Here is a 144,179-nt window from a genome sequence, read left to right as displayed (position 1 = left end):
TTGCAAAGTTGCATTATTCATGGATGTATTTCTATAATACGTTTAGAAAAACAAAATTGAAGTTTTAGCCATTTATTTTGAAAACCAAAATCCAATTCTTTATCATATTAGGCAGCATATAGTAAAAACACCTACAAAGACTGAGGGCTTGTTTTTCTTGTCATGAAACACTGTCTAGATGGCTGCATATAGATCAGTAAATTGTAAATTTCACACTGTGTAGACTAACTCCTGTATTTGCTGACTCTGCTCGTCTATATTTAGTTCTTATTCTACAGGAAAATAGGTTTTCTGAGCTACTTGTCCTCGTATCATTTTGCCTGAATTAAGCTTTTTTACCTTGATACAAAAACACAGCACACCATACGGCTCTTAACAGATGTTCTTATTTCAGACTTTCCTGTGTACCTGGAGAAAAGGCAGCAGGTGGAGTTGGTGAGGTCAGTCTGGATGGTCGGGGACAGGCAACAGGAGGTGACCTCAAGGTTTATCCGACTGTTGTTTGTCTTCAGGTTTATAACCACTCTGAGGTTCCCCACGGCAGGCACAGCATCACCAGGCTCTACACCTTTCCCAAGGTTCAGACTCATCTCTGCTGTGTAGTTCCCACTACCACACAGGTCATCTGAAACTTCTGTTACACTGGCAATAGATTAAAATTATGGTGTGTACCATTGTCCATTTGCCTAATACAGATCTTAACTGAAGAACTATACCAGTAGTTTTACTTGTTTTAGGACATAAAGTACATTACAAATGCATTTTATCATACTGCGGGCCAGGGCCTAAAGGATGTGGTTTAGCAGGTTATGAATGTTTCATGATTGATTTCGTACCCCCAGGCAGTCATTTGTTTCCATCCATTTTGCTGTACTATGAAAATCAACTTTGGGAACAGAATCTTGTTTGAGATGCACAATCCATCACACTGAATGATTTCACTGCTTGTAAGGCTATCTCATATCAAAGTTGGGCAGTTACTGTTTTGAAAACTCTCCTCCTCCTACTCGGTATCGGTGCATTTAAGGACACACTGACATCTGACAATTTAGATTAGCCTCCAAACAGCATCTCATTCAGTAAATGCAGTAAACAAGACTCCATAGTCAACAGCTACACTCTGTAAGGCTGTATATGTGCACAGCAGTGCAGTGAGCTAAATGCTAATGTCAGCATACTAAAATGCTCACAATGACAAAGATAGCATAATAATGTTTACCATGTTCACAATCTTGGCTTAACATGTGCATCATCTTTGTTTAGCATGTTAGTACTGTACACAAAGATCACAGGAGACTGCTGCTGCTATTTGGTCACAAACTACAGTGCTGGTTAAAAAGAAAATGTTGACCTAATAATGGAAATTCATGAGATAAGTTAAAGAATTGCGATTGAGATTAAGGACAAAACATGATCAAATTCACACATTTTTGTTTGATTATTGTTTGATCCTTTAACACCATAGCTCATGACTGCAATGCTTTTAAGCAGCAGACTCCCACATATTGGATTTAGCAGTGGCCTAAATGCATCATCAGGAAGACTTTTCAGACTTGTGCATGCTTATAACTGCATTACCATGTGACATGTAAGGCAGTTCATTATGATGGATTAACTACTTAATAGCATAAATGTAAAAATCACCAATCTGGCTATTTCATTTGTTAACTCAGAAGTAATAGATAAGGGTAGAATAATAGGATGCACAATAAGATTACCCAGAGAGATGCAGATGAGGTGAGGTCCTCCTCCTGTGTTTCAGCCTTGGCAGCTCTGATTCAGACTCCGGCTCAGGCAGTAACAGCCTGCGACCAGACACTTGTAATGCCATCTCTCCTTTAGACACAGCACGCGCTGACCTGGTGGCATTTTGTTCCTCAAATATCTCAACTTTGGCTGCTCCTATATTTAATTGTGTTTTTGCGTTTCTTTCAGTGAACAGTGGCCGCTCAGCAGTCTTTACAGTGATCTGTGCAGTGGTTGTTTGAGGTTCAGGTAAGGTGAACTCTGTTGCGGTCGCCTTCTGAACTGCAGAGGTCTGAGCCTGCTCAAGTGTCCCACGCATCCCCATACGATCAGTTTCAACAAGTGCTCTCCATGTTTTTGTTGAAGTTCCATATGTCACACTCTTGGCATTTTTTGCCGTAGGTTCATCAACAGTGGCGTGGTCCTGCTCAGATTTAGTGGTGGTTGGTGAAACCATTGCATAGTCGTGGTTGGAGGCCTGTGGTTTAGCATCTCCAGGAACAGGACAGTCAGTGCTGCATTTGCCAGTTTCTGGTTTTGAGTCAGGAGTGGGTGCTGCATTAAATCGATGTCTTCCCATGTTTCCAGCCAGTGTTTTATACATTTTCTCTAGAGCAGTGTGATCAATCTCACCTGTTCTAATTGTTGTTTCAGTGGTCTCGCCTGACTTAGCACAGCCAATTGTCCTACATCTGTTAATCATCTCTGAAGGTAAGATCCCTGTAGGTGGTGCAGAACCAGTTTCATCTCCAAGCATCACTTGACTTGTTGAGGTCTTTTCAGATAATGTATGCGTCTCATGTTGGTCTGCACTGTCCAGTGTATATACTATAGGAGTCGTCTCATGTAGAGCATGTTTGGCTTCAAAAGCACTCTTTGTTGTCGTGGTTGTTTTAACATCTTTAAATGATGAATACTCCCCTCTTTTAACCATAGTGGCCGATATATCATGTGCCCCTCCAGCTCTGTGGGGAGCCTTTAACAAACCTGTCTGGAAACCCTGCCCAGGGTCATTGATGGGACGTGTTATTGTGATCATAACAGACGGGGCGTTCTGGCTTTGTTCGATATCTTGTACTGAAATGTCATGCTCAGGCTGCTGTACACTCTGTGTTTCTGTTATGTTTTTTCTCTTCCCAGCAGGGGTGTGTTTGCCAGTACTGGGAGTTGCAGGAGGCTCTCTCCGTGACAAGGGCTCGATGTGACTATTAGACTGTACAATATTCTCAGAATGTGCAGCCTGAGACGACTTTTCAATAACAACTTGCACAATGTCACTAGTTTTCAGCGCTGATTCATGAGCTTCTGTGGACACAATAAGACCGCTTATGCTAGCACTTAGTGCCAGAGACACAAAATCATTGGTCGTAGTTGTGGTTATCTGGAATTCAGGAGTAACATTCATTATCCGGTCAGCAATCTGCTTTGTGGATATATTGGGGACCTTAAGGTCACTTCTGAAATTAATGTGTGGAACAGGGAGAGCGTTGTCACCCACACTGTCTCGTAGTGAGGATGGATCATGTTGCTTTTCAGTTGTTTTTGCTGCATGATGCTCCTTTTCAGAAATAGCATTGTTAGGCACATCATTAGCCTGTATATTGGGTATTTCAGGCAGACTATCTGACTCAACAAATGCAGCAGTGCCAGTTCGATCATTTCTGTCAAGTACAGGTACGCCTATGGAAAAATCATTTGGAGCAGGCACAAAATCCTCATTTGTCGCCTGCTCAATCATGTGGGTGGTCTGAATTGTAAACATGATGGTCTTAGCTCTTGTTTCATTATAGCCTTCTAGCTTAGAGAGATGATTATTCACAAGGGTAGTTTTCTCTGTGTTGTTTGCTTTAGCATTGGCATCTACAGTGAGCGGGTCATTGTGGTTGTTCTCATTAGCTGTTCTCATAACTGTTAGTTCCTCCTGTTTTATGGATAAAGAGCTGAATTCATCAGCGTTACTAGCTTGGTGTTTACTCCTGCCAACTGTTTGTGCAATAAAAGGAAGGCCAGTCTTTCCATCTTTGTTATATGCCATTTTCTTTGTGACTGCATCTGTACAATTTACTGCCAAGGTCACCATCTTCTGCACACTGTCAGTCTGGTCAATTTGATTTGTCTCATCAGCACTCCCTAGCAAGGGCTCTGCATGGCTTTGTCCACTATTTGCATATTCAGCATCAGAATTGGCCCTCAATATTTCTTTTTTTGAGTCAGATCTTGTTGGCCCTGTCAGACTATGGGTGCCAGGTAAACTGTCACCTCCAAACAGCATGAGATTTAGCAGTGGTGACACGCTGCTGAGAGGAAATTGATCGTTTTTTGCTTTAGGGCTCATTGATGCCATTAGGGTCTGTACAGATCTCTGCTTGTTATCATCAACAGGAGCATGCAAAGCATCTGAATGGGCTGTCTGCTCTGACAGTTTAAATGAGCATGGCTGGCCTGAAGTCATGTCAAAGGAGGAGGAGGAGGACTGACTTATCTGAGGGGCAGATTGCCCTCGGTAAAGCTGCGACTGGCCAATGGAGATGTGGGCCTTAGATGGCAAGGCTGCAGCTACGGGTGGCCCGGTGGATAAGTCACTATACATCTGCTGAGGATCAGCAGGATTCACTGAAGAAGATACACTGACTTCCTCAATCACGTTAGAGATTAAAGGGTCCTTGACACTGGATTCAGATATATGTGCTGGTATAATGTGTTCTACTTGTTCTCTGTCACTCATAGTCTGTAAAATTGGATTTTCCTTAAATTTATGCCTATGATCTGAGACATTGTAAATAATTGATACACTGAGAGTAGAACTATTTACTGTAAAGTAGGGCTGAGCTCTCAGGATCTCAGCTGTGATCGCCAACGGTGGTGTGGTGAGTGGCAACGTATTACTGATAGTGTTTAGTACGTGGTGAGCTTTAGATGTGCTGCTGCGTGGGGAAAATGTCGGCTTCAACACATCACTAAGTTTTGAAGTCCTAACGCCAAGTGTTTGCAATAGTGTTGGGAACATTTTTGTTACAGCAGTCACAGAAAACGTAGCCTCAACAACTTTGTTCTGAGTACTTTCTGTAGTAAGAGAAGATATAGCTCTGTGCTTTGTAAGCATTGCCCCCCGGGTAGACGGATGTGGTTTAATCTGGGTGTATGGCTGTTTGGGAAAAGATGTCATTCTTGATAGTTCTGGGCTCTGAGATCTCACAGTTGAGTGTAGAGGTCTTTGATTGCTTGTCACTATGTTGGAAAATGACTTATTTTTCATTTCCACAATTTGTGCAATATTTTCATCCAGATGAATGCTCTTGTGCTCTGTGGATCCCAACTGTTTAATCACACCGTGGCTGGAAGACAGGGTTGAAACAGTGTGCCCTTTGTCTCTGTTAAGTTCTTTAGAATTAGTAGAAGGTCCAAGGGGAACATTTGTCATGTCCTCTCTCCCAGTTTCTCTGTTATGTTTAATGCCTTCCTCGCTGCCTGTTTCCTCTATTCTAGCCTCTGCTACTTCCTTTGTTAAAGACTCTCTCTCATTTTCAGCCACAACTGTGGTAGATTTCTTTGTATTTATTTTAGTCACACATTTTCTTTCAGCACCTTCCTCACCCCTTACTTTCTCTTGTCTTGGATCTTTGTTTTGTCTCAAAATGACGTCCTCCTCTTCTATGGTCCCTCCACCTTCGTCTTTACTTGCATCATGCTCTTTTATTCTATCCCCCTCCTGGTTTGTATTTTGATTTATCTCTACTTCACTATTTATTTTTTCTTGTTTCCCACTTTCCATCTTATCTGATCTTAATAAGTCTTCAGTCTTGCTCCCACACTTTCCATCTTTCCTGCTCTCTTCTTCTCCCTGCAACTTTAGTGTCTCTTTCATCTCATTAATTTCTTCACCATGCTTGCCCTCTGTCTTAATAATCTCTTTGTCCTCATCTCCTGCAACTGCTGTCAACACCTGCTCATTTTTATCTCCCGGTTTCAGATTATGGACTATTAAATCCTTGTTGTATTTAGCAGAAGATTGGCGTGTTGGTGCCTCGTGGTTACCATTGCTAATATCGAACGCCCTCTCCTGAGTGATTTTTGACTGACTCCCTAAATGTGTGTTCATTGTCGGTCTCTCTGAGAATGACTTGCTTGATGGTGTTGTTGGAGTCAACATGGGTACGTCATCATCAACATCCTGTCTTGATTCTGAAAGAAACAACTTTTCAGGTGCAACAACTCTTCTTGTTGTAAAAGTCGGAGTTAGTGGTTCTTTTATAACTCTTTCATTGGCCTGGCCTGAGGGATCAACAAAAGCCTGCTTAGCAATGCTGTCTACAGCGTTAAATGTCTGAGAATTTTGCTCGTCCGTCAGGTGTCTCTTTGTTGTAACAGATGCAAACTTGATGGCAGAATCCTTTAGTACCAAAGTCAATATGGGTTCCTTGGTCTGAGAACTTAGTTTAGCTGGTGTTTGGCTCCTCAATGCGGAGATCAAAGAATCAGCTCTTCCTGTCAAAGAGTGAAAGTCAGGATGTTTGACTGCAGAGGTGGACGGTCTGCTGAGACTGGAGAGGGTTACTGTGCTGTGAGCTTCAGTCAAACTCGTTCTTGTAGTTGGATGTGATGCAGCGTCGTGATCACTGCCTTCTGGAAGAACAGTTTTCTGACTGCTGTGTGGAGTAATGATAGACGCATCGCTTCCTGACCCGCTGCTGAAGTCCAAAGATTGGTTTTGGATAAATACATTTTTTAAGTTTGTTGAGAGACTGTGGGAAGCATTTTTGTTATTCTTACTGAGATATATCAGCTTTGACCGCGGGTCCCCAGTGCCCACCCTTTCTCCAAACATCTCTTGCTCTGCTTTTTTCACTAGTTTTCTTACAGTATAAAGTGCATTTGGTGAGCGATAAAGCCCTGCAGCTGTTGAAATCGGCCTCTCTGTGACTAAGGTTTCACTAGGATAGGTGTGCCTTGATTGTTTCTTGGTGTCTTTTTGTGTTACTGATGACATCTCAGCAAGAGACAGTGTGTCAAATGCAACTGTTCCCACATCTGAGAGAAAAGATTTGATTTGGGAATTATTCAGACTGCCATGACTATGATTCACAGCTATATTGAAGGATAACAGAGGAGTTGTCAGATTGTAAACCAGCTGTTCCCCAACACCAAAACTAGAATGTTTTTTGTTTTTTAGAATTATTTCTTCGTGTTCTCCAGCTGACTGTTGAGTTAAACTGGGTAATGAGATTGTAGATTGGTTGAAATCTAAAGCGAGACCCTCTGTACTAACAGAGTCTGCGGAGCCATCAGGTGACGGTGCAGGTGGGGCCACAGATTTCTCAGTGGGTGCCTCGCTTCGATCTTTCCTGCAGGTCAAACACAAGTTTATCACAGTGCTTCCTCTCACTGAATCTTCTGCTGTATCACTTTGGAGGACGGATTGCATCGTACTGAACGGATACACGTTTCTTGCCAGCTTTGAAATCCCCTTTTCATCCTTGCCTCGAGATTGTTTGTCATCGCTGTCATTACGCAGCACAGCCGGGTTATCAATTACACGAGGATGAGATGCAGATAGGATCGGAATCCCGGGCCCTCCGTCAGCAGAAGTGAGAGTAATAGAGTCAGTGTCTCTCTGATTTCTGTTATCAAGCAGAGTGTGGAGCCAAAGAGAGGCTTTCGAGGCATCTGTGGAGAAATGGACATCTGGCTTGGAGGGCCCATTCATCATTGATTCAGATTTTGTAGAAGAGAAAACCATGTTTTCATGATTAGAGATCAGTAGGACTTTTGAGTCAGTATGAATCTGCGCAGCTGACGGACTGTCTGTCATTAATGTGAGAGAGTTTTGCCCATTTCTGGAAACAAGACGCACTGCGCCCAGTGAGGCATTTACTGCCGTGTTTTGTGTTGTCTCATAAGGTGCTGTTGGTCTGATATCAAACAATACCGCCCCTAGAACCTTGGCAGCTGCTGCCACTGCAGTGTGTTGATGTGAATTCTTTGTAGGTATTGCTTCTGTGCCATGACCAATTGTGTTTTCCTTTTTCAAAAGCAGATCTTCTCTGACAGTTGTGCCTTTTGTTTGGTCTGTGTTGTAACCTTGGAAATCTTCTTTTTTTGCCCTGACTACAAAAAAAAACAAAAAAACATGTCAATCAGATTTCTTCCTCTCAAGCTGCCCTTCCTAAGATTTTCACAAAGAATAAAACTAAATGAAGAAGTATTGTCAATCCATACTGTGCTGTCACATGTATTGCATTTCAAGAGGTCATTAATAGTCATGTGAAAAGTTGTCATTATTTTAGACAAATAAGTAAAATTACTCTATTAGTGCTATTAATTGAGTTTCCAGATCCCACTTAAGATTAACTGGAGCTGCATAGTGCATACAACATATATTATCATATAAGGCAATATTTCTGTTGATGTATGTTATATGGTACAGAGAGGTGATGTGTTTTTTTGCAAATAAACAGTGTATCAGGAGATCCATTGATATTCATTTTATCGAGTCAGGTTATTCCAGTAATCATTTGCTAATTTTGAGGAGATCTGGTGTGTTTCTAATACTGTTTTGATGGCTGTAGGGAGCCGTCTGGCCCCCATTTAATTTGGGCTCATCTCCCTCAGTGATTGTGGACACTTGGAAAGAGTGTTAGGTGATAAATTAGGATGGCTACTAATTAGCCAGTATTTTTAGATGTCTGCATCTGCATCGAGCATTACAGCTGCAGTACAAAAAGTACAATCTGCTCACTGATAGAAGGAGATCAAATAAAGTGAAAAATTACTTATCACTACTTGTTATTTGGTATCTGTAGAACTTTTATTAAAAAATATCTTGCATTCCCTGAGTCAACATGCTGTGCAAATTTCCACTGCTTTCTGTTTGGGTCCCTTCAGTTATGATTTCCATGCCAACTGGCGTCCTTCCCACTGTTAACACAAGAGTATTATTATCATGATTAAGGTACAGTTTGGGGTTTTTATGACCACTATAAGCGTTATGAAGGTTTTGAGGAGTGGCTGTGAGAACAGGGGTTGCATGATTTCTGCTGTCTGCAGAGGGCTGTAATAGCCGTACAATGGACAGGGTGGATAAAAGGTGGATTTATGGCTCTCTGTTGATGTGTTCTAGTGATCCAATTTAGCTACCTGCAGCACTGGATTTGATTTATAGTTCAGCGTAGGATTTCACCAATCAATTGGTGTGATTAGCAAAAGATTTGTCTCTCAATGGAATCTGAAAACACATGATGCACAGCCCAAAACAATCAACCACAGTCCTTGTGGACTCCACAATGTGACAATACCTGTGTAAGATTCCTAAATTTCAAGCAATTTCACACAGACTGTTGGTTTATGTAATGCACATAAGTTTAGTAATGTACAAATAAAAGAGGAGCATTTCAACAAACAATGTTCATGCAAAAGTTAGAAGGGATTTTGCAACTGTTTCCTGCACTGGGTAATGTATTTGACAGTTTGTAGAATGTAAAAAAAAAGGTTTATATTTAAACCTCCACAGGGGACTTAAATATTTTGAAACATGTTGTGGCAGACACAAAGTCGGGAAAAAAAGTTCACAATGTTGACACCCCTTGGTGTGTGCCTGATGGCTAAGATATAAAATATTTTCACTGTTTATTGTACAGCACTTTTTGCCATTTGTGCAGATAATTTCAGATCTCATCATATGATTTATCAATTAAGATAATGAACTAGGACAATGTCAACACCTGTAATGTATAAGTTGCTGTATTAAAATTTTGAAAAATGATCAGACAATGTGGGAGGCTAAATAATCTAATTACATTAACACTGTAGTATGTCAGCCACAGTGGGAGGCAGATCTACTGATTTACTAATGAAATATTTCACTTGGTATAACTGCTTGATTTATGTTTCTATTTGTTCTCTCTGCAGACCACATAGTTAGTAGAAAATTGTACAAAAAATATTGAATTTTTGTATGAATCGGGTTTAAACTGCAGGTAATGCTTAAAAAGTAGTTTATTAGTAGTAGTATAGTAGTATATTTCTATGTAAAAGAAAATAAAAGAGAATCCAGAAAAATGTCCTCAGTACTTGCGTCACTGTTTGTAGATAAACCTTTAACCAATGTTGATCATCAGTGCTGTATATTTCATAACTGAGAGTCGTCAAAGTATTCAGATCTAATATCTACCAGCAGTGGCTCAGGTGAGTTTGAACATAATGGAAGTAACTACTGTACTGCACCAACAATAACACAAAAAATGAGTACATACCTGTAAGCAGGAAAAATCCTAGTGTGAAACAGTAAAGGCTCCCCATGTCTCTTCAGTCCTATTTACAATAACTCAACCCCCAGTGAATAGGTGTTCTTATTACTGAGCAAACAGCATCAGTTGTTCGCAGACATACACAGATGGAGTCATCTGTTACAGGGAGCTTTTGTCCTCTCCAGTTCATTTATACATGGATTGGATTTCTCAGTAACCGTTTCTTGTGCCGCTACTGCTATGTACTATGTAGCCAATAGGTAAGATCTTAAGAATAGTAAAGATAAATAAGATATTACATCTGTTTTTTATTTATGCCAAGTTGTATTGTAAATTTGTGATATACACGACAATAATAATTGCCTTAAACGAAATACCTTTTTCCTTTCATTTCAATCTGATTTTGACCTGATTTTCTTTTAAGGAATGACTAAAGTTATTATATTCATTCTGAGGGGAATGCATGAATGTTTGTACTAGATTTAATGGCAATACATCCAATATCTGTGAGATATTTTACTCAAAACCACAGATATGAACCTCGTGGTGGCGCTAGAGGAAAAGTCAGGAGATCACAAACATTATTAGGATCCATCCTTTGAGGGTGATGAATAAATGATAATTCTGACCTGTTGCTGGTGCCAGATGAAAAGTCAGGGAATCACCAAAGTCGTTAAAATTCACTATGGGGACACCGTAGATGTCTGTGCCAAATTTCATGGCACTTCATGCAATATTTGATGAGAAATTTTACAAAACTAAAATTTCAGCCTCATAGTGGCACTAGAGGATAAAAAGTCAGGGGATCACTCACCTTAAACCATGATCTCTACTTAACCCAGCTTTACCCTCTATCTCTACTTTTTCACAATATAGTGTAGCTGAGGCACAAGCAAACATCATTCCTGTTCCACTTGTCTCTCCTAAAAGCCATCATAGTGGGTCTGCAAACATTACACTAGTAGAGTTTATCTGTGACCTTCTTAAAGTGGTTGGCTCAACATTCAAGTAACGAGACCGGCTCTGTAGTACAGACATTCCCACATTCACTTCCTGGATCCAGTCCTTTCTGTGACTCTTGCAGTAATCCTCATATTTCAAAGACTTGCAGATCTGACAGACCCCAAACTTAGTTTAACTTTTAATAGTCTTTAAAACACAAACGTCTTAATTCTAATGTGATTTATCCCACCAGTTCTGCCATCCAGAGAATCCAAACACAGATGAAAAGTAGCTTTTAGCAACTGAAATAGAAAAAAATAGCCAAACTGACTGAACATCTAAATACCCAACACATAAGAGACATACCTAAGGCCAGCACAAAGTAAAAAGACTGCTTGTGGTTAAATGGGGTATGTCTAACAAGATCCCCAGTACAACTAACTGTGAAGCTTCCTGCTTATTGTTTGAGCAACACTGTCAAGTTCTCAGGACACTCATTTTAAGTAAAAGTATTTATGATACTTTATTCTAATAACAGATGCATAACGATGGTAAAATCCACACTGCATTCATGGTTAATTACTCATATTAATTCAAAAGGCCATAAAAAAAGGACAGCTGAGAATGCTGTTAATGTTTATGACCTTGTTTGTGTAGATCACAATACAGAAGAGAAGACTGAGGACAAGTGATGAGATTATAAAACATGTTACTGTATGTCATGGGTTCATGTGATGAGCTTCATACAGGAGTGCAGGATCTCAATGCCATGTAGTTCTCGAAGTGTGTTCATATGTCTGGAATTGACAAAAGGAAAAAAAAGCTTATTAAAAGAAAGCACAGTGTGTTCAGTGGGTTGGCATTCAATTAAAAGTACACTTGTGAGAATTCATGGGCTTGGGAAATAAAGAGCAGCACATCCTCAACACATAGCAGAGCTCCGTAGCCTACAGGTACAGTGCAAGTGTTCCCAGGAATAAACAGAGGTACTTTGTGGATGTCATCTTTCATTATTAAGGATACTACAACATAATAATTATACTCACATAATCAGAGAGATGCTACAGTATATAGAAGGTGGCCTACAGCAGCACAACATCGCTCTTCAGTTACGCATGTGATCAGGTTTTATTTTAACTTGGAGTGTGGAAATATAAGAGAGTTCATGCTAAAATTTTACCCTGCAGCACAAAATCAAACCCTTTCAGAATAAAAACAAGAAAGGACTTTAAGGAAAGGGAAGCTGCTGTAAACTTTGACATGTGATACACGGTAGTATTTCGAAACTAAGTTAAAACAATTTGTCACTTGACAACTGACAACTACTTTGATGATTTATAACTCAGTCTTTATATTCTTAAAGTAAAGATGACAAACATTCCAGCTTCCCCAATTTAAGGATCTGTTGCTTTTTTCTGTTTGTTCACGTTCAGGTTCAGACGGCTTTATTGATCCCATGAAAGGCAATTCATTTGCAGCCTATGTTTTATCAATGTAAATTTAATGTCTTTGGGTATTTGACTGTTGGTTTGAAAACAAAATGAGCACTCTGAAGACGACAGCTCTTCGAAATTACACTGGCCACTTTTAACTATTTTGTGACATTTTATTGACAAAAAGATTATTTGAGGAAATAGCTGGCAGATAAATGGATATTGAAAAAAATAATCAGTTGTAGCTTTAAAAAAGATATCCAATGGGCAGCAATGTTGGACTAAGCGAGCTAAAAGTTGATAAAACAATCAAAACAAATTGACTTGAATTGAACACAAAGTGCAGCAAGAAGCCAAACTCGACCACTATTACTAAGTCAAACTGTCTCTCTGTCATGCTCCTTCTCACCTTCTTTCCAGACTGTTGGGGACAAAAAGTGCATTCAGTGCATTACAGTCTGCTGCTGGCTACATCCATCATGATTAAGCAGTAAACCAACTGCAAATATTAAGAAACAGTGGTAATCTTACAGTTACCGCCCTGCATTAATGTAGTTAACCAATCATCACATACACAGAATGACTCTGTAGGAGACAAAGACTGAGACTGGATATATGTACAATCTATGAATACTGACTTAGGAATTCAAGTACAATAATGTTAACGAATATTTAAATATTTGAGCCTGAGCCAGAAGTCATACATTTGCCTCATGTGTGACCAACCTCTTAAACCAGAGTCATAACATCATCATATCTCATTCTCAGTGCTAGTCTGACTATTGTCAGTGCTAGTCTGTCTATCAATGCCTCTGAAGGAGCATTGATAGACTGGATGAAATGCCACATTTCATCCAGTCTATCAATGCTCCTTCAGGCTTGTTTCTAGAGTGTAATCAACAGCATGTGGTTTATGGAGTGGGGTGAGAGGGCACCTGGGCTCAGATCGACACAGCTTCCCCAGTGCAATCGCTGCGTTTTGCTGCACAGCTGTCCTCTTAGCGTCCCCTGCAGCGTGGCGCAGCAGCAGCAGCACAATATCAGTGCCCAGCAGGTTGCTGGCAATTCCCTCCAACTCAAGGCAATGGGCCAAGCAAAGGGCTGCATTTCCTGACACCATCTCATCACAGCTGGAAGCCAGCAAATGACGCAAAATAGACAGTTCTGTATAGAGCGATAAATGAGCAGAAAATAAGAAGGGTATAGCACTTTGAAATATATCAAACACTCTAATGACGTGAACATCAACAGATATATTGTACTGCATTTACACTCATACAGTATGCATGCAAATGTAGACACACACAAATACACACACACACAAATTAAATTTGCATATTAGGTCAACCCTTGGATATTATTCATGGACTCATGAAAGAGCTTGTAAAAGTAATGCTAACATGTCAATCATTTCTCACTTTTATCAGACTTCACCAGCTCCTCCCGTGCCAAGCGACTGGCAGCAGTGCACACTGTCAGAGTCTTAATCGCATACTTAGTGGCAGTCTGCCCTGTTCCCTGGATAGGCAGACACAAAAATAACAATGGTATTAAAACAGTAGAATGTATGCTTATAAACTCTGTCTTTATGTCAACACTCAGGTCACACAGAGTATTTTTTTTGTTTTGATTTTGTTAAAATATAGCTTGTGAATATAATCCTGATAAGTTATCAGCTGTGTGTAAATTCAAATTTAAGATATCTGGAGTTTCACGCCAGCATATCTCACAGACAGAAAATAGCTGCTATTCCCAGGTCAGGCCTAGTAAAGAAGGAATTACATATATTTGTTACGTGCTCTGCATTACAAATTACATGAAATGTCTTTAAATCATGTCAACATTTCAATAGTAATGAATCCATTAAAAATGGTTGGGAAAAAGAATCTCATTCCACAAGAAGGATACAAATTAGTGTTGATGTATTCACATAAACCCAGCTGAATGTTCAGTTATGCACCTTCAGCAGCCGTCGCATGGTCCGGACCACTTCCCCCTGAATAGCATGCTGAACAGCCTCGGAGGACTGAGGGAGGACAGTGCTCAGCACGCCAGTGGCTCTCTGGAGGACAGAGAAGAATGTTGGTATTAGAGAAGGATATAATAGGAGAAAGAGAAAAGAAGAAGAAAGATATATGGGATAACACAGCAGAGGAACAGACAGGATAACAGAGGATCAACACAAAACTACTGTGGGAGAAAGGGAGAAGAAACAGAAAAGTGCAGAATAGGAGAAGAGAAAACTGCTGTTTCAAGACATGAAGTCAGTAGGTGTTATGGGGTGTGTTTACTGGTTTGAAGTACAGAAAGGATAATAAAAAGAAAAGATGAGAGGAACAAGCTTATGGATAGAAGAAAAACAAATAAAAGCATGAGAATTAGTAAAAAGGTCACACATTGGTGCTTGCTTCTTGTCTTGCAGGGGGATCTGTTGAATCATACATTATTAATACCTGGAGTCATTTAAGGGCAAAGTTCAAGGATGTGAGGATGTGAGTTGAGGATGTGAATTACATTGCAAATAAACTACCAATTTTCAATCAAATAAGTAAAATTACTGTACAAAGTGGTCTTTCTGATGAGTTCTTGATACAAATATATTTCCATTTTAACCAATGCAGCTTTCAGTTAAGTATTACTACTTTCATCAACCATGTTGATAGCAGCGGCAGGCAGCCATTTTCACAAAACAGGCTCTGATTAACTGACTCCACACTACTGAGACAGACAAAATAAGCTACAGACAGATATTTTTGTCAGGAAATCAGAGCTAAGACCAGGCAGCTGAATATTGGACTTTTGTACATTTTTTGCTAACATTCTAGCCATAGCAACTTTTTAAGATAATAATACTGTGTGTCACCTTGTTTTGGAGCTGAAGAATGCTGAAATGTTTAGTAAGTTTCACTAGAATTACATTTTCTCTCATGGTAGCAAAGTGACCATAAAAGAAGTAAATGGCATGTACAAACTGCATGCTTCTTACACCGCCTCTCAAGAGAGCTAAAGGTATATAAGATGTTTTTTGTATATGAAATATATCACTGCATCAATAACTGGGGCGGTAGGCACACTATGGATTGGAGCCTCAGGGCTTTGGTATAATAATTATGAGGCATTAAAAGAGAAAAGAAGGCTAGTTAAGTCAAGAGATCACAAGGACAGAGAAAAATATTGAGGAAATTTTAAAAAAAGGATGTTGACACCATGTGACAAGAAAGAAAAAACACCAGCCATGCAGTGAGCGAGCACTAAAACAGGGTAAAGAAACAGATGGTTGGAAGTGTGGGACTCTGAGGGCATTGCATAGACAGTGTGAAACTGCTAGAACAGCCATTAACACAGACAACAGCACCTGGAGCTGGAGTTTTAATCAACGGTAACGACACATATACAGGATCCTCTGAACAATGTGGATTGCGGTTACCACCTTTTGGGGCACATTGCCAGTGAGCTCACAAGCCCTAAAAATGGCCTATTACTCAGGACAAATGCCTTTTGTTTTAGTGTAGTAACCTGAAAGGATGGTTTTAAGCTTTACAGGATGTACACAAGTTTGGAAAACAAACAAGAAAAAGTTTTTAGGAAGCGTCTTCAACTATTGTAACAATCTCCAAGTACTAATATTTTTCAAAATGTTCTTGATCCAACACAATAATACAGCCAAACATGAAAACCTTATGGGAGTTATGAAACAGTAACACTGCATATATGATATGTTAGGCAGTCCTAGTCTCACTATAAGAATATTTTTTCAAGCCTCCTGTGTACTGTAATGTAGTGACAAGTAAAGTTCACTCACAGTCATGATCCCTCCATCTCTATCCCTCAGGAGGCCCAGACAGCAGTCACAGAGTGAAACAGCACGCTCCTTCAAAAAAGAAGACAGACAAGTGGCTGAACCTTCTTTCATATAGATTTCACCTTTGATTGGGTCAAACATCATGGTTCACACAAAAGATCCTTCTGCTTCCCTTCTCCATTGGCTTTTAATATCTTTTAGGATACAGTATATTGTAACCCATTGAATTTGAGTGGTGTGGAGTGAATTACTGAGATGAGATGAGATGAGATGACATGAGATGACATGACATGACATGACATGACATGACATGGTGTTTCAGGTATGTACACATGTGAGTGTAAAAAAAACTTAACCTATATCTCATCTCATGCCATCTCATGCCATCTCATGTCATGTCATGTCATGTCATGTCACGTGTGCATACCTGAAACACCACACCAGGCAAAGAAATATCAAACATCAAGTGTCACTTATGTTACCTGAATGACTGGAGAGGTGACAGTTGAAAGGTTGATGACCAAACCAAGCAGAGGGTACAGGACCTCTCTGCATTCACATGCACTGCACTGCTTCTGCAATGACAGCCAAAAACCAGCTAGACATTTTTATAAAGACAAACTATAAATATGACCATACTGAGGTATTGCATTTCTTGTATCTAGTGCTGTGGTATCTGAATTCAACTTAAATAAACAGTTGTACTTTTCTATGTAAAGAGACCATTCTGTAATGATACTAACCATGGCAACCAGAAAGGCTGCCCAACACTCTGGATCATGAGCAAATTTGTGACGGATGATGTCATCTCGAGCCAGACAGCCAGCAGCTGATATCAGTGATTGAAGGACATGCTGATTGGATTCGCTGATATTCCTCTGAAAAAATGAAGTAAACAGATAAGGCACATTTCCCCTGACACACAACAACATATACCTAAACATATACAGTGCACACTGAATATCAATGTGAAGCTCTGTAGCCACATGTCTCACCAGTATTGCTGTAAATGGCACAATGACAGTGTCTGTCACCACATTCCTTAAGTGAATGCAAAATCTGTGAGAGAAAATGAAAACGTTTCAATAGTACAGACATACTAAGTACGTATATATAATATTTCTCACTGTATTGTTACAATGCAACTTCGATGCTTGGGAGAGGAGGGAGTGAGTAATGTTACATCCAATCCTCAGTTTTAAGTTCTCCACAAAATATACTTACTGTCTGGCTCATTAAAGATCATTTGATTTGTAATTCAATTTAGTGGTTAAACAGAATGATTGTCACATCTCTAGAGATTCTCACAGTAATAATACATGCTGTTCGCCATCTATATCTGGTGTAATATATATAAATGCATGTACATTCACTAAGTGTTTTAGTAGTAGAGATTCGTAGGGTTTGGAATCGATTTGGAATCTCAAACAGTTTGAATTCATTTCTACTCCAAACCAAAAATAACCATGAAAGCCAACATTGACCCAGCTGAGATTCTACAATGAAAAGAAAACCTCTGTAGGATATATAACACACTTTTGTTGAGTAACCCTCTTTGAGCAACAGACAAGGAAAATTGATCTCCCCATTTCACTGCTTGACACCTGGGCTTATTTCCTGCTGTGTTTGAGAGCCCACGTTGTACTTTCATGTCTATTTTCATGAGGCACCAGAGAGAGAAACCGTTTGAGAGCAGTGACATTAACACTTGGATACCACATGTTGAATTATTAAAGATGTCACAGTCTCCATTTATCAGGGGACCCTCCGGACGTGATAAGGTGACAGATTTAAAAGTGCTTTTAACATACAGTATATGGATATGATGTATGGGAGGATAATAGACTGTCTTGTGGGTCATATTCAGAGCTCTGCCAAGCATCTGAAAATATGCATTTTTTCATCCAGAAATAAATCATTTTCTAGGGTATGAGAAGTAAAACTATGAGTTTTTTTTGTAGGACTGATTATCAGTGATACTTGTTTTCTGCGGCGAAGTTCTTCAGAATGTTGACCGCTGTGTTCTCCTGCTGCTGCTGCTGCTGTGACTGTGAGATGTACGACATGAGGTTCCTCACTAACCTTTAGATCCAGATAAAGAATAGAGATAAAGTGTGAGACAGGAATAGAAAGAAAAGGGGAATCAACAATTTGATGACATGTTCACAATGAATAACATCAGGATATCAGCAAATATTTTGTACCCAGATAATGATGGCGTCCACTTTTGGATCAATAAGTTTGATAATAATGCTAAATTGAAGCTAAATTTTATCATTCTTCCACATTTTCTGAAAATCCAATTAGCTGCAGTTGTTATCGAACAAACAGTTAATAACAAATCTCTTGGGTGATTCAGTGTAATTTTCAGACTTCAGAGATATGCAAAAGTCCTTGAAATCTCATTAAACAAACACAATTAGACTGAAATTCACAAGCATATGGTCCAAGGCTGACCTAAAGTCCAGTTAAATTTAATTGAGGGGGATAAAGTCAAATACAGAATCTTTTTTAATTACAACTCAGGATTGGAGGAGCCAAAGGAAAAAGTACTGTAAATTAATTTAGTTAATTAGAATATATACTAAACCTTCCATCTCTGTCTGAGTACTAGTATATTTTTACTCCAGCTATGTTATTGCTCTCAGTTACATCTATGACAGTTTACATAAATGTCTTACATGTGCACATTCAGGTTGTCAATGGCCAGACGTCTGCCATGTGGCATCTGCGAGTACAAACATAGTAATGCCAGGCATTCTTTCTGTACTGCAGAGTGCTCTGATGTTACCAAGTGGACGATGGACTGTCTGGTGACTGTGCATGTCATCAACATCTTCTGGTTTTCATCTGAAAGCACAAGAAAAACAGAGTATGTACAAAGAGCGCTCACAGGAAAAATGACCCTGGTATGCTCTTAAGGAACAACAATCTAATCTGCAAATACAATTATGAAAATGAATATTAAGTTGCTATACTTGTGTTGATACTGAAGATATGCGTTGATGTTCATGTGGTGTTAACATACACACATTAGCTGTGTAAACAAATGATCACAGTTGGCACAAACAGTTGATGTTTTGAGGCCCACTTGGTTTGTGTGTTTCAAAGACAAATAAAGGCTTGACAAAAGAAAAGCTTGTGTATCCCATTAACAAGCTGTGCAGTAATGACACAATGCCATAATAGAGGATTATGTTGGTATTTCAATTATTTGATTTTTTCCTCTATTTCCTGCTAACTCAACGAGAGCAAATTTACATGGACAAAGACTGAAAGTGGAGTGTAATTCAATTATCTACATACCATTTCCACAACAAATAACCCTCCATAATTTCAGAACAGACACGCACAACTCCTGGCTGCCTGGATCCTTTGTTTTCTGCAATAGACAACTGTGGAGAAAACAAACTTAGTCATCCTAGCTGGGCTCCTCCTCTACATGACATTATATAAATCAAATTGAAATAATGCTGTCAAACAATTAACGTATTATTTATATGACAATATGCCAATAAAAATGCATTTCACCACACATAAAGAATGGACACATAATGAAACGCACAAAAACAGAATGTAAAACTCTGCCAATTTTGCTTGTCCATTTATCTACATTTGATGCAGGTACCTTCATCTGTTATCCCACTAAGGCGTCTGCAACTGACCTGTCACTGTTGACAGGAAGCTTGTACGTGCTTCTGACTGAAGGTCTTATCCCTGCTCATAATATTTCTTACATATTTTTTAAGAATATTGATTGTAAATTAGCCATCTGAACTACACCCTCAACCTTTCCTTTTCCTCTTTAATAGAAGTCATTTTCTTTTTGTTTGCACTTGGGGCCTGTAGGTTCAATACCAAGGAGTACCTTGGATGACTTTTTCTTTTTCAGATCCCTTTGCACTTTTAACTCTTAAAAAATAATTTAGAGTGTCTATTGTAGTGGCAAGAGAACATTAACTCAGAGTGCCCCTCCAGATCGTAATCAGGTTAGGCAACAATAAACAGGTCCTCACTTCGTCTTTTAGTTGATTGTGTCTGACCCACAGCAGTATCCTTATTGGCTATTTTCATCAAGCTCAGACTGCAATTTCATTGCACTCTCTGTTTTCCAGATACTGTATTCTAACTTCAATAATGACAGTGCTAACAATGGACAAGGAAAGTATGTGACAAGTTAATAATAACCTCACTGATCTGACATGCAGGAGTCATAATTTGCAGCTTGTTCAAAACACCCTCTGTTTCTAGGACAAAGCAGAGGGCCTTTTCAGCACTCATCTCAATCCTCAGTGTGATCATCTTTTCCTCTGTGGGCTTCCTCTGTGTGTGTGTGTGTGTGTGTGTGTGTGTGTGTGTGTGTGTGTGTTGGGGGGGGGGGGCAGAGAATGATCTCTCCAGTTTAGGCCATCATTGTCTCTGTATGCCCCTGTCTCTGGGTCCATCTGTCAAAGCACCACTGAGGGCTGACAGCTACCTCTCCCTCTGGTCTCCTTACCTTCTCACCGTGTCATTGCTGCTGATGATACTAAAGCCATTGTTCAGTCTGAAAAGGGTCTGGCTTGTACCTGTTAGAGGAGAACAGTAGATAGTGTAAGAAGACAGAAAACTATATATCATCACTAGGAAGCCTTGAGGTTTTAGGGAAACATCTTTCTCTTTCAGTTTAGCTTGTATTGTTCACTTGTTTACAGTCAAGGGCACGAGAGAAAAGAATAAATAAAATATGTTGAGAGAGTGAGGCACAGGTAGGAATGGTCTATTTTCAACTAATAATGAGTTGGAGTATACAGAAAGTAGAGCAGAGCAGTGAGGGCGTACTTTAAGGGGACAAAGCTTGTAATGTCAGCCCTGCCGAGATCCTTTCATTTGTAAGTTATGTAAGTTTTGCCCTTTTCCATTGAATGGCACTGTGAGACAGGCATTATATTATTTGACAGTACACTTTTATTCATCCAAACGAAGAAAAAAGAGAGATTGGACAAAAAATGTTTGCCATCCAGCTTTGGACAATCCTGTGGAAAAGAATATGGCTTATTACCAATAGTGATACAAGTTAAGTGGGCATTACACCATGATGTGGTTATTTTACAGCTGTATGGTTTGTTGAGTGACAAGCCGGAAGCTTTACCCCATCACCTCCATCTGCCTTGGTTGTGTGATGAAAGTACCTGAAGTTATACAATGACTGTATAAGAGCAACAATGGGGTGCAGCATGTTAGGACTACTTCATAACAGCTTCTTTCTTAGCTGAAATATAACAAAACAAATACTCCTGAGAGAAACACTGACCTTGATGAATTGTACTGCTAGGCTGAAAGCTGCAATTTCTGCCTTTTGGCAATAGCTAAAGAGAGTTCTATCAGGGACGTGGAGTTTCAAAGTCATTTCTTGGGTCAAAAACGTTTACGAAAATATCAGCAGCTGACAGATGAGGTGTGAACAACCTGGCAGAGAACAACTGCTACCTGTTTACAATGGCCTCTTTTCATTCAGTAGAGGACTCGGTGAACAAATATGAGTCACTTTTTAATCTGATGCCATCATTATCAAGTGGATGCATGCGGTGAAACATCTTACGCCCAAAAGAAATAAAATCCAGCACAAGATTACAACACTGTTTTCCATGCCGAGGAGAAAGTAAGGCCAGAAGGGCATGTTCTTCTTGATGGCTCGATTAATCTGAAACCCATCTGAAAGGACGAGCATTGTGCTAGAATTAAGCCGAAGCAATTAGATATGATTTGTCTTCTGCAACCATTTCCCCCATTATGGTGCAATATGGGATTTGTTTGCTCTTGTTTTTGGTGGTACTTTTATGAACAGTTGTAGGGTGGATCAATGCTCCTTTTCAACTAAGTTTTTTGAGGTCAATTTCCTTGACCCTTGACGCTTGCTAGAAATTCTGTGTCCCCTGACAACAGCTCAGTCTTGCCTTGAAATATACTTAAGCATTGATGATCCCTGGCATGTTCCAGGGCACCCATTCATCTAGAGGACCTCAGGCTAGGCTGTCAAAAATCTACAAAGCCAGCAGACAGGTAACTATTCACTAGCTACCAACTCTAAATCTGACAGGTTTGAGCGCAGGTATGCCACTGAGGTTATGGAATAGACACCTGCTATCACAGGTGTTTCATTAAATTGCACTCAAGACAGCTCCAGAAGGCTTAATAGTGTTTGCTGTCATCCCATAACAACCCCCCACTATACCTGCTCTCAACACCAAACATAACTAGCATTGACTACACAATTCTGTATCTACACTAAAGGCTATTATAATATCTAAATATTAGTCACTTTTAAAGTTCATTATTTATTACAATATCACTTAACTGATGGAACAGCTGGCACTGCTGGCTTGGAACAGCGCACTCAGCAGTTCAGCAACCACATTGCACCATCATTTATACACCATGGGAATGTCTAATTCTGCTAACTGAGATGATGAGAAACAGACCACAAATCAAATTATAGCAGCACTGGAGGTTTCAGTCAGCGTCAGGCATTTCAAAATAGAAGAGAACTTGTTGTCAGTGGACTGATAATTGTATAAAAAATATCCTGCACAGCGATTTTTATGCAACTGTTGTGCAAGTGGTGTTATGGTATATATACCAGTCCTCTGCATTGTGGGGCACCAGGCAACGTTGAGGTTTTGCTCATTCAGTGCGGTTTTATAGTATATTGGAAATTTGCTCACCGTGACAAGCAAATGGAGCATGAAGAGAAATCAGTGATGGACAGCCTTAGGTCTCCCTCTGCTCCACTGCCACAGAGCAACACAAGAAACAATTGCTTCACCTGATGTCGTGACCTGGGTTGTTCGCTGTGAGTACTTAAGTTCTGGATTAACTGTCTTTTTCTCCTTCAAGTCGCTCTAACCTCTCGGTCTGAAGGCCATTTTGGTCACAAAACAAATAATGGCAAGAGGTGGCCCGGTGAAGCGGGTTATTGAGGAGAGAGTGCGCCCAAAGAGATTAGAGGAGAAAGATAATTGTGTCAAGCGTCTACCAAAAGAAAACTCACAATCAGCAACTGCTTGTGACAGAATCTCCAATCCTCCACAGTAATAGAAGGGCATCTGGTTGGGCCTTGACAGCTTCTCCAGCAGCTGAGGCACTGTTGTGGCGTTCCTATGTCCCTTGTCAAACTCTTGCCTCGCACTTTTCTCTTGACTCTCTGTCTCCTCTTCCAAATGTAGCTGGGTCATGTATTCTGCATGGAGAAACCAAAGGAGATAAAAGAGGGAACATAGAAATGAGTGAACTGAAAGTCTCCCATAGAGCAACAGCCATTCTTAGATGACCGCCCACTCGCCTATTGCCATCAACATGTCATCTGATAGAAGCAGGTCTGTTGCCGATGTATTGGAGATGTAACGGTACACCACATATGACAACAGCCTTTATATGACAATAGGCAAAAGACTGCAAAATGGTGTACATATGTATAATAGCTACAATGTAAAGCAAGATTAAGTTCTGACCAAAGATTTAGCCCAATTCATAGAGAGCATCTTTTTGTTGTTTTTATCTCATTACACTGGGAGGAAAACAAAAAAAGCGACATCAAGCTTTAGGCTTTCATGACAGGTACAACATTTGCTAAATGGTTGGACATGGTGCATGGCAAATGAGAGCAATAATCACAAATAAATACATTAAAGTTTATCTAACACCTGAAAAAACAAAAATCTTTACCTTTCACCATCTTCTCCCTCCCAGGTTCGATTTCCACTATCTTTTCAAAGCACTTTCTGGACTGAAAAAGAGAAGGATTAGGTTCATCACTGGTTAGATGACGTGTTTCATGGGTCTCTTTTTGACCCTGGGAAATCAATATGATTCAGGTCACTCCAAAAAACTTAAGTATCGCAGCACAAGAGTGAGGTACATAGAAACCTTGATGCGCCAAATATCAAATTGTGTTAAATATGAGCCATTCCTATTTTCATATAAATGGAATGAAATAGCTATAAAACTGATTAATAGAAGATTGCTATGAGATTAGGACTGCTTATATGCAATGTGCTTATGCTTGCCTCAAGTTCGCATTAACTTTGTCCTCTATCCTGGGCATACAACCTTCATAACATAGTCGTGTTTCTGCTATAGTTAGATGCAATGTCAAGTGTACCTATCTGTACACAAGAGCAATATGTGAAAAAAACAGGTGTGATTAGATGTAATGAGAGGCAATTATACTCACCTCATTATATTTTTTCAATGCCAGATATGCTTTTCCCATGTGTAGGTAAGCCTTTATGCACCCCTCATCACACTGATAGAAAGAAAATGATCATAAGAGTGTATTAGTCAAAGCACTTCATCAGTAACACATCTACATAATGTTGATTTAATGTTTCTGCATGGTGAACTCCAGCACAGTAGGAGAGAAACCTAAACCTAAAGCTCAGTAAGTGCTACAGTGATGTGATTAGAGAAAATCATTTGAATTGTTGCTTTATAAATGAGGTGTGATGAGGTTGGGGTAGTAAACAAATGTCATATTATGGAGAACTGATGATTGTTTTGTCTTTCACAGAGACTGAAACTTCTGTGGTTTCTCACAATCTTTAGAGTCAACAGCCTTGCTGAGGCTCTGGAAGGAATAGTCTTAAAAATGTTGATTTACAGCTACCTGCACCAATTTGTGTCTACAAACCAACATCCTTGAACCCCTGGCTTTCATGCAAAAATAAGAATAAAGTAAATGACTTTGCTGTGCAGAAATAAAACTTATATCAATCAATATATGTTTTTATTTTCATACATGAATCCAGATAAAGAAGCTCTGTATTTAGACTCTTTATTTGGCTCTTTATTTTTAATGATTTTGTTTGTATTGGAGTTTCAAGTTGTAATTTTATCTTAGCTGACCCAGTTACTCTCAGCGTGCCTGTGTGTGAGTGGGGGACATGACACCCTTCCTCTCTCCTTCTCGAGAACACACAGACAGATGCATGCCATAAAATCAAAATTCCTGTGAGCTACGTTAGTTAACTCTATCTAAGATTCAAATTTTATATTTGGTAATCATCTTATTTTTAAATATTTCTTTTAATTCTGCGTAGAGTATGGTACACATTTCTTTATTACTTTAAAAGACTAGTCTACAATCCAGCTCTTAACTGGTTAATCTTTGTATTGTAAGCATACAAATCCCTTAGTTCATGCTGGGTCACTCTATTTTGAAACAGCCTCTGGATAACTTTGGTTAGTTTCTTTTACACTTTAATTGGGCAGTTTAAAGCACACAAAATCTCTTTTCTGTGTTGTAAAGGTAGATTTATGATTTGTGCTTCCTCAAAACTTAAGACAGTAGATAATCCATGGAAAAGTTGAAGATTGGTGCAACATATGTGTAACAAATTTGTCTTTGTTTTATCCAATAGACTGTTGCAATGGACTTCTACACATGTATTGATTTTATTTACTCATTAATGTAACCTGGATTAAGCCTGTCTTATTCATGAGGGGAGTTTAGTGTCCGTCAGTAGCTTGAATTCAGTTTGTGAAACACTGCAATAATTCATAAGGAAATAAATTAGGATGTCGTAGGAATTAAGACGGGAGGAGATGGGAGGAGAGTTTTTGCACTGTGACAAGTAGGACTGTAACACCAATTTCCAAAGGAGAAGAAAATATCTCACTCTCTTACATCTCCTGACTTCAACCCAGAGATGAATGCGACATCTTTGCCCCTGGCTGCAGGCCAGAGGGGGTGTTTGAGAGACGACTGAAGAAACAGCACACTGGACAAGTAAGGTATTTGAAGATGACAGCTGCTATAGAGATGGAGAATCTCTGTTCTACCTCTGTCCACTGCGGAAAGTTCTTCTCCCCTCTCTGGTGAACGGTGCAATTTTCTATAATTTGGGGTGTGATGTTGGGTTAAAAGAGACGACCTTCTTAGGAAGTGTTAGGTCATGATTACCCATCAATATGGCTATGATTTCTAAAGTGCATTAGATTAATAAGTTCCTAAAATTAACATCAAGAACCGTTTTAAGCCGCACAAGTTTCCTCTGATAAATATACCTGCTAAGTTTTCCCCACTTAATTTTCCTCCTCTACTCATACTTTACTTCATTACTTCACAGTTGCATTTACTCATCCCTTCATGTGTCTGTTAGTATTTAGTGTTTTGTGCTGAATTATGCATCTGTTTATCTTTATTTTAGCATTTGTATGTTTATTCGTTATCAGTTGTGTCCTTGTAATTAGAGTGTCTTTCATTTTATAAAGGGCATCGTCACATGGTTTGTGCTCATGAAATGCAGTTACAGTGCAGTAAGGTGCTGTACACCAAGTCAAAAGCTCTGTGGCAACCTTCAGAGAGATTAAGTTAATTAGGCTATAATTTCTCTCTTTTTCTTAAAGAGTGGATCTCTGATATAATAAATGTGACTTCAATTCTGTTATTTAGACAAATACTGACTCTTTCGATAGTCGGAAGTGTTTGTAAACCTCCTCCTTCTCTTTAACAACAAAAAAAAAAGTCTTGTGTAATAGCATAAAACTTATTTGACATCCAAAACTAGAGAAAACCTTGTTCACTGTAAACTTGCATTTGGCTTGAGTGACCCAAAGAAAAGATAACTCAGAACAAACTACAAAATCCTTAGGAACGCACAAACACAATTCATTTTTGTCCACTCTTTCAAACACTATGTTCTCTTCAGAGAACTGCACTGTTTATGACCTGTATCCTGCATGTGCTGCAGTGCAGGACAGAGCATAACCCATCCAACCCATTTTCCTACCAAACTTATTTTCTCTGAGCGCTTAGGTTTACAAAGAATGGTGCTTCAGTTGACACTATGACGAATGAGGCAGCAACTGACTGACCCCAGTTTCTAGCCAGGCCTTACCTTCAGGGCCCATTCACAGTCACCGATGGCCTCCATGTACTTTCCCAGCTTGATGTAGGCCTAAGTGGATATAAACATTGGACAGGAGTTAACTGGGTGTCAAGAACAGACAGAAAAATATATCTGGCTTCACAAAGTAAATAATGTGATTAGTGGTGTAGCACAGTTTCATTATCAAACTACCACAGAGTCTTTGGAACAAAACCCATTGATTGTACAATTAATATACAGTACATGCGCGTAGCCAGAACCAAAATAAAATTGCTGGAAACTCTCAGGTTGCCTCAAGACCTCATTATGCCACAGAGACAGGCATACAGAGCAGTCTTGCTTCAATTTCTTCTGAGGGACAAATAAATACTTGGCACTTTTAAATCTGAAATCATCTCACAGGATTAAATCATAAAACTTTTCCTTCAAATCATGATTCGTGTTTTCATTGTAAAACACTGAAAAGATGAAAAACACCGTTTGACGATATTCACCTGTGCACGGTTGGTGTACAATGGCAACATGTCCCGTAGTTCAGCCAAGCCATCACTGTAATACTTCACAGCAGTTTCATAGTCTTCTTGAGCAAAAGCTTCATTCCCCTTGTCTTTGAGTGCTACATTGGCACAAATGGCACAACATTCAAAAGGACTTATTGGTAGCCCAACAAAGCAGCAGCTGTTTACTTCTAATGGTATTTTTAAGGAAAGTGGACTCACACACCAGTTGCCTTTTTCAATTTTGCAATCCTCCTCACTCTCCTGTCTTCAGCATCTCTCTCCATGATCTTCATGAAATTCTCTGATCAAAAAAAGAAAAACACTTGAGCATGAGCACTAGATTATCTGTCACATATTTTGAATAAGCAAAATCCAATCATCAACATACCAATTTGTCAGACCTGAGGTTTGAGTCATAGTAAAAACAGCTGGGTTCTTGGTTTGTGCTTGCACCCTACACTATTTGTGTTAGAAAGGCATAACTTTTTTGACAATTGTCTTTGCTGACTACAGATGCCATGGGTTCTTACTGTGACTGATTCTCTCAAAGACATATACAGTATTGCTGTAGGTCCAGTGTAATAAATATCAGTTCAGGTAATTGTTTTCGCTTTCTCCTCAGCCTCAAGCACAGAATTACTTTTCCCTCTTCATTTTGTGAATTGAATGTATGATGTGTAAATTTCAGCATTATTGGTTTCACACACAGAGGTGTGAAGGGTTCACGCATTTGCAGAATTACTATTGATGAGTTTTCACCCTGGAAGAACTGAAAAGAAGTGTTGATTTAATGAGAAATTTTAATATGGAAAACCACATTCAAGATGCTGGAATAAAAAGGATGTGTGTACAAGAGGCCCAGTATGAAAAAAGTAATACCACCACAAGCGACTTGTATTTAAATGTACTGCACACTAACTTAGAGGTGGTGTCTCATCTTTGAGCATTTTATAATGTAGTGCCTTGGTAGCCTAAACAGTTAATACTAAAGGTCTCCTGTCCATGAAGCATTGCAAGAGGCCCCTAAAAAAAATCATATTAAATATGTCACATTAATTAATCACTGATACGATACGATACGATACGATACGATACGATACGATACGATACGATACGATACGATACGATACGATACGATACGATACGATACGATAAACATTATTAATCCCTCACTGGGGAAATTCACTTGTCACAGCAGGTCAATAGTAGGTAATGATAAGTAAAAGTATAATAATAGTAAGCAATATCCTCTAATCCATAGCAGGGCCCTTCTCACTATGACATATTGACGATAAGGCAGTGAGGAGATGACGTTGTGCTCTTATCAAACTTCTGCTGACCAAATTGACACAAATAGCAAAAAAACGTTTGGGCTTATGAACTGAACTAGTCTGAGCAGGCAAGTCGAAGATCACATAAAACATTTTCAACCTTGAAACAAAAAAATTGCATTGTCAGTGTGGATTACAGTGGTGCCACCTGCTGCCACATAAATCATCCTACTAAGGTGCATGTCAAGTCACCAACCTGCCAAACAGGAAAATGTCCGGTATGCACTAAAATGTAATGCAGCCACATAAAAATAGGCCAAGAGAACAAGAAAATACTGTATAACAGCAATCAGATGCAGCACAGGTATGATCAATTAAAAATAAATCTCAGAATAAGCTACAACTTATACTCATGGATTGATCAAGCAGACTTGAGGAGTTTCATGATGGTGGACGATCAAGGACTGCACCTTTTACTGCTGTGTTTGTTCAGACAGGCTACTGTCTTGGAAAATATATAGAGCAGTGTGGAAAGGCACATCAGTCAGCAAAAAAACCTTTTGCCACAAACAGTATAGCTACATTTATTTATTTTAACTTCAATGTTTTCTTAATTTATCTTTGAAAAACCAAAGTACATAGACAGTATGTCTAATGTTCTATTTTGTTTGTTTGTTACTCGGCTCGGAGAACCTTTTCTTGCTAAGCCTGCTTTAAACAATCAAACAACTTGCTCACCTGGACTTTCCTTCTGAAGACTCTAAAATAGAAAAGGACAAAAGAATGTTAACAAAAATCTTCCCATTGACTTTTTACTGTACATGGCATGATTGTGCTGATTGTGTATATGTGCCCTGTGTGTGTGTGTGTGTGTGTTGTACTGGAACATCAGTGACAGAGGCAGCAAGAGAGAGACAGAAAGAAAGAAAGAAAGAAAGAAAGACAGGCACACAGACACAGTGAGAAATACTGAAACAGACAGAGAGGGTGACTTTGTGTGCATGTCTTTACCAAAGAAGGTTGCTGTGGTGGGTTTGTGTTGATTGTAGTCTTGTTGACTTTCGTCCTGCAGGGCAGATCCATGGCAGCAATGTAGCAATCAGCTTTCTCCATTGCTTTTTGCTGGACTTCAGAATCAGAAAACGTTAGATCCTTCACCAACTCACCTGAAAAGAATGAATGATATATTTTACCATTTACAGTCTTTTCTCACATGATCAGTACTTATCGTAATCATTGTGAAATGTATATTTAATATATTTTGTGCATCAACATCAGACATATTTATTTACATTGTGACCAAACTGCATGTTATATGCAAATTGCTATATACAACTAACATCACAACTTACCCACCACTTCATGAAAGGAGTTCATGAACAAACTGAACTCAACCACAAACATTTTTAGGCTTGGGAAGGACTTAGAAAATATGTTATCTTGCCTTATTTGTGTGAAACTTACCAACTTGCTAAAAGAATGAATTGTTTAGCTAACGTTAGCTTGATAACTAATGACGCTTATTTTCCCTACTCAGCCCAAAGTTAAATTACTCACTTATTTTGTCAACATTCTGCAGAAAATTGTCGAAGTCTTCAGGTTTATCCATCATGCTTTAGATGTTTAATGCCTGTGTTTATTATTCACTGAGCTACGTAGTTTTAGCTCTTGTATCTTTGCTAGCGACCTCTCAGCTTTTCGGTGTTGAGGTCACAGCGTTTGGTTACCATGGTGACGAGATGCCTTCAGGGACGCTCGAAAACTGCTGCGCTAGACTTGAAACTGCACACAGTTGTCGTCATGCCACAACAATCCGCAGAGGATTATGATTAAACAGCTGAACTCTCTGGTGGTCTTTAGTAACTAACCCGGCGTGCACATGCAGAACGAAGACCAAAGAAGTGCTATTTTAAACGAAAGCTTCTTATATGAAATATCATCAAGACCAGCATCCAATTGCCATTTTCATTTACTTTGTCGACTGTCACCCACCAACTGTTTCCTAAATGTCATGTGTTGTCATCAACAAATGTATTACTAACCACTTATTTGTCAATTTGATATAAGTGAATTGTGTCTCATAAGTATACATTTTTATGCCTCTTTTGGACAAGTAACACTCTGTGTGATCTTCAAGGAAGTACTTTAAGGCAGCACTCCTCACCCTGGATTTGGGTCATAAACATCATAATGATCATATTAATTTCTTATTACAAATCAGTATAAATGATTTTATGGCTTGCATTAGACTTTGATAGTTTCTTCATTAGCCTGTAAAGTGTTTTAGATGCCTCCTTTTCCTACACACATATAATGTGCACCCAAACAGTTCTGCGAGTTCAGTATAGAGTGACCAAAAATAATATACTGTGTGTCTCTTCAACACTTCAGTCACTCTGCTGTTAGGGTGACCATCCTGATATGGGAGCATCCTAAACCTTATGAACTCACCTTCCTTTTTTCACAGGCTAGATCCACACTGCCTCCCTGTGGTAAAAGACACACGAAGAGCCACAGCTATACAGTGTATAGTCATAAAATGAAAGGAAGAAGAAACAAAAAAAATAAAATAGCCTAAACCGCTTTAGAGTGCATCACAATTCTGTATACTTTTCATCGAGTCTTTCCTCCTGCTGTCAAAAGATAGCCACAGCAACTTCCTACAGTCACTGCATTTCTCCACGCTGTGCCTCAGAAAGTGGAAAACATTACAGTACCACTAAAGCAACGAAGGAAGACAACATGAAACTCTTCTCATTAATTTCAACTGTTTTAACAGCCAAGCTGGTCAGTTAATAACAAGCGGTAATGAAAACACACCACAAGCAGTATATTGACACAAGCACAAAGAGTATATGAATTTTATTTATTGTAATAATCCATAGCACTTAATAATTTATATTTACCAAAAAGCTACTTACTAGAACTACAGGGTTTGGGAAGTAGCTGATGGCAGTTCCAATTTCATCATCAAACTAATGGAAAGTGTAAGAAATTGCTGATTGTTGACCAAACAACTGACAACATTGCTGCTCAGGTGTGGACTGAGACGTACACTCAGTTGTGGTGCAGCTGTAGCAGGTTGGGCTATGGGTTCCCAAGAATTCCCAATGTTGAAGGTACTGTGAAGCATAAAGTGAAGATATGGTCTAAATGCTTAAGCGCTGGTACATGCTATAATACTCTTAGATTAAGTAAGTAATCTAGTTAATAATAAGCAGTATTCCTTTCATCTGTGAATATTTCTCTGTCATATGCTACAAAATGATCATGAACTGAGTGTCACTGTCTGGAATATTTAGCACATATGAAACAATAATAATTAAAAGAGCTGTGTTGTCATTGGGATTGGATATTTCTTATCAGTGCCATTTTTAGGAGAAATCAATGGGAAATTACAGTTGTGTAGAGATGTAAGAGTAGGAAAGATGTTAGTTACTTGTCGTGTTAAAAGATCCGGGCTCTCAAGACCACAAAATGTCCTACAGGGGAATGGGAGCGTTGACCTCATCCCTCCAGGGCCATTGTTCTCACAGCTTGATCCGAGTCAGCAACAACCACCGACAGTGAGGCTCTTTATCTTCACTTTCACAAAGCAATTGAGTTTAAAGACATTCCAGACACACAGTGCTGAGCATCCTCACTTGCCATTTACTTTGAACTTGTTTTCAAAATACTGCAGTGCAGTAATATTAATTACTGCATCAGTTTTTATGGTTGATAAGAGATGTCTTTAAAAATCTGCTGTGCTTAAATCTCACACATTCCATGATGGCAGGCTTTTGAGTCTTAAAATAGAAAACTGAATAGCTTTCCAGAACCAGAATCTCAAAGGTCAAGAGATCACAGCTAGACACTTCAAGGATCCCAGTGTCTCAGAGGACGACAGATACATGCAGCACAAAGCTGTCATTGATTAAATGCTTTCCTATTTACTGTATCTGCCTTTGCAGAATAAATCTATTTGTGGCTCCGGACTGTCTTTGGAGGTTATCTCAAAAGATGAACCCTCAAAAACAGCAGCGCAAGCTAAAAATTAGTTTCCAGTTAGGCTACCCTAACTGCTGTAAAACTTTTCATACCAGTTCCTGACAGTTTAACTGACACATTAGTAAACACACCATAATAAAACCCACAATTTTCATCATGTGGTTTTACAGTAGGAATTACAGTAACCTAAAGTGCTCCATTCCTGAATGGTTGCGCCATTTGCTATTGGTCATTCACAAATACTTGATGGCAATTTATGAATACAGTTACCATGTGCTTTACAATAAATAAAAGAAGAAGAATAAAAGCAAGAAATAAAGGGCAAAAAGGAAATAAGTTGGAAAAATTAAATTAATGTTTGGGTTCAACTGCAATGTCAAGTCAACTCAAAGGATGGATATTTCACAAATTACTGCAACGCATGGACGTATGTTGTTTAATCATGATCATAAACTCAGTGTAACTGAGTACCAATGTATAGGCAAACACTGGTAAACATAGAAGTGCTTGGAAAAACATAGCAGCAACTAACAATGGGAAAAGGGGGGAATGGAGACTTGCCCTTCAGTCGATTCCTCTCCGGTGGGGTATTGGAAAGTGAGCATGCTGCACCTGGTGAATGACAACTCCAGGTGAATGACCATCACTGTCGTACAGTCAGTGTGCGCCCAACTCAACCTCCCTGAATGTGAATATATGACTCTTAGGCCTCACTGCCATTTGTGGTTCAGCCATTACTTTGCACATCTGATTTACTGGCACTACAACTGAGACATGATGAATGGAGGCCATTCCACTGCCATTAACCAATTGTATCTGGTGCACAGTCAGTCACCTGTGCTCACTCAGGGGAATGCTGCAAGTGTGTATTCCAGCTGGGACTTGATTGCTATTGTGAATCACATGAATCTATTTTGTTGGCAGCGATAAAAATATTCTCCTCAATTGAGAAAAAAATAAATTTAATTAGTACTGATTATGGTATTGTGCTATAGTGCAATTACTAGCTATGGAGATGACTGGATGATGATGAGTATAATGATTTTAATCCAAAAGCAAATGAAAAAGAAAATGCTAAAAATCCTGATGCTTATCAAGACACTAAACTGACGGGGAACAAAAGTGAAATCTCAAAGCTGCAAAATTTAAAAGTACTATTTATCTATCAGTCAGCAGTTGCACAGGACCTTGCCGTAGGGATGGGAATTGAGTCTGTAAAATGATCATTTGGAGTAAGGGCGTGGTTTGGATGTAAGGCAAGGTCCATATTAAAGTGACAGTGAAATTTGCAGGGTTTTTTTTTGTTTAGAAAACAGGCTGCCACTTCCCAAGAACAGCAGAAAGCTCCCGTGTGTTATTTTTCTGGCAGCTGTTGGAGAAGTGATAGCGGTTGGTCTTGAAGTACAAGGCTGAGCAGAAAAGGCTAACAGAGGAAACACTAACAATATTCTGAAAGAAAACCTAAATGAAAGCAAATGCTCTACAAATATGTCATTTCATCTGTTTTAGATGATGACAGACAGACGCTATGTTTAGACTCAAGAGATCAACAGATGAAACTGTTGCCTGGATGCTAAAAACCTGCCTGGGCCACAGAAAATGTATCAGGAATCAATAAGGGAATTGGACAGATAAGCAGAGATGATGATGACTTTGGTACCAACAAAATCTTATCAATTCCCATCCCTAACTTGCAGCGCATGAAAAAGATCTGCAGAAGATGCTTAGTACTATAGCTAAATGGTGCTGGAAGAGCATACTAATGCAGTATATTTCAGACAGAGATCAGATGCAAGAAAAACTGTTACTTTTGATCAGTGTAATATTCATGATGCTTGGTGCAAATTGTTCCTTATAGAAAAAAGATGGTCTGTTGATGTTTGGTACAAACATAGAATGGAAACAGGTTCAGGCACCATCCTAATTATGTCAAGATAGCCAAAAACATCCGGTGTACTGGAGGGTTTTATGCCGAGTTGTACAAGAGTTGTACAGCGTGTTTTAATTTTAATGGACAAACATATATTACAAACATATTTTCTGATGAAAAACAATCACAGTGTATTTATGTGAAGCCAACCAAGTACATTATAATTAGCTATAGAAACAGGCAGGTGTAAAGGTCTCCCTGAGGAGAAATTTGTTATCAGATGAAGTCCAATTTGTGTTTAACAGATAATATGACAATAATGATTTAATTACAAAGTGTTATCTTATTTTAATTCCCCTGATCAGACGATCGTAAGAAAATGTGAGCTGTTTTAGGGAGAAAACTTTTTATGGCAGATTTGGGCCAAAGGACAACGTTTGTTTGCAATGTAACATGACATCTAAGAATGTATGTTCTTGTTGTGTTTCACTACTGCAACAGTGTTTTTTGGCATCTTATAAGTCCTTGTTGGCTGGGCACTTGCATGTGTATAACGCACATGCAAATGATATTATATATGATATTACTGTTGTTATGCACAATTATCCAAACAGAATAAACTGAACTTCTGGATCTATGTACAATTGCTCCAGAGAGTAAAGTTTGAGTTACAAGAGATTCTCAAACAGCCTCAATTTCAGTTCAATCACAGAAAGTGTCCCATTTCTCTCCACTGGTTGCTCACATAGTTGTTAGTCTTATACAACCACTCAAACCACTCCCATAAAGGATAAAAGGGTGTGAGATGCTGCCCCATCAGCCACTGGATCCACACAGGGGCCAACAAATCATAACTCCCATCCACGTCAAGTGTAAAGAGAGACAATATGGAAGGAGGCCAGACCCGTGCAGTGGCTCCAACCTACCTAGGATGGTCCATCTTCAATACTTTGTGCTGCTGTCTGCCTCTAGGGATTATTGCAATAATCTTTTCCAACAAGGTAGGTAACTTTTGCAGAGCTTTTTTTTATCTTCATTTGCTGATTTCACAAAATGCTAATGCTATTGGAGAATCAGCTACAGCTTTGGATGCATCAAGGAAAGCCAAGATCCTCAATATCATTGGACTTGTCTGTGGAATCATTTTGATCATCGCCATCATCACTCTCCAAGTCAGTGTATATCATTGAAGGTGCCTGTTCGCACCGACAGATGCACTGGAATCTCAACAAAGCAGTTATTATGATGAACTTCCACTGAGGACCACTTAACAGATACAGATGTCTGCATTTGTGCACATTAAGGTTTCACACCTGTTTGCATGTGTACCTCTTTTGATCATCCACCCATAAAATAAATCTCAGAAATACCATTATAACTCACTGTTTGTTGTGGTGAAAGCCAAAAATATGTATGATTTGCCTCAAGAGAAAGCTATCTGCTTTAAAATTGATTTTTTTTTTTCATTTCAAAAATAAAAACTTCCTTACCCGAAATGGTGTACAAATGCTGTCAGTTGGTATTTTTGTCTCACAATTATATTTACTTTATCTTATTTCAATGAAAGGAATTAACTATCACATGATATAAAGGTCTCCAGGTTCCTCCCACAGCTCAAAGACTTGCAGGTTAGGTTAATTGACTCTAAATTGTCAGTAAGTGTGACGGTGAGCATCAATAGTTATCTGTCCCTATGTGTGTCAGCTCTGTGATTGAATGGCAACCAGTCCAGGGTGTACCCTTCCTCTCACCCACTGGATGGATGGATATCGTGTTTTGTTTGACAATGTTGAACTGATTTTTGAAAAAAAGTAACACAAAGGTAAACTTTATGATGAAACTGGAAAAAGTTTCAAGTTGGAAATATCTTAACATGACAGGTATTAGGTGTTGGGTTCGTTTTTTATTTCTTAAGCATGTTTGGAATTTAACACTTAATTTCTTATCTTGGACACTGATAAGGAGACATAAAATATATCTATTTACCCAATTTGGTCTCCGCCTTTCTCATTGGCTTCAGAGCTGTTTTCTCTCAAAAGTCCCTCAAGACGGGAAAACAGAGACGTCTCCCTGTGTTTCTTCTGAAGTTGCTCAATTTCCTGTTACCATAATCACAAACAGACAAACAACTAGAAACATGCAACATGTCTCTGATTTCTCTGTGAATCAAAAATGTTATCCTGCCACTCTTGTTTAACACTGACAAATTAAATAACGAATAATCAAGCTTCTATCTGAACAACCACAAAGAAGAAGGAGTTAACATGGGCTGTGCTATGAGAAAATTATTATAGTTGGAGGACATATTCTGTTCTTACGTCTTCAGACAGCAATCCTCTGCTTGGTTTGTGAAGCCTGTAAAGCAGGGAGGCAGCATGAGAATCTGGCAAAGTTCCCTTCGAAATTCTTGAAGGCGCCTCTTGGTCCTGAAATAAGGAACACAAAGTGGCTTCCTGTCCCGAGGGTTGCACAGCCAGTCTGGCCTGAAACAGCTCCCCGAGGCATGCCTGCAGCACCTTTGATATGAAATTAAACAAAATGCCATCATTTAAATTAACGTTGCATTAACCACATGTCAAATTCACAAAAGACATCCAAACTCTTAAGAACTGGAATTTGAATATTCGGCTTTATTTTAAGCTTAATTTTAAATTCCATCCATCCATCCATTTTCTATACCGCTTATCCGTCAGGGTTGCGGGGGAGCTGGAGCCTATCCCAGCTGACTTCGAGAGGCAGGGTACACCCTGAACTGGTCGCCAGCCAATCACAGGGCCAGCAAATATAGAAACAGACAAACACTCACTCTCACTTTTTAGAGTCACCAATTATCCTAATGTGCATGTCTTTGGATTGTGGGAGGAAGCCGGAGTACCCGGAGAGAACCCACACTAGCATTGGGAGAACATGCAAACTCCACACAGAAAGACCCCAGGTTCAAACGGGGGTTCAAACCTGGAACCTTCTTGCTGTGAGGCAACAGTGCTAACCACCGCACCACCATGCTGCCTTAATTTTAAGTTCAATATTTGAAATTAAATTCTCACAACATTCTTAACAATTCATGCACACCTTGTGTTTGTCTGTACCTTGAAGAAAAGCCTCTGAAAGGCAGGACTGGAGTCAGAACCCATGTCTTTAACTTTGACATGGGACAGACAGTGAAGCAGCAGCAGAGAGAAGCCTCCGACTGACTGCAGCCTCTGGCGACGGACAAAGAGCGTCTCCTCTGCCTCCTGTCGACAGAGCAGTCATTCACACGCATCTTAAGGCATATTCTCAGTAACACAACGCAGCTTTTCACTGATAAAAAACCACACCACATTGCATTACATGTACATAATGCTGTGTGTCTTACCATTTGAAAAGAAATGAAAGGATTAGTTTCACATTTTAGTTGTATGATTAATTGAAATACACAGTGAGGGAAAAAATGAGGGCAAGGAGATGAAGTGTCTACTACACAAAATAAACACATCTCGAACTGCTGCTGGAACGCTTGCTTGCGCTTAAGAAGCAAAGATTATAATGTCTCAAATTAAATTTATTTTATGCACCATAGTTCATACGCAGTAGATATGAAAATAGGGATTGAATATGGAAAACTCTTAATTTAAAGCCTGTGTGTGGCTGGTCATGGAATGGGTTTTCTCCCTCAGTTTTGAAATGTAAATCTCTCTGAATTCTAAAGGAATCTGAAACGACAAAACCAACCACAAATAACACTGAGCACATGCAGGAAACCTGAAGGCTGCAGAAATACTGGTTATTTACTGATTTGAGTAGTCTTTAAGTCTGACCTCTCTCCCCTGAGAGAGGTGGACAGATGCAGAGTATTTTGTGTCGGGAGATCAGCAGGGCTGAGCAGCATGTTCAATTAGGCCTGTTATTGTTGGGACTGTTCACTGCATCACCCCCTCAACCTTAGTGAGGGCTCCAAAACGATGTAAGAGATGTCAGAGAAGGTTTGTTTCGAGTGCGGATAGAGGTGCTGCTGGTTTGTTCTACTGTTCTCCTATTTGCATTTCATACTATTCCCTCATTTTTAAACAAATTTCCCTGCAGTATTTTGAATTTTGTTCATCACTTTTGGCGCAATTTTTTAAAATGTCATAATTGTATTACCGCAGGTACTAGCATTGTCCAGTGAGGTGAGGTATAGTTGCATGAAGTACTCATCCAACCATATGACAACAAAAAGACACCCCACCCATATTTATTCTACACTATGACAGGCAAATCCAAGCACGACAACATCTGCATATTATAATGCACACAATACTGTTCCAGCAGAAAGAAGGAAGTCAAATCCTAAAATCTAACGATCAGGAAGTCCTTGAGCTGGAAAAAAAAGTTCTGACAATAAAAAAAGGAAAACAGTTAAGTTATCCCAGAGAAAGCACATAATGTTCTCTAAATGGAGTTCAGTAGGAGTGGCAAAGCTGTGGTTCTGAAATGTGATGGTCTCAAGTGAACCAGCACTATTTCACAACTTTTACAGAGCTGTTTCAGACAGATTCTCTGAGGAGCAGCGTTATCTGTTGACAGCGCGCTTACAATACAAATATTCTTGATGATGGAGAAACTAATCCGCAGACAACGTGCCGGTGCAGTGTGTGAAATGCCCTGATGCTTGAGCTTCCAGAAAAGTAAAAACAAATCTCTACAGCCTGTTTGGGTTTTAAATGATCTTATCTTCAGTTCTCGGAAGTGTGTTACACTGAACACAATAGACACTCTATTTTACAAAAGCAGGTGCTTCCCAGGGAACAGTATCATCACACATCACACAACCAACTGCAGGTACAGCCAGGCAACACATCACTGGCGAACAATCCTGAGATATTGAAACTATTTTTTTACATCCATCTCTTTGGTACTGAGGGGGTTTCATTTGATATTCTTTGTCCATTTTATTGGTCTTATTTTAGGTGCATTATTGTGAATGCTGTATAACACTGAAATATAAATGCCACTTATGCCACACACAATATTGAGTTGTTACAGAGGTACTGTAAAACATAAAGAAAGTCCCAAATTACACACGAAAAAGAGCTCTAAATTTACCTGATAAAAGAAGGAATTTTTGAAGGCATTGTTGAAGTAGTTGTTGTTTGGGAGACTGGCTGCTATCTGAAGTGAAATGGCTGGAGTCTGTTGGAAAAGAGAACAACAATCCAAGCCTTTTTTATTGCAGTATACCTATTGAAGCTCTGCCCTTGGGATGGGTACCAAAATCTGGTGTTAAACAGCCCTGGGGCTAAAACCATAGTGTTGATATGCTCTGACAGCGCTGCTCTTAATATTGGGGAGATAAAAAAAAATAGATGCCCTATTTATTCAGGCTACATGAATGTTATCTTACACCTTTTGATCTCATTTTCACTATTCCCAATCCAAAGGGAGCTCTACCTCTCTCTGAGCCTGTCGTATGTGCGAGGGGTGACCACACACAAACGCACAGATGCAACAAGTCTTTTGCATTCAAGGCCAGAGACATGAGCAATCTTTCAAAACTAACTAACCATCTAACTTAACAAAAGTGCATTACACGAAGGCTCAGAAATGCACAGTTTTCAACTCTGGAGCCCGTAATTTATCCACCTGTGCCCCATCCACCCCTGGCATGTAATGTATGCTAGCTAGAGACCTCACCGAGTTAACTAAATTCATCTGTAATAGTAATTTGTTAAAAACGATGCTGTTGCAGTTACAACTCAAGAATCTTAATTTATTTACAGTATATATGAGATGTTGATTTTTAATTTGCAAGTAATTCTGTAAGATTAATCGTTCTGTTGAAATCTTAACAATACCCATTCCTACTCAGCCCATAGAAAATAATTTTGAAAAACATAAATACCAAGGCTAGCATATGTAGTAATTGAAATAACAAAATAGAAATAATGGATAAATAAAGGCCATTTTAAAGCCCAAGAACTCTCACACCAAAGCAAAGTCATCTTTGGTCTTTAAGTGAGACACAGCAATAGTTAGGGAGAACCTCAGTCCGCACAGATACTCATAAGAAATTTAAATCTAAAAGACAGCTCAGTGTCAAGACAAGCTTCAAAATTAAACATTAAAGGCACTTAAAAAATGAATAGATGACAAGGTTGAAAGTAATACTGACACTTTAGCACTAACCAGTTTTAGATTATGCAGTGTGTGCATCAGGAATAGTCCATGTTGGTAGACCAGGAACTCTCTGGGGTTTAGGACTGAAGGCTCCAAAGGGATCAGCTCTCCCTCACATTCCCACTGAGCATCGAGGACATCTACGAAACCTTTGCCTGTGTCTGGACAAAACACAAAACACAAAACACAGAACACAGAATGGTTGCAAGGAAGCACAGGCCAATAGTCACCTTTCTGCAAAATTAAGATGTTTAATGGCACATATGGCATCTGTCAGATTCAAGTGGAAATGCCTGGGAAGATTGCACACACGTTTGTGATGCAGGACCATGCTGTTTGTGCAGAAGTATGAATGTTTGTACCAAATTTCAGAGAAGTCCATCCAAACATTGCAAGGACATTTTAATTCAAAAATACCACATTTAAAACTGGCAACTGGTATTGGGGTAATAGTCACAGGATTACCAAATTCAGTCAGCTGCATCCTCTGAGGACTGAGAATGACAATACAAAACTGCGTGGCACTTCATCCTATATTTGTTGTTAGTTTGTTGTCATTTCAGTCTGGACAAGAGTGATGGAACTACAGACATTGCCATCTCTATGGCCACGTCACTAGTGTAATAAACCAGTATCTATTTTTTGCAGCACCATTTTGAATTGAATTGAAGCCAAACAAACCTGAACACTTGAGGTTCAGAAAATTGTTTCATTTTTGAAGAAAATAAGCGCGGTGTCACTGTATCACAGACAACTATAAGCTACTGGACCAGCTCCAGGTTCGAAGGAGAGTTTGGGCAAAATAAAATAGCAGACCAGAGACTAGAGCCTTAAATGAACAAGCTGACAATTTACTAACAACAAAACATACACCTACAGTACACAAATATAGACAATTGATGGACAACAGGTAGACTACACTTCTTATTCAGAATAGAATATACAGAATACTAATAACCCTGTAAAGATGTGATATGATTATCATTGTTGTATGGCCTGGTTCAAATTAAACTCTTAATGTAAAACATTATCAAATAAATGCAGATAATAAATGCAATAGAAGTTTCTTTTATTATCTAATGTGAAATGTTTGCTCTCTGATTGTTTTTGTGCAATAACCTTGTCAAAATTCCCAACCAATAGAATACCAGGTGTAGTGTTGCTCAGTGAGATGATCTCGCTTCACTTCTTGGTGGTTACTCCAAGTCAAGGACCTCAAGTTAAGCCTTTTGTTTTAATGGTGCTCTTATTGAAATCAATGAGTCATGTTCTCAAACTGAAAGACGATGCTTTTGAATTAAAAAAAAGCTCCACACACACACACACACATTTTTTTTCACATTTTTTCATATGAAACAATTCAACTTTTATGTTATCCAATAATAAACGACTGAATTATACAAAAAAATATAAGTTATAATGAATAATCTACCATTTAACAACGTTTCCTTTTTCTTTTTTCCATTTTTAAGGACCAATGGACAGACATCTCTGCTTGCAAGTATAATCTGTATTTAACAGCATTTTCAAATATGATTATGTTATCAAATTGTGTTTAACCTTATGCCACTTATTAGTATCAGTGAAGGTCATGTTTGGATAGTTATGTAGGTCTACTTAATGAAATCTAAGGGAAGCTAGCTGATGCTATTATATGCTATTAGAATATTAATTAACATTTATGTGATTTATGTGATTAATGTTTATAGTGTGTGACACCTTACAGCTGGACATGCAGCTGTGAGTAAGTGAGTGACTTCACAGACTTCCTGGCCCTTTCACAGTGGATTCTTTATTTTGGTAAATCTCCGCTGGTAACTGTCCCCACAGGATCTGAAATGTCTCTCTTCACCTCAAGCTGTAAAAGTGTCCTGTTAAGTTTTGGGCTCTCCAACCTGAAAAGATTTACTGATTGTCATTATAATGAAATTAACTGCAGGACACCAGGACACTTAATGGCCGTTGGGAGACAAACAGGACAAGAACACTCCCAATGAAACACCCTGACAAAGTCATATAAACGACATATCAACCTTGTGGACGCTGATTTTCATAAGTGACTGTTATTCCATTCTCTCTGTGTCCTTGTCTCTCAAACACCAACCTGCTCTCCACCTCCTCTCAGCTTTTCTCTGTCCTGACGTTGATGCAATGCAGCCCTGCACTCATAAATACCCGACATGCCTTTGGGACTTGTTTTACCTACAAGTGTATTATGTGAATTAAGTATCCAATCACACAATAACCAATCTAACATTGCCCAGCACATGTAACATGTGATAAATAGTCCAGTTCCCATGTGTATAAACTAAAATTTGTCGAAGTTACAGGAAAACACATTATATGGATGAAATACAGTGGAACCATATTGTCTTCTAGTGATCGCAGATAGCAAAGGTCTATGTGAAATTAACCTAATCTTAATTTATAGGAATTTGGTTCACGGTAGTCAATCTAAATGCTTAAACTTCTCGGTTGTGAAGTGTAACGTAGTTTAGTTAATTGTATAGTTTAGTTTAGTTAATTATAGTTTAGTTTAGTTAATTGTACTATGATCAATTCAAGTGTGTCGCCTTTTGTTTTACTATTAGCAGTGGTCGATGTGGTCTTAGTTAGGAAGATTATATAAAACCGTTTTAAAGGTTTTAAATGTTGACTGCTGTTAAATCCTGTGTTCTATATATGCAAAAACAGATTTATGATCAAGGCCGCTGATCGTTTCCGACCATTGTGAATGATCTGAAGTGTGAATAAATGTGTATATTAAATATCAATCTAATAATGCCATCCAGTCAGACTGTGTCTCTTAGTACAAAGAGTTATAAAAGTTTCCACAGTGTAAACTGATTTTACCCATCATATGAAACAAATTCAGCCTGATGCCATTCAGGAGCTGAACTCAATATATAAGTAAGAGCTGCTGCAATTTATCTCAGCATTAAGATTTTCTCCACAGATTTTCTCCCTCTCTTTTCTCTCGCCCAAGTATTTCATGATTGGTAAACCTTCTTTTTATACCTCAGTTTAACCTTTAATATTGTTATGAACATTAGTTTCAATTTCAAATTGTCTTTTTGTGCTTCAGTTAACTTTTCACTTGTCGAAATTACTTCATTCATTCATTACTTCATCTAGTGGTGGTGGTGCCCCTTTTGCTCTTTCTATACAAGAGCAAAACTAAAATTAAGTGTAATGTTCACACCACACAAATTAAACTCACTCTAGTCAGGAAATGGTACACTGAGCAGCCAGTTTAAGACTCCAACTACTTTGCAAAGTGTACAAAAAAAAAAAACAGAGCACAGGCCCTGCGCTTTAGGCTCGTCCTCACAATTTGATATGAGCTCAAGAAGAACTCTGCTTCCTTTAGCCGAGTTTGGACATTTCTTAAGTCTTTTTGTCTTTGTGCCTGTGCACAATTTAGCTTAATCTAAATGGAGTCTTGTTTGCCAAACTAAAGAATCGTTGTCTTCTCATTCTTTGATATCTTCATACCCTTAAACCTTGTGGCTTTAATAGTACATGTCTTTTCCTTTTTCTTACATTCCCCCAGCCAACAGAGTTCTTTAAGTCTAGCTTAGTAAGTTAATGCAGCCGGGTTAATTTTATTTGACATTCAAACAGAACCTGACAAGGACCCCAGTGGAGCTCTGACTTTCTTTGAGAACCAAGCCAGTGACTTCCCTACCGAGTTCTGGCCCTTCAACCCTGAAGTGAAGTGCTGAACCTCTTGGAAGGCCCTCATCTGCTCTGCGAACCACTGACTCCAGGCGCCACAGGCAGCTGAGACTGCTGCATGTTGACGCATAAAGTCACAGGCTGTAACTATGGCAACCCAGTCAAGTGCACCAGCAGACCCCCGCTGCACCTACAAACTCTGAGAAATCAGTGGTTTCCTCTCTACAAGACTCTTCAACAAAGTAGGACAAAGCTACCATCCACTACATGACAAAAAACAATGTCAAATAAAATAGTTCCCCATAGAGAAGTTAACTGTACCTCATGCTAGCATCTTACTGTGTATTTATATTCCTTTGATTCTAGTTTCCATACCATTGTTCTGCACATAACACCCGCAAATTAGTTTAAAGCGAGGACTGTATGCAATGTAGGTGACTGTGTCGATGCCTGTTTAAATCAATAAATCATCCAAATGTCAACATTGTCAGTGTTATAGGCTATTTGTGTGATGATCATTAAAATGTGTTTGCACTTCCATACAGCCTGTAAGTGAAACATGCAGTCTAAGGTATATGTGTACGTCTAGCTTGAGCGCAGTGCTATGACAAAGTATGGTGTACCCAGAATAATGCAATCTTTTCATCGATCATGTTTTATATTAAAGTATACAGACATTTATCTCTTTCACCACGATATTCTACAGTATTCATATATGCTTTTTCATCCAAATTAGACACGGCTGTCAACTCTCACCTCACAAATATGCAAAATGCAAAAACTAAAATCAGTAAGGAGTGATATACTCTGTATAAGTTCAGTTAACATGTCACAACTTTTGGGGTTTTTGAGTAGCATAAGCAGTGATTATACAGTGACAAGATTGTGAGACTTAGGGAGAGATCATCAGAATCATAACGTGTGATAGTGTGTAATAGCATGACCGAGCGCTGATTGTGATCCCTCTGATTCATAATGGGTGAGTAATTGAGGTGTGCTTGTCTCTGGCAGTGTGGTTAATGTGTATTTGTTATTTTTTAGTATCTTTAGTATCTTTGCATTTATTTGTTTGTGTGCAAAGACGTAAAGTAGGCAGACAGAGGAGGAGAGAGGACAAGGAGTAAGTGAAACAGGTGGAGGTTGATGCAAGTCGATAAAAATGGATCCAAAAATTGTGCGAGGGTTTTTGGATCTGAAACTCCATAATCAGTGCCCTGAAGTTTTAACCAGCAAAGAGAAATACATAATTAAAAGAACAGCTGACACCTTGAGGATAAAGGGTAAGATTGATGCCATATGGACCGTAGAAAAAATTGATAATCTGTCTCGTAAAACTCCCAATAAATCTAATCTTTTGACATTTAAACACCAGATGGAGACCTGTACTACATATGCAGGCCCTTTGCCTAAGTTGTGCTAGCAAAGTCTTTGAAGAATTTAATTGCAGCCATTTTGTTGGACACTGAATGGAGGAAACCCACAGTGCATCGTGAACACATGAACTCACAAGTGGGTGAGTTAGTGTCTTCAAAATAATGAGGTGGAAGACCATTTTTAAAGAGTACATATATTTCCATCTATGTTCTCTACATTCTAACTGATATTTGTGGCAGGTCACAGGAGTCAGCAGCCTGCTGCATTTTCAAAGAAGTTACAGAAAAAGTAGGAAAAAAGAAGCCAAAAGAAGGTCAGCAAAAAAAGAATACAGAGGCCAGGAAGACAATTTTGAAGTGGGGGATCTTGTCCTCCAAAAGAATGTCAGCCGCAAAGTAAAGGGGGCAAGTTGGAGGCGGACATGCTAGCATCCTTAAAAATAGTTAAACTTGAGGAGAAAAGTGCAGACCATGTTTCAGGCAAGGGAAAAAATTTTTAAAATAAACACTGATCACTTGACACATTATTTCCAGCCAGAGGAGAGGACTCCTGCCAAATTAAAAAAGTGTTGGATCTCTCTCTACCGGCTGGTCCATCACAACCCACTCCACAGCAGACGCATATACACAGCCAATGCCAGCCATGCATGATATGCATGCATGATATTTCTCTTTTAGATTGTTAGAAAAGCAATGAATCTCAAGTGGCTCCTGTACATTATAGATGGACAGAGAATGGGGGCAGGCATTGCCAGAGTGAGAAGGATATTTTGCCATGCCAATATTGTGATACTTCATAAATTGAGATGTGTGTTAAATATTTATGTTTTCTTTTTCTTTAGTTGGACATTTTTGAAGATGATGTGGCAGCTAGTGCAGTTTTTGACAACACAACACACTTCTTAAGTGTTTTTGATGCAACAGCGAAACCATCAGGTGTACAAGCGGTCGGCTATAATTGTTAATCACATTTTAGGTCATGTATCATAAGGAGATGAGGTCCTTGTTCAGGGACCCATTTAGGACCACTCCATAACAAATCAATCCCTGCAAAGATATAACAAGGTGAATGAAGTATCAGCTTTAATGTGTGCATTGGATAGACTTGTGTACTCTTGGACAACAAAACACATTAGATGATTTTCCTTTTGTTTGCTGTTTACGTAGACTTGCATAAGCTTGTCCTTGTGAGATCGTTTTAATACGATGCAGCTGACCTTCAATTGAAAAGAATCTTACATGAGCTTAGGTTCAAATTATTAACTACAACTATACCTGGTGTTTCGTTGAGGGTGGACATAGAGATCCTTGCTCAATGGTACAGGTATGCACTACTCTACCTGATGTGTTGTGTCTGTGTTGGCATTGGACTATATTTTAAAAGATGGCCTGTCCCAGCTGTGTCGGGCTTATGGGGAGGAGAGCTCAGGGGCTGACATTGACAAATTGTTAAGAAGATTAATGCAACTCCAGGCTGATGTTTGGCTGGAAGACTGACATCCACCTTGAATAAGTTACCTTGCATCACTGGGTGAACTCTCACAATCAAACAGCTATGAAAAATGTATAGTTTAATTCATGTAACTTGCATGTCTTTTCACTTTCTGAAGAGACTTAGGCGACTGAAGGAACACACTGCAACACAATTTTAAGAAATAATAACGTCTACTAAGGTTTAAACTGCTTCATTTTACATCTTTGTCCGGATGAGTGAACCTCACAAAATGTTTAACAATGAACTCAGGTCTGTTTTGTCTTCTTTTTTTTTTCTTTTCACATCACTTATGGTACCACACTGTTTGTGTGGTGGGATTAGCACGCATGAAATAAAATTCTAGATTACTAATTATTGTTTTTGTCTTTCCCTCAGTCACAGTAATCGGTCCCTCTATCTACTCTGTGAGAGGACCCAGAGCTTGCATTGCATGTTGAACTTGACTTTGTTAAGATTAGTTTTCTTACACTAGAGTTGATGTTGTGCCCATGTTAAGGATTTGATTTGGTGGGTCTAAATGATGCAACATAGAAAACACAGCCAGTATTGCTAAAACATATTATGAAGCTTTATATTTCAAGATCAGAATATGTAATACCACAATTCACTGACATTTTACATGCGTTCAGGGTTTATTATTGTGAAGCGTTTACCAGTGTTACTGTTTTTACAACTGTGGGTTACAATTATCTAATTTCTGTCCGTATTTGCAAAATGAGAGCTGCCAATTGTATCAAATTTGGATGAAAGAGTGTGCTGAATACTATGGAATATTATGGTGAGAGAGATAAATGTCTACAGACATTAATATAAAGCATGATTGATAGTAAGATCAGGGATGTAAACACTTTGGTGGTTAAAAAGGTGACAACATTACAGATAGAGAAAATGGAGAAACTAAGGATTTTGACAATTTTAACATTAAATGCATCAATGAGCCTTACTCTGAAGAGAAATTTGAAAGACTTGGTGTACTAAAAGGTAGTTATCTACCCATGAATTATATCAGCTGATTAAATACAACAGGCAGGAAATTGCACAAAAGATCCCTAAAACCTGAACAAGACAAAACAAGATGCCAAAAATAGTCCTACATAAATCATACGCCTCACTTTCAGTGAATGGCTCTCAGTTTTACAGCTGCGTAGCAGTGTATGTGAGCCTTTGTTGGCATAACGGGTCGACCTCATGTAGAGAGTGCACCTGGCAAACCCATTCATATCTATCGTTTTTTGAGGTGAGAAAAGGGAAAGGTGCATTTCTCCTCTCACACTTCAATTATGTTTTCCAGCTTGGACCAGTTACAGCTGGTTTTGGGGGGTTTGTTAAGGAATAACAGTCACAGGCTGCACCTTTAAGTCAGCATGTTACATTAGTGCAGCTAGTACAGACACAGGTGAATAAAACTACACCGGAACGCCAATCTTCAACTAATTAGCATCACTGTAATTAATAAAAAGGTTTGGAGCAAGTGTAGTCAGACTAGTACTCTTGCCTCTGTACTCTTGACAGTGCCTTCTAATTAGTGTTATTGATTTTTATTATTATTATTATCATTATTCAATTTGGGAGTTGTATACAAGGAGGAAGACATAACACACCAACATGCCAAAACAAAATGGAAAAATTGTAGCCGAAAGACTGAGAGACTACAGACAAAGGCTGGCGAATGAAATAAGAAATGAAGGGAAGAAGGAAAGTTGAGAAAGAAAATAAATACATTTAAATTTGAAATAACACGTTTAAAGATAACATTTAAAATATCAATAATGAACTTAGTATAAACCAGCTGTCTGATATTCCAAACAATCAAAAAACACAGTATGACAGTTATGTGTACAATTACAATAGATACAGGAAGTGTGAGGAAAAAGACACACTTATCTCAACTTGTTTCCAACTCTGACTTTGAAACAATGGATGGCCCAATATGTGAATTCATGCATTCGGTCGGTGGCAGTAGGCCTATTAATCAGCTAAAATCAGGCAGCTCCAACTACCTACCAGCGAGAAGCCCTGCCCCACAGGCCAAGCCCTTCAGCTGTAGCTGCATCCCTTTCAACAGCTGGAACAGAGGAGAGAGCTCCAGCAATTTGGTCCACTCCTCTTCTGGGGAATAAAAGTAATATGGATGGATAAAGTTAATGTGACACACCATATGTCAACTATTTTTTTTACATCATGGTGTTACCTGTAATTATGGGGACAGATATATGCTGAGCAGACTCTTTCATCGGCTGGCTCTCTGTTAGTAAATCAAGATTAAGAGAACAGTTCAACATTTTGGAAAATATTCATATTCATCTACTTGCAGAGAGTTTCATGCCATTCACAGAGAGCAGCATATGTCAGCACAATGACTGGAAACAGGAGGAAACAGCTTGCCGAGCTCTGTCTGAGGGTAAATAAATCCACCTACCAGCATTAATTAATATCAACGCATCTCCTTTGTTTAATCTGTGCAAAAACCAAAGAGTAATAAAAGTAGGTTGGAGGACTTTTTTGGGATGCAGTGAGTTCCTGGAGTCTCTAATGACTGCGGCAACTTCATGCTTACAACACAACTCCAAGTAGTCACCACCTAAGGCCAAGAAACTGTCATAATACCACATTCATTAGTATACTTCTGTTTTTGTACGGATGAAACTTTTTGTTTATTGTTTGTTAATTAGTGAACTAGTTTTAAGCAGATTTTGTTATTTCTGGACAGATCCAGGCCAGTTGCCTCCCCCTGTTTCAAGTTTTTATGCTAAGCTAAGCTAACCAGCTGCTGGCGGGTGACTAAATTTTAATGACGATATGTGAGAGTAGTATCCATCTCCTCACCCAACATTTGGAATGAAAGTATATTATCTGAAATGTCAGACTATTCTTTTAGATTACATTTACTACAGTAACGTAACTTAAATTCCCTCTGTGTATACATGGACGTGTCAATATCTGTGTGCCCTTTTCCAGGTGTCTCACACCCGCTCAAACAAAGTACTGAAGCACAGCACAGCACAGCACAGCACAGCACAGGACAGGACAATGCAGGCTGAAAGGTGTCTTCCATTCAATACCACTGCATAATTTGTGCTTAGTCTCACCCTGAGAATGAATGCCGGAGGATGCGGTGTGCCTCTGTGAGGTGTGTGTCGGTGCTGAGCTGGCCTGCAGCCCAGTGTCCTGCGACAGAGCTAAATGAACAGGCTCCCTCAAAGACTGGGTGGAGATTCCTTTTGAAACACAGAGACCTTTTAAACACAGCAAGCCAGAGATCGAGCCAATTCATGTGAAAAAGTCTCTCCTCAAAAGGTTGTGGGGCATTGTTTTATAAAGTTAGATCGCTACGGACCCAAGACATATAATGCAATTTACTTTCATGGGCTAGTTTTGATATAAATGGAAACTATTTAAGTTTTGTCATTGTAAAATTTACTCTAGTGCTATCTGTACTTGCCATATACTGTACATATGTAAGCTATGTCTTTGCGTAAACACAGGATCATGATAATCAACTGATTTTTCACTGATCTCTTAACTCTATCTGTAATCTTCAGAGATGTTAAAAAAAACAGAACAACATCCTGGTGCTATTAATTTCTTACTGCAGGACACATCAACATGGTATATTTTTACCAACACAGCGGCTGTTTCCCTTGTCACTGCTCTATTCTGCTGCATTTTGACAATGAGCATACTTGACAATGTTTCTACAAATTTTGTGCACACACACTCTTTCTACACACATATAATGACGTGTTGAGTGGCTTGAAAAGAACATACCTTTCACCACAGGCACAGACGCTGTCCAGACTCTAGAGGCCATCTCTAACCCATACACCTGCTTTGTTGACAAACCTGTAAAATGTCAGAAATCAAACTGAAAGGATAAGTCTGGCAATATTCTATATTTTTCTTACTGTCAACAAATCCCATGAACCCAATCCCAGAACAAATACTGAATTGATCCCGTATACCAAGTGCTGTCTGTAGCCTGAGGCACCCTATAATGGATAATTATATTGTGTCAAAGACCACCATTGTTTTTCAAAATCTATTAAAAATGCATAAATGAGCTCCTCTGAGTGTAATATTCCTTTATTAAATGAACCACGGAGGCTGCGGATTGTTAAGCACCAATCCCACATACCCTGCCATGCCATAAATAAACTATTTCAATACAAAGCTAAAAATAGTCTCTTTTGCAGAATTAGTTTATGTGTTTTAAAAATGCATATTTAGATATTTTGAAGAGATCACTGGACAGGGTTTTGGTCTTCGAGGAATGTGCTGACAAGAAGACAAATATAGAATGACTCCAGCCTTATCTGTAAACCACATAACATGTAAAATGTAGATAATGGCTTCGTCTCCAGACATTTGCAGGCGCAAAGACTAAAAGTACCAGGAAATGATGGCTGAAGTACAGCAATTACCTTGTATGGGCTATCAAAACACTTCAAACCAGAAGATCCAAGGACACAGAGGGAAACAGAAAATGGGTATAGCTACCAAATAATACCATTAATCATGAGAAGTGTGGTTTCTGCAGAACAACATGTATACTAAGTGTATACCTCCTATCAGGTATTATTAGCTCTATCATGTAGCAAATATAGCTTTCCTATCTAGTATTGATTCAATACCGGAGATGTGCTGATTGCAGGTGTTGGGAGAGAAGCTGCAAGGTTGTTTGTCTTCCAGGAGCTGGTTCAGTCTCTCCAGCAAAGGCAAAGCCTTCTGTTGGAGCAAACCAATGACCTTCACAGTCGGTCTGTGCAAACTGCACTGGACCAGACCATATTCCTTGTACCAAAAGTTCCCACACAGCACCACCTAAATGAACAAGAAAGGAGAGACAGCTCGGAGTAACTTTTGGAGAAAAAGAGAAGAGACTAAAACAAGCTTGATAACTCTCTATAATTATGTAATTTAGCAGCATTTGCCTTGATTGTTCATTTTAGTTTTGAATGAACTTGATCACAACAGGATTAAAAAAAAAAGCCATCTACTTCCCTGCGTATATTTAGCTGTATTTGTATGCACTGTTATTTGTCTATAGTGTGTATATCTGTGTGTGTCCTGACCTGAGCAGTGTCGGCGCGAAGCTGAGAAAGGTGTCTGACAAAGTGCAGCGCATTAAGAGCTGCCTCCAACTCTGCCTGTCTGCAACAACACTGCTCCCACAACTCTCTCTGCCTCAGCTCTCTGTCCTGGAGGATGAATAAAAACAGGCGTGTGCAACATAAAGTCTTATTTACATTTAGACAGCAATGTTACATCTCACAGCAAAGAGCTGGCATCAAAGTTCAGTTACTCGACTTTCCAAAGCTCCCTATAGCATCATAAGTTATACACATTTGGTACTGGTGGCCTGAGAGGAAATCTGACCTTATTCTGTCAGTCACCAATTAAGCTACAGGGTCAAAAACTAGACCATGAGGCCATTATTCTGACCATAGCATGGAGGGTTGTAGGCCAGTCACCCCCCTGTGTTGTCCATTTTTCTTGGTCTTGTTGCAGTTGCTCCATACACACATCCACCTTATCAAGGCCTAACACGAGTTCCGCGTGCCAAACACACTGCTGATCCCACTCCTGCTCGTCACCTATATACACAGACAGACACCACAAGGACGTGCTGTCAAACCAAATAAAACACTGGACATTGAAATTATGTTAATTACTATAGAACTGAAGGGTGCGATATGAGACGCTGGCATAAAGTGTCTCTCTTTTGGAAAGCGATGAATATAACCACGGCCATGAGTGCAATTTTCTTCATGCGCATCATTCTGCAAGCTTGCCAACCAATTTACCCAGTGTGAGGATGTGTAATACATGTAGAGGCAAGATCAGAGCCAAGTGAGAGCATTGAGCTGCTCTCCTCTGGGCCTCAGCCTGCGCTGAATCCTGCAGCTCCACGGCTGCTTCCCTCAGCTGCCTCCCTGACCACTGGACCTGCAGCAGAGTGCACACTTATACTTGGAACATGAAAAGTGGAGGCATGAATTTGCATACTGGCAACACATCTACACATAAGCTCAATTTAAGGAACAAAAGTATGCGAATCACACATGCACACACTCATACACAGAGATACAGTGACTTTGCAGTTTGCCCTAACTCTTAGTTGTGCAGAGAAAAATGTTAACATCAACTTGCAGTTCACAGCAGGATATGAAAAGCTCCAGAAGAATTACTTTCCAATGCTGTTTGCCCCACCATTCATACACCCCCTTACTCATTTCCACATGTTCAAAAGGCTCAACCCCTCTGAATTTCTCCTCCTATACTCAGAGGCCAGGCTATATAAGATATTTAAAACCAAAACCGCAAACTGCACTCCACTGCTGACCTGATAAGAGTTTGCCTCTGTGACTCTAAAGAGACACTGGAACAGAGCTGAGTCCAGATCAGAGAGAATATCTTCCTCCCGCTGCCTCTGCTGCTGCCAATAAGTGTTTCGTACACACACCTCTCTCTGCAGCGCCTCCACCTGGCATAAAATAGCAGCAACAAAAGCAAATGCATCAGATTCACTGGATTTTAATCATTTGAGGAGAAAGAATCCCTTTGACTTTCTCCTGCTGAATTCATTAGACTGTTAGATAAATGAGAACAAGAAGAGAGATGAATCTCCATGGTTATAATGAAGGTTTCTTGTGTTTTATCATTTATGGAAACATCTCTCTCCATTAATTCCACACCTGCACACTATCAGTTTGATCGGTCACCGTCAGCCAGTAGGAAGCTGTGACAGGTAAAACAGTTTTTCTGGACACATCCAGTCTGGCTCCCACCACTGGGGCCAACACCCCCGTCACTGGGTCGACAGTCTGAGATCCATAACGGATGGCCACTAGTCCTGTGTAATGCAACAGCATAGACACAGAAAAGGGGTGAACTTGTTTGATTCTCTATTGGTAGAATAGAATTTAAAAGTAGAATAGATGAACTGTATCAGGAGCACAGTGACTTGTATAAATAGATTTTTTTTTCACTGTACCTTTTCCATCAGGGTCCTCCATGGTCCCTGCCAAAGGTATTATAATCCCAGAGACGAGGTCAGCCTGACACCCCAGCACAGGTACGCTAAGACCAGATCCCATGGGGTCTGGGTACTCCATCCCCAGCAGAGCTGGCACAGGTATATCTGAACCTGAGACAGGCATCTCTCCTGATTTAAGCAGCACAGGAGTCCAAGGGTTAGAGTAGAAGAACAATGATAGGGGCTCAAATATCTATTTTGAGTGTAGAAAAGACTGACTGTTTTTACATTCACTTTTCTTTTCTACTATGATAAGGTAACAGTATTTTTCAGTGTTTCCTTGGCTAAGATCAAACCACCACCAAAGTAAATGCAAATATAAAGACACAGAGAGAGGTACATGAAACAGGATTGTAGCTGTGTGGTAAATCTGGAAAGCCTATTAAAAACTCTTTAAGAGGCAAAAAATAAGAAGCAGATTAAAAGGCAGAGCACACGTGACCAAACAACCAAAGCAGCCACAGTGGAGTTACAATGTGAGCAAAACACAGAGAACATGATTGGTATGTTATGAGGGACAGATTGGCAACGGCCTTGAGCAGAACAACAACATTTCAGTGCTGACATAATTTGATTATTGATGAGTCTGGAGCTCAAGCGACTAAAAAAAGGTATAAACATGAGTCTACTATGCAATTAACTGCCACATTTACATAATTTCATTCTGGTGAGACTTATATTAAGCGGATTTCTCAAACAGCATTGTGGGTAATCTGCTGTACTGCATAAATTATAGCTTTTAATGTCTTTATCCTTTTGATCAGATCTTATATCATTCAGATTGTAGATATAATAGTTCTGAGATACCTTATTCTAAGCAAGCAGGTCCCATGCATAGTTTCTGTGCAGGGTGGTTGCTTGTGACAAATAAAGGTCATGTGACAAGTCTTTGGGGTAGGAAAATGTCATTCTCTCAGGCTCATGAAACCTTTACAAAGCCCATTTTAAACTTACAAAACACACATGTTATTTTATGCCTGAGACTATTTTGTTCTCAGAAATAGAGGGCACTTAGGGACAACACTGAAGGAGCAAAAAAAAAAGATAGTCAAAGACGGTGTTTTCTTTTGTGAAATATTATATCTAAAAAATAACATAAAAAATGAAATGTTCTTACTGTCAAAAGCAGTAACTGCCTTTGGTATTTGAATTTATATTCACTTACCACAATAAATGTTGCAAAGAAGAAACAGATAAGAAAATATAAAGTGATAGGCTTACACTGCGTTGTCTTGAAAAATGAGCAGATTCATGACAGTGATGACAAGGAGCGATTAAAATGCAAAGGTAGAAAAGTGTTTTCTTTTTTCAGATAATATTTTCTTAAACAGTAGCAAAAGTTTAGATCTGATAACTTGAAGGTCCGTAAAAAAGAGAGCAGCCCATTCACAGTAACAAATAGGAAACAGAGTGAGGAGAAATGTAGAAAGTGCGTTTGTGATGTATTGCTCACAAGAGACTACTCAGACACATGCATCCTCTCAATGGCTTTTCCTCACCCAGAGCCCCCCCATCCTGCTGGAGACCCCCGGCCCAGTCCAGCAGCATCTCCAGCCTGGTCTGCAGCTGTAGCTGGCAGTGCAGACTCCTTCCCCAGGCCTGCCGCAGCTCTTTGGCCGCAGAGAGAAGATGATCTTGTCGACCGCTCCCTCTCTCACTGCCCTGATGGTGCTGCAAAGTTTGGTCTGACCCCCACTCCTCAGTTAGTGGCTTCAGGAGCTCCACTTCTTTGAACATCAGAGCCAGAACCTGATTGAGGAAAATCTTTCTTTTACTCAAGTCATTTTTGGGGCTCAAATATTTGCTGAATTAATCCATTATCTTTCTCACAATTTGTACTTTTTTCAAAGTGCTACAAAAACATTCAACAAGAGGAAATCTGTTTCATCATATTTCAAATATAGTATGTGTATCATACCACCAGAAAGAGCTCCTAAATGGATTGTAATGAGACTGAGTGAATTAACTAAATCATTCGTAATTCAAAATATATTATCATTGGATATGTCTGACTTATTTTCTAAATGCAATCAAAGTCATCTAATCAAGCACCTTGCAGTCTAGAAGAGCCTGGTATCCTCCTGCATTCGGCAGTAATTGCCCAGCTCGCATGCTGGCTCCACCTATCTTCATCATCCGCCCACTCAGAGGTTCAATGAAGGGCTCAGCCAGCAGAACTCCACCTACTGGCAGCACAGCTCCTTCACAAACATACAATCAATCAATCAATCTTTATTTATAGAGCGCCAATTCCTAACAGTGTTATCTCAAAACGCTCTACATAAAGAGCAGGTCTAGACCAAACTTTTTAATTATGAGAGAGACCCAACGATTCAGGAATTCAAAATTAAGGATTCAAGAATCCCCACATTATACAGACAAAGTTAAATCATTGAAGGTCCAGTGACTTTGCACTGAAGACTCACTAACAGCACTAACCTGTTACTGGATCTAGACTGACCCCAACTGTGAGCACCACGCTCCCTGTCCTGGAATCAAGCATGGGATAGCCAATCTGTATGGGTTGTGGCAGGCATGTTAGGGGGCAGACATGCACCCCTCCCAGTGGATAGACTAGACCCGTCTGAGGATGGATGGTTACAGCCAGAATGGGCACTGGGACCCCTGTATCAGGGTCAGCCATGGGAGCACCCAGCTGCACCCTCTGGCCCGGTCTGAGGCCTCTGAGCCGAGTGCTGGGCAGAGGCTGGTCCGAGTGGCGGGAGGTTGGGTAAGGAATGAAAGGAAGGAGGGGACTGTCCCATTTCCTGTAGTCTGCTGTGGGTAAGAATAGCACAGAGTTGTCGGTTTAAAAGATGTTCACAGATGTAGCAGAATTCAGCCATGTTGTGACATTTAATGTTGTGATATATGCCCTCCTTAAACCTTTAAACCTCGGGCCAGTCCACCATCTACACGTTTTAGTTTCACTCTTTTGTGAGCATAGAACACATGAGCAAGAAGAACAAAACAAAAACAGAATCATACCATGTGTAAAAAAAGAATAAAAAAAGAGAAAACACCTGCTTCCTATTGGTCAACTGAGGCCACAGAGCAAATGTTGTTGGTATTAAACTTCATGCCAATTAATTCTAAAAATTATCTAATGAGGGGCAGCATGGTGGTGCTGTGGTTAGCACTGTTGCCTCACAGCAAGAAGGTTCCAGATTTGAATCCCTGTTTGAACCTGGGGTCTTTCTGTGTGGAGTTTGCATGTTCTCCCCATGCTAGTGTGGGTTCTCTCCGGGTACTCCGGCTTCCTCCCACAATCCAAAGACATGCACATTAGGTTAATTGGTAACTCTAAATTGCCCATAGGTATGAGTAGTTGTCTGTCTGTCTGTCTGTCTGTACAGTATGTGGCCCTGCGATTGGCTGGCGACCAGTTCAGGGTGTACCCCGCCTCTCGTGCGAAGTCAGCTGGGATAGGCTCCAGCTCCCCCGCGACCCTGACGGATAAGCGGTATAGAAAATGGATGGATGGATGGATCTAATGAGCTTTGATTTTATCGAGCTGTCAACAAAGCCTTAACTACTGTACGTTGTTTAAAGGACATTTTTGGTGTCATCAAACTCTTTCATCTGCATTAGAAACACCTCAACATAATGTCATGTATATGTGGCCAGTTCTCCACAGTGTAAAGTACAAGTACATCACCAAACCCCACAGGCACCCCTCATGTTACCTGTAAACGAGTCAGTTGTGAACACTAAAGTAGAGCTTGCAGGATCGTAAGCCACATTTCCAGCTATGGGCATAACTCTGCCAGTCTGTGGGTGGAGGAAGAAATCAGGGGGCACTGCCATGGTGTGGCCGTTGCTCAGCAGCATGTGACAGTGAGCATTTGGCCTTATGAGGCCTGTGACTGAATCACAGTGAAGTGCTGGGCAGACACGCAGGGACCCGTCGGGATCTGGAGCGAGGAGGAGGGAGAAATGGCTTAGAGCAGTTTTCAAACTGTACATCAGTATTGTGATGATTCAAGATGTTTGAGTTCGAGTACAATTGTCAAATGCTAGGTGGACATCTTTTTATGTGAATTTTGTCTTAAATGGAATACTGTAGTAAAAAAGAAAGCAAATGCTTTTGTTCCATTTGAAGGCACAGTTGTTATTGAAGACTACCTGTACTTGCACTTAGAATGAGAGAACACTTGAAAATACATTAGTGAGTATCACTTTTGTATTTTCAAGTGTTCAAGTGTTTAAGACATTTCTCATGACCTCTACAGTTAGATCTGAGAGGTCATTTTCTGGGAATGTCTGTTATTTTGATATCCAGAAGATGCCATACGTGTTAGCCTGTGGCGTTAATGTACTTACTGTATGGACCTGTGTGGGTCTGCAGTAATACTGGCTAAATGTAGGTGTAAAGTGTAGAAACATGTGGTTGTAATATATTGAAATATTCAAATAATCAATAGCTTTTGTTGTTTTTGAGGCCATTGTTGTTGCAGTGCATATTTTTAGCAATAGATGGTGTCGTTTCTTTAAAATTCAAGGATAGAGTCTTTGGAATATTTAAGTAATCTAACTTGGGAGTGTTGGTCTCACCGAAGATGTGGTCCTTGATCAGCACAGCTCCAGTGTCAGGGCAGAGCAGCTTAGCCCCTATTCCATCACCTAACAACCCCCAGGCCCCCTGACGTTGGCACTCTGCCGACACCTGCTCCCCCATCTCATCCACCAGGGATGTGAGCCTCCGGATCAAGCTGAAGATGGGAAACAAAAGACTGAGGATTTCAGGGGATTTACTCCATTCTACTTGTTGTTTGTGACACTTTGCAAAGCATGAATGGAAGCTTTACTTTTGCTGGTGCAGCTCACAGGACGCCTGGCTGTTATTATAAACCTTAGAGAGTAGTCTGGTGCACTCTCTGAGCTGAGCTGTGAACACACCGTGGACCCTCTGCTGGGTCTGCTGCTCTCGCCTCAGAACCTGGAGAAACCCGCATAACATTCATTCCTAACATAAAATACTAACAGAGTGAGCAGAAACAAAGAAATAATTAGTCCATTTATCAATTAACAGAAAATGTACCAGCATTTCGATCATTGATCAGTGATTTTAGTCACTTTTCAAGAAAAAATACTGAACATTTTCTGATTCCAGCTTCTAATTTTTGAGGTTTTACTGCATTTTTTGTCTTATGTGAAAAAATTTGCTTGGGATTTGTGATGGGCATTTTTCACCATTTCAGATATTCTGTGGACCAAATGATGAATCAATTTAATATTAGAAATAATCTGAGGATTAATTTACAATGACAGTAATTGTTTGTTTCAGCTCAAGAAAGACTGTTGTGTCTTTAAAATCTGTCTGGAACATATAATTGCATCTTCTCTTCTCTGCCACTGTTCTTGTAATTAAAATGGATTCATCACTTTTCAGAGGAACAGGAACAGAACAGGATTGTCCTATTTTTTATACTGGAATAATGGGAGATGTACAGATGGGAGTGTAATGTGAACCTGCAGCTGACTGTCGAGCAGAGTCCTCAGCTGTGAGGCCAGAGTCTTTCGTCGCACTATATCTCTCTCCACCTCCCTCCTTATCCTGTCATAGCCCTCCCCCATCCTCTCCTCAGTGATCAAGTGTGGGTGGAGTAGCTGCAGTTTCCCAAGTACTCCCTGATATAGCTCCTTTACCTGGATACACACAGACACACGTAGGAAAACAAAATGACTGCTACACAAACAGTGTCTTCACAAGATGATAGTAGTAGTAATGAGATCACATATCTGACCCCACCCCAATGCAGCTGGCACGCAACCATCACTGGTGTGACAGGCACGTTTGTGGGATACAGGGGTGCGGGCTGCACCGTCTCCCCTTACATCTTTATCACCACAGCTGTCCTGAGGGCTGTAACAACAACCTCTGCCTCATACTCTCCAGCCAGCTATGTGACGGAACAAACAGGAAGGACAGCAGGAGGGAGAGGGGTGCGACAGAAAACAGAAGCATTCCAATGCGACACCCAATCTGTTTCAGTACAGTTTAACTTTATGAGCGAAGAAGGGAATGTAGCGGGTGAAAGAGAAACGGAGGTAAAGATTAGTGCGTGACAGGACTGGCCCATTGCTTGTGTGAAATGATAGTGTGTGAAGTAGATTAACTGTGAGGCTACAATGCTCGTCTTGTCCTCCTTCCCCGTATTCAGACAAAGTGAAGCATCGCCGCTTGGTGAAATACAGTATCTGCCTCCAAACAATGGCATGTTGGACTTAAATGCCACTGTTTTGCATTCTTCCAAGATGATAAAAATAGCACAAAGAAGCACTGAGTAAGAAGATAAATGCACGCCACTAGCAACTAAAAAAATGAAAACACAAATGTTTGTGCATTTTAGATTTACTGTGGTTTTGTTTCCTTGGTGTTTTTTGCTGTGAGGTGCTACTGATCATCCAAATGTGGGCTTTACAGGTGCTGGTAGGCAGATTTTATTCACTTCTGATAGAGCTGTCTCCCATTGTTTCCGAATTTTAGACATTTTCAGACATGAGAATGCTCCTCTCATTAAATTATCAGCAGGCAAGTGATCAAGCATGTTCCTCAAAATTTTGAACTTTAAAGAATTTTAATTTGACAGCATATTAATTTGATTTGATGTGTAAATCAGGTGTCTGAATTACAGTGATGTGATGTGTGTGGGATGTTTTCCTACCATTGGGACAGCGTTAACAAAAGCTATATTACTGTACATAGATTGTTGCCTGAGGCCTCTGCAGTAACGTTTCATAAACTATTCATTAAACAATTATGTTGGCACGTGTAATATACAGTAGGGCATGAATGCATCATTTTGAAAAAGTTCAAGGGGGAATTCTTTCTCAGAGAAAGACAGAACAGGGTATGTGTCAGTCCTTCCACATACTGTATGTTAATGCTGCATTCAAACCCAGAGCTACAAACCTCAGTGGTGAGCTTTCCCAGCCGTGTGGTGACAGACAGACTCTGTTTGAGCAGCAGGCTGTAGAAGGTGTTGCTGCTAAATGCCTCCAGATCCACCTGGTGTTCATAATCCCAGAACTCCTCAATGGAGTCTGCACAGACTGCTGTCCAGAGCAGAAGCGTGAAGTCAGACAGAGAGAGAGAGAGAGAGAGAGAGAGAGAGAGAGAGATCAGTAGAATATAAAAAACAAATTAAAAAATCTGTAACTTCTTTCTCTAAGAGAATTTATTAGAGTGAACATAATGTGCTGTCAGAGGAAGATCAATGAGCTTGAAACTCATCGCCCACCAATGTGCATGTTTTGGTACATCCACTCTAATGTTAATTTTTAATGTGCACTTTTGTTAATGCATGCATGGCTTTAATAAATCATTTCACTTTTCAAAGTACAAGGGAACAGCTTCCATATTTTTCTCACTTTTGTCATTTTTTAAGTATTTCATCGAGAGCTGGCGTAAGGGAGCAAATCTTAATCATAGCCAATGTCTTATTTTGTCAAATGATAATAACTATGTGGAAAGGTTAAATGACTTTTATATTGACAACTGCGATCATAAAATGTACCATGTTAAGATAATGTCATGTGAGGTGATTTCCCAAGACCTGTGACATTTGGACTGTTGTCATTTCTACTGTTAGTCACTGCACATGATATGAGCATGAGCAACGCTCAGGGGTCACAGTCAGTGTTATATAAGAAGCCATAAGGGTCATGTGCATATGTGTGCGTGTGTGTGTCTGTGTATGTGTGTGTGTGTGTGTGTGTGTGTGTGTGTGTGTGTGTGTGTGTGTGTGTGTGTGTGTGTGTGTGTGTGTGTGTGTGTGTGTGTGTGTGTGTGTGTCTGTGTGTCTGTGTGTGTGTGTTTTACAGCTACACTATTGCACCTGGCTGAATTGACTCTTGCGTCATTCTAGCTTGTTGGTTGCGGTGAATCTTCCTAAGTGAGATCACCCTTGAGCCCTTTGACGAGTAGTCGTCCATGTGGTAGGCCAGCTGCAACAAGCGATATCGCGCTCTGATTGGCTCCTTCTCAGGCCATCCATATTCACGGAACAAAATCTACATGCAGGATAGATTTAACAATGTGAATACGTGATACTTTGAACATGTTTAAAGTAATTTAATGGATGTATTTGTGCATGCGCTCTAACCAGCAGAGTAACACATAAACAGAGGATGACCACAGCTCCAAATATCAGTCCTCCGGTCACCAGCCAATCTGGTCTCAGTAGCAGGTTGCGTCGCCTACTGATTCCCATCCTGGTCACATGACGAGGGATGGTGGGGAAGAAGGGGCCAGGCTCATAACACTGGCCGCCTGCAGGCATCACCCGCACATACTGCATAAGGACAAAATTGTGGGGTCAGTTTTATTGGTAACACATTGATATATATGCCAACACAATCAGAGAGTGTGGGAAAGTGGGAAAGGGAATATTTTCTTGTGTTTTAACTAGACCCAAAACAAGCAATTTGTCAGGTTTTGTTTTAAATGTGTAAAAACTCACTATATTTCCATTGATGGGCTGTCTTTAGTAAACGTGAGGAAATGACTCACATGACTTGATACAAATATATATATACAAATATATCTTAATCTGTCCAAAAGACAGGTGAGGTAATAAAAATGTCATTGTTAGGCATCGGCAAAACAAGCAGAGTAGTATGGTAAAAATAAAAGATGATAGGAAAAAAGCACATTCAAAAAATTGCTTTGCAGATGTTGAAGGAGGTAAGAAATGCATTTAACGTGTACCCTTCTCAGAGTACCTATAATGCTTATATCATTTTAAATGTAGTTACCAAGTGTTTGTGCTGATTGCTGCTCAGTGTAAAAACGTATATGCCAGGCTGGCTAAAGACCACAGAGAAGAAGCTTGGGGGAGTCCAAGACAGTGTAAGTTCTTCTTTTAGCAGTCTGAATGCACCCCAGTCGAACTCACTGTTTGTATTGTACAAGTTGTCACTGAAAGGCACAAAGTTAGGATTAAAGGAAAATCTAAAGCGAGTGAAAACACAGACTTGTTGCAGCAAAAATAGATAAAATGGATAAAACACACCCAGCATCTGACTTACAGATCATATTGAGGATAGTGACGCGTGTTGACAGTGAAGAGTATGATGTCGCCCAAATGGAGACACGTTGTGGGGTTCAGAATTCCCGTTTCACCTGTTTTGCTCACTTCTTCCTTGATATCTCCCTTGTTTCCCTTCCTGCTGCTAGAATTCATTTCACTACGTCCATGACTGATATTTTCAACTTTGGTGACCGCCCACAGAACGTCAGTTTGTCCTTCTAAAAAAACAACAGCAGAGGACCTTCATCACTGCAGTTGTAATTAATTATGAAGCATGTTAAATCGCTCACATATTCATTGTTATTTGCGTTTTGCTGATCAAATGATCTTATATTGTTGTGACGAACCAGCTGAGCTCTGAATGTCCTGTTGTGTGCTGACAGGAAACAATTGCTGTAGCTCCTTTGGGAGGCCACTGAGGAGGCCGAGGAAGCCTGCCTCTGCAATCAGACGAAAGAGAGAGGGAGAAAGATGTGAGAGACAAATGGCGAGAGAGCCACTTTGTGCGTTGTGTGGTTGTGTGTTTCTCCACCTTTTGTTTGAACAATGTAGACGGGATGTGAGGAGTTGAGATGCCTGTTGCACAGAAGAGTCCCCTGGGAATCCCACTGTTTAAAAATCGTCTCCAGCACGCTGCCTGAGATGCCCGACACCTGCTCACACACAATAACAGTGTTTTCTTTAGTAGGTCACTGCAACGCTGAGACACTTGTCTTATGCTTTCACTCCCGATGCAGTAAAAACACCATTGTATAAAGGTTTTGTATGCATTGTCTGACCAGGTAGTGTCACTCAAACTATTCATTATGTTTATTCTAAGACAGTTTAAATGGAAGTGCTTTAGAGAGGATGCTTTCTTTCAGTATCATTTCTTTTGTGCATGCGTGTTTACGTAAATCTGCAGCTTACATGGCTCTCATAACTCCACACCAGTTCTATTTCTTCACTGGACTGGCACTGGAGCTTCAGTTCAGTAGCTGGCCTTGTCCTGCATAGGCCTCCACATACAGCTCTTCCAGGAGGCTCTCTGCAAACACACAGACCCAGCTCTCCATCATAGCCTCGGTAGTCCTCTGCAGATTGACACACCTGCAGGACAGTAACCAATGCAAAGCTTGGGTTAGCCAAAAGGTTTCATTCATCAACTCTAACCAGTTTTGATATCAAAATGGGTATTTTCTTTTATAATAATATATGTTCTTTTTTCTCTCTGCTTGGACCGGCTTTTGTATGTGTGTATTTTTAATTTAAAAATCATCTAAAAACTGGTTGCATTCATAGCCTGTGCTCGGCTTGTGTGTGTAAGTAGGTGTAAGGTCATGGATGACAGTGACAAAAATAAACACGGCCTGGGGAGAACAGTGAAGGCCTTGCTAACCAACAGCCAGAGGAAGCAGTCTTTGGTTAAATATTAAGTGGGACTAATACAGGCCTGTGCCAGATAAACTATTGTCAGGTTCATGGAAGAAAGGGCAAAGACATCTGGGTTGTACTCATTAGCCTTGTCTATGACTATATAGCATACTTTGTCAGTGTGCTCTGTAAACTGATCACAGTTTGCAACTTAAGTTTTGTGTCTATCAAAATCCTCCGGCATCGATCAAACAAATATTCAGGATGAGTCAAGAGTCGTTTGTGGAAGACATGCCAATTACCTTTGCTCTACTTTAGCGTGTCTGTGTGTGACAGGATTGCACAAAGTCTGACCTGCTGCCGACAGTGAAGTGACCACTGATATTTGTCCAGACAGTCTCCATACTGTGTACGTGTTTTTCCGTCTCTGCAGACATCGTACAGTTTGTGTACACACGCATCTCCGTTGTTGGTGGGCTGGTGGCCAATAGTACAATGGCAGCGTCCATCACTGGTCTGCAGGAAAGGCCGCAGGGTTCAAACATTATCTACCTATCTATCTTCCTAAATTGACTGGTCCCTTTTTCTTTTTCCTTCCTTCATTCATTCATTCTACAATAATTCTCACACTAGCACTCATGCAACAGTCAAAGCAAAAAATCTCATTCCTCTTATTATGAGCTGGTGAGTAGAGGGCTCAACACCTGCACAAGCTGCAGCCGACTAGGTAACAAGACCCTACTGCGAGGGAACCTGATCTGGAGCTCTTTCAGCTTGAAGCTACAGATTGTTCAGTCTAAAGTTTCTGAGAGACAGTGAGAGTTACTCTCATATTAATGTGTGAAATATATCCAAGGACTCAAGAATGACAGAAAAAAATCATAGGCTTGAGAAGTCGAGTTCTTCTTTGGATTTATAGAATAAAGGGGGAGCTCAAGGGACAAAGACGCACGTGGGTGACTAGCACAAAAGAAGATGGTGGTGTTGACATGAAAATGAAGACCACAAGATCACATGCTGTAGGTATGACTGGGTTGATCATGCTACCGCAAGAAAAAACATTGTCACCTGGAAACTCTGTCCCTCTCCCTGGCAGATGCAAGTGTCCTGACCAGGCAGATGCTGCTGAGCTACAGGGCCACAGGGCAGGGGAGCAGGCAGGCCTGGTCTAGGACAGTAGTGATGAGGAGGACACTTCAGACAGCTGTCTATGGACACAGCATCAGCAGCTGGCCCAAAGGTTCCTGTAGGGCAGGGGACAGGAGTGGAGCTCCCCAAAGGGCAATAGAAACCTGAAATATACAGATAACAGTCAACAAGTAAGACAACAAGCTACAGCAAACAATAAAAGATATGCAGCTTATTACACAGCTTAATGCAAAAGTTATTATTGTCATTGCCGCTTGTCAACAAAAGCAGTGACAGAAAGCCACAGAAAGTGGAAGAAGAAACCAGAAATCATTTTGCAGAGCTATCCTATAACAGTACAAAACTATATTTTATTTACAGTTATATCTGAAACATTTACTGTTTTCTGAAAACAACTCACCACCAACATGTCATTTATCCTGCAAAAGATCACTACCGTCTCAAAACATTTACTGCAAGAGGCAATAGCTGATGTGATAAAACATTTCATCTGTATGGGTCAAACACCAGTTCATTTCCTGTCATGTGATTAAAAGATCATTGTGTGCAGTTAGGACAGCCTACCTGGCTGGCAGGGCGACGCCTCCAGGAACTGCTGACTGAAGTTGTCTCCATGAACCAAAGTGAAGAGCATAGCACTCAGACACAACACACACCTGAAACTCCTGCATCTGCATGTCCTTAGCATGGTTAATTTGTCCACCTGCCGACACAAATGACTGGTCACAAGTAGCTCAGCTCTTTCCCAGGTAAAATTTCTCAATTCTTCATCCAGGATCTGTAAATAGTTTCTTGGTTACCTGCCATGTTTTGGTCATGGCCAAGAAAGTAGCTATGAAGATGCTGTAGCGGTCTCGCCCCTTTGATAAACTTCTCCTGTCTGCGGTAGTTCTGCACACATGACCTGATCCATCTGTTGGTAGACTGAGCTGTGAGGTAAGTAGTGGGCTAGTTAGTCTGCATAACTTTCAATGGCCTGCTGAATGATTTATGAGGCCTGCGGGGTAAAGTGACAGTGACAGTGGAGGGACTGGCTGTTGGTGGAAAGCAACACGAAACAGAGAGTACAGCTGCCTGGTGCGGCTGGGTCACGTTACTGCATTTGTTCTTCTCAGTCCTACCATGAAACTGATTAATGATTTGGCTCCTTGTGTACATCAGCACAGCTTTGCTTCAGAGGGGTCTATATAGCTGCGTCATAGCAGCTGCTAAATTCACATTCAAATTCACACATCAAGCTCAGATATTTGCTCAAGCCAGCTGCAACTTCACGTTTCACTTGTAATTAGACAAACACACATTGAACATTGATACTGTTGTTCATTTGTGTTTACTTGTTGATATTGGCTTGCAATCTTGTGGAGAGCAAAATAAGATTATGGCCAGGGTCTGTGTGGCTCACAACAGACATTTACATCAATAAATGTCTGTTTTATCTTTTACTTTTCCTTATCTGAGTATAATTGCAGTACAGCTCAAAAACATGCGTCACATATACATTTATTAACCTGCATGTGGTACAAACATACAAATTTATTTGGTAATTTCGTAATTCATATACATGTTGTATATGAACTGGCAAACATTGTACATGTACAATTAAAGTTTTTTTATTTGTCATGGAAACCATTGACCTGCATACAGTTCATCTGATGTTAATCTCTGCAAGCCTGTGGTCAATAACAAATGTAAGATTGTTACCCTTTGCTCCATATTCAAAGGAAACCAGCTCTAGCTTATTGTGATGTAAAGTGTATTGATTATTGATCTAAAAACACAACTGCAAATTCACTGTACATGCATATGCATTGACACCCATGGTTTTGTGTAAGCAAAGCCCTCTGAGTGCACACTGTATTTTAATCTTACTAAGTGTTGAATAATCAACTGCATATATGCAGAAAGCAGTCAGCAATGTTGTTTTTGTGTACAGTAATCAAAGTCTTACTCACTCTACACTGTTATTGTATTGAAATAAATTTTGGACTTTGGGTAACTGGATTAACCTACATATTTCATCACGGTAACCATGGACTATGATCCACCAATGACGTCTCACAGCTTATCTAACTGGACTGGATTCAACTTTCACCCACATATTTGTGTCACTGGCGCAAAAACTTCCACAATGCATTCAAAATTAGACTACAAGTTAACAAGTTCAGAGACAGGAAATAATTGGAAATATGAAGCCATTTTATCAAGAAATCCAGAGACATTTGACTGTAATTTAACATTATGAAACAATAATTCGCTCCAAGTTGACTTGTTCATTGGCGTCTTTCTTGTTTTGGTGGTAAAAAGATAGAACACAGAGTTTAGCAAAATCAGCAGTGTTTACTTGGGTAGTTTTGAGTTGTTCTGTCCTTCTTAGCAGCACAAATATTTGTGTGTAAACTACTGATTTCTAGCATCCAAAAAAAGCCTTGATAATCAGGTTTCCATGAGCTGCTCAAAACGGAATTCTTACGCCACTCTAAACACAAAAAGACACACATCTTGCAAAATGCTTAAAAAACCACAACAGACACTGCTGGCGAAACAAGTGACCCCATAGTAAATATTCATTTAGTTCTGGTTCCTGGCAAAGTGGGTATTTGACGTAAAAAGCACATTTCTTATCTGGCTTTGGACACACAAACTTGAACTTGTTGAACCGTTTCGGGTTACTCTAATCATTTTCTACCTCATTTTCAAATTTTTTTGTTCAGAATAAGAAAAAGCCTGAGTTAGCCGATATCTTTCTATTATTATTATTATTATTATATTCCTATCCTATTGCAGCTTTTTTTTTAATTCCATCAGTCTGTTTTTATCAAAGTACAGTGTGTTATGACTTTGAGACTCTATCTTAAAGTTTTGCATCCTCACTGACATAACATCATGTCCTTAAACCATTGCTGCAAGAATGCTGTTAAGTTTTATGACAGTTCAACAGTGGACTCTATTGGCATGTCCACACTCCGTGTGTGTGTGTGTGTGTGTGTGTGTGTGTGTGTGTGTAGCTCTGTGTGTATATGTGTGTTGTGTTCTGAACCTCCACGTGTTGACTGTTGACACAGGCAGAGTTTGGGCAGCACCTCTGATAACAAGGACCTTTATAAGTCAGATGAGTGGAGAAGTCATTCTGCAGACCCATGATCCTCAGGTAAAGGCCAGCCACCTTTTTCTATAACTTATGGAAATGTAATTCTAATTTATGGAAATGCAATTTGTTTGTTATAATATGAAATTCTTATGCATTTCTCTCATCTGTCCCTCCACAGATAGATAAACATGCATCTAAAAGTTGTGATCTTCGCCATGTCGTTCGTGACAACCACAGGTATTCATCGCTCCTCAGTACTGTTTCATACCTTTTATTTTGCAATGTATTACTTTTTTTCATGTATGTTTTCTTTGTCTCTAGCATATCCACTCCATCGTAGCCCCAGGGAGGCAACCTGGACTGATTCAAAGGCAAACCAGGCTCATGACAAGACAGAACTCACAAAGGATGTGGTGTAAGTTGACTAAACTAAATACTGTAAACTAGTTAAAGACCTGAAATGAATCTGCATCTATACACTCAAGTTGAGGGATAATATATATGTAGGAGAATAAATATCAAAATACTTACTAATGGAGTGCTTTTGTGTCTGTTTGCTCAGTAAAATCTACAAGAGCCACATAGACAACAGTGGCCTTTACAGACAAGATGATCAGAACAAAAACCCCATAGCAGAAGAGATGCAACGCAAACTCAACATGGAGTCGGAGCGTCTGCGCGCACGTCTGCGCCAAGAGCTGGCCGAGCTACGGGAGAGGTTGTCCCCATCTCCGGCGCATCTCAGCTCCACCCTGGCCAGCATTAGGGAGCGCTTGGCTCCCCTCACCCAGCAGCTCCAGAGCTCTCTCAGCAGCAACACCCAAGATCTGTGTGGCCAGCTGAGCCTCTATCTGCAGGGGCTGGAGACAGCAGAGGTCCAGGCAGAGGCCAGCCCAGCTCTACTCCAGGAAGCCTACCACTGGATGAGCCAAACCCTGGAGCACAGCAGCTCCAAGGTGGCAGACATCATCAGCGACTTCCACGCTAAAGCCATTGGAGTGATTGAGCATCTGAAAGAGATCAGTGCTAGTGAGGATGAGGCAGCTAAGACAGCGCTCCTGCAGGAAATGAGCTCCAGGTTGGGACAGGAAGTCAGTTCACTGAGGGTGGAGGCACAAAACAGAGTGGGGGCTCTCAAAGCCGAGTTCGTTGCTCTGCTAGAAACTGCACATCCTCATCAGGCTGAAGTGACAGCCATTATGGAGCGGTTCTGCAGAAATGCAGCCCTGCAAAGCCAAGTGTTTCAAGCCCGCATGGAGAGGCTGTTTCAGGGGCTGGAAGAGGTCAAGGGAGGCTCCAGCCTGTCTGCCTCTTCCTCCTCCTCGTCCATACAGCCAGGAAGCTCTTTGCAGGAGGAGTTCTCAGTTAAACTCTCTGCACTGATCCAAGACATTCTGAACTCAGTTCAGTGACGGAGCAACAGTACTTTTCTCCGTAAATGTTAAAAGAATCAATGGTCACATTAAACTGATTCATTTGACTTACATTCTTGTCCATGAATTTGGTTTGTTGTTTGCCATTGTACCAGTAGCCTGTAAATATTTGTGAATTTATGGATTTGATTGATGCGTTTGTTTCATTCTGTATGTGAATAAGTGTGGAATTGCCATTGAATGTGTACTGTACCATGTAAAAAGATGCTGCTTGAGGAGAGTAAAGTTGACGATGATATAAATTACCTCTTAGTATTTTTTAATATATATGTATATATATATATATATGTATATCAACCACAGAGTGACACCAATATGGTTTTAAACTTTATTTTGAAACTGTACAAAACATAGCAACAAGTCTGTCATAGATACTGCAGTTTCTAATGTGTTCAAAAACACATTTTTAGTATTTTAAGCAGAGGAATATAGATTCTGTACAAGATACCCAAAAACTGTAAAGACTGCCAGAGGGCAGACTGTTCAGAGTCATCAATGTGTATATAAAAAAAGCAAATTTGTGATGAAAAATTAAAATGATTCTGTTCTGTTTTAATTGCTTACAAAGTTAATGTTTCTTTTTATTTTTTTACACATAATTCAAGTGTGATTGTTCCTTCAAAGCCTATGAATGAATGCTGAAGCAGTAAGTATAGACAGTAAAAAAATATAGCTACAGCCAGTGCACCAGTGTATTTGCTTGGTTTCTACGGTCTTCTGACAAGAACATATGATAATTACTGAGGCACATAATGAAGAGGATTTGACAGCTGATCTGTCAGTCAAAGGTGTGACGTAATCCACCCACCCAATAAAACTTCTTCAAGACAAACCAGCCACCCAGAACCAGCAAGACAGCAGCAGCCGTGCCAAACACCACTCCAACCACCAGGCCCGTCACGTTCACATCATCCCTCTGTGGGGCCACGTCATTGCCTGATGCATGCAGGGGGAGATTACTGGAGATTACTTTTTGGGCTGTAAAATCAAAAAATGTTTAAAAACTTTTGAACTTTTTTCTAGAATAATGAATGTGATCAAAATATACTCACTGTAGGCAGCTGCATACGGCCTGTCTGTGGGAGGGGAGGATAAGAAAGAGAGTCAGCGAAAAACAACATTTATCATGCTTCACTGCAGTGCTGTAGTTTCTTATTGTGTCTAACCTTCTGCGGCAGTGTAAAGAGGTCCAATTGAAACAGTGGCAGAATCACTGCTTTCTTCTCCAAAAGGAGTCAAAGATCTTTTTCTTCTCCTACTACAGCCCTGGAAAAAACAAAACAAAGGTCCAGTCTGGTTTAGTTTCATCTATGTTATATGATGTAAAACTGTGGCTTTACAATATACAACAATTTAAGTTTAAGATATTATGATATTATATTATTATTATTATGATCATTTGTTTTATTTAATGATAAAATTGACAAATAGATGAAGGATGATAATAAATGAAGACAGACTGAGGTGCCCTGGCGGCCTGGGGGTTTAAGGTGCTAACCATGAACCACAACATCCTTGATTCCAATCACTCCAAAACTCTTTGTTGCTCATGTCCCTCCCTACACTTCCTGTCCTTTGAAAGTTGCTTTACCACTAATGAAATCAGAGTCAGCTCAACTTACAGACAGCAGCTCTTGACATTTGCTGGGCTCACAGAGTCTCAGTATGCAGTGCAGATAGATGCTGGACTTTGCCTGGTCACGGTGCTGAACGAAGCGGAAGGCCTCAAAGTTAAACTGGGCAGCCTTAGAAAGGCCATTGTTTGTCACGGCTGTCCTTGAGTCCACTGTACAGCTATTGGAGAGCAGAGTCATGGAAGTTATGTCATTTTCTATATGTTTAACAAGCTACACTAATGATGTGTGCTTCCATACCCAGTGAAGAAGTTGTGCTGCTCGCTTTGCGACATGTTGTAAGCAGTTGGTGTACCAAAGCAGTGATCCAGAAGTACATGGAAACTAAAAAACAAAACAAACACAGGACAGCGTGCCATTGAGTTACAAGAATACACTGTTCCTACTTTTATTTCAATATTTGTTTTCAGGTTAATCAATTCACTATGAGCATCCACTTATCCAAATGGGCTTGGCTTACTTTCCTGTGAGGTTAACAGCCTTGATCTCCACATAGATCCTGGATCGTAGCTCAAGTCCTGTTGACGGAACCACTAATGGGTAGCCGTAATCAGTGTCCTGGAGAAATAAGACATCAGAGTAAACAAGTCAAGATAAATAGTGATTTTACAGCGTATAAGGCAACTGAACACCAATTTGCACTTACATTAAAAACACCCATTTTCAGCGTATCGATAAAGGTTCCATTGTTATCGCTTGTCGCCACAGACACAGAGGAGCTAAAAAATCATGGAAAGTACATATTAATGTCATGTGCTTCCTCAGACAAAGGCAATCAGATTAATGTACAACTTGCTTAAGTAATCATCTTTTTCACAGCGTAGGGTTTTTAAGGTGGACAGTTACTCACGCCACAATCTGTGTGTTGTTGATCAGGTACTCCAGCGGGTAGCGGCAGGAGAAGTGATAGTAGAGGTCTGTGGAGTAGCTGATCACCCCCTGGTCAGATCTGGGTGTGTCAATGTACCCAGTGATGATCACTGACTGGATATTTAAGAAGTTGCTGAAGGGACCTGCAGGATCTGGGTCCTCATCCACAATCTAAACAAGACAAAAACACTTTCATTACATGACCTTCTTCTATGTTGCCACTTAAATCATAAAATCTAAAATCTCTGTTGCAGTAAAACCACTGGAACTGCGTGTCTATTCAACATCCTCTTCCTAACACCTTCTGACCTGCAGAGACTGGCGACAGGGGTTACTCTGGCTGTGATTAACCGGAAGCTGGTAACGGATGATTGGAGGGTCCACACTGGTGTCGATGGAGCCCTGGCACTCTGAAGTGTTGTGGTTCCCGTTCAGAGCCAAGTCAGTGGTGTTGAAGCCTGCCCACTGAGCCGTGCACAGGTTGATCTCCAGGGTGATCATATTGGTGCCACAGTCAACCGTCAGGTCTGAGTTGTCTATGAAAGACGAGCAAAGAGAAAATTAACGAGATATAAAGGATTGATTGATCATTTATGTTTTAGTATTGTGAGATATTTTGTTTCCATCAGAGCCAGAGGGAAATTAATATGATGATCCAGTTGCTGCTGGTGCAGAGACAGAGATAACAAAAAGCTGGGGGGGAAAAAAGCAATATTCTCATTTGTCTTTGTCGTCACAAATGCCCTCTGCTCTGGTTTGTGTAGAATGCCTTACAAAGCAAAACGATCTGGCTCAGTGAGAGTAATAGTTAACTTACCTGGGGTCCTCTCATACTCAGAGGAGCAGTTGTAGAGACAATGAGCTGGCTGCAGGAGCACAACCAGCAGAGGGAGACAAAGGTAAAGAGTCATGCTGTCTGAACAAGGCTCAGTCATATTGATTAGTCCTGTATTTAGATGGAGAAAGATCAATGGTGATTAAAAACCAAGAAAATTACACTGAAATAGTATTTTAACTGAGTTAGAGCAGATGCAAAAAAATGCTGGTGATTATTTAGAAAAAACAGGGGCTGACTATAATTTTCATTATTAAATTCTGTTGCAAATTTAGTTTTTCCTAACTGGGTCTGCTGATATTTTATTATTCTATTGATTCATAATCTCTAAAATGTTTCAATGTCAAATCAACTAATTTTCAAATTCATATCTACATGTGACAACCTGAGAAGGGTCTTACCTTAGCTGGTACCTGAGCAGGTGTCACAGAAGTAGTGGTGCAGTGTGGCTTTTATAGTGTTTGACAGCCTAAAGACACCTAAAACCATAGAGGTGTGACTCTCAAGCCCTCCCTTAAACTAATTATAGACCCCTATGTACACACACGCACACAGTCACACAAAGATATACACACAGTGTGCACACTTTCTTCATGTTTCTACCGTGACTTCTCAAGAGCAGCAGCTCCTGGCAGGGCTCACTGTCAGATCTTCTTAACCCAGCAGATTAATGAGTCAGTGGGATTGGAAACAGATCCCTCAGGTTAAAGGCAAATGCTGTTTCAGGTTTCTCTCCATCAAAAGTGATTACTGTGGAATGGAGGTGAAAGTTAGAGTTGTTGGCCAGTTGCGCTGAGGCAAATGAAGTTTGGATGCAATATACATATTGACTGGTAAATTAACTTGCTGTACTTCAGGGAAATAACTTCATTCATTAACATACACTCTCATCAATGAGCAATTGACCGTTTGTAAAAACCTGCAGGTACTCAATCAGCAGACTACAGTTGAAATGCTACTGGTAAAATAATGACTATAAAGACAAATGTGTTGCATTGTGTTGTTAATCTCTGTTATTAATAACTGAGATACTGACTGCACTGCATTCGTGTCTTGAGAATGAAAAACCATGAATGCTTGAAAGGTGATCATGCTCGCCACAAGCTATGAAGTACTCAGCCAACCAGGACTAACCTTTGTTAATTTCCCTTGCATGCCAAACCTCTCCTCTATTGTGCCCATACACTTGCATTGCAGGTAGTCTCTACACAGTAGCTATAGGCCACAACTGTTACTGTTGAACTGAGAAGCCCCATTGTTCCTCAGAAATATAGAATGAAAAGCAGCATTAGTGTACTTTCCAAAGTGCCCATGGTGGTAGAAGACATTTGTTACACTATCCTGAGATGCGTCACTCTTTTACAGTCTCTGTAGTGCAGTGTAGTCTAGTCTGGTCTGAGGATTTTACCTCCAATGAAACCTGTTTGGAAACAACTGGCTGTCCATTCTTCTGCACTCTAATCACATTCTCCATTTCATTAATCTCTCTGGCCGCAGGGTCAGAGATAATGTCTGGATGGAGATGTCTACAAAATGATGCTCACCTGTCTATCAGTCATTGGCTCAGGATAAAACACAAGTAAACTATAAATAATATAATATAACTATAAATAATCATGTAACCTGCTAATAATCCGTAGTTTATACCATGCAAACTTTGGAAAAGAGCATATCATTGTCCTGGAATTAAGTGTTCCTTCAATAAGATAAGCCAAGTATTGACTGGTGAACATCTTCACTGGTTCCTTTTGGCAAGAGCGGCAGTTGTTACTGACACACAATCACATTAGGAAACAATGAAAACAAGTCCCAGGGCAGGACACAGATTTAGTTTGGAAGAAAGAGGATACACTGGGAAGCTTGTGAGGGGAGAGTGCTGCACAGTATGCATGTACAGTAGAGCAGATCTATGTAGCTAATGACCCCTGAGGGGGTGAATGTGGCATATCACATAGACAACTAACTGAATGGTACATATGTCTAAAAACAGCTGCAACACGTCAAAGTTGCAGAGGAGTTTTTGTCTATTTTGCCTACAAGGAAAAAATTTTTTTTTTTTTATTTGTCTTTCTCTTTAATTCTTTAAATGTTTGATAATAACAAGTAAAAGTACCAAATCAGCACTGTTTAATTACTCCACTGCAAGTAAAAGTCTTGCATTCAAAATTCTACTCAGCCTAAGTAAAACTACAGAAGTATGATCAGCAAATGTAATTAATCAAAGGTGTAGAATAAAAAGTACTGGTTAAGCAGAAACAGAAATTATATATGGCAGTATGTAGCTGTTGTAGCTACTTTAAGCTAAATAAAGTTCGGTATTTCAGTCCAGTGGTTCCCAACCTAGGACACGTGCTCCTCCAAAGAGTTATAATATAAATCGGAAGGGTCTTGTGATGATTAATGCAGCAAGAAAGATGAAAAATCTTTGATACTGTGTTGTATTTTATACTGTATTTTTTATCTTACTGGATATGTTTTAATGTAAATCTAAAAAATTAACTAGTAACTCAGTTATTAATGTAGTGCCACAAAAGGACACAATTCCCCCCTGAAATGTAGGGGTGAAATATAAATCAGCATAAATAACGTACACTACTCACAATAAGTTACATGAGTGCTTTTCCTATTTGGTCTGAATTTTAATGAAATAAGTAAAAGTTCCCTTTGATATTACTAATAATGAATGAGAAGAAACACAGTTTTCATTAGTTTAATATTTATTACCCCAAAAATTTAGACAATAACAAGGATAGCCCCAAATAACAAAAATTGACAATGTCAGTAGCAGGTGTTTCCACCATTTGCTGCAATGACAGCTTGACAGCGACGTCTCATGCTCCTCACTAGCCTCATGATGTTGTTCTGAGGCAATGCGCTCCACTCTTCCACAAGTGCTACACGCAGTTCTGCCAGGTCACGTGGGGGTGGGGTACGATCATCCATCTCTGCTTCAGCTGGTCCCAGACGTGCTCTATGGGGTTCAGGTCAGGGGACATTGCTGGCCATACCATATGAGGCACTCCGACTTCCTGAAGTCGAGCTGTGACAATTCTGGCACGATGTGGTGGAGCATTATCATCCATGAACAGAAAGTTGGGGATGTGCTGGCGGAATTGGGGGATGATGATGGGTTCTATGATGTCTCTGAGGTAAGAACGTGCAGTGACTGAGCCATCTACAATAACCAAATCTGTTTTGCGCTGACTGGTGATGCCTGCCCGGACTGTTGCACCTCCTCCACCAAAGCGAACCCTGGGGACCATGTTGACCTCGGCGTATCGCTCACCTCACCTTCTCCAGCAACGCTGACGACCATCATTTCTATGCAAGGTGACCCGACACTCATCAGTGAACAGGACGGTAGACCACTGCTGCATTGTCCAGGTCACAAGGTCTTGTGCCCACTGCAAACGTTCACGGCGGTGTCTTGGTGTCAGTGGAGTCACCTGCAGCAGTCTTTCAAGCAAAAGCGGTGGAGCCGGTTGCGAATGGTTTGTCTGGAAACCCTAGTACCCCTCACATCTCATAAACAGGCCTGCAGCTGTGTGGCAGTTGCATAACGATGTCTGAGTGCATAGGTCCTTAGGTACTGGTCATCGTTGCGGTCTGTCACTCGTGGGGCTCCACTCCTGGGTCTGTCACGAACTCTGCCAGTAGTTCTGTGTCTTGATGCAAGTCTGCTGATGACACTTTGAGACACACCAAGTTCACGAGCAACATCTGACTGCCTGCCACCGACCCGAAGGCACGCTATGGCCAGGTGGTGCTGCTCGTCCGTTAAGTGACGTCGTGTGTTCATGGCTGTTTGAATGATGAACTTGGAATGACTTACTGTGACAATACCAGCTTTTTGTACCCACAGAATGTTGAAATTGATGCCACATTGAAAAGGGTTGTCTTTTAGTATTTTTTGGTATTGGCCCCAATATGTAAGGCACACTGTACACAGTGAGCCTCCCTATCCCAAAAATCTCTGAAGTGAAACAAACACCGTATGTATGACATCCACTGAGTCTCTCACAATATCCCTAACTTATTGTGAGTAGTGTACATGCTCTCACATTCATGTGTTTCTTGTGTGTGTTGTTGCAACGGTTTGTTTTTTTCTCTCTCTTTCTTATCGCACTGGAACTGAGCCAACAAACAATTACCAGCAACACATTTCTGTGGCAGTAACAAAGTATATATCTGTCTATCTAAAGTGGAAATACTCAAGTGGAGATGCTGCTCCGTCATTACTTAATGAGTAGTTTGGTGTCATCTGGTGGCCAAACTTAGACAGAGCTCAACTGCTTTGTTGTCTCTGTCTAAAAGACTTTGGTTTTCCAATAGACATGTATTCCAGTAAACAGATAACAAACAGGTAATCTGGAATTAACAAATAAACAAAAATAAAGCCACCTACAGTAAATAGAAAATCATGACTAGTGCAAAACTGTGTCAATATGTTGCATATTGCTAAATTAGTTTGCATTTTATTACATTACCACAGAGAAAATCTGGGTCCAGGATGTATTCTTTCATAGAAAAACGGCACAAATTGCACAGAAAGTGGAAGATACAGGGGTAAATAGGGCCCATTGGCTAATTTTTGCCTCAGGGCCCCAAAGTAGGTTCATATGACAATGTGTCTGCCTTAATCCTGAGGAGGTGTTTATGGAAAACAAGGCCTTCCCACAGGAGCTGTTGCTGTCTAGTATTGTCTAGTGTAAGTCCATATGGGCTGAGCACCATTTGTCACACATTCAAACGTTTTTCAAATGCACATTATATACAGTCCAACATTAAAGTTGCATTGTGAAATTATCTTTACCTGTCTATCTATTATCTTTGAGTCTGTTGCCATTGCCAGTGTGTTACAATAAACACACTGATGATGCGGGAAAAGCTCAACGGGGGCTGTGCTTGTAACACACAGTCACAGCTTACAATGACATGACAAATATTTGCATTTGTAAATGAACTTTGGAGGCTTTGAAAGACCAAAACAAGGAAAAATCACTCCAGGTCACACATGACAAGCATCCAGAGGCTCCGTCTGATAACAAAGATGGCCTGGAGGGAGATAGTAGACAGCAGACCTACACAGAACAACAGTGTGTGATTGTCTGACCTCTCATCGCTCTTCGTGGAGAGGAGCTCATGTTTACGAGCCTGCTTCCAAGGTCAATCACACAGAACAAAAGGAGGTTAAACCGCAGCTGTGGTGGGATCCACACGTGTCTCTTTAATGTCTTGGAATAACCTCTCCAGATGAAAATCTTTCAGCATGTCTATACATTGTGCTGCAGTACCTGACACAACAACACGGGCTGCAGATACAGCCCCGCAATAAACAGACCGGAAGGTGGGAGACACCCACAAAGAGCACAGCATGACAGAGCGTCATTGTTTTGACAGTTGTCTTTTAGTCTTCAGAGCATTTATGGTAGACATATTTCAAATGGGAGGTGTGTGTGTGTGTGTTTTTTTTATTCTATTTAGAGTGCCATGAGAGTTGACACCAGGGTTTCATTTTCATGGGAAATGGTGAAAGGTTTAGTGAAATTCGTGTGTTGTTTGGTGGAATGTGTGAATGCAATTAGAAATGTTTTTGGGCTGGTAAGTAGACGGGTGACAAAACCTTCCATAGGATGTTGGGTTAATATCTGTTCACTGCAGAGGAAATACTTCTGATTCACATTATTTTCATAGCAATACAACCATAACATCACTCAGTGACCTTATGCCCCCTGTGGAGGGGTATATTGACATCCTGGAGGAGACCACTCCCATTAGGATATGGGATAAAGGCGATCACTATGTGCTGCAGCAGTGGTGATGGCGTTCTTTTTTAAGGCATCATCATCATCAACAAAAACGAAAAAACAACAGTGCATTCATTCAACCATGACTGAAGCAGGCCTCCGCTTAACATGTTGGCCTCATAGTCCTTCAGGGAGAGATTTAGTCTGATGATTTTACTGGCTTAAGCAGAGTAAAATGATTTATTTTTGTTGCGTAACCCTCACCACTGCTCCCGACTTTCACAATCATTCATATTCTGGAAATCAAGCCGCAGTGCCTGGAAACCAAACCAAAGCAATGAACAGGAAGTATAGTTCTGGGGGAAAAAAAGCCTTTCCTCTTTCCTCTTCCTCTTCTGCACGCTCTCCTGTTCCATGGACAATCTCTCTCTCTCTCTCTCTCTCTCTCGCTCACCCCTTTGCTCTTTATCTCTCACTTTGTCCAAATCTTGTTTTGTGTCCTTGCTCTTGTCTCTCTTTGTGTGGTGTTTTCACAGAGTGCTTTGAGTCAGTTTCCTCTTAAATGCTTAGGCTGGCTTTACTGGAAAATTCAGATGTGTTTATTGTTGTTTTTTTTAGTTGTTGGGCTCAGCAGCCACCTCAGACATATGGTATATAAACTTCACATCACAGGAGATCACCATGTTTACCAGACAAATACAAGGAAAAACTGATCTGTAACTTTAACACGCACCATTTAAGCTTTTGAAGTCAACCTTGTTTCTTTTCCTGCTTTCTTGCTTCATTTTCTCCTCTGAGTTGTTTTCCCCCAGACAGCACTCAATCACTGAGTGTGTGTTTGTGTGTGGTGGGATAAGAATGGGATAGTCATTCCTGATTTTAATACAGGGAGCATGATACACAGTGTAAGCACAAGGGGCTCTATTCATTCCATTATAATGACATTACTATATGTGAAATAGGCTTTTGCCAATTTAATAAAAGGGGACACAGGCTGCACACTGACTGCACACATGTAAAATGTATAGCTCAGTGGTTTGAGTTTACATGTAGAGGGAGAAAAAACACTGAAAAGCGACAATACTTCCTCTTTTTCAAAGAAAAAATCTTGGACTATCTCCCTCACTTTGCTTTTTTTCTCCCTCAGCCAGACGCCATATGCACGCCTTCACCAGTCGACCCACTTTTGACTGGACAGACTCTGCTGCCTTTAGCATTAGCCTGTGTTTACCACAGAGCTTGGAAATCTGAAGATCATCATCTAACAAGCTAGTTTACACTTGGTTTGAAGCGCAGTTGTCCAGCACACTCGGGTGAACATGTAGAGATGGATTTTATGACGCTGTTTGGCACCGTGATCGCCGTGTTGTTCCACCCAGGACCCGCTTCTAAAATAAATGGTAAGAGCTTCTCTCTCTCCTTTTAAACTCTGCTGAGACTGTGTGTCACTGCGTATTTTATTTACAAACTAAGACTGCAACTTACCGACAAATTAAAAAAAAAAAAAAAAGTAAAGGAATAAAAGTTTGCATGCAGAGCTGAACATGGCTGTAACACACGACACGTTTTATTTTCGTGTTTACTTAAGCGGTTTTAATGTAGCGAGGTTGATACCAGAACCACCGTAAAGACGCCTAAAGCACACAGTATGTAAATTATGGAGATAAACAGGCTGCACTCAAACGCAGCACAGCAGCACGCACGTGATGTGGCGGAAAAAGGAGCATCAACAAAAGTATTCAGATGATCACTGGTCTGAAGTCAGGAGGTCGCATAGTTAAGATAACTTTAAAACTATATGGTAATAGCAGGCTACTATAACAATAACTAGGCTGCTTAATATAATGATAAAAACAATATTTATGCGACCTTTACAGACTGCAATATGCAACAGACGCCCAAATCTTTAGACAGAAACAATTTTTCTTCTCAACTCCTACATTCAGTCTGTTAAGAGGGGTCACAGGTAGAGGAGACTTTGTGTTTTCACAAGCAGAGAGTTAAGTTGGGAGCCACTGTTTTAATCTACTGTCTGTCTCCCTATTAGTTGGCATACTAGAAATAAAGATTATCATCAGTGCCTTGAGACGATGAAGATTCATTGTGAAAAGCCATAATTGACGACTTAAGTCAATAATTAAATGACTCCTTGTGCCACCTCAGCATGCCACTGCATTTCAGAGTGTCCAGACTCCATATTTCAAGTTTTTCTTGTCGCTGTCTGTCACAATGCACCACAGCACCGAACCTATTTTGACTGGTTCAAGAACAGCCTAGAAAAACATCATCTTTTTCAAGCCCTTTAAAACATAGGTTTTATACTATAATTTCACTACCACAGGGTTTACTGTATCCATGTTGTGGGGAAAAATGAGCAGTTCCTAATTTGTGCACGATACTGTGGGTTGTTCCTAATCTTCCTGCCACATGGGTGCTACAGGAGGTCTTGAGAAAACAGAAAACCCTGCATTTATCATCTCATTATCTCCCTGATGCTGACTGTGGTGTCCAGGCCAACGGATCTGTCGGCGTGGCACAGAGCGACCATGCTACAAGGTGTCCTACATCCAGGACAGCAGGCGGAGGCTGACCTTTGAGGACGCCAGGCAGGCCTGCAGGTTGGATGGAGGCGAGCTGCTGAGCATCGAAACAGAGAGTGAGCAGCAACTGATGGAGAGGTTCATACAGCAGCTGCAGGCTGGAGATGGAGACTTCTGGATCGGGCTCCGCCGCAGTCCACAGCGCTACAGGGCAGGAACCACAAGCCCGGGCTGCCCCTCACAGTACTATTGGCTGGATGGAAGCAAGGCCAAGTTCAGGTCTCTGTCATTTTTTTTTTTTTTAAAACATTTCACTTTTCATATGTTTTGGCTGCATCACTGAAACAGTATGAGGGATCTCAAGGGACACCGCACACTGAAAATAGAAATACCAGTAAAACAATTCAGTTTAGATTGTCTAATTTTATTGTGATACAAGTCTGGATTTCTGATTCTCATTTGCTGCAGGAACTGGCATTGGGATGAGCCATCGTGTGGTGGTGAGATGTGTGCGGTTCTGTACCACCAGCCCTCAGCACCACCTGACGAAGAAGGTCATTTCCTGTTCCAGTGGAACGATGACAACTGCAACTCCAAGAACAACTTTGTCTGCAAATACGCAGAGGGTGAGCCAGTAGATCACAGACAGCATGCTGTTGTTCCTCGCTGTGCAGTGTTGGGAATTACATGACATTTGCCACTCTTGGTTTTATTTGGCTCTAGTTTCTGTGAAATCTGAGTTTTATTTTACAAAGGCCATCACTAAAACGGCAAAAAGGCAATTTTAATATTGGTTGCCTGGATTACTGTAATGCTCTGCCCTCCAGCAACCTAAAAAGATACATTTGCAATTGAAAAACTAATTTTGAATTTATATAATCTAAAAATGTCTGTATTGATTTTTTACCTGTTTGTACAGTGGGGCAAAAAAGTATTTAGTCAGCTACCAATTGTGCAAGTTCTCCCACTTAAAAAGATGAGAGAGGCCTGTAATTTTCATCATAGGTACACTTCAACTATGAGAGACAGAATGGGGGGAAAGAATCCAGGAAATCACATTGTAGGATTTTTAATGAATTAATTGGTAAATTCCTCTGTAAAATAAGTATTTGGTCACCGACAAACAAGCAAGATTTCTGGCTCTCACAGACCTGTAACTTCTTCTTTAAGAGGCTCCTCTGTCCTCCACTCGTTACCTGTATTAATGGCACCTGTTTGAACTCATTATCAGTATAAAAGACACCTGTCCACAACCTCAAACAGTCACACTCCAAACTCCACTATGGCCAAGACCAAAGAGCTGTCAAAGGACACCAGAAACAAAATTGTAGACCTGCACCAGGCTGGGAAGACTGAATCTGCAATAGGTAAGCAGCTTGGTGTGAAGAAATCAACTGTGGGAGCAATTATTAGAAAATGGAAGACATACAAGACCACTGATAATCTCCCTCGATCTGGGGCTCCACGCAAGATCTCACCCTGTGGGGTCAAAATGATCACAAGAACGGTGAGCAAAAATCCCAGAACCACACGGGGGGACCTAGTGAATGACCTGCAGAGAGCTGGGACCAAAGTAACAAAGGCTACCATCAGTAACACACTACGCCGCCAGGGACTCAAATCCTGCAGTGCCAGACGTGTCCCCCTGCTTAAGCCAGTACATGTCCAGGCCCGTCTGAAGTTTGCTAGAGAGCATTTGGATGATCCAGAAGAGGATTGGGAGAATGTCATATGGTCAGATGAAACCAAAATAGAACTTTTTGGTAAAAACTCAACTTGTTGTGTTTGGAGGAGAAAGAATGCTGAGTTGCATCCAAAGAACACCATACCTACTGTGAAGCATGGGGGTGGAAACATCATGCTTTGGGGCTGTTTTTCTGCAAAGGGACCAGGACGACTGATCCGTGTAAAGGAAAGAATGAATGGGGCCATGTATCGTGAGATTTTGAGTGAAAACCTCCTTCCATCAGCAAGGGCATTGAAGATGAAACGTGGCTGGGTCTTTCAGCATGACAATGATCCCAAACACACCGCCCAGGCAACGAAGGAGTGGCTTTGTAAGAAGCATTTCAAGGTCCTGGAGTGGCCTAGCCAGTCTCCAGATCTCAACCCCATAGAAAATCTTTGGAGGGAGTTGAAAGTCTGTGTTGCCCAGCGATAGCCCCAAAACATCACTGCTCTAGAGGAGATCTGCATGGAGGAATGGGCCAAAATACCAGCAACAGTGTGTGAAAACCTTGTGAAGACTTACAGAAAACGTTTGACCTCTGTCATTGCCAACAAAGGATATATAACAAAGTATTGAGATGAACTTTTGTTATTGACCAAATACTTATTTTCCACCATAATTTGCAAATAAATTCTTTAAAAATCAATGTGATTTTCTGGATTTTTTTTTTTTTTTTTTTTTTTTTTCTCATTTTGTCTCTCATAGTTGAGGTGTACCTATGATGAAAATTACAGGCCTCGCATCTTTTTAAGTGGGAGACCGTGCACTAAATACTGACTAAATACTGACTAAATACTTTTTTGCCCCACTGTATGTGAATTTAATTTTAGGCCTTTAAGGCACTTAAAAGCCTTTGAATGTTATCTAGTGCTCATTTTATTTGGTTAATGACTTCCACCTCCTTTTTCCAATGGTTCTTCCTGATGTGTAGCTTGAACTTTCTATCCATTTTGGGGGTGAAATGGAATTGAATGGCTGAATGCTGACGTCTTAAATACTTGTTTTCACTTTTGCAGAAAAAGTACCCATATTTACTGAGGAAAGGAACACAGCACATGCAGGTACGACACTTGACTACCCCACACATACTGTCCATGTAGGCATTATGTTTCTGTGGGATATAAAAGATGTGTTTATTCAAGTTATACACAAGTTCAAGAAAAGTCAGACCAAACCACCACATCACTACTTTTTATCACTTACATTTAATGTTAACTTCCTTTTGTCTAAATTTGGACCTCTAGTAGTCAAAGTGTTAAGATTTGGGTTGTTTACTTTGTATTAACAGCAGGTTAATGTGTAGCACCTTACATGTTAGATGTATTTAGGCCTTATTGCAAATAACTTACTGTTTCCATCAAAGATGTTATTCAGGAATAAAATCTTAAGTTTTACATAAAATGTATCGACATGTATTCATACCTGATGCAACACGTATTTATATACATTCTGAAATACCTCAAATAGGCTACGTTGGCTGAATTTGCATAGAGATGCATGTGATCGCATCATATAACAAAGAGGAAATTTAAATGGGGAATTGCAAACAATGAGGTGTACTATGTGAAATGTATCGTACACAATATTTCAAATCATACACTCATGTTTTGTTCGTTTCTTTTCGTAGACATCAGTTAAAATCTGCAGTGGTTAGATAAACAATGTCATGTGTCATATTGTTCCTTTTCATGTAGTACTGACGATGTTCATTTGTTTTCTGATGGTTCCAGCTCCATCTGTGAGGCCTAACTTGTTCTCGACTACACAAAGTGGTGAGAGGATAAAAATAGGACTGCCTGAGTCATCAGGTAAGAAAAGAAAAAATACATTTTATTCTCGATACTTTGAGTTAATGCCCTTTGTTTTCAGGGAAAACCACTACAAATGAATGTTAGAAGTACAGAGTCATGACGTGCCAAAACTATTCACGGATAAAGGTCATGTTCAGAAGTCTTCTTAAGATAAGTAAAGTAATATTCTTTCCTTTTCAGTGTCTCTCTCAGACAACAGCCTGTATGTATCCTACATCCTTTATGCAACTATTCCTGCTCTACTGCTGCTACTGTCTGCAGCTGCTGGGTTCCTCTGCTACAAACAGCACGCTAAGAGGTAAATGTCACACTGAGAATATAGAACAAGTGTAAAGCTTTGTTTTTCTGCATGCAGAGTAATAATAATAGTAATAATATGGCATAGTAAACAGCATTTTAGAGGAGATAATGTTCTTTTGTTCATTTGTTTTTTGCAGAAGAAATTAATGCATATGTGTTTAGTGCATTTTGGGGATATTTATTTATCAATATGGCTCATCAGTGCAGCTCTTCTCCAAGTATTTACTCAGTTTTGGTTGCAGAAAATATGTTGTCTCATTTTATGTGGCCTGTGAAGTGGTCATTTCACTAAACTGAGTGGTGACGCCCCCGCTTCTTTCACACTCAGGAGGAAGACGGACACACAAACCTGCCCCAGCAGAACAAAGCCATTGAAGACAACATCAGCTTCACCTTACGCCATACAAGGACCATATGCCTTTAGTGACATTACCAAACTGCCTCACACAGCTCTGGACAGCAGCATGCCAGCAGACATTGTGACAAAGTCCCCCTGTGCTCCTCGCCAGGACTCGCAGTGTGACGATTATGAGAATGTGCCATGTGCGGACAGGGAGAGCGGCTTTGTCACCAATGACATCTATGAGACCTGCAAAGCTCAGAGCCGACGCTCCCGCAGTCAGACTGGTTGGGTGGAAAATGAGATCTATGGATAACACTGTTGATGCCCGTCTGGTCGCTGTGAGTGTCCGTCAGCGTAGCGTATGTCAACGAATATGACCCTGCCAGAGAGAGGAACGCACTCTTTCTGTACACTTGTGTGGTGCAGGATTACGAAAAAAATATAGGTTATTTGAACATGGATCTATCTCCCCAGTATCATCTAAAGGTGCACGTCAAATTAATGCTAAAAGTTTAATGCTAAAAGAGTCCCAGCTCTATCAAAAATCTGAGCATGGCAGACCTTCAGATTAAAGAGGAATGAGTAACAATAATATATTTCTAATAATTGTTAGTGTTAAATAATAGTAAGAGTCTACAGCCATGCTAACATGATCACAAAGACAAATGCTGTCCTGGGGTAATATTTCCCATAATTAAGTGAGTTAACATGCTAACATTTGCTCATTAGCACTAAACATGAAGAACAGCTAAGGCTGCTGGGAATCTGATTAGTTTTGCAGGTATCTGGTCATTAACCACAGTATTAAACAGATTAAGTCAGTGGATCACCAAAGTTATTATAATCCTGAGAGGGACATGAACATGTGTACAGCATTTCAAAGCAGTCCATCCCATTGTTGTTGAGATATTTCACTCAAACCACAAATGTCCAACTAATGTCATCAAGATTAATCATTCTGGCAAATTCTCTGATAAGTTATGTAACTTCGCAGCGGCACTTAGGCTTTGGTTTCAAAGAGGCATTAACGATCTCAAATAAGCAGAAATGAGTCAGGTCAGTTCACAGGTGCAGCAGTGCTGCTATATTTGGCGGGGTAGATTGCACATTTAACCCTGGGAATAAGTGCAAGTTTTGAGGACTCACGCAAGGTTAGTCATGTTGTAAACAATCCAAAATTAAACTACTCAGCCGTTTTCCAATCACGTCACTAGATATAATGAGACACAAGGACACAAAGATCCTGTTGGCTCTCACTGAAGTTGTCCTATTCGGGGACTATTCTGACCCCTTTCTCTAAACCTGAAGAGAGTGGTGTCAGCCCTGTGTAAGGCTTCCTGTTTGGACTCTGATGTCAGGGAACAGGACAGTACATGCGGAAACACTGATGACAGAACTCCCCTGACCCCAGTAAACCTCAAAGCTGTGGGCTTTCCCGACCCCACCTGACTGTGAGAAACTCAACCCTCCCACTGATCCGACAGTACAGAGACTTTTCAGGAGTGACCACTTTGGAACATGTCACGCACTCATTCATCAGTGTTGGATTGTAAAAGCACATATGCCTGCCTTGTAAATTTGTATAATAATCGTGCATGTATGCATTACTGAACACAAATGGCTGTGTTGTTTCTGAGTTTGTACTGAATGGGCTGTTGCGTCGGCGTCTTGGAAAGATGTAGCAAGCCCAGTAAGGAGAGGCTGAGTGTGTTCTTGGAGAATGTTAGACAGGAAATGCCAAAAGCACATCTGGAACTCTTACATTCAGGAAGTCTATGCGTGACAGCGGAGGCCTTCGGAGCACTGCTCTGCCCGCTTGGTAATCCACTGTTTTGTGTTAGACTGTCACTGCATGAGCTGGAGAGAACAACTGCCGGGTGTGAATGTGAATGCAGGCTGCATCTCAAACATGACGTGATCTAAATAAATAAGTCTGGTTGCAAGACATTGTGGCTGCACTCCTTATTTTAATATCAAAGTGTGGCTATTCAAACGTGTTTGTAGTTGCATAGGGGGAGAGTGTGTATGTAAAACAGCTGGAAACACTACTGAACTGAGAGCAGCTTTGCAAAAAGGAAAATGTGCTTCAATTTTCTATTTCTGCCAACAGATGGTGCTGTTATGTAGCTGACCAAAGTGTCTTTGTGGCTGATAAAATGTGTAGTTTCACATGAGGTCCTGCATGTTAGATTATATAACGCTAATATATATCATAATCTATTGGATTTGTGATGCCCCTTGCACATGTCTTTCCTGGGTTGCATGACTGAAAGTTGACCTGCAGCGGAATGCATTTTTCTTTCTTTTTTGATATTAAATCCCACTCCCTGTACAAATGCATTCTTCTCCATCGCAGAGAAGCAGCAGTTGCAGGCTAACTTCATCTAACCCCCTTTCTCGTTGCATTTTCTAACAAAAGCTCGCTAAAACACCTGCAGGGCAAAACTTCAAAGTTACCTATGCGTGCAATCAAGCAGGGCAGGCGAGCAAACAGATTTCAGAATAGCAATTTTACCGGTTGACGTAAGAGGTGGGTCTGGTTGTCCTGGCAACCAATTGGCACTGAAGTGTGGAGCGGCCCGGTGGCCCCGCCCCCTGTACAAATACCCCCGTGGCTTTGACGTCAATGCACGTCAACCGGAGAACATGATGCCTCTTTGCAAGTCAACTCGTGTGCTCTGTGGCTGATAGAGAGGCACCTCAAGCCGAGATATTGTAGCGCTATTGTACCGGAGGACGTGGTGTGACAGCCCCGGGGATCAGCAGATGGCCTGCTTGGTAGCGCCGCGCTGACGGAGAGAGCCGCCACATTGGCGTTCAAGCCGGCAGAGAAATCAACTTTGTCTGTTTTTAATGGACACGCTTCGAGCAGCAGCGGCGGCGGCGGCGGCGGCGGGAGCAGCGGGCGGTTTGTTTTCCTTTCGTCTTTATCTGTAGCTGCCCAAGCAAGCAGCAGCCCGTGTGAGCCCCCCCACCACCACCACCACCCCTCAGCTACCCCCCGTGTGTCCCTGCTCGTCTGGCTGCCTCCTGCTCCTCCACAAACAGCCCCAGTCTGAACAGCATGGTCATGGCTGACAGTGTCCAGAAACCGCTGATCCGGGGTCCGGTCCGAGTGGGCTTCTACGACATCGAGCGCACTTTAGGAAAGGGCAATTTCGCCGTGGTGAAGCTGGCCCGACACCGCATAACTAAGACCGAGGTGAGTGTGTCGGTGAACTTGTTAGCCTGAGAGCTAACTTGGGCTACTGTTCGGCTGAGTTACATAACTTTTATGCACTAGTTGACACCCCAGATATTCACAGCAGATACCGAAATGCTGTCCACGTCGTGCGCTAATAGGAACTTGGATCAGATCACTTGGCTGCTCCAGTGCTTGCAACAGCTGGTGGATTTGAATCCTGCAGGTACAGGAGCCACGACTGGCTGCACGTTCACCTCACCCCCCCTCCCTCCATCCCTCCCACCTCTCTACAGCCAACATCACTGCCAGTAAGAGATCTGACCACCAGGGCTTCTGGGAAACACAAACTGTAAACATGCATGTGTTCTGTCTTGTGCCAGACCAGCATCATACACCTGTGCTCCTGTTGGTAATGACCCAGACAGTGTACCAACTCAAGACTCTGGCTGGTGTAAACATCCCAGGTCCTGTATCTGGGGCATGCAGCATGGGTCGGTGGTCCCATTATGTAATCCAAATAATGATGTGATTTAGTGGGTTCTTGTGCCAGCAGCGCCGAGAGCTTTGTGAGGAGCAGGATATGTCAGCCGGAGCGCTGTAATTGGAAAGCAAAGTGTTCTGCAAGCGTGCACGCAGACAGCAATCCACCGACACTGCTCTGGGGTCTCCACTTCGTTTGATATAACAAACAGTGCGCGCTCTCAGGCGATGCAGCATGAGCTCAGAGGGAACAGGGCTTGGATTTGTCTGAGTTTGCTAATAGTTTTATGTCAGCTCTCCACAGAGAAGCCTTTCTCGAGCAGTACCACAGAGTGCCATGACTTGCTATTGTAATGAGAGAGACACGCAGGGATGTAATATAGAGAGTGTCCAGTCTGCGTGGGAAGAAGCTGTGTTGTGTGAGACAGAGGGAGTAATGGAAAAATAGGCCAAGAGACTTGTGAAACACACTTTGATCTTTGATCTCTAGAGCCTCCAACTGTTTGTCGTTGAACGTGAGCAATCGCAGTGTACAGGAGAACAAAGATTTACATCATCCAGACGAGACCCTCAGTTTAATGAATAACAAGGCAAGAAAATGGCTCCTAAGACTCTTATTGTGTTAATCTGGTTATTAAAGCCTGTGTGGTGGAGTGTGCAGCGATAGTCTAGCCAGGTAATGTGCAACTGTGTAACACTGACGGTAACGCTAATGTGAACGCAGGTTTTAATTTCATCCAAACACTACACCAGGTGATCTCACTGAGAGGCTGCACCTCAGCTTCAGCCGATGTGGTATTTGGGTCGAACTTAATGAAAACATGCATGTTGTCGCTGGTTTTCAGGCCGCTGGCCTGGTAGAGGTCACTCAGCTCTGGTCGACACAGAGAGCCACTGCAACTGCTTGGCTCGGCCAGGCCCATGGACGGTGCCAGGCTGTTTGTCAGAGTGGCCAAGGTCAGCTGGAGAGGCAGGCTATCAACTTTATGCGATGCCATCTGCCTTGAGAATTTGCCAGGGCAAAGGAGACGTTAGCCTGGAGCGTGTGTGCAAAGAAAACGAGAGTTTAATGACACATGAAACAGCAGATCTGATGCGTCGGTGCGCATGTGTCTGCATATTCCTAGATAGGTGTACCTGTGTGTGCATAACCTACTTTTTCTACTCCTAGCCCCTGCGTGTTATACTGACCCATTCATCCCATTATGTACATATTGCAGCTTGTGGGTACACACAGTGCTGGCCCATACCCATGTGGTCCTGCCTGTCAGCTCAGCCGATCATACGTTTGTGCATCTGTGATCATAGCAGTGTCCTGCCTCTCTGCTCTCTTTACTGCATGTAGGTGCTCAGTTCCCCTCATTGTCCTCAAATGACCTTGTGCCTGCAGAGTTTGCAAGAAGTCTAGTGTGTGTGTGTGTGTGCGTTAGTATTGTTGACAATGTAATCAGTTAGCTCAGATCTTTTCATGCTAAGTACCCTGTAATCCCTCAGTACCAGACCAGTGATTTCATATTTTATGCCCCAGAGGTCCCAACTGGTAGCTTGAGTGCCATTAAAAGATTTAGATTTTTTTTCATAGGATTTAGCGCCAAATTGCATACCTGTCTGTACTGTGGATAGGGAGATAATAATGGAGAGTGTAACTGTAAGCACCAACTATAAATATGCTAAAAAGGATCAGAGGGGGTGTCAGTGGGATGGAGGTGGGAGACTCCACTTTAAGATTAAAACTAAATATAAAGCTGCGTTCAGACTGAAGTGAGCACAGCATGAAAAAAAGAGTAGAGCATACTAGAGCATTGACGCAGCAGGAACGGCAACACAAAAAACTAAAACAAAAACAAAATGCAGGCTTATCTAGCAGAAACGTTGGACCTGGCTCAACTTTTGCTGCAACAGTGTCGGACGTCAGCTGACTATGTTGATAATGCGCTTCGATAGCTAGTCAAACACACGCATGTCGCACATTCCTGAAAGATAGTTCGTAACGTGAAGGTCCATAATACTGCTGTTTTATCTGATGATCGTCAAGATAGAGGATAAAATAATTGCCACTGTGAAAAGGATAAGTGGAAAATCCTGTGTCACAGACAGTTTTTTAAAATGCCATGAAGTGTTTCGACGTCCGAGAAACCCTCAAACTCATGTATTTATTACTCAAACCTGTCTTCTGTTCCTGGATCCTGTTTTGTTATCTCACCTCATCTTGCAGCGAATTAATGCTGATTACTGTAGCTTCCCAATTTATTGATTAATCGTTTGGTGAAAAATACCATTATACTGGCCCAAAAGCCCAAAAGCTTGTTTAGTTCGACCAACAGTCCAAAAGCTGAAGGTATTCAGTTTACTATCATAGAGGCAAGGCAACCAAGCAAGTATTTAGATTGAAAAAGCTGGAATCAGATTCTTGTATGAGGCGTTTCTGCTTAAAAAAGACTTGAACGATCGTTTATCAAAATAGTTGCAGATTAATTTTCTGTTCATCAACTCATTGACTAAACAACTGTTGTTTCACTCAAGCTAACCACTGCCTGAGCTACACCCCCACACCAAAGCGGCTCCTCACATTTCTTTTCATGCAGTCCTGTCTTTGGGTCCCGATGAGAGTTTTCTTACTCGATCTAACAGTGGTTGGATTGCTGAGAGGGAGACTGGGGTCTCCTGTTGTTTACTCCTCCAGCTTTGCTCTCAGACACTCGGAACACTTCAGATCGCACTGATGAAATGGTGTTTATGAGGCAGTCTGAAGGAGAGATGTTTATATTGCCTTGTTACCTACCGGACATCATTAATCAAACCCAAGAGTGTTGAAGTTGTGAGTGCGCGATTTCCACATGTACGTGACTTTGCGCATGTGCGTGTGTATATCCAGCGAGGCCTGTGTTTGCTTCTGTTGTATCTTCTTGTGATATTTCAGCATGGCTCAGATTTTAAGACTGTTTATGAAGGTTTCAGCGCAAGCTGCATTTAAGTATTTATCTTGTGTCTCTCTTTGCTCTCACAGTTGAAAAGAACACGCTGTCTACTTTTGCTTCTTGGAGAATATTAAATTGCTGTCTGTGTATGAGAGTGTGGAGATGTGTTTCCTTATTGCCTATCAAGTCTGATGAGCCCCTGCAATGACTCTGTTGTATGTTGTTGAGAAACCGGCTGATTACAGTTGTGCTGATTTTCCTCGACCATTCTGCAGGTGGCCATTAAGATCATCGACAAGACCCAACTGGATGCTGTCAACCTGGAGAAGATCTACAGGGAGGTTCAGATCATGAAGATGCTGGACCACCCCCACATCATCAAGCTCTACCAGGTGAGTCTTTGGCTTCAGTGCTGGTTGTCTACTGTAGTTCAGCATCCTTTGACTGCCTAATATGCAAGATGTTTCCTCTCTCTGCTCTCCCTACAGTACATCACGGTTTTGTTTGAACTCTTGTGTATTTTCTGTCTATTTCTAATGGAAATATCTGTAAGTTGTTACTCCTCATGTCATAATGCTGTGTGAGGATAAATGGCTTAATCTGGTTCCTCTATTGTCAACGGTAATTAAGCATTTTTTTTATCTCTTGCTGGACAAGCTGTGTTAATTGGGATATTTTCAGCCAGATTTATGTGACTTGAGTGCTTCAACTTTTTCTTTGACCCATCACATCACAACTCCTTGCTGTGTGTCACTGTCAATGTAGCTGTGTACACCACACTGTATATATTTGTTCCAGTTAGTATACAACATGTAGGGATGACTGTTAATAAACTTTGACACTTACAAATAGTTTGTAAAATGTTCCAAAAGCTGTTACGTCTTTAACACAAACCTGAAGTCACATAGTGTTATTTATACCTGACCTGTTGCTGGCGTGGTGTCTAACATATACAGTTTGAAGGGGTGCTGTATGCTCCTGGGGATGGTTCTCTAGTGTTAGGACAGTCTTCATTTTGCTCCTAGATTAGTCTAATGCAGGTTAGACAGCTTCACATAACTGAATTATTTGAAGAATTTTCCCAGTAAAATTTCCATGTGACTCAGTTAATTCCTCCAGTAGGCAGTCATTTTTGGTTTGATGTGTCTGCTCAGCACTCTCCGTTTTTTAGTTTTGAAAAGGAACGGATTAATTCATTGAAAAAAAAGTCAAATTTAAGAAGGTGAAGAACTGTTTGCTGCACAATGAATTTAGACGTCTGTCTAAAGTGTGACTTTTACTGAGATCTAAGTCATAGTCAAAGTCTAACATGCATTGCAGTGGGGTCAATGTAACATCTGTTGATGGGGCCTAGAAGTAGCCGCGCCTCTGGCTAATCTGTGAACAAATCCGTCTCGTGGAGCAGAATTCACTGCTGCTCCTTGGTGATCTTTTGCCCAGGTTTTTGAGCAGTTTAGGTGTTGAAGCACAGGACCGTTTCAGGTGTTTTTCTAATGCATTTGCAAACAACTGCTGGCTAGAAGAACCTGCTTCTCTAGATAGTGTAAGATAGGAGAATAGTTAATGACTGACTAAAGCTGTGTGCATCTGTGTGTGCTCTGCTCTGTGTGAAGGTGCTTCTGGTATGATTCAAACTTAAGTATTTAAGTAGTTCAAGATTAAATGTTTTATCATCAGATCTGATCTGTACTGCATTGTCAGGCTGTTTTCAGGCTCTGTTTTAAAATCAGATGCAGATCTGTGTCACAACCACATTCTTTATTGACTGTCTGCTTACTTGTAAGATTGTAAATTAATACCAGAATGGATTAAATACTTATTAACTTGATAAAGTTTATTATTAATTCTTGTCAGCTGGCCATGACTTCATTAGACCTTGGAAAAGCATTTATTTGAATTTGGGGACATGGTGTCGGTATATATTTGCATAATGATTTAGCTAAAAAGACCGAAACCAAAAGTGATCGGCAGTTGCATAGAAGATATCTGCTATAGCGTGCATGAGAAGCTGAGCTGCAACAAGATGAGAGTTCTATCGAGACGAATCAGTGCAAAGCAACTTTTTGATATTTAGTGTCATTATTTTGATAATTTGGTGATTCCATAAGTATCAGAATTCTCTATATTGACCAAGTATGTGCACACATAGGAGGAATTTGACTCTTTTTTTAAGTAAAGAACAAACTGAATAGGTTACAGAAATCACAGCATCTAGAATCACGCTGAATAAAGTTAATAAACCTTTGCAGACATCAGATCAGTGTGTCGTTCTCAGTATTCTCCTGCTTTATGAACATCATAAGACACACAATTCAGAGTTCAAGGTTAAAAAATTCACACAGTTTATCGTGAACTCTGGTCTTGTCCTCGTCCCCAAAGTCCTTTTTCACAGAAGACTTTTTGACGTGTCACAGCAGGAAAAGCACAAAAATGAATGAGGCCTGTAAATCATTTAGCTGCTTCAGTTTCAGTCCTTCTGTTGCGCATGCTGATTCACTGTCACACTGTCATGGCGTACGGGGACACCTGAACAGACCAGAGCCATCATTTATGTTATTAGTAACACCTGTGCTCTTCCCACAATGACGCATCAAAGTGTCTGCCAAGAAAAAGGCCGAATTCCAGTTGCGTTTGTATCTTTCTCCTGTCCAAAAATGCATTATTCACTAAACTGCAAAGATATCTGTCATGTTAAAGTCCTTTTAAATTGTGATATGATTTCATACATTAGAAATCTGAACTGAATAGTCTTTCTGTATGGTGGTCTTTGCTATTGAAGCAGAGGCCTTTGCCATCATCCATTGTATTTGTTGAGTGCTCAGCAAATTATATAGAATTAAATCCCGAGAATATTCCCAGAAATGTATTTTATATTAGTTGTGTGCCTGTTCAGGTGTGCAAGTAATTTTTTTTTCTAAAACTCAAAGTTTATTTTCTAATATGATTTTATTCTGGCTGTACTTTGTTGGTACATTAAAGGATGTTTTTTTTTTTTTAATTTAACCTATTTTTAGTTCGAAATAACTGGATGGCACAAACATCTTTGGAATTGGTCCAGTAGATCGCTTCTGCCGGCAGCTAAGAATGGGCAGCTAATGTTCTGTAATGTCTGCAATGTAATCCTTTGGGGCAATTGCACCTGATCAAAGTCTGTTTTTGTTACTGATTTGAAGTATCTGACAACACTACGGAAAGAATCCCTATAAAGACAAACCTGTATTGTGTGATTCAAACCCACCAGACTCAGTTGGTAAAAACGGTAATTTTATCAGAACATGGTAATACGTGGTTTTAGTTTGTTTATGTTATTGAGCGTTATTTTGTTGGATCCAAACTGATTCTTTAAAACACCAGAGTCACAAAATAACAAACTAACAGAGACAGCGGTGGACCAGCAACTCCTCGGCAGAATTACTGTTTTTGTCAATGGAGTCTGGTGGTTTTGATCTCGGCAATAAAACAGCTCTCTCTGGTTAAAAGAAACTGACCTTCACTATCTGTCTGTTACATAATTTTATCAATTTCAGCCCATCAGTGGCCAAAACAAGCACTAGGATGTAGCCTACTTTAAATTTGTGCAATTGCCCAGAAGGATTACATTACGGCCATTTGCAGCCTGTTCTCGGCTGCCAGCTGAGGCGATCTACTGGACCCATTCCAAAGTCAGTTGTACCTACCAGTCATTTCAGACCCCAAATATGTAAAATGGGGCCCAGGTTTTAAAATGCTGGAGTTGTCCTTTAACTCAAACAGAAACTTGTTTCACCTAGTTACCGCTGTCTGGCAAAAAATAGCCTAACCACCAACAGCTCAACACTTTTGCCTGTTCAGTTGCATTACATAAGCTTTGGGTCCTGTTAGTCTGTTTAGCGAAAGTAAATGAGTATTCATTATCATTACACAACCACATGGCACTGTTCCAGCTTTCTGCTGTGTTATTTTGGTGTGTATCATTATTTCCAACGGCCCATCTGTCCAATCAGCTCAGGTCAATTAGTGATTTCCTTTCCAGTCTCATAAACTGACCCCACTCTTGTTTGTCATGTGTTGTGTGGCCTCTTCTCTTTTGACCCTAGCGTGCCATGATTTTCTTCGCTTCCTTTCCGTTTTTACTGCGTCTCTCACCATCCTCTGACTCTTGGGTGTTTTCCCTCCTGTTCTAGACAAGATTTTATATAATCAAAATTTGCACTGGATATAGTTTTTAATTATATCAGTACTTTTGTTGTAATGCCAATACAACACAAGTACTTCATTTATGTATCAATGAAGTTACAGGAGAATTAATGAATTGATTACATTGAGGACGTCATACATATTGGACATCTACTGTTCAACTAATGCCCACATTGTTTAGGCCATTGAAAAAATTACGTTTGAATGTCTTGTATTAAAACAGTCTAGCGTGTATTCAGCTTGCAGTTCACCTCAGGGACAACAGCTGCCCTTCTTCATGGCAGGATACTTAGACATTTTTATGTGTGTAATGTTATGAGTGGTTTAACACTGACCAGTCTGTTTGGACAAGCAATTATATGAAAGATCACTGTCAGAGAAGGGCACTATCAGACTTCATGGCGACTCCAGACTCCAGGTGCAACCTACATTTCTTGGTATCAGGAGACTATGAATAATATCTACTTGTATTGTAATTTATTACATGGCAGAGATTTGGCTACAGTTATTTCTAAATTATTTTTAAATTATCTTTGTTGTGTTGAAGTGGCCATACAAAAGCACAAGGCTAATACCTGGCCTGTTAAAAGAATCTTACTAATCTTAATAATTTGTTGAAAGGACCGTTCTTAATTAAAATGGTAATTTTACCTATTTCAGACTAGCTAAAATTAACTGCTTGTGTTTAGACTATATTTAACATTTGGGAACTTTTGCTCCTTTTCTTAAATGGAACAAGTGTTTTGTAGAAACAACACAAAACTAATGCTGTTGCATCATAATGATGTTAATTGATGTGTGTTGCCCATGATAAACAAATTGATACAAAGTAAATACCAATCAATCAGTCAATCTTTATTTATATAGCACCAATTCATAGCAAATGTTATCTCAAGATGCTGTCCATAAAGAGCAGGTCTAGACCCAACGATTGAAGAATTCAAAACTAAGGACTCAAGAATCCCCACATGAGCAAGCATCAGGCAGTACCATACATTACCATAAAATACCGTACATTACCATAGAATACTATACATTACTGCACAATACCATACTTTACCACCGTAGATTACCATAGCATGCCGTACAATACCATAAATTACTGTGCAATACCACACATCACTGCACTATATCATGCATTACCATAGAATAGCCTACTGTACATTACCGTACATGAACATACTATACCGTACATTACCATACACTACTGTATAGTGCCGTACGTTACCGTACAGTACTGTACATTACCAAAGGATACCGTACATAGTAGTGAAGAAACTCTGGTATTGTATTGACGTTGGTATTAAAGACAGCTTTAACACCCTAACAGGTCAACATATGAAGCTAGTCAGCGTGTGACTGCTGGGATTCATCACAGCAAGAACAACAAACAATAGAAACATATCCACCATGAATAAATAAACAGACCTCTGTCATTGTGGATACTTTATCTTGTCAAACACAGATTTAACTAATAACATTAATAATGGCTGCATTCCACTCAGCTGTACCAGTGCCAGGGCCCTGCTATTGTACATGCTGGTTTACTGGCACACCTAAATGAAACAGAGCCACCGTTAATACTATTAGTTACACCTGTGCTTTTCCTGCTGTGCCGAGTCAAAATGTCCGCTGTGAGAGAGGTTTATTTCCCAGATTAGATGCAGTACTGGCTCACAATGGTACTTATTTTGATTGAGCGAGTACCTATAAATGGGTTTACTTCATCAATCAGTTGTATTCCAGCTCCACAACACGGAGAGGACAAAATGTGTTTGTTACACAACCAGGGCCAACCGAAAGAAAAAACACAAACTGGCTTCATTTCCTAAATCCATGAATCGGTCAGTGTAACAGATGGAAAATTGATCATAAACAATGAGCGTGGGATTTCTAGTGTGAATGTCTGGCTCACTGTGTCTGATTCATCCTCCCCTCTCCATCTGATTCTACCCTCCGCATTTAGCTCTATTCATCTCCTGAGTGTTTCTTTTTCTAAATCTGGTTCTCCTCCTCCTACACAACACAGCACCATGCGAGGACTGAAAGGTTTTAAGTACCATTCAAATATACTCTGCAACACCAACCGTCCACCTCCGTTCCTTCACATGGATGCCATATTTAGACCCTGGGCCATTCATGCATTTTGTTTTGCTCATAACTTTTTGGATGCCAGGTTTTCGGTTGAGAAAGCTCTGTGGACAATGTGTAATATTTTGGTTATTTGTATCTGTTGTTATAGTTTTCTTTTTCCCTACTCTAATGCCCTCTTGTTGCAGGAGACTGTTAATTTGGATTATCTGGTGATTTTGCTATTGAAAAGCGGTCTTCTGTGTGTATTCACGCTCACTCTCCCGCTCTTCTCTCCCCTCCCTCGGCCCCTGTTCCTTCGTCCTCTCCCTCTCTCAGGTGATGGAGACGAAGAACATGCTTTACTTAGTCACGGAGTATGCCAAGAATGGGGAGATCTTCGGTGAGTGATCTTTTCAAATACAAGATCAGTTTGACCTCAGTGTCTGAAAATCACTGTCCCACCCAGTTTATGCACGTGTGCCCCATATCAGTTGCACAAAAAATCTGTACTGTTGCACTATTAATGTTTTTCACAAACAAGGAAGTATCAAAGTCTTTGTGAGTTTGTGTTGCTCTTACACTCGTCCTGGCCTCAATCTCAAAGGTCACATGATTGACGGAAGCCATAGAACAATGTCCTGATGTGGCCTTTGCTGCCTGTCATTCCCGTATTAAGAGTGCTGACATTTCTTATCATATAAAATGACACCACTGATGGCCTGTGAAGGCTGCACAGAGGCGGCCTCAAAGAGAAAAAGACATGATTTATCACTATCTGTGGTGAATCACTTGCTCCTCATTGGTTTACTGCTCAGATGTTCAGATTATTCAATATATCAAGATTACTTTCTACCAGCCGACAACAACGTCATTCCCTGATTGTCTGTGACCGTTTCATGGTAGATTAAGTTCTGAATGCTGTCTGTAAACTTTAGTTCTACTTAAACTGTTGGGGTGTTTAAGAGCAGATCTGCGAAAAGTAGCAATAAAAAGGACCATCTTCTTAAGCCACCATTTCACACACACATTTGTCATTTATGTGGACAGGTACAGCCATTAGTTTAGTTTACTTTACTGTTATTTGCTCTATACAAACAGCATTATAACTGATAACAGAAATGAAACACGTGAGAGAGGTCAAGGAACTGTACGCTTATTGAGTGGAGCGTTACTCAAATAAAGACTTATAATATATAGAAAATATATGGAAAAACATGACAGAACAAACACAAAGAGGAATGCTGTTCTAATTCTAACGTATGAAACAAGAAAGAAAAGGATGAATGAGACACAATGAAGATTCATTAAACAGCACAATTTAAATGTAATGATCTGTGCCTCACAATATCTCAGGCAATACTGACTGGCCTGGTTTAGTCAAGACTAAGTAGTTTTTTCATCAAGATTTAGGGCTGCAAATAATTTTCATGATTGACTGATTTATTTTTTTTTGTGATTTATCAGTCAACTTTTAGCTCATCTGTTTTAATATTATAAATGAGTGAAAAATGCCCATCCCAATTTGTTTTGTCCAGTCAAGACTCCAACAATCAAGCAGCAAATCCTCACATTTCAGAAGCTGGAACAACTGAATGATGAAATAATTAATTAGATATTTAAATGTTTGCCAATTATTTTTCTGTTGATCAGCTGATCATTTAATCATATATATTAAGTTAAGATATTTGTTAAGATTTTCTCTTTCAGAAGAGATTAAGTCCAGGAAAACCCCATTAAATGAGCTAAAGGCATGCAAGCTTGATACACTGTTCTTGATAAAAAGTCAAAATGGGAACAGTGAGTGATTTAATAGGAGCTAAATAGATGTCACTTAAACAAACCATCTACGATTTATCGTGGCAGCCTGAAGGTATTTCACAATGATTTTTAAATAACTAAAAAGGACCAGATGTTGCAGTTTTGACTAATTTTGCAACAAGTGGCAAAAGCAAATCACAGAGGGAAAAAACACAACTTGCCTCATTCATTTGGACCTTTGGGACAGATAGAAAAGAAATACTTAATTTCCAGTCAGGCATGTACCGGGTTTTCAGAGAAAAAAAAATAAGGAAGTAGATTTGTATATAGACAACACAAGTTTCCAAGTGGACAGTTTGAACTTAGATGGCACAATAATGACTTTTTTACAGCACAAGTGGTTTGCGTGCTGCTGTAGAGCTCAAATAAAGACACTTGTCCTGGAAAGGACAGATGAGTCAGAACATAGCAAGAATAGTGCATGAAGATAAGAAATTATCTTAGTGTGCCACAGCACCACATTCGCTCTATCGCTACTACACACGCACAACACACACGCTCAATTTGTACAGTGTGTACACGCTGGGATCCCAAGACAGCACATGAGACATTAACCTAAAGAAAGAGCATGTTTATTGCACTCTTTTGCATTTTTTGCAGGATTATAAATGTTAAGGTCAAATATCGCAGGATTACCATTTTTCAAAAATTCCTGCAATCATTCCAGTTCAGAACTTGCAGACTTGCACTAAATCAGACATTCAAATATTTCAAGAAGTTATAAGGCAAGTATGGACCCGTGTGATGCGGACAACATGTAAGGGGATCAGGATCCACTTATTGGCCTCACCTATTAGACAGTCTGAGAATGTTTGCACTTAGGCGACTTCCAGACACAGTAGCTGAGAGGATTACTCCAGCGATAGTCTACAGTAAACTTAATAGTCATGCCGTGTGTGTGTGTGTCTTTGTAATTCAGAGGCCAGTGTCGCACTTGTGATGTTGACTCAGCAGCAGCAACTCCTGCTCCTGTGACCTAGAGAGAGCTGGGAAGCAGACACAAAAAAAAATGAATGAGAAAAGAGCGTGGTTAAAATTGCGAGGGAAGCACCGAAGTGCACAGAGATAAAAAAAAACAAAAAAAAAACAGAGACTCATCTGTACCAGCACATAATCGCCACAGCAACTTATTGCACTTGGACCGAGCAGCAGCTCTTGTTAGCTCACTAGTACTCTTAAAGGAATAATTCGACATTGTGGGGAAAGTGCCTACTTGCTTTCATGCAAAGAATTACCTGAGAAGATCAATGCCACTGAAATATTTATCTGCTAAATATGACGCTAGTTCCAGGAAAGGGCAGATTATTTTAGCTCGGCAGAAAAATGGGGGAAACGGTTAGACTCACTGTGTCCACAGGAAAAATAAAGTCAAACGTCATTTCTATTCTTTGGTTTTCATACAGATTTCATAATGACATGATGCAAACATGTTACTGAGCAAGCTTTAGAGTTGCTGTTTGTTTTTTAGTGTAGCTGTTTCTCTCTGTGTCGAGTCTCTGTGCTAAGATAGCCGTTTGATGGCTGTATCTTCATAGTTAGCAAACAAGGGAGCGTTATTGATCATCTGATCTAACTCTTGGCAAGAAACTGACTGAAATTCCCTTCGGTAACCAATCATGATTGGTCAACCTCATTTTCCATAATCCATAGATTTTCTCATGGATCATCTCAGGGTATTATAAAACCATTGCGTCCTGATTCCTCAGGCCCCTCTGATTGCACAATGTAATATAGTTATATAAGACATTTATATGTCATCATGAGCTGCAGCAATAGAAGCTTTGACTCAGCCAGGCAAACACCAACTGGTAGCGGCAGCACTACACTAGTATTACAGTATTCAATCTCACAAAATTGAACAATCATTTCGGATTTCCAAATATGCTTTCTGGAGATGGATCAAGTCATTCAGTCATGATGCACTCAGACAAAATGGATAAGCTGCCAAGCCAGATCTCCTGCCTCTTCCTCCTCTATCACCCTCAAGAGAGTTGCCTCTGCTTTTCTGACATGATGAATTTCTCAGGTCTGCTCGTGGCCATCGGTTATAAAGAGCAGAAGATGTGTAGTTGTTGTGGACGCTTAGCAGCTTACCCTGTTACAGCGAATCAGTGAGACAATGGATGAGCCTCCAATTCTCTCTTCAGACCAAACAGTAAATGGTATTGTGGAGGAGCAGGCGAGGTAGTGTATATACCGTGTGTGTGTGTCTGTGTGTGTGTGTCTGGAGCCATAAAGACAAAGAAGCGGAGCTGGGTTTGGCACAAGGAGGCGGAGAGTGATGGGTTCATTTTCGCAAAAGGGTGGGTGGGCACAGTAATGGGCACAGCAGAGACATCCACGCCAGCCTGTTGGTGTGCCTTTGTGTCTGTCTATCTGTCTGTCTGTCAGTCTGCAGCTCCTCAGTCAGCCTCAAAACCGCAGGATGGATCAAACCTGGAAATTGGGTCAGACACAAATAAAGCAGAGTTGCAGAGAGCAGAGGCAGGAGGGGAGAGGAGGCAGAAGAGAATAGGCGAGAGCAGGGGACATCCATTTGAATTTGGAAGGTGGTGGGGAAATGTAGGGCATGCATATTTAAGAAAGCACTGCTGGAGAGAGGGGAGTATAATAGCAGGCAGTGAGTAGAATCACTCATGCAGATGTCTTGTCTGACTGATGGAAAAGGAATGAGACTTCAAAGAAGAGAAAGCTGCTTTCTCAGACACATTCTTATTTACTTAAGCTGTCAATTTCTATTTAACCATAAAGCATCCATCATACTTACTGGGACAGTTTTCTGCAGATCTGCCAGCCATCAGCGTGTGGCAGCATTGACTTTGATGACCCAGAACAGAAAAACATGAATAGGTAGAGGAATGGCTGCCCAAAGTAGGACCAGTTGTTGGGAACCAAACAACATGGAAGGCTTTAATGTCCTATTTCTACAAAAAAACATGACCCAAACTTTTGGAGAAAAAACATGATGTATATATGCTACGAAAATGCATCTAAGGTCTGTAGAACTTAGTTGACGTGACGCCCACTGACAAAATATGATACATTTGACCCACAACAGAGACGAGGTTGGTGAGGTTGTCTCATCCTCTGCAGTTCATTCAACTAACAGCACTGATGTTGCGATATGATTAGTGCAACTAACATCATATACAGCTGGTACACAGGATTAAGTCTTACGTACAGACTGTACAGGACTGGAAGTTCTATTGAGTGATCTTACGTGACATTGTGTGTTCTCAGATTAAGCTGACCGACTAGCAGACCCGACCAATGCCTGCATTATCTAAACAAATTATATGCACAGGCAAAATCAGTCGGTCAGTTACACATCACCGCTTCAGCGATTATGCCGGATGTGTTGCATTCATAAGTGAATACTTCATTTGTTAATTACAGCATTCTTCATTTACTTTAGTCACAGCATTTAACCTCTGAAGAAATCCACCAATTTCTAAATTAATTCAAATAGATTAAGTTAATATCTACCTTTCTGTGCAGGGTTTTGGTTGTGTTTTAAGGCGGTAGTTTTCCCCTCTTTCTGATTTTTACAAGAAGTGTTTTCAGTTGAGTGATAGGCAGCATCTTACATGGCAGCTTTCAAGCACCAACGTGCTGAAGGAAAATGTTGTTGCCAGAATAAACCTGATTTTGTTGTTTTTACATTTGAGCTGAGGCAATTTGTGCTCATCTTCTTCACTGATTGTACACATTTGGGAACAGCCCTGTAGTATAATAGGTAAACTAAACTGAATTGGTAAAATGAGGTATTTACATAATCGAATTTCCCTCTAAACATGCCTTTTCAATTCTTAATGATTTATTTAGTGCTTCTTAACCACATTCATAGTTACTTTACTGGCTCTATAACACCATATTTTATGAAACAGAAAACCAAAGAAATAATTAACTTGTGGCAGTAATCATCCAGTATATGAAAGTTAACAAGGGTAATGCCATTAATGGCTTTGTATTTACTACTAAAATAATAGTACTTGGAGGCTGAAGTGTAGATTCCTGCCTTCACTCTGCTGTCTGTTGTACTATTCTACCCAAAATACACATCATGAGCTTATAACACACCTTAAAAGAGCCTTTTTTTCCCCCATCAAGAAAAATATGTTGACGCACCTATTTAGAATCAGAAGTTGGTCCTGTAAAATCTGTTTTGATGAAAACTGAGATTCCTGTTGCAGGCGTGGCATCCACTATGAAATCTCAGTGTTCCTCCCAAAATTCAAATTATTAACCCCTAATTGCACAGCGATTCCTGTTAGTCTAAGAGAGGACTTAAAGCTTAAAGCACATTATGAAGTGGCTAGACATGCGTCATTCTTAACTCCCAAACACACCCGTTATTTATTGCCACTCGCACACTGGCACCATTTTGTAAAGCACTTGCTTTTGTGCCTGAAAGTGGTCTGACTTTGATTGCATCAAGAAACAGCTGTGCATCCAGACAGGTCTGATCACAGAATAAAGAAGCAGCAGAATAGAAAGCATTTACATTTTAGGATAAAAATACCATAAAAAGGAGAACTGACGAGGGCTATGTGACCATAGGAAACAGTATGTGTTCTAACTCCTCTCAGTCTGAATCACACTCTTAGGTCACGTGTTCAGAAATGACGCCTATAAATGATATTAAGGCTTCACTATAGAGTACCAGAGACCATGTATCATTTCTGTTCCCGCACAAATTTCAAAGGAGTATTTGATTTACATCTGTGACTGTAATCCAGTGTAATCTAGCCTCGACTTCACGCTCGAAATATATTTCTTTTTTCTTCAAATGTACCATTATTAGGTAGGGCTGCAACTAATTTTTGGCTAGCTAAGTGCAGTATCTCTTCTTTAACTCTACTTTAATTTTTATATGTGGCACTATGGTGACAGTAAACTGCATTTACTATCTCCATGATTTAATATATCCAGCTCTGCACAAACCTGCCCTGACTAGAGACTGGGTGTTATAAGTTTAAAAGGGTGGGTGGGACATGCATGAGTAAGTTATGAACTCTGCCTTTTTTAAGCAATACCTCGTGATTGAGCGCTTGTAAGTATCCCATGGAAGAGAAGTTAACTGTCACAACCAGTAGCTGCAGCTGATCTTTGGGGGGGGTTATAACTTGGATGAAAGGGCCGTGCTCGGCTCCAGCTGGCTGCAGCCCAATTTAACCACTGAGGATGCCAGTATTAAATCAGCTCCGACATCTATCAACACCCACATAGACGTTACTTTAATGTGGTTGCTGTATTTAAGTGGTTTGGGTATCAGTTACTGATGTGGAAACAGAGTGTGTGTTTGCCCCTTGTCCTCCACACACACACACACAGACATGCACACACACACACATGCACACGCACTCCCCATGCCTGCCCCACGGTGTTATCTGAAGTCCAGCCAGAGGTCTAGCCAACAAGCCAGTTTGTACCCATGATGTTTGTACCCTCCAAACCTGAGCAGCTGTTAAGAGACTTAGCTCCTCACCCAGCTCTCAGCAGAAGTGGAACACAGTGGTTGTTGAGCTGTTCCCTAATACTCCTATGATTCATACTTGTTCTGTTCGCTTTCCCAGAGTGCAACTCTGTATGCCTCACTGTGCTGAGGCCCTTGCCCTCGCCAACATTGTATCACTGGATTACTCATCCTTCCACTGGGGCAACATACCGCATTTTGTGTGTGTGTGTACAATGTTGATTGCTAATGGCTTGTTTTTAAAATGCTACCATAGAACAAGCAGTAGCAGCACAGTGCTCCTATTCATACATAATTAAGATTAGTTGTGGTGCTCAACATCTGATTTGTTGAGCATTTCAGTGTTTAAAACAGAAAAGTGAGATTCTTTTTTACAGCTGAAACCAAGAGTCTGTTAATAGAGTAGTCAGTTGACAGAAAATTAATCAGCAACAGATATGATAATTGATTAATTTGTTACATTTTTCAGTCAATTTACTGGTTCTTGCTCCTCCGAAGTGAATAATTTGTGGTTTTCCTAGTCCTCTATAATAGTAATAATAACTCATGGACTATCAAACAGGCTCCAGTTATCAGGGCATACTGACGCCTTAAGAGACGGAGGCAGACCAAGAAGAGTTTTGATCCCAGATCAGTTATTTCTTTAGAGTCCTGTTCTCGCCACAGGTGCATACTTGGACCTCCTCGACACATTCCCCTCCCCAGTGTGTTTTTTGATTAGCAGCGTTGCATGAAAGCTGACCTGGTCACTGAACGGCCTCCTCTATGGAATTTCCCGGTTGCTATCTAATCAGGTTGTCTCACACTGTCAGATGTTAGCTATTTGTCAACCATGCTGTTGATGAAGGAACAACATCATCTCCCTGATGCTTAATTGTGCAATAAAAACGACTAAAGGACAGAAGTTGTTTTTGTCCCAACACACAACTGGCCCTTTGGTCAGTTCTGAGTTGAGACAATGCAGAGTTGTTAAGATGACGTGTTTTACATGTTGCTGGCCTCAGGACATATGTTGCTCTACTTTAAATATCCCATTTTAGTTGATAGCACAATATTTTTTATGTTAGTGGGCTGTGAAATGGGCTTGTGCATCTTGACATAGGCCTAGTATTGAAATTCTGTCAGTGATCTTATGCTTACATAAATATGTGTGCACCAGGGAAATCACAGCAATATTACTTGTGAAAAAAAGCTAAGGATATTTCTAACAAATGCAAAGACAAGGTAAAAAGTTGTTTTTAATATCACAAGCAAACTAAGGTGCAAGTCCCTGTCTGCTTTGTGATTACAAAAATGGTCTTATATGAGATTAACCTTGTGGGTCGTTACATAATTGCATTCCTTACATTTTGCTAACAGTTTCCTCATAGATGAAGTTTTTTTAGCTGGGTTTGTTGTGGTTGTTGTGCATTGTCGTCAGGTTTGGTTGGTGGTCTGTATCCATGCCAGCTGGAAGGAAAGCCAACACAGAGTGTCCTATCTTGTTTGCCACAGAGTGTGAATTGAAGAGTTTGCAAGCTATCTGGACAGAGAAGTGTGAAGAGGAACCCTGCCGACAGCAACAAACACCACACTTTCCAAAGTTCACGGGGCTGCAAAAAACCACGCATCCTGTAAAATAGTCTGTCAGGCCAACTTTGTAAAAATTTGTGAACGCAGAGTGTGAAAGGTTAGAAAAACAGTGAGGGTGGTGTGAGAGCAGACAATAAGAAAAAGGTCAGTGATCTGGACGCTTGGAGAAAGAAGACGGTAAAATTTAAAGCTAGAGACAGCCTAGACTGCAGTTTCATGCATTTTTCTAAACAATCACAGAGTCCTTCTGTCTTACTGCGCTCAGCAGATAAGCAGATAAACCAATGTTTTGTAAATTATTGGGTAAAGAACCCAGGTTTTTATTTACATTGGTATCTTTTTCACTAAGTTGTGATGTGCGCTTGTATGTGTTTGTGTGTGCACTGCAATCGCACACTGACAAACTATGCCCCTCCCACAAACCCCCCAACTCACACCCTGTTCCAACCTGCACTAATGTGGACATAATGTGGCGGGAGACCAGTTCTCAGAGATCTCGTCCTCCCCTTTCCTCCTCCAGCCATGAAAACACAGTGCATTCCCCACTGCCTACTCACACACACACACACACACACACACACACACACACACACACTTACACATGGGATTAGAACAGAGGTTTCAGAAGAAAAATTGCATCGTACATCTTGCACTGAATCGCTTTACAAAGCATGCTGTAATGTAGAGCAGCTGTAAACTACTATTGGCACCAGGCCTGCACCTCATCAAAAGTAAATTATCCTTTCAACACAACCACCAACACTCAATGGAATGAGAAATCTGCACAAATGCATTCTTTTCAACTGTATAAGGTGATACCTTATACTCTGTTTGAAAGGCCTGTAGGGTCCTGTTATATAAGTTACTGTAAAATATCTGCACATACCTCTAAAATGACACATCACCTTTCTCCAATGTCTTTGTTTCTCTCTCTCTGGCTGCAGACTACCTGGCGAAGCACGGCCGTCTCAGTGAGCTAGAAGCCAGGAGGAAGTTCTGGCAGATCCTGTCTGCGGTGGAGTATTGTCACAACCGCAACATCGTCCACAGGGACCTGAAGGCGGAGAATCTGCTGCTGGATGGCCATATGAACATCAAGATTGCAGGTACAGTAACAACGTGGTAACGGGAGTCCCATAACCTCATTTATGGATTAGAAGTACAAGATGTCTAGATGGAATCATTTTGAGGCATTGCCTGCCATGATGTCAGTGCCGGTGCAGTTCAGAAATGTCTTAACTACCTGCCCAGGCCATTTGCACAGTGTTGAGAAGTGGTCAGAGGCTGCTTGCGAGATACTAGCCGTTGGCTGAAAGATGCAATGCCAGACATCTTAAAATCTCAGCAAGAATCCAAAAACTTGTGCCACCTTATCAAAACCGATGACCAAAGGAAGTCAAAAATCCCTCCCTAGTGACCCTTAGCTTTAATTCTGAGGAGGAAACATTAAAGATAGCGGACAAAAAGAGAAACAGACCCAGAGGCAGAGATGTGAGACTAAGCTGGAGGTCTGTAGAACAAGCTTCAAAGTGTGATTATTAAGCAACTGGCATTTAGAGCTAGCTAGTGAGAATGTCACCCTACCACTGTGGGAGGGAGGAGTTTGGGTTTAATTGGAGGAGGACAGGAGGTGATAATATGGATTGGCTACTTTGGAGACAGAGTGGCGGATGAAAGGATGAAGGAAGAATGATAAGAAGTGGTGCATAGCTGGGTGGCAGGGCTGTAGCTGTGACAATGATCCCAAAGGTTTATCTTGGGCTTTATTCAGAGCTGACACTAAAATCCATCTAAGGTGAGCTCATCACATGAGGACGGCTAAAAATACAGGTGTGAAAGAATACCATACAGAGTATGAATGTTCGCTTCAGGAAAATTTGTTCTCAAAGGGCTTCACACCATGGATCCCAAATAATGGAATAAAATCATTATCTGTTGGCCTGATAAATGGAAAAATGACAGATGAGCGTCCCAGTGAGTACCCCAGTTAGCCTTCACACAAGTCATGGCCAATGTTCAGTGGTTTGATTTGTTCCAAAAGGTAAAATGAGGACAAATTACACAGAACTATACAATACCTGACAGAAAACCAAGTGTTTCACTGTCCAGTGTTTCTCAGAAGGGCCCAAGATGATAACTTGGAGATGTTATTACCTCAGCAGTAATTTTCACAAACATGTCTGACTCACAGCCGATTGTCCGTGCGGCAGATTAGATTTGAAGCAGGAAAACAATAAACAGAACATTACCTGGCTGTGATTAGAGAAACGTCTCTGGGGAGGACATCGGCACCAAGGTACATTGTGTGCTTCTCTTACCCACAACATGCTCGGAGAACTCTGGTAAATGAAGTTTGGACCAGAAAACATGTCAGATTTGTACTGTCAATGAGAAACACTCGCTCCCATTTCCCGTACTGCATTAGTAACATCGGTGTCCGTTAAGGTCAGCCATTTATTCAAGCATAGTGAAAAAGAGGTGAATGTTCCCTTTTTTCTTTTTGTGTTCATGCTGGGGTAATCTGCATCTAGAACTGATGTTTATTTATTGAATAATTTCAGAGCTTTATCGATATCAGCTGATATTGGCCATTGGATATTGGCCAATATAATAAAACCGATATAATAGGCTGCTGCTTCCTTGATTAAACACCGGACACCGATGCCATGTCCAAAGAAAGAAAAGGTAACCGGCGGCGGAAAAACCCCTCATCAGCAGTCACTTCTTCAGTCCTTGGATAAAGCAAAAAAATACAGCTGCAAACATCCGAGGGTGACATCGGTTATCAGCCAAATGAGTTGGAAAATATCGGCATATCGAATATCGGCAAAAAAATCCAATATCGTGCATCCCTAGTTTAGATTCATTATTGATAACCAAAAAGCACTGAGTGTAGTGAGACCTGATAAATTCATGTGAATTAATTTCCTTCCTCATAAAACCTTTGCTAAGCTGACTTTTCTTCAAGTTTGAAACCTGCATTGTTTACAATTATTAATTTTTACTCACTTGCAGTCCATTTTAACCTGTTGAATGACTTAAACGATTAACTGTGTATGAAAATTGTCTTAGTTTTCAGTTTCTCGACTAATCAACTAATGGTTTCAGCACTAGTCTGAATATGCATCCAGACGTATGCTTCTATGGTGCATCTGCCTCTGGGTTTTTCCTGCAGTCCAGTAATGACTCCCTTCTATCTAAAGGCCACCTCTGGTCAGTCTGTATGAAGCTTAACCAGGCAGCGGTCAGTCAAAGAAAGGTCATGCTTATGGTGGCTGCAGAAGAGAAGGGAGCAGCAGGGGGAGGGAGGCTTCCCTTCATGTTTTTACTTCAAACAGCTCCTTTACGTTCAAGTTGACAGATTGAGGGGGATGGAAGCAGGAGGAGGAAGAGAAATAACAAAAACAAAAAACGAGTTGCAGGATCAGAGGAGGCAGCCATTGTGGCTTAGTGGGGAAATATTTATTCCATGTTTTATCTAAGAACCATTTAAAAAAGCAAAATCTGCTATGTAATACATTGTCTCACGACACCAAACCTTTAACAGGTATAGCTTCATTAACTATTATTTGAATTTTTCAACATTGAAACCATCCACAGAGTGATGTCATTGGAAGTGCACCAGACCCTAAAGATGTTTCATGCTCAATTAATTGATGGAGAAAGTCCAAACAATCTCCAAATGAATGACACCTGCTGGAAAAACTGTGTCTATAACAGCTTCTCTTTGTACACACATTGGGGTCCATAGGAAGAGAAACAAATGGAAACTTCTAGGGTTGGGCAATATGGCGATGCACAGTAGGCCGTGAAACAATAGATAACAACAGATAGTCCTAGTGGCTACTCCTCTATTATCTCTGATTATATTGGGTTGCTATAGTCTGTGTCATAGTCAGTGAGCAGGGCTGTCTTCTGGCTTTATTTAATCTACAGGATTTTTGCAATAATGTGTTGTAGGGACACGCTGTATCAGGTATTTAATTTATACTTATAAAAAAACATTCCCATTGAGCCTCAGACGAAGTCCACACTACAGTCTCACCTCAAGGTCCTTTTGTAGCTGTCCTGTAGATTTTAAGGCCCCCAAAAACCTGGTGAAATAGTACTGTGACATTAAATAATCATGAATAATTAAGCACAAATCAAAGTTAGAATTCAGTTTAATGGGCTTCTGATCAAAATATTGCTAAATCTTGATTGGCACTTAGAAGTGCTGATATTACCCTTTTCCCACTGACCCGCGCCTCCTCCAAACCAGTCAGAAGAGCACAGATACTGCGTGGACTCATGGTAAGAAGCTGATTGATAAATAGGTTTTCCAAGCCTTTATTTCTCCAGACAATCATCCATATTTATCTATGTCTTGTCTAATGAATGTATGAAAAAATCGTAATATACAGTCATATTTACCTAATTAGATGTTGCCCATTCTTTGCAAGCATTAACACGACTATCTGCAGTGAAATTTGTCTGTGGATTCAGCCACAGGTCATGACAGACGTTTAAAGATAGACTGTGTAACCTTTACTAGATAGCAGCGACATGTGACAGTTATGTTGTAATGGTTAATTAAGTGCAAAAGAAGCAAGTAGATAAGAGAACTCAAGTCAGCAAAATCACTTGTTAACATCTGTTTTATAAGCTGCCATAAGCTACTGGTCATACAGGCCATGTAAAGTTATATTGGCAAAACTCCCGAGCGTATTGGACTGAGCAAATTTGCAAATTCAACTTTTCATTTGTAAGAGGAAGAATTTATTACCTTTGTTTAAAAAGTTACTTGTTCTCACTTAAAACAGTGACATGTTTTTTCATAAGAGTGAAAGAGCCTGAGGATTTTGGAGCCTGAAGCATACAAGCAGAAGGACGAGGAGAGAAAATAAAGTTTTTAGGTGAAACAAGAAGGCGCAAGATGAGAAAAGAAGGGTGACTCCTGGGCAGTGCATCCTGAGCTGAAGCCATAATCATAATTCTTGGTTATCAGTAGATACTTTACCATTTTTGACTGCATTTTTGATGCCTGATGATATCACTCATACACACACAGTTTTATAAGCCGTTAGCAGGAGTGTTTTCCAGTGTGACATGTTCAAGCTAATATTATGCTAATACTGTTTTGCACGACACACACACACACACACACACACACACACACGCTCCCCCACCCTGCCCTTCCTGTTGAGCTATGAGTGCTGCTAGTAGCCTGCAGCGTGCCGGAGCGTTTGACGTCAACCAGTCTGCTCAGTATTCAGCTCCATGAAATGGGTCACAGCTTCTGACGATAAACCAACTGCACTGCTCCGCTCTGCTGCCTGCATCTCACATCTCACATCTCACCTTCACAGTAGCATCAGACAGTAAACACACTTGTAATAAACCCCACTGTGACGCTCCGCTTTAACCTCCACTTTATTCCAGCCACACCTGCTGCTGCTACCTGCACCGCAGTAATTAAATGGATTAAAAACATGCAGTCATGTGCACTGGCTCAAACTGGCTATTTCAATTTCATTTTGGAGTTTGCACTGCACTAATCTCTCAAACCTGATTCCTACATGAGTTTCCTGCACCTCCTCTTTTCTGTACAGTCAAAGTGCAGCATGCAGTCTACATTCTACATCAGTGTCATCATCCACACCCCCCCCCCCCAACCCCTCATTTAGAGGTGGACCGTACAGGGGAGATCGTTGGGATCACTGGATATGGTATACCTCTGAGCCAGTGTCCCTACATGCTTTGCACTCAAATATTTAGTAAATTAAACAATCAGTTAGTGGACAGAAAATAATGTAAGTTATGCATCAAGGACAAATGTCAAATATTCATCTTCTCAAATGCTTGGATTTGGATTATACACTCAGTTTATTAGGCAGCTGTAGCTAAAACAAATGCAGTCTAATGCAGCAGTCCTGCAGTATATCCTCCCTTTATGAAGATTATAATGTTCAGTTTTAGAGAGGAAAGCAGCACATAACTGAATCATCCAGAATGACCATACTGTTAATTCAACACCTTTCTAAAATAAGTTTTAAACACAAACTGAACATTGTTACTTTCACAAAGGGAGAATTTATAGTAGGAATGTTGTATTTACACTTTATCATTTAGCATTAGCTTGGTACACTCCAATAATTTTTTCCACTATTAACTGGTATTTTACGGACTACAGTCAATCATCAAAATAAAAAAAATGTGCAGATGATTAAAAGTTTCTAGATGCAGCTCTATGCAATGTGAGGTGTGTGTGTGTGTGTGTGTGTGTGTGTTTCAGTCTGAATGTTACAGTGGCTTGTACTCCCTGTCTCTTACACTCATACAATGCTTAGTCTGTGTGTGTTTGTGTGTATGAACCTACATCACCTCCAGCCCCATTATGTAAGACAGATTTTATTTTTATCAGTGTTATTTATTTATTTGGTTTGCAATATTTTTTTTCTGTTTATGTAACCGTTTCGAATTATGGACAAAAAGGGGGGGTTAAGTGAGCCTGATTGTCTGCTCCTGTCACTGTTGGGTCCCATGACACCATCACAGGGTCCCACTTATAATGAACTATGCATGGAATTACTTTCCTTCTCAGTTATCTGTGGATCCACTTATATAAATGATATAAATGTTTAAAGATAGTGTGTGCCACTCAAAAATGGAAGAGATTCCATTTACAGTGATTATGAGGCAGAGAAAATCCTCATATCTTAGAGGCTACAAGTGATTCTGTTCTCGATAAATGACTTAAAATTATGAATCAATTATCTATTAATCATCTCGGCGCCACAAGTAAGTTCTAATAGCAAGTGTCGAAAAACCAAATGGGGAGAAGAGAAAGTGTCATTCACTGGAGAAGGTTTGAGAAAGAGGAAGATGATGGGATGGGGGGGGGTGATATGAACTAATAGGAAAAAAAAAGGCTTGGCTTTGGTAATTGCAGGCATGCTAGTTGGCTCAGTGTGATTTGGCAGATGTTGCTGCAGCTTTCAGATGGATTTTAATGAGAGGCAGAAGTGAACTACTCTGCGTTTTGTTTGTGTGCGTGTAAGATAGACTTCTCTGTCTTGTTCCACTGAAGAGTCAAAGTTTTAGTCAGACAACCAATCAGAGCACAGCACTGATGACCTCATGTCAGTCTCCAGGGGAGGTTACCTCATACAAAGGCCCATTTCCTCAACCCACAAATATGTGGATCACATCTTATATTATGCAAAACCTGCAGACCCCATGGAGAGAGACCTTTATAAACTCTGTCACAAGACATAACCCACCTTTTGTTCTGGACGTTTTCTTTGTATAGACTGACCAATAGCACATCAATCACAGGAGCTGTAGTGTAAATACTCAGAGAGTGCATAACCTCTTCCCTTAGTGATAGATGGCGCCGTGAGAGTGGCTGCCAGTTGCAGCAGCTCTTCCAAAGTCTTCTAGTTTCTGCTCTATTTTCGTTTGGGAATTTCCCCCTATGGGGGATCAATAAAGAAGTCTAAGTCTAGTACAGTCACCAGTAATGCTTACAGTTAGAGATTACGTTTTTGCAAGGACTACAGCACACCATCATGTTTACAGCACATTTTGGAAGGGTCTTTACAGTTCAAACAATTTGATGCTTGAAATTGTCTGTTCCCTGATGTTTTTCCCTCTGTAGATTTTGGATTCGGGAACTTCTTCCAGCCCGGGGAGCCTCTGGCCACATGGTGCGGCAGCCCGCCTTACGCTGCTCCAGAGGTCTTTGAAGGCCAGCAGTATGAGGGCCCACAGCTAGACATCTGGGTAAGATGAGCAATTGCTTAAAGACAATTGCACCACAACTGCGACTGCAACTTTACATTACTGAGCCACATGAAATCAGCTGATGCATTCGTTTTTGTTTATTAGAAATGTGTATATCTAGCAATGGGACCAACGTCTGGGTTATTAAGTCAGCAGCTTTTGTTCCTGTCATATGATGCGGATTTCCCAACCACGGTTTTTAGCCTTCTGTATGTCACAATCATTTACCGTGTTTTTGTGTATACAGTGTGTTAGTCTGTGAATGCAAACCATAATCTTTACCTTAATTACATCCAGACACCTCTAATTGGTTAATCTAATCAAATGTGGCTGTTCTTCCTTCCTGCCCTGACCTTGTTTTCTGTGCGTGCATCTTTTCATGTTCACAGAGTATGGGAGTGGTGCTGTATGTGCTGGTGTGTGGTGCGTTGCCCTTCGATGGGCCCACTCTGCCGGTGCTCCGACAGAGAGTCCTAGAAGGAAGGTTTCGCATCCCCTACTTCATGACTGAAGGTGAGAAGAGATTCTCCTGGATATTAAACATGAAATAAAATAAGAGACTATGCCGGACCCCACCCCTCAGTACCTCACATTCCTGTAAAATAGCATGCAGCATGTTTGTGAGACACCTTTCAGTCCTACTGTCTCATACTGTTGAACGTAAGCAGGCAGACTCTGTTGTTGTTTCTACCAGTTAGGGGGTCATTTCATTAGCGAGAGAGCATCACGTTCATTTAAGGGGAATACAGAAGGAGACACTCTGTCATTGTCCTCTGTAATGTGTGTGCGCGCGTCAGTGTGTATGCGCATGCATGCAGGCTGCAGGGGGAGTCAGGTTGGCTAACTGTCTCAAAGCAGCCCTGCTGTTAGCGGCTGTGCTGGCTAGCTGGCAGCAGATAAGATCCAGAGCTGTAGCTGTTTATGTAACCTGGGGAAGGAGCCAGTGAAGCCTTCCAGCAGCTTGCCTGTCTGTCTCTCCGAGGAGACTCTGCCTGTCTGCCTGTGCATCTGTCTGACTCAGTGCTCTCTATCTGTGAGACATCTTCCTGTCCGTCTGTGGCCCTGTCTGTTTCTCTTGTCTTGTTTCTCTGAATCCCATCTGCAAGTCTGTAGCACTTTCTCCACAGGGGGGGTATGGTGAAAGAGTCGACCAGATTTTTTTTTTTCCCCTGTTCAGGACCTTGAAACAATTAAGACGCAAGGGGAATGTAGGAGTGTAATGTCAGCTCCGTGGCCAGACTGACATTCAAACCCGCCTCCCCACCCCCAGTCCAGCCCCTGTTCCCTGAACAAGAGGAACAGAGTGTGCCGGTTTCTCCATCCAGAAACAGTCCACCTCATCTCCTCTCGTTCCTCTCACCGGCCAACGCTGCGGTACACAGCGCAGCCTAGCACCACACAGTAAACTCTCACTAGAACATCTCAGCACTGTGAATGTTGTGGTCTACTCCCAACTCCAGTCGGATGTCTTATGTCTCCCCTGATGTTCGTATTGCATAAGCCTAGTCGATAGCAGCACAGTATAGCCTGGAACCATGCTATCCAGTACGACAAACAACCCAATCCCTGAGTTTGTATCCTTTCTCTGTGCATGACATTGCAGCTAAAACTCAGCACAAACTGCAGATCAAAGCATCTTGAATCTCAAGGTGGTGTCTTCAGATGGCTAGTTCTGTTATATCATTTAAAAAATATTCAAATAACAGTGATATAAAACTGAGAAAAGAAGTACATTTGGAACTTTTGCTTTAAAAAGTGATTAAACGATTAATTAATACGATAAACAAATCGATTAATGTGCTAATTGTTCAGCTGGAATTGATTCTCATTCGGAAATAAAAAATACACTCTTTGCACGCAGCTTTGCCTTGTGAAGCTAAGCTGCTTGTGATGCTGCTTGTGGTAATTTTTTTCCGTCTGCCTTATGGAGGTTTAAACTCTTAACTCTTTTAAACTTTTTTGTTATAGTCTATTATTTTGGCGCTTTTGTGTCTTATTAAATCAATGAAACAGTCAGCCTCAGGGCCTACTCTCAGAGTGCTCTTCTTGTTCGTTGGGGGAGTTTGTGCAACTCTACACCACTGGGACACTGCAAGTGTTAACAGGGATGGTTCTGTGGTTAAGTCATGGTGGTGTAACTCACTGGCTAAGAACAGCGTGTTAATCAATCAGCCAGCCAGCTAGACGATTATGCAGCGTCGCCCCCTTTTCATAGTCCAAGCTTCCCTGGTGGTTAGTAGCTTTACAAAATGTGCTCAGCTTCAGCTGTTGCTATAAACATGGCTGTAGCAACAAGCAGAGCCCGAGTAACGCCTGGGTCAAACAAATTTTTGCGTATTGCACTGTATTTGATTCAGGTTGTAAGTTAGTAGCTCCACAAGTTGCTAGGATGCCACAGCATGGGGTAAAAGTGCAGTGAAGGGCACACACTTACGTTTATAATGGGGAAAAAATTGAGTTGGCTGACCTGCCAACCACGAGGTAGAAAAAACGTTACATAGTAGATCAGCAGGGCAACTGGGAAGAATGTGAATCAGAGAGTTAATGTTGGCAGGCGGATCCCTGGACATGCTGAGGTCTGTGACAGAAGACGGGGTATCTGTTGACATCTGTGGAGCAGGAGAAGAAGGGAAGACTTGAGTCATTTAAGCACAGTACATGAATTTTTTTTGTCTTGAGGCTTTTGAAATACTTCTGCATTATCACTCAGAATGAAAACTCAAGGCATGGATCATTCATTTCAAAAACATATTCCAATAAAGAAAGATCAAGGATATAACCAACTGCAGTGCCTATTTGTTGAAATTACACCTGTTTTGCTTGAAGCCCATAGCAGCAGGGTATAGGGGTAAAGATGCTGTGCGGCGGACAGGAATGCAGTGCAGGCAGTGGGGGTGCAGGCAGGCCAAAGCGGCACAGCCAGGGGAACTGTAATCCTGTTAAGAACCCAGCTGTGTCTGACGTCAAACTCATCTAGCCACTAACTAGAGGTGAGGAGCTCTCATTAGGAGGGGAGGAAAGCAGAAAAGAGTGAAGATAACACTGCTCAGAAGTGACGGCAGAGCAAACTAAGAAAAGAATTTAGATTTTAAGCTCCTAGGTGTTATTTCTGCCCCATTTCATCTGGGCTACTTTGACAACAGCATGACACGCTGTGGCTTCATTTGCCTCATCATAGCTGTTACAAAAAGTGCTCACTGAACATAAACAGTGATGATCTAAAATATGAAAGGCTATAAAAACCTTGTTGCATCCTCTGTGGTTTTTCTTTTCATCCCTCGCAGACTGTGAGCACCTGATCCGCAGGATGTTGGTCCTGGACCCATCAAAGCGTCTGTCGGTGGCCCAGATCAAGGAGCACAAGTGGATGGCCCTGTACGTTCCCGTGCAGAGGCCCGTTCTGTACCAACAGTCTCTGTCTGCTGAAGGCGAAGGGGCTGTGGGAGAGTACAGCGAGCAGGTCCTCCGCCTGATGCACAGCCTTGGCATCGACCAGCACAAGACTATAGAGGTGAGGACTGAGCTGGAGGGAGGAGTTGGCTTTATTTATTCTCCAGCAGTCTGAGGGGGTGAGGTTTAACGGTCAGATCTTCAGGATGTGGAGCAGATAGCCGTGACAGTGGACAACAGATATGTATCAGAACTTGAGCATGTCCATTTTCGCTACATTTCAGAGGCGAATATTGAGCTTTTTACTTCACTGCATTTATTTGACAGCTATATTTACTACTTATTTTGCAGAGTAGGTTATACACACAAAACACCTGATTACTTAGCAGCTTCATTACATGGTACAGAAGTGTTGCACTCTTTTTGAGACTGACAAGCTTATGATGGCACCAAGCAATGCACACGTGCTGTTTTCACATAAACACATATGGGAAACTCAGTTCTCCAAATCTGATTATTTTTTTAGCGTCTTTCTCAGTACTGTGTTGTGCTGTAGGTGTTGTGTTTTTTTTTAAGTTAGGATTAGGGTTATATATAAGTTATATATATAAGTTATATAAGTTCTATCTTAAAATTTCTACATTAAAGCATCAAATTTGCACATGAATCACAGAACAAACATGAGGAGGAAACTAAATAATGAAAATAAATTAAGGTCTTAATCAGAAACTCAATCAAAATTAAAATGTACTACTCTAACTCTAAAATATACATTAATGGTGCCTGGTGGTATTCTGTACATCATTGCTATAAGTCTAGTATATCCTCTATATGATATTTTTATGGTAAGTTCAGGTGCTTCATTGGTGCTTCATAGATGAATATAAGTAAAAAAGTAATGTAAAGCTGTAATTCATATGCTGTGTATTCTATGTGCTGTCTTTTCTTTTAATACATTCTATGTATTGTGTTTTAAATGAACGCGTCAGTAATAATTTCAATTACAGACGCTGCCATTCATGTTGTCTGTCATCACCCAGTCTCTGCAGAACAAAAGCTACAACCACTTTGCTGCTATCTACTACCTGCTGGTGGAGCGGCTCAAGGCCCATCGCTGCAGCTTCCCCGTCGAACAGCGGCTAGACGCCCGACAGCGACGGCCCAGTACCATCGCCGAACAGACTGTCGTCAAGGTAACCACAGGGCGTCAGGGCAACGACGGGGTTCTGAATAACGTGTGCAGAGATTACCATCCACACCCTGATCAAAGCTCCATTATTCACACCTGCACCCAGGAACAAACAAATGGACAGACACAGCCCATTAATTCATTTATCCAGGCAGGTTCTGTCTTCACCTGCTCTCTCTCTGTCTTTTCCGACCAGTCTTGATCTTAATGCATGTACCTCAGCTGCATTATTAATTATTTTCTTTTTTCTTTGCTCACTGTCTCTTCTTAGTGACACCGTGCAATGTCTTTTTCATTTCCTTCACTTTCTCAGATCTGCCTCTTTTTCTCTTCTTTGCATTATAAAGTCAGATTCACAGTAGCTCAATTTGTCGTAACTACATTATTATCAAGGGTGGTGTGTTATTTACTGTGAATTGGTGGAGGTTTTTTGATGTAATGGCTCTCTCACTCTCTGTCTTCTCCCTCTCTGCAGTCGACCAGTGGTTCAGCCCAGGTGGGTTTGCTCCCGCAGGGTGTTCGTCTGTTGCGATCCCCTGCTGTGGCCCAAGCCTCCTCCGATGCTTTCACTTTCCCCCAGACTGCATGTCCCCTGGAGCAGAATTTCATGGTGGAGGATGTCAACACGCCCAAAGTAGGTCCAATACCAGTGAAAACAGGCTGAGGCTTCAGGGACATAGCTGTCTGTGTGTTTGTGTGTCATCTTGTTTAGGTTTTGCTCCTCTCCTGTCATATGACAGCTCACTCACACCCGGCTTTTCGGTTATGGAAGTTGTAGTTATTACGGTCATTATCAGCTTGCACAAGTATGTCCTGAAAAATTATCTTGACAAGCTTGACAGTGATTCACTTTGATAAGCATACCCACTCGTTGTGAATCAGAAGTGTGTGTGTGTGTGTGTGTGTGGACCAGACTCCTTTGAGGTTTTAAGCGTTGGCTTGCTCCGTCAACCTGCCAGAGTGCAGCTGACTTGTCCTCTTATGTAAGAACTCAGCCAGCACTCACATCAGACAGGACAGCTGCCTGTCCTGCATGGCTTTTAGACACACACACACACACACACACACACTGTGCTCTCCCTCATTCCCTGATTATCTGTGCCAAATAGCGACCTTTTCCTTCAGGCCTGTTGTTGAGCTGACCGACTATTAAAGAACACAGACACCAGTGGTCTGAGTTGACTTCCTCACACACCTGCAGGGGTGCATACACACACACACCACCCTGTGTGTGTGTGTGTGTGTGTGTGTGTGTGTGTGTGTGTGTGTGTGTGTGTGTAGCAGAACAAAGCAGAGAGTGAGACTGACTGCATGTTATCTGCTTGAATGGAGCCTGGTTATGTAAGCGGTCCTGTGATGATGATGTGACCTAATGCGAAGCTGAGTGAACACACATGGACAGGAAGCTGCTGCGCTGCTCCAGCGATCTCACCGCTGTGATCTCCCACCCAACAACTCAACAGCTCGTCTTTTCCTGTTCTGTTGGTTTTTCTTTACCATTCAGCTCCTTTCTCTCTCCTCTTCCTTACCTTTTAGCTTCACTCTCCCCCAGTTATTGCTGCCCCTCATCTATTTCAGTGTCATTTTCCCCCCTTGTCCTCAATGTGCATGTTTCTACGTGTGTGTGTGTTGGTAGAGTAACAGCATTCCTATCCCAGTGCACTGCAGAAAGCAGATGGGGAATTGGGCAAAGTTGCTCTTTCTAGGCCAACACCAGGCTTTCCGGTTTCTGCGGCCACTCATGCAGATGATCTTTGTCTGTGTGTGCGTGTGAGAGAATTTCTGTCAGTGTGTGTGTGTCAGTCACACAGCACTTTCAGTGAAAGCTCGCTTCCTGGCCCTGCATTCCTTTATCCCCACCCTCCACCTCTAGGCCAACACACACAGGCCTGCATGCAGTAACAAACACTCACACACACACACACACACACACACTCCAAAAATGACACCAACTGTGGTGATCATAGAGAAAGGGAGGAGGGTAATCAATGGAGCCCTAATTTACAGTTTGGTCACCTTCTTGTTTCAAAGTGGTTTAGTGCAAATGATGGGTTTTGTGTCATTCTACCCTGTGTGTGTGATTTGCCTGTTTTGACTAACAGTGTGTCCTGATTCCTTCACTGTGGAGCTCTTTTTTCCTCTTCAGCTCTGAATATATAGTTATTGTTCTCTCTCTCTGCTCCTTTCATCTCTCCTGCCATCTAGGTGAACGGCTGCCTGCTGGACCCCCTGCCTCCCACCACTGTCCTCCGCAAGTCCTCCACCTCGTCGCCTAGCAACATGATGGAGACGTCAATCGATGAGGGCATCGAAACAGAGGAGCCCGACACAGAGGATGATCCGCCCCACCTGCTCTCAGCCTATCAGACAGCTCGGTTCGGCCAACGGCGACACACCCTCTCTGAGGTGACCAACCAGCCAGGGCCTTCGAACCAAGGTGCGACATCACACGCCCACCTTTAGACTCTGTCACATGCATCTTATGCCACAATGAACGCCTCCTTTAAATTTAATAAAACCTTTTGTCCATCAGGTAAATTATTCACTCTAGGCCACAACCCCTCCATGGGTAGCGTGGACTCAGACATTGGCTACGACATGGGCTCCATGCACAGCGACCTCGGCCTGCTAGAGGATCCTCCCTCTCTTTGCGATGTGGTACCAGCAAACAGCTCTGCAGCCGGCGTCAGCCCAACACCTTTCTTGAGCACTCGGCCTGCCAACCCAGCAATGGCCGCCCTGACCTCCCAGCACAGGGAGACGCACAACCGCTCCCCCATCAGCTTCAGGGAAGGACGCCGTGCCTCTGACACCTCCCTCACCCAAGGTCAGAACCACCAGTATTAATTCGTCTTTCCTTTCCTCCTCATCTATTCATTCTTCTCGTTAGACCTTCTCACAAATTACCCACTTCTCTCTATGCACTAGTAATAAATTGACGTTATAATGGGTCGAGTATCTTCCTCAGTAAACCCAGATGCACCTGTGGACCTTGACACAAGGCCACACTGCAGCCTTAATGGAAGGTTTCACTCTGTGCTATGTGTATCTGTTCATTTTCAGTGCAATTTAATGGACGAGATGACCGCAGGCCACGAAGAACAATAATAATAAACTTTATTTATATAGCACTTTTCTCAATGTTACAAAGTGCGTCAACAGGGCATTTAAAATGAGAATAAAACCAAAGAACACAAGCACATCGGGAGCAAAACAGTAAAAAAAAATGAAAATAAAATAAAACAGGAACAGTATGAATAAAAACATATCAAACATTATCAAAAGCAAATGATGGAAAAATAATTAAGTTTCTAGCTAACCTCGCCAACAGACAAATCCACCATTAAGGACCATTAATACATCAAAGTCTGTTCACAGGTCTTGGGGAGTTCTGCATGTGTGCTAAGAAGTTGTGTAAGTCGTATGAAGTCTAATATATTGCCTCAACTGATGTCATTCGAGTCGGCTCATCAGTTGGGTCTGATAACTACAAGTTTGAAAATGAAAGAAACGGGCTGGAAAGTGAGGATACCAGACCAGCTCCTAATCTCTGCATGGTAGTGGCTCAAGCGTTACCTCAGCTGCTGCCTAACTGCTAGCAGTCACGTTGCATTGTGGGTAATGTAGGCAGCCAGTTTTGACAAGAAGGAAGAATGTGTGCGAGATTGCTGAAAGACAAGCTGACTGAAACTGACGGCCTGAAGTGGAAGCAAACAGGACAGGTTAAGATTAATGCTTTGAAGTCGTGGATCTGTCGCGTACAGGCATCAATCCGACAGGTCTCCTTAAACCCTGGCACTGCGAGCTGCAGAGAGGTTGATGTATAAACTGTCATATTGCATATGTCTGAGGCTCCAGGATCCACAGAGCACTAGAGCACCAGTCAAGAGGCAGCGCATTGATTCTCATGACACAGACGCAACACCCCTGCTGCAGCTGCTGCTCCCTCACACCCATCTACACACACAGACTCACACATACATATAGATGTACACAGTATAGATGTATACTGCCTTCCAGATAAAATTGCCTCATTCCCACTTTGTCATCCGCTCCCCCTCCTCTCTTTCACACAATTTTTTCTCTCTTCCTCCTCTCTCTTCCCTTCTCTCATCCTCTCCAGTCCCTCTGACGACTACAACGGTGATGATTCACGCTATGAATCACAGATATTTGAAGGTTTCAGCCCACATATCTCTCCCTCTTTCCCCTTCTCTCTCTCCATCTCCTCTCCACTCTTTCTCCCTCTGTATTGCTCATTCCCCGTCTTGCTCGTCTTTCTCTTTTCAAAGTTTCAGTCTGTGGCAGACAGGATTTGTCTCTTCTCCACATGAGAGAAAGAGGAGCCAAAATATAAGAGGGAATGTTAAACAACCTCTATCTACCTCGTACCCATTTTTTTCCGGTACAGCTACATTATTCTGTGCCTGCTGGTTGTAAGTCACCTGTGCTTTAGCCAAGTAGAAACTGTAATTATAACTTAGAAGCGTGCGTTACTGCACCAGCTCTACATTGACAGCCTGCACTGAGTGCTCCCAGTTGTTATTTGCAGTTATTTATTTATTTTTCGTAATCCTCTTTGGAGAGTGTTGATGCGGTGGCTTCTTTTGCGTCAGACTGCTGACTCTTGTTTTAAATAACTCCCACCATCACAGTGAGTCAGGTCCTATCGTTCACATCCAGAGCTCGTCACCACTGGATGGATCTAATCAGAGATACTTGCTGTTGCACACACACACACACACACACACACACACACAGATACTGTCACTTGCGCACACACACCCACAGCGGCTAATGACGTACATCCAGTCACATTGTCAGCAGGGGTGACGAAAACTACCACCCAGTCAACCAATTTGCAAACGTCAGTCAGGGTTGAGCCGGACAGGATGGAGTCTTTGACATCTTGTTGTAAAGTGATTCTGTTGATCAGCCGCAGGAATCAACAGTGACAGTGAGCATTGTTCGGATTTGTTCGCGCTTTCAGGTCTGGTTGCGTTTCGGCAGCACCTCCAGAACTTGGCGAGGACCAAAGGCATCCTGGAGCTGAACAAAGTCCAGATGCTGGTGGAGCAGATGGGCTCCGGGGAAGGGGCCACCATGGGCCCCCTGGGACCACAGCACCACTTGCACAACCTCCTGGAGGTCAGTCCAACCACACAAAAACACACACACACACACACACACACACACACATATATCCATCCTTCACTCAAACCCATTCAGGACCATTCTCTTCCAAAACCCATTCTCAGCCATAGTTCCTCTACTATCCTCACCTCATGTTGGCCAAAAAATAAAAATGGGCACTCAGGCTGTTGTGTAACCCCAGGAGAGGCAGCCAACTGTGGCTTGTTTACTGTCTCCCGTCCCCCTGGGGCCTGGAGCCTGGAGCCTAGGCCAAAGTGAATACAGCCATTGTTGAAGTCAGTCAGACTTAACCATAGTAGCGACTGGCACGCAATCACACACACAACGATGGGCACACATATGCACAAAGATACACACTCGCACTGACATACTGAAAGAGGAACCATTTGAGGAAAGTTCCCTAGGTCGTACGCTATAAATAAGTAAACAAATAAAACCACACACAAAATCAATCATAGAGGCAGACAAGATCTAGATGTTTTCCTTTTGTTCCATCTCTCATAATGCAATAATGCAGCTCTTTGTTGGTTATGATGTTCAGACCCCATCATCCTTTTAATTTGCTTTCATTTCATTTAACTACTGTGTAATCCCTGTGGTACATGCCATTTAGAGAAAGGCATCTGGCTGATCAGTCACCACACAGGCATTTGGGCAGCACAGATAATCCAGTTAGACCACACGATGAAGCACCCAGACCCTGACACGACTTTATTACCGGCAGGAGAGGGGATCTGTGATCGGCGTGTACGACCACATGAGCGTGAGCATCCTTTGTTCTAATGCTTTATGTGTTTGATTGAAGGGCGAGGCATCCAAGCAGGAGGGCCTAGCTTTATACCAAGGTGGGCCGCATCCGCCTCTCCTGTCCCGCAGGCAGAGTTTGGAGACACAATACCTCACTCATAGACTACAGGTACAGTGTGACACCAACCACACCCACTCAGTAAGACTACATTCAGTGATCAGCTCACACATATAGGCCTGTCTTTGTCTATCAAGCCAAATGGCTGCTCTGTGTAACATTCAGTTACAGTGGGGCAAAAAAGTATTTAGTCAGCCACCAATTGTGCAAGTTCTCCCACTCAAAAAGATGAGAGAGGCCTGTAATTTTCATCATAGGTATACCTCAACTATGAGAGACAAAATGAGAAAAAAAATCCAGAAAGTCACATTGACTGATTTTTTTTTTGATTTGCAAATTATGGTGGAAAATAAGTATTTGGTCAATAACACAAGTTCATCTCAATACTTTGTTATATATCCTTTGTTGGCAATGACAGATGTCAAACGTTTTCTGTAAGTCTTCACAAGGTTTTCACACACTGCTGCTGGTATATTGGCCCATTCCTCCATGCAGATCTCCTCTAGAGCAGTGATGTTTTGGGGCTGTCGCTGGGCAACACGGACTTTCAACTCCCTCCAAAGATTTTCTATGGGGTTGAGATCTGGAGACTGGCTAGGCCACTCCAGGACCTTGAAATGCTTCTTACGAAGCCACTCCTTCGTTGCCCGGGCGGTGTGTTTGGGATCATTGTCATGCTGAAAGACCCAGCCACGTTTCATCTTCAATGCCCTTGCTGACGGAAGGAGGTTTTCGCTCAAAATGTCACGATACATGGCCCCATTCATTCTTTCCTTTACACGGATCAGTCGTCCTGGTCCCTTTGCAGAAAAACAGCCCCAAAGCATGATGTTTCCACCCCCATGCTTCACAGTAGGTATGGTGTTCTTTGGATGCAAACTCAGCATTCTTTCTCCTCCAAACATGACAAGTTGAGTTTTTACCAAAAAGTTCTATTTTGGTTTCATCTGACCATATGACATTCTCCCAATCCTCTTCTGGATCATCCAAATGCTCTCTAGAAAACTTCAGACGGGCCTGGACATGTACTGGCTTAAGCAGGGGGACACGTCTGGCACTGCAGGATTTGAGTCCCTGGCGGCGTAGTGTGTTACTGATGGTAGCCTTTGTTACTTCGGTCCCAGCTCTCTGCAGGTCATTCACTAGGTCCCCCTGTGTGGTTCTGGGATTTTTGCTCACCGTTCTTGTGATCATTTTGACCCCACGGGGTGAGATCTTGCGTGGAGCCCCAGATCGAGGGAGATTATCAGTGGTCTTGTATGTCTTCCATTTTCTAATAATTGCTCCTACAGTTGATTTCTTCACACCAAGCTGCTTACCTATTGCAGATTCAGTCTTTCCAGCCTGGTGCAGGTCTACAATTTTGTTTCTGGTGTCCTTTGACAGCTCTTTGGTCTTGGCCATAGTGGAGTTTGGAGTGTGACTGTTTGAGGTTGTGGACAGGTGTCTTTTATACTGATAACGAGTTCAAACAGGTGCCATTAATACAGGTAACGAGTGGAGGACAGAGGAGCCTCTTAAAGAAGAAGTTACAGGTCTGTGAGAGCCAGAAATCTTGCTTGTTTGTAGGTGACCAAATACTTATTTTACCGAGGAATTTACCAATTAATTCATTAAAAATCCTACAATGTGATTTCCTGGATTCTTTCCCCCCATTCTGTCTCTCATAGTTGAAATGTACCTATGATGAAAATTACAGGCCTCTCTCATCTTTTTAAGTGGGAGAACTTGCACAATTGGTGGCTGACTAAATACTTTTTTGCCCCACTGTATGTCATACAGACATTTAAGGATTATCAGCTCTGTCGTGATGCCACAATAATAAAACTGTTGTAGCCTGTTACCATGGTAATTGTCCTGAACGCAGTGTCTCTTCTGCCCAAAAGGCCAACGTCTTGGCTAACAGTCCTGCTAGCTGCCAGCTTTTCTGTAAGGACACTCGAAGTTTAGAGCAACAGCTGCAGGAGCACAGGTAAATCATGCTGCACATTTATGCTGGTTTTTATTTATTTATTTTTATTTTATTTTATGTTTTTCTCTTGTGCTCATTTAGCTGTGGTGCCCTTTCACTGGTGGAAGATTGTACTAAGAGGAAAAAATAGCATTTGCAATAACAAATAAATCCTAACAGGAAGAGTTAGTCAGACTTTTTCTAGACAAACATGAACAGAACCTTTTTTTAAACACCCAGGAATGAAAGTGGGTGTTAGCCGCAGTGAGCTAGCCTGATAATCAGACTGAAGTGCCATTTTATTTCACATCATTCATTCAGCCTGACATTGTGTTCGTGTTAGCTGAACTCTTATTAGAAGTTATTTTGGTTTCCCAATTCCATTTTCATTCTAAATTACGCCCACAAGTGCTCATGCATACATTTTTCAAGCTTTTTATTCTTGTGTTGATCTGACTGCTGTCCCCGCAGACTGAACCAGAAGAGGATGTACCTGCAGCAGCAGTCACAGGGGATGGGGCTGCAAACCTACTTCAACCAGATGCAGATAGCTGAAGGATCCTACCCGACAGGCAGCCCTGCTCTGGACACTGCGGCATCTCAAAGTTCCCCTCAGGGCCCCCCCATGTCGGCCGCCCACCAGCCTCAGCCGCAGCAGCAGGGCAGTCCTCAGGCCTCGCCTCCCTTCAGCCACCCCCATAGCCTGAGCCCCCTGATGGAGCCGGGTGAGGGCCTCGTGTATGATCCCTACATGTGCCACCACCACTACGCCCAGCACCTGCCCCCTGGGTCTCACCTCCACCACCAGCTCCACCATCCCCAGCCTCATGAAGCCTCTGCCAGCGGCCTGGGCTTCAGCTACCCTGCAGGCTGTGAGCAGCAGGTCCTGGGGCCTTCAATTGAGGCTCTTCACCCAGAGCAGTATGATTTCCCGCTAGACCCCGCCTTGCTGCCCCCGCCTGCTCCAGGAGAGGCCGAGGCCGGAGCTGCAGCCGGGATTTTGGCCGGTCCGGGGCACTCGGATGGCCTCGGCCTGCCTGAGCTGCAGAGCTCCCTCCTGGACAGTGAGATGATGGAGACCGTGGACTCCCAGCATGGCTTCGTACTGGTCAACTAAAGCCAACAGAGGGGGTTAATAGAAACCAGTATTAAGCAATGAGAACCTACACAGCACTAAGAGCAGAGAAAATGGAGATATAAGTGGAGGCCACAAGCGTAGCAACGGGGAAGGAGAGGTGTTAATTTTTGTACGACTAATACAAACTTCATTTCTTAGTTGTTATGAACCTCAGACAACCTTTCTACCAAAATCCTCCCTTAGCCTACCTCCCTTTCTCCCTCTCCTCCTCTGTTCTCGTTCTCATCAGCTCTGTGAGGCAGGAACAGGCCCAATGTGTGACACAGTGTGAGCTTCACCATGCTGAGGCGAGGCTGCTGTAGTCACGGACGTTGTGCCACCTGTGAGGACTGCGTTGTGCAGCCCATGGGGGGGGCGGGGGCGGGGGGTTGGGGGGTGGGGTGCTGCTGCTGCACATCCTGAAGGCTGCCAGAGAGCAGCGTTTCACCCTAGAAATGTCTTGGAAGTGAACTAATTTAGGACTGACAGGCAACCAAAAGGACAATGGCTGGCAGTGCTTTTTGTATTTAAAATAGGATACATCGACAACAATAGAGTGATTCTTAAAACACTTTTGTGCATTTTTTGTTTTTATTTCAGTAGTAAAAAAACAACTGAACAAGAGAAAACTGCCCTCATTTATCACGGTACCATGGACATCACCACAATTTCAAGTGTTAAGTGTTTTTTGTCCACTTTACAGAAATTATTTTGTCCTATGTGAGCACAAAGGATGACATGACACTAACATTCATTATTTCTCCCAAAAGAAATAGTTAACTTTTGTTTGTCATTTACCCAAACAGATACCCCAACATGGCTGATTAAGCCACCAGATTGTTGGGTAATCCACCATTTGTTGAGCTTGCACTAGATTTGAGCTTTTAACAGCACTAAACTCTCTCAAGCTATATTCTTAGTGAACCAACTAATGAAAATAATAGATACAACACAAATCTGTAGCGGCAGGCTTTCATGTAGGCTATGTGACATAAATCATAGTTTTTCTTGTTTTCCTTGTGATTTTTTTTTTTTTTACTTGTAACTACTGATGCTGATTCATTTCTTACACTACTGAACTGCTAGTCCACCTTCCCATCTGATTGCACACATTTGCCAGGTTTCATTATACTCAGTAAGATGAGGACAATTCCCAGTTTTTGCAGGTGAAATGGCCACACGCCGAACTGAATTGTGGGTCATGTGATTGCCTGATAAATGAGGGCTGATGTAATTAACGTGCGTTTGGTTGAGAAGTAGCGGTGTTAGACAGTCAATATTATTCTATTTTTGTGGCAATACTGAAGCAATATTAATCCTTAATGTTGAGGGATTATGAATGGAAGCCTCACCTGTACAGCCAACTCTGATTGGTTCCCGGGGACCTCTGAGTCGTCAGCAGTGACATCACTCGAGCTGATGATGTAACCAGGAGATAATCTCTCACTCGCTTGCCCTGGAAGTGCAGGGACAAGCCTGGAGACTGTGTGTGTGTGTGTGTGTGTGTGTGTGTGTGTGTGTGTGGATGTTTGTTTGCACAATTCGTACTTCAGATTTGTCAAATCATTTGTCGTCATTACTGAAAATGACAAACACTGTATTGACGTCTTCATTCAAAATAACACAAACTGTGCTTTCCCCTCAGTGCACAGTTGTAGCTTTTAGATTAATTCTGGTTTACATCCTCGATGCTCCAGTCATGCCTCTGTGTTGTTTTTAACGACGAATCGTGTTTATAATAATGGAACGATCCCTTACAGATCCCCTTAGATTCCATGGAAAGAATGTCTCCTCTCTGACGTCGGGGCTGCTGTGAGACGAAGACCAGCAGAAGGTCAGTCAGCTGACACTGGATTTTGACTATAGACTCATCAACACTCTCTGACTGACAGCAAGCCAGCAACAAGACCAGAGATCTTTTCTTTGTTCTGCAGCACTTAGACTGTGTTCACTCTACTTGAAGCGCACAGATGTATCTTCTCTGACAGATGATGATGATTTAAAAAAAAACAAAAACCTGCTTTTCATTGGAATAAGAGGACGGCGAACGTCAGAGGGTTGAGATGAGATTATTGGACTGTGACCATCTGCCAGACTGTGTGACCTTCAGGGGTCTTTGGTTAGACTGTGTGAGTGTTTCCAGTCAGATTAGCCTTCAGATAAGACAGACGGTCTCAGTCTGTAGACTGGACTCAGAGGTGGTTTGACGAGGAGTTTCTGTAGTTGCTGTTAACAGTCTTAAATTATGGCTAGAAAATGTGGACCAACTGTGGTTGCAGTCCTGCGCAAGATTTAAAGAAGGAATCCACCCTAAAATGCTTTTAACACTGTTTCACAACAGATTGGGCCCATAACTACTGCAACTACACCTGCTGATTATTTTATTGATTAAACGGTTAGTTGTTTGGTCTGTAAAATGTCAGAAAATGGTGGAAAAATGCCTGTCACAGTTCCCTCAATTGATTTGCTGATTAACAAAATTGTTGCTGAATAATTTTGCCTCCATGTGTCAGCTCTCAGCAGACTAACGCTGTTGGCAATGCCCAGTTTTCTCCATCAATACAGCATTACAGAGATATTTCTGGCATTGAGCACATTTATTAAGAGAACACCAAGTTTTGATGTCAGTTCCTCAGGATATTGGAGTAAATCCTTCACACTGCACCACTTTGCTCTGACATTTAGCAGTCAAACGGGCAGAAATACTAATAACTCCATCAACAATGGCCTCTCTAGTCCAGAGTGAGCTGCAGCCACAAGACCTGTTTTGCAACACGTCTTGTGGCTGCATCAGCAGTTCCACCCTAAAACTTGCAAACTAGCTGGTGAGCTGAATTTGTTTGTATGGTCACACGCCCAGTTTGACAGGAATAAGCTCACACCCAGTTTGTGGGTCATGTTTAAAATGTCCTTTAGAAACAAGGAACTCGAGTGCAAGAGTGGTTTAACATGAAATAATAATTGTGGAGTTTACAGAATATTAAATGGACGATACATAGCAGTGTCAGAGTATTTAAGGGTGGGCGAATATTTTGATGACTGTTTTCATTCAGTTTGTCAATGGTCACACCAGAATGGCTTAAGGATGATCTGTGGAAGTTGAATACTGGAGCACTTTGACAACGAGGGGAAGACAAGATGTAGCGAGAGAGGAGGAGGTGATTGTGGTGAAGGGGGGAAAAGGTTTGTAATGCTCTGCTGCTTCCTGGCAGATGAAACGAACCGTGATCTGTAGGAAACACCTTTCTCCTCTCTTCCCCACCAATAATGGACACAAAGCAGATTTCTTTCAAAGAAAGACCAGACACAGTAACACTTTATCTGATTGTTGATTTTAATCCAAGAAAGAGTAACACTTTTCAGTTTTACGGCGAGTGCTCTTTGTACAAATTAGAGGTGTAGTGAATCTCCAGTGCACGCCCAAGTTGCACCACGGTGAATTTTGTGTTGAGCGTGAAAAGTGTTCAGTGTGCCTTTTACTTTTTTTCAATCTAAATTAAGATTTCTGAATAGCACCATTATTTCTGGTTGGACCCCTTTTATCATTTGTTTTATTTTGATTACTATTTTTTTTGTTTTCTTCTGAAAGTAAGTAGAGCCAGGTTTTACAAAGGTACAAAACCAAAGTCCCTCAGAAGTTTCCCTGTACGACCCACCGTGTGGAGTTTTGGAGCTTCTTTGTCAGCTTCTCTACTGTGCTTTTTTTTTCTTGTTGGTCAATCAGTGTATGCCATTTAAAAGTATTATAGCAATATTTCTCTAGTTGAAGACTAAAGTTATGAAGATTCTAGTGGACATGTTTCCAAGTACCATAACTTCACTTCCTGCTGATAAAACAAAAACATCAAGCTATCAATAGAAATCCAGTTTTATATTTACCTTCATTGATGTTGACCACACATAAGCTAACTTGCTGTTGAGATTAAAAAAGATTTATTGATCATAAAAATATATCTGAGTGTTTTCTTTTTTTGTGTGTTGTGGCAGTAGAGCCGGTTGTGTTCATCCTGTTATTGAAACATGGCAACAGAGCTGACACTTGACTATTTTTGGCGGCACTCTGCTATCTTCTCCACATAATCCACCCAATTGTCCTTTAAATACAAACTGCAGCCGTCTGATAGCACCCCAGAGTTGCATGGTGTAGGTGTAGGTTAATGACCCGGAAAAATGAATCACACCAAGTGCTTCATATAAACTGCTGACTCATAGCTGAACCTGAAATCACTTCAACCAGAACTAAAGCTCCTGAGGCGGTCAGTACAGCAGGAGCCACAGGACGGGCTCTGTTGCATCATTTAAATATTTTTATTCTCTCTCAACTAAGATCAACATTAATGGTGTCACTGTGCTACATATTTCCAGTCAGCCATAAAGACGTGTAGTTCTGCACTCATAAAAGAATAAGTGCCACAATGTTAAAGCAGTGAGACAAAGCATTTAAAAGATATGTTTTAATGACAGTTACCCTGAGGTGGTCAAATGTACCCATCTGGCTTGATTTTCAACTGCTGTTTGACACAGGTACGATTAACAGAGAGGAATTTTACATGAAGCAAAACTGCGAACACAAACTGATGATTCAGACAAGCAGGAGAAGTAATGCCAAATCTAAATCGCTCGCAAAGGTTGTCGTTAATTTGCACCAGGTTGCTAATTAGCTCTGACACACAAAAAATGCCTCTCAAGTCAGAGTCTCAAAGGGCAGAAAAGTAGGCCCAAAAGTCCATCCAACAAACTTAAAACGTACAAGCAGCATAAATCAGAGACGGATAAGTGACAACATGGACAAATAAAACCAGATGTATCTGCATGGTCAATATCACTTGAGTAATTTGGGTGAAATGACCCTTTTTTAAAGACAGAATTACACTCCAGCTCATCTACCGTGCAACAATCTTACACTCCTCTCCTCCTTTGTAAAACCAGATGTGAGCCACTGCAGCATTTTGCAGAACTCTTTAATACTCAGTGTTCACATGCAGGAGGAGGGAGTGAATAATTCATCACCACTGATAAGAACTGAAGCTCTGACCAGTGGCTCAGATCTGACATCACGTTTAGTCCATCTCCACGGAGGTCGTCTGTCAATATTTATTAAACCGCGTGAAACTCAACCATCTTAACTGATAGTAAAGTTCGGCCGAAGGGTTCCTGTCATGAGCTGAGCTCTGATTGGCTGAGGGTTTGAATGTGTTTACACACCACTATTTTTTTCTCAGAGTACAATATGCTACTAGAATATGAAAGGACTTCTCACTGTTGTTTGGGAGCAGAGGTTTGTCCCTGTTGTGTGGAAAGGATCATGTAGAGAGAACACGTCAATCCAATCAGCCCACTCAGAAAGAGAACAGCTAATCCCACTAATACACCACCAGAGGTAGGTGGTGGGGTGGAGGGTGTGTGTTTGGGGGGGGGGGGGGGGGTCAATCTGTTCATGGAAAACAGGGTCTCACTTCTTTTCCTGGGATCAGACCATGTACACAACACTGTGTTGATGCTGCTGATCCGATCTGATACGTCTGAAACATGGGATGGGTCACACTCACCGATGCCCCACATAAAGCTCCCCCCTGATCCTGATCAGATTTCAGGCGACGTAGCCTCACATTTTGCATCTGTTGCCTTTCGTACAAAGATAATTTTACTCTGTGAAAAGAGCTGCGAGACAGTAGCTTCAAATGGGATCCACCCATGAGCTGGGCTTGGAGAAGAAAAAAAAAAAAAACCCAAAAAAGTCCCTCTCCTTCCTGCTCAGCACGTCTTTCTCTGGTACAGGTGAAGAAAAAAAGACAACATCAGATAAAAGGGTATTTTTACACGTTTTAATTCTATATTTGAAAAGTGTGACCTCGCAGCATATTTCCCTATACGAGCATTTTTCCATTTAAATGTAGTTATTTATAGTATGTATTCAGTGCCATTGCCTGCTGTTGAGACCTTCAGCGGCAGACTGTCTGTCACCAACACTCTTGGGGGAAGCGAGAGACAGAGAAAAGAACGCTGATGAGGAGAGACAGCGGTAATCTTCTTTTTTTCAATAAAATATCACAATATCAGAGGACTATTCACTCATCAGGCCAAAGTATACTGTAATGACATCAATGGTTGCCATGACAACAGGAGGAGGGTGGATGACAACATCCTACTGCGTCTTTCAGAGCAGGAGATCACAGCATTGTTCAGAATTAGAGCTGCAAAAAAGACAAATACTCCAGCTCTGAATGCAGAAGAGAGGGGGGGGGGGAAAATCTACTTTTGTAACAAGCTGCACCGTTTCTGTGATGTTCATCGTGCAACACACACACACACACACACACACACTGCAAAGCCCAGTGCAGCAGACAGGGTTTGTAGTAAGAGAGTCTGACGTAAATGCTGTAGCTCAAGATTACAAGTGGAACGGAGATTTTCTCATAAGAAATCAGCTCTTCGCTGAAGGTCACACTGCACACATAAGCGCGTGTCCCCCATTATTCAGCCTCGGTCCCCCGTCTCTGACTACACGCTGAACACATGCTGGCCAGCAGATGGACAGAGTCGGAAATCCCAGTACAGATGACCCAGTAGTGTCTGGAAAAATCAGCTCCTGCAGGTTCTGGGCTGGATATTACAGCCAAGCCAAGGGTCTCTCACACTCTCACACTCACACACACACACTCACACACACACACACACACACTCTGCTTGAGTGATCACAGTTGCTCCGAATATTATCTAGAGAGGAAAGTTTGTACAGTTTATAAACCCCCCCATCCCCCCTCATGCTGCATCGCTGAAAGATGACAGAATAGGAGAGGAAGGATGAGCAGACGTGACAAGGTGACTTAAGGAAAATGAGTGGACCAACACTCTTCTTCCCCCTGACTGATGATTGTCATTTGTCACCCTGAGAGCTTCTGACCTCTCTACGTGTGTGTGTATGTGTGTGTGTGGTGCTGTGTGGGGGCTTTGCTTGACTCCTTTCATTATAAATGACAGTCCTGGGAGGCAGCTGCATTGACGTCAGGGCTCTCAGCGCTGTCAAGGGCTCTGGCTGCTGAAAATCCCCCCAAATAACAGGGTCTAAATAGAAAGAAATAGGTTGCTGCTGTTTCATTACTGCCTCATGAACTCCAGTGGATTTAGGAAGCGGATTAGCCCTCAACCTCAAGTAATCGTGTTTTAATGAAGATTTTCAGTTGTAGGAAAAATTGCAGTTCAAAGCTTGGCATGTTCCACCACCGTCTAGATCACCAGCTTAAAGAAAAGAACTCCGATATACGTGAGGAAAAGACCAAGGTATGATTCTGCTTTGTTATCGGCCCCAATGGCTCCATCCAACATCCATCAATCCTCCTCCTACTTCGCACCGTTTCTTGAAAAGCTCATCCCGCTTTGAAGCTGCCATATTCTAAATTGCTCTCAAGGTGGCCTCGCTGTAGCAGAAAGTGCTGACACACAGCAGCTTCGCCAACCTGTGCGTCTCAGTATATGTGCATAATGTGAGGTATACAGTCAAAGGGCTGGGGGGGGATTGGGAGAGCGCACGGCTCTGAGGACTGACGGGAGATTTGAGTAGATTAAAAAAGGAAGGTTGAGATTCTCATAAAGTTCCCCGCCATGTGATTTATTGCCCTAATCCTTTCTGTTGATTGCTTATTTGGAATTAACAAAAAAAAAATGACAGCACAGCAAAAAGATGAAGTGCAGCTCAGTTTGTGGTGTTGCTTAAGGAGCCTGAAAGACAAATATTCTTTCTGAGCCCAGCCCTTATTTTGCAGAGTTCCTCTCCCCAGCAGTAGTCAGAGTGAGGGGCAGGTGTCAGCTGCAGATCCTGCCCTGCTCTGTGTGGTTCCCTGTGGCCAAAACAGCCCCAAGGACCTGCGCTTTCATCTCCACAGCAGCTGTCTGCCAGGTTAGAGCTGATCAAATATGAGACCGGGAACATGGGAAATTAATCCCACATTGTCTTGAATCGTTTACAGGCTGAGAAGTTAAACTTTGCGCTGAAAGGGACATTGTTACAAAGACTACAAAGAGTATTTACAATTCATGGACTTTACATCACAAAGTCAGAGAGGATATAATCAGGCCTTTTGTGATGCTGGGCAGCTTTGACACTACATGGTCCAGCAAGACTAACATCAAGCTTTTCTTGCATTGTAATAAACACTATATATCTGCTGAAAGCACATGACCAGAAACACCCGTTTTGAAGCCTGGGGGTGCTCCTCTGCAGCAGGCCCTGGAAGGCTCGTGAAGGTTGAGGAGAAAATGACTGCAGTAAAAGACAATAGAACTCCTTACGGAAAACCTGCTGCAGTCTGCAAGAGAGTTATTTTCCAGCAAGAAAAACAGCCCAAACGTAAAGGCAAAGCTACACAGGTCCAGTGGTGCCGGCTGAAAAATGCTCTTGAAAGTAATGGGTGTTTTTAACCCTCTGGGTTTGTCTGCACTTGGCAAATGTTCCACAAACTTTACAGTTTGGTTTATCTTTGAAGCAGATGATGGGATGAGAGATAAGTCCCATGGATCTGGTTGGTTAATTGTTGTCACATGACCGGACATGATTTTTCTATCTGGGTGTATCGGGGCATTACAATGAGTGGACGTGTAGCACATCACCATTTATACTAATTTGAGCGCAACATCAGAGCTGTTTTCTGTTGTTTCACATCTTAATGATGTTCAGTCCTTCAGACAGATTCACCTGATACTTCAACTTGACTGCACTTGAACTGAAACTTCATTCAGTACACATGTAAAATTCTTTCAGCACTGAAATTCTGCCATTTCAACTTTTATGAATTACATTTTGACTGGCTCAATTTTTTTTTTTTTTTTAAGCAGATAACCTGTTTCAAAAGCTAAATTTGAGCAGCAAGCCGTTATTTCCTCTAGCTGCTTAAAAAAAATAAAAATAAATAAATTAAATCATTTGATACTTTGTGATTTTGATATTGAAATCAAGCCTTTATTTTCCCAGTGGCAGACAGTTGAAAGCCAGGTTTAGGGGGTGCTGAACTTAACAGTAAAAATTTACTTTATAAGAAAATAAAAGTTGTCCATTTCCACTATAAAGCAAAATTTCTGCTGGTCGTTAAAAAATCATTGTGATTTAATTGGAGTCCTGTTCATGGACACTACATTTCACTGTAAAATCCAGACAAGCCATTACACATTCTAATAAAGTGGCTCATTTGAGATAAACGCCTTTTGCTTTTCACTGCGCAGCAAATTGACAATTACCGAGACAAGGGGGCTTGATGTACTTGAGCAGTAACTAGTTATGAAAGCAGGCTTCACTGGTTCCTTTGTTACTTTATTCAGATCAAGATACAGTAGTACAGCATCCCAACTGTGAAGAGAGTTCAAAATAAAAATAAAAGCACAGTCTTCGTGATACAGGACAATCAACAATCAAGGTTTATTCAAGAACAAAATGAGAGGGGAGGGGTGGTGGAGAAGGGAACAGTGGGAGTAGTTCAGGGAAAGAAAAGTTTCTTTCAACAGACATTTATTCAACCCGCCCATAATCACCCCAGCTCCCCCCAATAATAAAACATTATGCAGCCCTGCGTACACATGCTCCACTCCTCCATCCCACTTTCTCTGAAAGCATGCACTTGTTCTCCATCGCGTAGAGATTTCTAAGCAAGACTCTTGGGTGGCCCTTCACGTTGACTGATGTTACGCCGTTAAATCTCATGTACAGTGGAGGACTAAGCATGGAAACTGGGTGGCTCTAGGACACACGGACTGCCGTGGTTTTGTGAGGCCCACAGCCCAGACAGCTGTAATCAATTTAATTTTACCATCCCATCAATGTCCAAGGACTAAAGTATCCCTTACAGGAAAAGAACAACGTTGTCTCTTTACGGAACAGGACAGGTGAAAACTGTTTACCCAGACATACTAAAAGAAAAAACCACTGCTTATCAAAGTCATTGGCACAAAGATTAAGAGCAATACCGAGAACATATTGCAGAAAATCACGACTATTACTTCCTACCGTAGCACATTAACAAAAACCACCAAGGATTTGGAAGAGGGATAATTATGAGCAACACTTTACGACTGAGCTGGTCCCTGTTACAGTGGGCCGAGGTAATTCATTTGTTTGACCAATTCAATCTGTGTTGCTGCAGAGAACAAGCAGTGCAGAAGAACAGGGTAATCTGGTGGATGCAGTTGGGAAATGACACTATTTGAGATTGATTAGTACATGCAACCATTGAGAGAGTTGATCAGATTACATGCAGTAATGGATACCCCATTATTTCTCTGTCAGAGCTTTGAACAAAACAATCCTGTATAGCATTTAGGAGAGACAACAGGTTCGGTCTGGAGGAAAAAAAAAAAAAAAAAAAAAGGACAGCCTACTAGTCCTGCACAGAGCTTTCAATTACTTCTCTGAAGAGCCACACCAGTGTCTCGGGGAAAGGAGCGCTATCAAAGGGCTGATTTGGGAGGAAGCTCAGCAAAACAAACAGCTTGCTGAACCATCTGCTGTTCAAAGTTTGTGTCTAGCATTAGGAGAAAAGTGCAGAAGCACAGGGAGCTAGCACAGCCCTAGGTGCTAGGTAGCGAACATAGACATGTGGTATGCTGCAATGACTGTGGCTAAAGTACAACAGTGGCCAAGGATGTCAAAGGGAGGAATGTGAAAGGGGTTCTGGTTGGCGATGCCTAGCTAGTACAGTAGCACATTAGTCAGCATGCACCACCTAATGCAATTTCACCACACTTTGCCTTTGTTAAAGCACCCATTTACAGCAAAGAAGAAAGTTACGAAGAAGCCTGTGCTATGCCTGGACATGGTCTACCATTGGACAGTAAAGAAAGAGATAAAGAAAAAGGATAAAACAATTGTTAACAGATTTCTCTATACATTAACCAGTTGTTCCTGAACATCAATAAATATCTTGTAAAAGTGTTTGCGTTGTTGTTTCGGGTGGTTTTCTGGTTCAGCCATGTTGAGTTGGTTTTATGCTAGGGCCAAAACTGTGTAAGAGGGAGAAAACGAGAATAAGATTGTTTTAAAAACTACATTAAGTTTTAAACGCATGTCAAATATGACTCATGTTATTCAAAGTTTATATTCAACGACAGAGGAGAGAAATGCTTACCACTGATAGCCTCCTGGGCAAAGTACTTGACATCCATGTCTGTGTCTGTGGCCAGTTTCTCCAGCACTGGCTTCACTTCTGTTTGAAGGGCACTTTGGGACAAAGACAGATGTTATTAAACAAATCAGAGCTGGCTCTTTAGTTTGTTGACACATTTGTCAATGCGGAGATAAAACATCAGGTGCTGAATTACAAAGACAACATACTTGCTGTCAAGGACGGGGCCAATCTTCTGAAGGGACTTTGCCACATTGAAGCGTACGTTGGCTACCTGGTCATTGGACATCTTGAGGACCACTGGTAGCATCTGCTTAGTGGTGATGTCCTGGCCACACGCCTCTGACAGAGCCTGAGACACAAGTGGGTCACCAAAGATTACAACAGTGAACCAGCATAGTTACAAAAGTGATAAATTAGTAGAGGATGGGAAAAGTGTTAATAGGATGTTAAATGGGAAGATGCCGTTGACTCACATTGATGCAGAATAGAGTAGTCATCCTGTGGAGGTAATTGGGGTCGTTGGCCATGCCCAGCACTTTGGGCACGATGGTGTTCTGAGCCCACTCAGCTCCAAACTTCTCAACCAGCTTCATGAGGTTGCAGGTAGCCGCCTCACGGATGGCGTACACTAGAAAATGACATTGACAACATTCTGTGTGAGTGGTCTGCTTGGGTTATGCATCTTTCCAGGTCCTCATCATAGACTGTATATCTATATATACACAAAATGACAGCAACCCAAAAGTGAAACTAAACATCTTGATCGCCCTCTGATGTGGCTGACTGCAGTAAAGCATCCCCACCCCTCCATGTTAATGGATGGGACATTAAAAAAAAAAATCACAGTAAACGCCAAATACATTCTTCCCAAACTTGATTTGTACTATCTTAGGCAGTTCTTTCATCAGATGTAAGTTCAAGTGTTCATTTTTCTGATGTGTTTGGTTTTAATTGATCTCACCCGTGTCTGGGATATTTTGGCTTAATTTAAGTGGAAGGAAGCGACAACAGTTTTTCATGTACAGTCTACAATCTCCATTTCTCCATCGCCATTGGAGAGGACGTTGTGTGGCACACCATGTAGTCTAAATTCATCCATTCATGATAGAAACATCATACAAAATCTATATAGACTTATCAGTCTATCAAGTACATATAATGGGAGACATATCCAAGTGTCAGTATGATAAAACACCATAAATCCTGGTGTTTTTATGTCAAGGGAAATATAGGGAAAGATGTGGGTGATAGAGTCAGTGAAGGAAAGATTCTGGGTTGATTTCTATAGTCCCGTCTTTCTTTGAAGGGCTTACGTAAGGGTGGCACAGCCCTAACCCCAGCCCCAGCCAAACACACACACGGGAAACTCACACCAGCAGCATTCCAATGATGTAACCCAGCTGGCCCTTTGTCCTCAATAGCGAGCGTGTGTCTCTCTAATTGGAAAACTCCATGTGAAGAGAACACTATATACTCTGACTGAAACATTTACGCAAAAGACAGTGTTCTAGGTTATAAAATGGAGCAGTGTGTGTCGTGTGGCTCTATGGGTACACAGCTCCTCCAGCATTTGCGCTGAGAGACAATCACATACATTCAGTTTAAACTGCTGGATAGAGAGAAAGGCCCAGGGCAAACCTGTTCAGATTAACTCACCCACTCTGTTATTAAACTGTGAATTTAAACTCCATTAAGTATGGTATAGAACCACAGCTTAGTTGGAAGTTGTGGTCTACAATAAGGTTAAACTGCGAAGGTTGGTTTAACTATTCCACGGTGGCAAATTCAGGTTTGAGCAATAACTCGTAAAGACCATTATACTACAGGATATAGTTGTCTTTCATGCTGCTCTGTTCCTCCTCACAGCTAGAGTATACTGTAGGTGTAATCTGAGACAAAAGGGCCTGATTTACAGCCTTCTATTAGCATGAACATGGTGGCAGAGCGCTACAGAAAGCCACATCTCATCCATTCACACAGTCTTTGCTCATCAATATCTTTCCAACAACCACAGGTTCTTTGTTCTGGTAAAAATACAGTATCAGAGAGGAGATATTAAGAGACCTGTGTGCCAACAGTGACAAGCACAGTGACGCTCTGACGTGGAAAAATAAGACAGAAAAACATAAGAGAAGCCGTGTGTCAAATACAATAGACAACTAAAGCAACTGCACCTACATGTGTAATTGATAATAAGCAGATGTAGCACAGGTCGTATAAGAGATCATTAAAAATAAAAAAAAAAGGGGGGCTAGTAGATTAAGAAGTCACAGGTTACTGAAGAGTACCAAATGTCAAAGCAAATAAAAGCCACAGTTAGAAAATGTGTGAAAGAGGGATGTGGGGTGATTTTTGGGAGGTTATTGTGTTGTAAGAACATAAATAAAACAAGAAGGCACAAACAATATTTGGGACTAAATTTGCATTCACAGAATAAAAGAATATCGCTGCTTATGTAAGCGTCACTGTTTAAACCACCACTTACAAATAACAACACTATTCCATGGCAAGCCACACTGCATGCATCCTATGAGTTCAATTTGTTAATATCTAACATCTTAAGAAAAACTTTGAGTGCCTTACCGTGGTCAATAAGCCAGGCCATGCAGAGGGTGTTGAGCTTCTCGTCGAAGAACTCCACCCCCTGGGAAAACATGAAGACTTTCCTGCATCAGACCTGATTAAGTTTGTCTGCACATTTCTAACACTTCTGGTTCTACGCATGGTACCAATTACAAAAGACCTTTAAAACATTTTATATGCGTTTCAGCTGTGTTGCTAGACTATTACTCACCAGCTGTCCTGCCAACAGGGGCATGTACTCTATGATGGCCAGGCGGACCCTCCACTTCGCATCCTCTGCCAGCTCTACAATGGCTGGCAGCAGTGACTGGGAGAGCTGACGGATGCCAATCACCTCGTTCACACAGTCCAGGTTGGAGATGATGTTGAGACGCACCTCAGGGCACTGTGACAGACACATAATTAAGAGGAGATGTCACACTTATGGCAGCAGCACACCTTCCTCACAAGATATTAGACAAATCATATTTATCTCATGAGCCTGTTATAATTCAGTAAAATAAACCCTTTTAGCCTAATATTTAACAACTATAGCGCTGTTCTTTTTTTTTTTTTACTACAAAGCACAAATTTCTTGGCTCTGGCTGAGCCAGGCCACTTTAGTCACTCTAAACAAAACAGACTTCCAAGTAGTTTTGTCGAGAATAATGTAACCCAGGTTTATATCTGAGCCTTAAATGGAGATCTGCTTTAGTTCTAATGTGGACAGGATATTAACAACTAGAGCAGCTAAACTTTTCATCCTAATACTCACACAAACACCAGAAGCCCTGAACTGCACAATGATTTTACGCTCTCAGTCGGGCCAGTTAACTAAGAAAGAGCAGAGTAGCAGCCACATAAGGTGCAGTGACAATCTGAAATGAATGAATGACATGTCTGCAGAACATTTTCCATCTTGCTCCCTTTAAAACAGTCCTCAGACAGATGCACCTTGGATTATTGAAATTTAGAAGTCAAAGCTGTCAGTTCGGTCTATAATCTAATTAGACACTCTTGGTCTTGTGTTTGAGGAAAATTAGGCCATCTTTAAATAGGAATAAGGAAAGCGGTGGAAGTAGTGACAACCTCAAGCCTTCTAAAACATTTACATACTTTGTGTGTAA

General features: G+C 41.2%; 6 protein-coding genes across 6 annotated transcripts in view; 3 read left to right on the top strand and 3 right to left on the bottom strand.

Moving 5' to 3' along the window:
• Positions 1 to 11,603: 11,603 nt before the first annotated feature.
• ttc12 (tetratricopeptide repeat domain 12) lies at positions 11,604 to 30,414 on the bottom strand. Its single transcript, XM_070829827.1, has 21 exons — positions 30,363 to 30,414; positions 29,817 to 29,971; positions 29,544 to 29,565; positions 27,758 to 27,835; positions 27,529 to 27,650; positions 27,044 to 27,103; positions 24,379 to 24,450; positions 23,871 to 23,931; positions 23,197 to 23,385; positions 20,665 to 20,734; positions 19,473 to 19,561; positions 18,848 to 19,016; positions 18,147 to 18,248; positions 17,162 to 17,225; positions 16,910 to 17,044; positions 16,649 to 16,741; positions 16,167 to 16,235; positions 14,325 to 14,426; positions 13,783 to 13,882; positions 13,300 to 13,528; positions 11,604 to 11,728 (listed from the first exon to the last, which is right to left on the bottom strand). Exons 1-21 carry the CDS (start codon positions 30,412 to 30,414, stop codon positions 11,659 to 11,661), a joined length of 2,103 nt encoding a protein of 700 aa, XP_070685928.1. The 3' UTR covers positions 11,604 to 11,658.
• Positions 30,415 to 69,018: 38,604 nt separating this feature from the next.
• LOC139200435 (apolipoprotein A-IV) lies at positions 69,019 to 70,908 on the top strand. Its single transcript, XM_070829731.1, has 4 exons — positions 69,019 to 69,070; positions 69,189 to 69,247; positions 69,332 to 69,425; positions 69,573 to 70,908. Exons 2-4 carry the CDS (start codon positions 69,199 to 69,201, stop codon positions 70,420 to 70,422), a joined length of 993 nt encoding a protein of 330 aa, XP_070685832.1. The 5' UTR covers positions 69,019 to 69,070; positions 69,189 to 69,198; the 3' UTR covers positions 70,423 to 70,908.
• Positions 70,909 to 71,221: 313 nt separating this feature from the next.
• LOC139200571 (zona pellucida-like domain-containing protein 1) lies at positions 71,222 to 73,858 on the bottom strand. The gene is made up of 10 exons (XM_070829898.1): positions 73,765 to 73,858; positions 73,257 to 73,483; positions 72,928 to 73,118; positions 72,724 to 72,796; positions 72,538 to 72,635; positions 72,318 to 72,401; positions 72,066 to 72,237; positions 71,610 to 71,709; positions 71,496 to 71,519; positions 71,222 to 71,379 (listed from the first exon to the last, which is right to left on the bottom strand). Exons 1-10 carry the CDS (start codon positions 73,856 to 73,858, stop codon positions 71,222 to 71,224), a joined length of 1,221 nt encoding a protein of 406 aa, XP_070685999.1.
• Positions 73,859 to 80,690: 6,832 nt separating this feature from the next.
• On the top strand, positions 80,691 to 86,823 carry laynb (layilin b). The gene is made up of 7 exons (XM_070829548.1): positions 80,691 to 80,929; positions 82,042 to 82,348; positions 82,538 to 82,695; positions 84,815 to 84,859; positions 85,529 to 85,606; positions 85,790 to 85,907; positions 86,238 to 86,823. The coding sequence occupies exons 1-7, from the start codon at positions 80,857 to 80,859 to the stop codon at positions 86,563 to 86,565; spliced, it is 1,107 nt and encodes a 368-aa protein (XP_070685649.1). The 5' UTR covers positions 80,691 to 80,856; the 3' UTR covers positions 86,566 to 86,823.
• A 2,090-nt stretch (positions 86,824 to 88,913) lies between these two features.
• sik2b (salt-inducible kinase 2b) lies at positions 88,914 to 129,765 on the top strand. The gene is made up of 15 exons (XM_070829626.1): positions 88,914 to 89,454; positions 93,110 to 93,226; positions 99,420 to 99,483; positions 108,894 to 109,055; positions 115,589 to 115,713; positions 116,103 to 116,226; positions 118,998 to 119,224; positions 120,144 to 120,296; positions 120,768 to 120,926; positions 122,498 to 122,729; positions 122,826 to 123,119; positions 125,283 to 125,440; positions 126,252 to 126,362; positions 128,198 to 128,283; positions 128,734 to 129,765. The coding sequence occupies exons 1-15, from the start codon at positions 89,317 to 89,319 to the stop codon at positions 129,377 to 129,379; spliced, it is 2,796 nt and encodes a 931-aa protein (XP_070685727.1). The 5' UTR covers positions 88,914 to 89,316; the 3' UTR covers positions 129,380 to 129,765.
• An 8,897-nt stretch (positions 129,766 to 138,662) lies between these two features.
• Positions 138,663 to 144,179, bottom strand: part of ppp2r1bb (protein phosphatase 2, regulatory subunit A, beta b) — an 11,971-nt gene continuing 6,454 nt past the window's right edge. Inside the window, exons 10-15 of the mRNA XM_070829049.1 lie at positions 143,285 to 143,458; positions 143,074 to 143,134; positions 140,964 to 141,118; positions 140,697 to 140,839; positions 140,491 to 140,582; positions 138,663 to 140,365 (exon numbers count right to left, since the gene is read on the bottom strand). Of these exons, the coding sequence (XP_070685150.1) occupies positions 140,349 to 140,365; positions 140,491 to 140,582; positions 140,697 to 140,839; positions 140,964 to 141,118; positions 143,074 to 143,134; positions 143,285 to 143,458 (642 nt within the window). The 3' untranslated portion in view covers positions 138,663 to 140,348. The remainder of the gene's footprint in view (positions 140,366 to 140,490; positions 140,583 to 140,696; positions 140,840 to 140,963; positions 141,119 to 143,073; positions 143,135 to 143,284; positions 143,459 to 144,179) is intronic.

This window comes from Pempheris klunzingeri, chromosome 4 (genome assembly GCF_042242105.1).
Source record: "Pempheris klunzingeri isolate RE-2024b chromosome 4, fPemKlu1.hap1, whole genome shotgun sequence".
NCBI lineage: Eukaryota > Metazoa > Chordata > Actinopteri > Acropomatiformes > Pempheridae > Pempheris > Pempheris klunzingeri.
This window is presented reverse-complemented; position numbering and strand designations above follow the sequence as displayed.

Excerpts from the sequence above, each read along its gene's own strand:
- ttc12 (XM_070829827.1), bottom strand. The coding sequence starts at position 30,414 with ATGGATAAACCTGAAGACTTCGACAATTTTCTGCAGAATGTTGACAAA. Across the intron at positions 24,451-27,043 it reads ACTGTGAATGGGCCCTGAAG|TGTGATGAGGGGTGCATAAA; the intron begins GTAAGGCCTGGC and ends TCTTTCTATCAG. Across the intron at positions 11,729-13,299 it reads CTGTGTCGATCTGAGCCCAG|ACATATGAACACACTTCGAG; the intron begins GTGCCCTCTCAC and ends TGTCAATTCCAG.
- LOC139200435 (XM_070829731.1), top strand. The coding sequence starts at position 69,199 with ATGCATCTAAAAGTTGTGATCTTCGCCATGTCGTTCGTGACAACCACA. Across the intron at positions 69,248-69,331 it reads GTCGTTCGTGACAACCACAG|CATATCCACTCCATCGTAGC; the intron begins GTATTCATCGCT and ends CTTTGTCTCTAG. Across the intron at positions 69,426-69,572 it reads GAACTCACAAAGGATGTGGT|TAAAATCTACAAGAGCCACA; the intron begins GTAAGTTGACTA and ends CTGTTTGCTCAG.
- LOC139200571 (XM_070829898.1), bottom strand. The coding sequence starts at position 73,858 with ATGACTCTTTACCTTTGTCTCCCTCTGCTGGTTGTGCTCCTGCAGCCA. Across the intron at positions 71,710-72,065 it reads AATGTCAAGAGCTGCTGTCT|GGCTGTAGTAGGAGAAGAAA; the intron begins GTAAGTTGAGCT and ends TGTTTTTTCCAG. Across the intron at positions 71,380-71,495 it reads GCCGTATGCAGCTGCCTACA|GCAATGACGTGGCCCCACAG; the intron begins GTGAGTATATTT and ends TGCATGCATCAG.
- laynb (XM_070829548.1), top strand. The coding sequence starts at position 80,857 with ATGGATTTTATGACGCTGTTTGGCACCGTGATCGCCGTGTTGTTCCAC. Across the intron at positions 80,930-82,041 it reads ACCCGCTTCTAAAATAAATG|GCCAACGGATCTGTCGGCGT; the intron begins GTAAGAGCTTCT and ends TGTGGTGTCCAG. Across the intron at positions 85,908-86,237 it reads TACAAACAGCACGCTAAGAG|GAGGAAGACGGACACACAAA; the intron begins GTAAATGTCACA and ends TTTCACACTCAG.
- sik2b (XM_070829626.1), top strand. The coding sequence starts at position 89,317 with ATGGTCATGGCTGACAGTGTCCAGAAACCGCTGATCCGGGGTCCGGTC. Across the intron at positions 125,441-126,251 it reads ACTTGCACAACCTCCTGGAG|GGCGAGGCATCCAAGCAGGA; the intron begins GTCAGTCCAACC and ends GTTTGATTGAAG. Across the intron at positions 128,284-128,733 it reads CAACAGCTGCAGGAGCACAG|ACTGAACCAGAAGAGGATGT; the intron begins GTAAATCATGCT and ends CTGTCCCCGCAG.